Source organism: Peromyscus californicus, unplaced genomic scaffold, assembly GCF_007827085.1.
Source record: "Peromyscus californicus insignis strain IS unplaced genomic scaffold, ASM782708v3 Scaffold_10__1_contigs__length_136768540, whole genome shotgun sequence".
Taxonomy (NCBI): domain Eukaryota; kingdom Metazoa; phylum Chordata; class Mammalia; order Rodentia; family Cricetidae; genus Peromyscus; species Peromyscus californicus.
The window spans coordinates 83,376,135-83,520,313 of NW_026294391.1; the positions used below are offsets into that span (position 1 = coordinate 83,376,135).

Below are 144,179 nucleotides of genomic sequence, written 5' to 3' on the forward strand. Positions count from 1 at the left end.
CATCACTGAGGGAAGTCAGGGAAGGAATGGAAGGCAGGAATCTGGTATCAGGAACTGAAGCAAAGGCCATGGAGAAGTGCTCCTTAGTGGCTTGCTCTCCTTGGCCTGCTCAATCCAGAACATTTCACAGGGGTGGCACCATCTACAGTAGCCTAAACCCTCCCACATAAATTATCAATCTAGAAAATGCCCACAGGAAATGATATAATTACATTTTAATTTAAAAATTTGTCCAACTAAGGAAAACAAAGAAAAAAATGTTCTATATACATGTTCACCAGCCAATGTGATAGAAGCAGTTCCCTAATTGATGTTCTCTCTTCCCAGGTGACTCTACCTTGTGTCAAGTTGGCAAATATTAACCAGCACACACATTAACGTGCACAACTTTCTTGTGTCAGCTAAAAAGACTAATTAAGTTAAACATTAAAAATTATGTTTAAAATAAAAGAACAGGAAAAGAGAACATATCTGGTCTAGAAGTCGGATGCACTGATGGAGTGGTTGCAGGCCAGATGGTCCATTACACCAACAAGGTGAGTCAGAAAATAAACAATAATTTGACATATGTGGAATGTAAAATGGCCGGCTGCTGTTTCACCTTCCAAGTGTTCCACAAAATTTTCTTCTGGCTCACCCGAATACGAAATATACAAAAAGGGCTGAGAATGTATCTCATTTTGTAGATGTTGGCCTAAATACCTTATTAAGACATGGATGTGAGAAAGAACAGACAAAGGTAGGGAGCTTATCAAATTGAAGTGTGTGAGCGTACAATGGCATGGTGCATGTCTGGGAATTCTTATAAAATGAGACTAGGCCCCACACTTGTATCATCTACATAAACAGTCACACAAATTAGTGAGAGTCTTTGAATGTTGAAGGTAACATTTACCATATTTGATTATGTTGTGTGTTTGTCAACTTTCCATCAATATAATGAAATACAGGAGATGATCAACTTATTAAAGATAAAAGATTGACTTTGTCTCACAGTTTTTTAGAATCCAATCCATGATCAATTGACTTCATTGCTTGGGCCTGTGGTGAGACAACAAGTCACAATAGAAACACATAGGAGAACAAACAAAGGAAAAGAGAGCTAAGAGTCAAGAAGCTTCTACAGCCTTCTTCAAGAGCAGATTCCCTACTCCCAGTGAAACAAGAACCTCCTGCTAGTCCCCACATCTTAAAGGTTCCACCACCTCCCAATAGCACTACCCTGGAAATAAAGCCTTTAACACATGTGATTTGAGGGCAATATCTAAATGCTATTTTGACCGATTTACAAGTGATATTGTAATGATTTACTTCTGAAGGAAACCCACAGCAAAAACAATAGCTTTGTAGCAGGTTTCAGTAGAACAAACTGGTGTGTCACTCAGAAGGTTCAGCACCATTCAAAATACCAGGCCAAGGAGTAACAGGTAAACAGTGCAGACCACTGGTAAGTCCTAATAGAAAAATAGAATCACTGTAAAGATTACTGTGTCTTATGAGGAAGACCATACTTTCATCTGTTGACAACTATTCTTCATTAGACAATGGCTATTGGTTGACTATGGAACCCTGGTAGAGTTTGAACACCTATTCATCAGACACAAAATAACTAAACAGCCCATGTTTGCCTTCATGAACTGAATGATACCTGATCCATCAAGACATAAAACTGATTACAAAAAGCAGCATATAGAAGATGGAAGTAAAGAAGGAGAATGAAAAGACATTTAAAGCAACCCATTAGAGTCCCTGGAAGTTACCTTAAAAAGAAACAACAAATGAAGAATTTGTTTCAAGAAAACCTATTAAAACCCAGAACAGCAAGAATCTAGGCTGATTTAACCAGTACCCATTCCCTCCCTCCTCGTTCCTCAGAAGGGTTTGAGGAAAGCTCCAGGGCCAAGAGGAGGGTCACTCTCACTCCCAAACATAAAATCAAGGTTACGCCAGGTGGTGGTGGTGCATGCCTTTAATCCTACCTAGCACTGGGGGGGGGGGGGGGGGGGGGCAGAGCAAGGCGGATCTTTGTGAGTTTGAGGCCAGCCTGGTCTACAGAGTGAGTTCCAGGACAGGCACCAAAACTACACAGAGAAACCCTGTCTCAAAAAAAAAAATCAAGGTTACGACATCTTATTAGGAAATTCAGGTCACCAGCTTTTTCCAAGCCCTCATGTTAGAGAAACAAAATATCTAGTGATTACTACTAAAAAGTTGAGGTTCCCTGATTTCCATGTACTTCCAGTTGCCAGGACAGAGGCACTGTACCAGTTAGACCAAGTGTTCAGAGATCAAAATTGCCTCTCTCGATCATTTGAAAAACAAACACTTTATGTTAGGAGAGACAGGAGGCTACTAGACATATCCAGTAGTAAGAGAAAAATCTCAGAGATCTTTTTTCTTGGAAAAGGGCAGCTTGTAAGGACACAACTCTAAAGTTCTCCTGTAAGAATTAACATTATTTGAAACATTTTTGTGGGTGAAGTCACTCCTAAGGATACTCTCAGAAACAATGGATATATTTGTAGTAAGCTAAAACCTCTATGAGAGCAACAAGCTAAATTGTAGGCCAGCTAATTTCCAACAGAGAACCAGGGAAATACAAAGCTAAGCTAAGACCCTCCTGGCATCAAACCAAACCTCCAGTAGGAGTCTCAAAATTATCCCTGTAAGATGCTCAGCTTTAATTGGATTCAGCTGTGAAACAATTTAAACCACAGGGTATTCTCTAAAACAATAGAGCAATTAGGTAGCAATTAGAGGAGCCTAACATCTGGGTGTGATAGTAAGAGCGGTAGACAATTCAACAGACAGATGAGAAAGGAAGATCAAAGACAACCCTGTTGAAGACAGTCATTCTATAGAGACAGTGGGCATGCTAGAAGCTAACTGCAAACAGAACCAACAACGACTTCATACAGCGTGGAAAAAAATATTCTACTAACATAGTCTAGCCCAGTGCCTACATAAATAAATAAGAAAACAACAAAACAAGCCACACATGGAGGAGAAATCAGTATCTGCGCTTACTACAGTATATTACCTAAAACATGACTCCCCAAAGCCCTCCCAGTGATCCTCCAGCTGCCTGTCATTGCCAAAGCCCCATTAGGGGAACCCCAACCACTTGCCAGAGACCCTCCAGCTGCAACTCTCCATGGTGAGGGAAGAAAGACCCAGAGCGATAACTCTGGCCTCCTTCTAGAACCCAGCCTTTCTGGGCGTCCCTAGATCCTTGCTTCCAATCCCCTCTCTTTTCCTCTGTAGTCTGGACCCCTCAAAGCTTCACCTGATGCCCCTCCAGGATCCTGTGCTTCTCTTCCTTTCTGCCCACCTCTCCTAGGGATCTCCTAAAGTCCCAGATGCTGGCCTCTGGTGCCCTGTGCCTCTCCTCCTAGCCCTTCTCTGAAAGCGATTCACTAAAGCCCCGCTTGCTGCTCGTCCAGGACCCTCCCGCTGCCCACAAGGCAGAAAACCTGAAAACCCAGGTAATGAGCTTGCATCTCTTCCTCCCAGCCTCTTTTTGCTCAGGAACTCCCAAATCTCCCACCCCCACCTTTCCTGGACCCTGCTAACAAACTCCTTTTTCTCTCTGTCCCTCACCGCATTGTAAATGCCCCTCCCCCACGCAAAGTTCTGCTGGCTACTTGCCAGGAACCCTGCAGCTGCCCTCCGTGGCCCAGAAACCAGTCCACAAAACCTAGGAAAACTTGCTCCAGGCACTGCAGTGTCCAGAAGGTAGAACTGATAATCAGAAAAGACTTGGGATAGAGCCTGCAGCTCTCAACACCAGATCCACTGAGGAAAACGACATCTCAACCATAAAATGGTTAGTCTACTCGTAAACATTATACAAGCCTCCACTGAAATGAGAAAGGTGACTTCACAAAAAAGGAAGAGGGAGGGACTAAGAAACTAACTCCAGAGGTGCAATCCCAGCATAGAAACAAAAGCAACAAGAAAAACCAGGACATGTCTCCTCTAAAAATTAGTAATTTCATAGTAATATCCGCTAATGAAAATGACCTGGGAGAACTTCCAGATGAAGAATGATTATAATTATGTGTTCCAACGACTCAAAGAAGACATGAATATAATCCAAGAGAGCAAACACAATGGCATGAAAGAAGTAAGGAAGTCAATCTCAGACAAGAAAATTGAATTCAACAAAGAGATAGAATTGCTGAAGAAAAGCCAAACTGAAATGAAGCTGGAAATGAAAACCTCAATAAGCCAAATAAATACCTCAGTGGAAAACCTCACCAATAGAATGGATCATGTGGGAAACAGAATGTCAAGGCTGAAGACAAAGCAGAGAAATTGAATCACTCAGTGAAAGTCAATGAGAAATATATATGTGTGTGTATGTATGTGTGTTTATGTATGTGTATATGTATATATATATGTATGTATATGGAGCATGGGGAGTTTGAAGACACCATGGAAAGATCGAACCTCTGAATTATTTGCATAGAAGGAGAAGAACAGCGTAGCAAAGTCATAGAGAATATTTTTCAGGAAAATCATGAAAGAAAATTACCCAAACCTAGAGAAAGAGATGCCTATCTAGATACGAGTCCTACAGTACACCAAATAGACAAGACCAGAAGAAAACTTCCCCATGCCATATTATAATTAAAACATTAAAATGTATAATAACAACAAATTATTGAAAAATATACCATAAGTTTGAAAGAGAGCAAGGAAAGATACATGGGGGAGTTTGGAGGGAGGAAACGGGAAAGGGGGGATGACATAATTATAGTATAATCCCTCAAAATAAAAGAAATATGTTTAAAGTATTGAAAACAGCTGCCACACTTGGCTAGGACTCATACTACTGCATCACTCAGGCCTCATCAGAGAAGCTGTTTCTTGCAACAGATGGCACTAAACATGGGGACACACAAGTGGACAATGCTCAGAGAGTAAGAGACTTGGAAGCACACAGCCCTAAACAGGAGAGTCTATCAAACCCCTTCCTTTGAAGTCTCAGGGATCTACATGGAAGAGGAGGCAAAAAACCTGAAGAGCCAGAGGTGATGGAGGACTCCAAGGAAACAGTATATTCCAGACACAACAGGGCTGATACACATATAAAACTCACAGAGACTGTGACAGCATGCAAAGGACCTGCATGAGTTCAAACCAGACAAAATCCTAGCATGGAAGAGGGAAAGTGAACACAAAGGATCACCCCTCACCAAGAAACTATCATTTATACCTACTAGAAGAGAGAAAAACTGTTTTCTCCAGTAGAGTGGCACTGGGTTGACCATACCCCAGGGCAGGCTCACTGCCCAAGAGTAGTAGTGGGCTAACACAAAACAGATTATATGTGTTCTGTGTGCTTTTTGTTTATTTTTGTTTGTTTGTTTGTTTTGTTATTGGGTTTTTGTTTCTTTTACTTTTTACTTTTTGGGTTTTTCTTTTCTTTTTGAGAGAGAGAAAAAGAAAATGAAGTTGGTTGGGTAGAAAAGTGGGGAAAATATTGGAGAACTTGAGGATGCAAAATAGGATCAAAATATATTGTATGAAAAGTAAGTTTTTAGCCGGGCGGTGGTGGCGCACGCCTTTAATCCCAGCACTCGGGAGGCAGAGCCAGGCGGATCTCTGTGAGTTCGAGGCCAGCCTGGTCGCCAAAGCGAGTTCCAGGAAAGGCGCAAAGCTACACAGAGAAACCCTGTCTCGAAAAACCAAAAAAAAAAAAAGACAGAGTTATAAAATCATAAATAAAATGGACCTAATAGACATCTATAGAACATTCCACACAAAAACTAAAGAACACACATTCTTCTCAGCAGTCCATGGAACTTTCTCCAAAACTGATCACATATTGGGACACAGGTATCAACAAATATAGGAAAACTGAAATCACAACCTGTATTCTGAAAACAATGGAACACAGCCAAATGTCAATTCCTAGAAGTGAATGCAAATGAAAACACAATATGCCAAAACCTGTGGAATATAGCAAAGAGGAAAGTTTATACTGCTAAATGCTTACATCCAAAAATAATAAATAATAAGAGATCTCAAAATAATAAAATAATGATACACCTTAATGCTTTGGGACAAAACAAACCCCCAAACAGTAGATTGGAAGAGATTATCAAAATCAAGGCATAGATTAATGAAGTAGAATAAACAAATATAAAATAATAACCAGAATCAATGGACCCAAGAGCTGGTTCTTTGAAAGGTAAACAATATTGACAAATCCCTTAGGCCACTTAACCAAAAGTGAGAGAAGACCCAATGAGTATAATTAGAAACAAAAAGGTATACATTACAACAGACAACAATAAAATGAAGAAAATCAACTGGACATACATTTAAAAAAAAAAACAACCTCTATTCCACTAAATCAAAAAGAAATCTGAGTTGGGAATTTGCTTTAACTTATAGGCAAGGTTAAGGACTAAGACCAACAATTGGCAAATAGAATCTCATGAAAAGTGTCTGTACTACACATGGAACTGTCAATTAAGAAAAGAGACTGTCCAGAAAATGGGAAAAAAAATCTTTTCCATCTATACATCTGACCATGGATTAGTGTCTAGAATATAAAAAGAACCTGTAAGTCTAAACATAAAGAAAACAAACACCTCAGTTGTAAAATGGGCTATGGAACTGAACCAAAAAAAAATCTCAAAACAAGAAAGGCAAATGGCTAGTAAACACTTTTTAAAATGTTCACCCTCCTTGGCTTTTGGGGAAATGCAAAATAAAACTATTTTAAGATTCCATTCCTCTCAAAACAGAATGGCCAAAATCAGGAATACAAATCCCAAAAACTGCTGGTATGCCTGTAGAAAAGAGAGAACATTTATATATTGTTGATGGGAGTGTAAACTTGAAATAATTCTGGAGATTTCTCAGCAAACCAGAAATAGAACTATCATATGACCCAGCTATACCATATGACATACACCCAAAGCACTTTATATCCTACCACAGAGATACTTGCATATCCATGTTTATTGCTGTTCTAGTAACAGCAGATAGGAAGTAGAATCAACATAGATTCCATTAAATGGTGACTGGAAAATGAAAATACAGTACGTATACAAGATGTCCACTTTTCAATGAAAACAATGAAGAAGCCAAAACAAAAATAAACAAACCAAGAATGAGTGACCCATAGGCAGGAAAGAAACTCCCTTAAAGAGTGGCCATTTGAAGACTGTGAAGTTGCCATTACAAATTTTTAAAGAAATCATGGTTAAATAAATCAATGAAGGTCGGCTGATCATGGTTTTAAAACACAAAACAAAATTCTGGAGTTGAAAGTACAATAACTCAGATTTAAAAAAATAAAATTCACTAAGAGACTGCAGAAAGTCCAGCCCTAAATGGAACATATACTGAAAATATTCCTCCAAAGCCTTGGGGATCATTGTGCAAAAAGGACAGAAAGAGTGTAAGAGCCAGAGGTAGTGAGTACCAGAAAACAGTGTCTTCTACACACAGTGGGGCAGCTGTATATACCAGCTCACAGCAGTTGTGGCAGTCTCTGCGAGCTCATATGCACATCAGCCTTACTGTGTCTAGAAGATACTCTTTCCTTGGGGTCATTAATCACCTCTGGCCCTTAGAATCTCACCGCTATTTGTGACACCTAGAAGACATCATTTGTCATGGTTTGATTATGGAATATCCTTTTCCTCCAAAAAATCTTATGTGTTAGAAGTTCGTCTCCTTCTGATACTACTGAGAAGTGAGGAGATCAACGTTACTCCTGTAAGCGTTTCTTGTAAGAGTGCTCTTCTGTGATTAAAACCTTCCGCTTTTGTGTACCTAGAAAGGTTTTCATTTTCTCCTTCATTTCTGAAGGACAGTTTCCCCAGACATAGTACTCTTTTTATTTTATTTGTTGAGACAGAGTGTCTCATAGCCCAGGATGGCCTCAAAATCCCTACGCTGCTAAGGATGACCTTGAATTTCTGGCCCTTCGGCTTCCATTTAACAGAGTGTTGGAATTACAGACATGTATTTCCATGCCCTATCTTCTGTGGTGCCGAGTATAGGGAACCCAGGGCTTGGTACACGCTAGGAAAGTACTCTACCGACTGAGCCATACCCCTAGGCCCCAGATACAGTACTTTCAGATAGTTGTCTTTTTCTTAGCATTCATTCTACTACCTTCTACACTGCAAAGATTCTCTTGAGAAAACTGCAAATGATCTAATGGCCACTCAATTGTATGTAATGAGTCCTTTTCTCTTGCTGCTTTCAAGGTTCTCTATGACTTCTGATGGTGTGATTATGATGCCTCAGTGTAGCTATTAGAGTTGAAATTGCTTGAGATTCCTGAATGTGTGTGTGTGTGGGGGGGGTGTTTTCAGATTTAAGTAGTTTTCAACTATTTGATCCTCAAAGAACCTCTCTTTTCCCATCTCTTTTTTCTTCTCCTTCTAACTCTTACATAATGTATAAATTGATGTATGTGATTCATGATTGGTCCCTTAGGCTCACTTTTCTTCACTATTTTCTTTTTCTTTTCTCTTCTGCCTAGGCAATTTAGAATGCCCTATCCTCAAGTTCACTGATTCTTTTCTATGCCCAATGAAGACTGATGTTGGAAGCCTATAGTGGGTTTTGCTCTGTTTAGTTAATGATAATAGTTTTGAAATTCATGTATCTTTGTTTTTTAATGGTCTGTTTTCAGATTTTAATTTGTTCTCACGATCTGTCATCATCTCTATTTCTTTGCATGCCTTGTTATCTTCTGAGGATTTGGCATTCATAAATAAATAAATCAGCTCCATCCCCTAGACTTTCCAGTCTAGAAAGACTCCAGTATGTCTAACTAGAGATTAAAGACCTCTCAGTTTTTTCCCTAGGGATTGTTTCTTTGTTTTTTCCTGATCTCCTGCATATAACGTTTGTGCTTCTCCGCTCACAATTTCCCCCTCGTGTCTGTCTATAGACGTGCATCGTGCCTCTTGCTCTAGTGACACATGGTACTGGAGTGCCACCTAGTATGTATCTGTGGTACTGCATACCATAATGTGAACAGCTGTTTTTAGCAGCCTCCGACTTGGCACTTAGGTGTTATTAGCACTTTAGCTTTAGAAGCCACTGTCTTGGGCAGCTCCTCCCCAAACTAGAATATTGGCTACCTCTTCCAGTGTCTTTGCCTACTTAGAACTAAGCAGCTGAGAGTTCCCAACTGCACCTGCTATTCTAAGAGGTGGGGCTCTAAGGAGTATTACAAATTTTCCTACCAGCCTTTGATGTATCTGTCTTCCCATTGGTAGCAATATCTTAACTATTTTATGACTTTCTTAAAAGGCAACTGGGTCATGCATTGCTGTTAAGTCAATGTCTCCATGGGGAAACTAGGGTCAAGGGTCAGGGTCTCCTGTTCTGCCTTCTTCCTAATGTCGGGCCTGTAGAGAACTCTCTCTCTCTCTCTCTCTCTCTCTCTCTCTCTCTCTCTCTCTCTCTCTCTCTCTCTCTCTCTCTCTCTCTCTCTCTCTCTCTCCCTCCTTCCCTCCCTCTCACACTGACCTAGGATTTGCTACGTACTCAAGGGCAGGTGAACCTATAGTTCTATCTCCACTTCTCAAGTGCTGGGATTACAAGTGCGTGCCACCACATCTGGCTGCTTTCTCTATTTTATTTATTCTGTAATTCAAACATCACACAATTCATCCGTTAAAGTTTCCAAGTCAATGGCTTTTGATATATTCACAGGTATGGGCAACCAGCAGTACAGTCAATTTGGGGACAATTTTGTCACTACAAACAGAAGTCTTGGGTCATGTATCTCTACATTCTATCACTTCCATCCTCTCAACAACTGACAACCAGTAATTTGCCCCATGTCTACACAACTTCTCTTTTCAGGTCATTTCATGATTGAAATTATATCATGCATTTTCTTTACTGGTCTCTTTAATTAGCATCATGCTCTCAAGGATCATATAGGCTGTGTTATGTATCAGATCTTTTTTTTTCTTTTTCTTTTTTTTAATTATTAAGAAATTTCTGTTTATATTACATACCAACCACAGATGCCCCTCTCCTCCCTCCTCCTACATCCCAATTTTTTTATTTTATAATTTGATTTAATTTTACATATCAGCCATGGATTCCCCTGTCCTCCCTCCTCCCACCCCCCCTCCCCCCAGCCCACACCCCATTCCCATCTCTTCCAGGGCAAGGACACCCTTGGGGATTCAGCTCAACCTGCTAGATTCAGTACAGGCAGGTCCAGTCCCCTCTTCCCAGGCTGAGCAAAGTGTCCCTGCATAGAAAGATGGCTCAGAGGTTAAGAGCACAGGCTGCTCTTCCAGAGGTCCTGAGTTCAATTCCCAGCAACCACATGGTGGCTCACAACCATCTGTAATGAGATCTGGTGCCCTCTTCTGTCATGCAGTCATACATGCAGAACACTGTATATATAATAAATAAATAAATGATTTTTAAAAAGGCATCAAATCTTTTTTATAGCAAAATGATACTACATCTTAGGATTATACCACATATATAGAAAGAAAGCCTACCAATTGTCTCGTGTGACTATATGGAACAATATTCAGTGAAATAATAGCAACTTGAACTCAGTACTGTATAAAAAGAACTTTATATAGGCTAAATTTCTTCTAACTGTGCAGGATTGCTTCAATATTTGAAAATCAACCGATGTGATCCATTTTATACTGACAGACTAATGGAAAAACACTCATGCTATCAATTCACACTAAAAATATTTGACAATTTAATACTTATGTAATTATTAGATGGTTTTTACAAGTGTCAAAAAGCTAGAAACATACATGAACAGCCTGGACATGAGTGGGTGTAGTGAAGGATGAGGGTCGAGGGAAAGAGAGCTTGGGGGAGCGGGAGATCCCAGCTGGATCAACAACAGAGAGGGAGAACAAGGAATAGGAGACCATGGTAAATGAAGACCACATGAGAATAGGAAGAAGCAAAGTGCTAGAGAGGCCCACTGAAATCCACAAAGATACCCCCACAACAGACTGCTGGAAATGGTCGAGATACAGCCCGAACTGACCTACTCTGGTGATGGGATGGCCAAACACCCTAATTGTCGTGCTAGAAACCCCATCCAACTACTGAGGGATCTGGATGCAGAGATCCATGGCTAGGCCCTGGGTGGATCTCTGGGAGTACAATTAGCGAGAATGAGGAGGGTTTATATGAGCGAGAATTGTTGAGACCAAGGTTGGATAAAGCACAGGGACAAATAGCCAAACGAATGGAAACACATGAACTATGAACCAATGGCTGAGGGGTCACCAACTGGATCAGGCCCTGTGAATGGGTGAGACAGTTGATTGGCTTGATCTGTCTGGGAGGCATCCAGGCAGTGGGACCAGGTCCTGTGCTCATTGCATGAGTTGGCTGTTTGAAACCTGGGGCCTATGCAGGGTAACAGAATTATGTAGTCACTACCACAACAAATGTTAGAACATATTCCTCACATCTGAAAGGAAATCCACACCATCTGGTGTTGTTCCCTTGCCCACCCTACTCTTTATCTGAGCTTTGCAACTGGTAAGCTTTTCTCTCTCTGGGCATTTGTCTATGGTGAATGTTTCATATAAATGGAAACACAGGCTATATGGTCCCTTGAGACTGGCTTTTTCATGTAGCATAATATTGACAAATGTGTCTATGTTGTAGATCAGGGCTCCACTGATTTTAGTAACTAAATAATATTCCTTGGGCTGGAGAGATGGCACAGAGGTTAAGAGCACTAACTGCTCTTCCAGATGACCCTGGTTCAATTCTCAGCAACCACATGGCACTTTACAACCATCTATAACTCTAGTTCCAGGGGATCCAGCACCCTCACACACATACTTGTAGGCAAAACACTAATGTACATAAAATAGAAATAAATTAAAAATAATTTTCCTTTGTATAGCTATGTCACATTTCCTCAATTATCAGTTGATGGACATTTAGGTCATTTCCTCTTTGAGGTTATTGTGAGGGCTGTGATAAGCATTCACATACAAGTTTTATGTGAGTACATACTTTCAATTTTTTGAATACATAGCAGAGTGGGATTACCACATTTATGTTTAATAATTTAATTTAATTATATTTAATATTTATGTTTAAGAATTACGCACCATTTTACACCCCCCCCAACAATGTGTGAAGGTTCCAGTTTCTCCCTCTCCTTACAACACTTAAGCTTGCAGCTGACCATCTTTTTATAATTATTATTATGGCCATCCTAGAGCATGAGAAATGATTTCTCATTATGGTTTTGATTTTCTCTAAAAACTGATGATGCTAAGCACTTTCACAAGTGCTCATTGATAATCTGTATATTTTGCTTTGAGAAATGTTTGTTCAAATCCTTTATTTTTAAGTTGGCTCATTGAGCTGGGTGTGATGGTGCATGCCTGTAATCACAGAACTTGGGAGGTGGAGGCAGGAGGGTGAGGAGTTCAAGGCCATCTGTTCTGGAATAGTACTTTAACTATGTAAAGACTTACATTTGTTTATGTTGTGGAATATTAATTTAACTGTGAAAGATGTGTTATATTTGTTTATGCGGCATTTGTTTAATGATGTGAAGATGTGTTGCTTTGCCTGCCTAAGGCACCTGATTGGTCTAATAAAAAGCGGAACAGCAAATGGCTAGGGAGTAGAGGGATAGGCAGGGCTGGCAGGCAGAGAGAATAAGTAGGAGGAGGAATCTAGGCTCGAGAGAGAGAGAAGAGAGAACAAGGGAGAAAGAGAAGGAAATGCCCGGGACCAGCCAGCCAGGCAGCCATACATGGAAGAAGCAGGAAATTAGGACATATGGAATGAAAGAAAGGTACGAAACCCCGAGGCAAAATGTAGATGAAGAGAAACAGGTTAAAATAAGTTATAAGAGCTAGTTGGACAGGCATAAGGTAAGGTTGGGCATTCATAACTAATATTAAGTCTCTGTGTCATGATTTGGGACTGGTTGGTAGGCCAAAAGAAAACTGGTTACAGCCATCTTTTGCTAATAGTGAGTTCACAGCCAGCCTGACCTACATGAGACCGTCTCCAAATAAATTATTTACCTGTTTGTTTCTGGGTATGAGGCCATTATTCATTCTTGATAATACACCTTTATCCACTAGGTAATGCAAGTATTTTCTCCCATTCTCCGGTTATTTTTTCACTTTATTGACAGTGCCATTTGAAGCAGAAGGCTTTTTATTTTATTTTTTGATGAAACATCTATATTTGCATGGCTTGATTCAAATACAAAAAGGTGCTTAATTATATTTTCAACTAATAATTCAATAGATCCAGTCAGTCCTTACATGTAAGTCTTCAATGCATTTTGAGTATGACATGAGGTTGTGGACCAATTATTCCAGCAAAATTTGTTAACAAGACTAACATTTTACTATTGAATTGTTTTAACAATTTGTCTTGACAATTTTGTTGAAAATCAAATGACCACAGATATATGAGTGTGTGAGTTTACTTCTGGATATTCAATTCTATCTCAGTCATCTATGTAACTGTATGTGTCTGTCTCTGTGTGTCTGTCTCTGTCTCTGTGTGTGTGTGTGTCTCTCTCTATGTATCTCTCTATGTATATCTCTGTATATCTGTCTGTCTCTCTGTCTCTCTCTCTGTGTCTCTGTCTCTTTCTCTCTCTCTCTCTCTCTCTCTCTCTCTCTCTCTCTCTCTCTCTCATCTCATCTCATCTCATCTCATCTCATCTCATCTCATCTCATCTCATCTCATCTCATCTCATCTCATCTCATCTCATCTCATCTCATCTCATCTCATCTCATCTCATCTCATGTATCCCTGGCTGGCCAGAATTTACTATATAACTGAAGGTAACTCTCAACTTCTCGTGCTCCCAACTGTTGAGATTAGAAGTATTTCCTATCACACCCAGTTTGGTGTGGTGGTGGGACTGAACTCAGGGCTTCATCCATGCTAGGAAATCACTCTTCAAAATGACATACATCCCTACCCACATGTATTGTCTTTATTTCAATAGCACACTGCCTTGATTACTACAGGTTTCTAGTGAGTGACTAAATCAGGAACACAAGGACTAAAACTTTGTCGCTCTTTTTCAAAGTTGTTTTGGCTATTTTGGTTCTCTTAAATTTCCATATGATTTAGGATTGTCTTGTCAAAATGGGCAAGTAGGAAAGCATATGGAATTTTAATAGAGATTGTACTAAATCTGTAAGTAGAGATAGCTGTGTTTATTTCCTTCCAATCTGGGTGTTTTTGTTTCTTTGTCTAGCCTAACTGCCCGGGCTTGACCCTCCAGCACAATGCTGAATAGAAATGGTGAAACAGACATCCTTATTTCTTCCTGCTTGCAGACAGATTTCTATTACTCACTACCGTACGTGAAGTTAGTTGTGGGGTTTTCATACACGTTCTTTATCAGATTGAGGAAATTCCTTTCCTGTACCTAATTTGTTGTCCTTACCGTAAAAGTGTGTTTGGAGTTTTTGAAGTATCTTTTCTCCAACTATTAAAATAATCTTATGTTTTTTCTAATTTATTAATACATTACATTAGAGTAGTTGATATGTGGACTAACTACACTCCTGAGACTAACACCATTTTTCATGTGTATAATCTTTTGCCAGACTCCATTTGATAGGATTTTTTGCTGTGGAATTTTGTGTCTATCTTCATAAGGGGCTTGTCGGGGTTTTTCCTTACATATCTTTGTTTTGATATTAGTGTAACACTGCCTTCTACAATGAGTTGGGAAGCATTCCTTCTTCTAATTTCTAAGAGGAACATGATCAATGCTAGTTCCTTACGTGTCTGCTCGAATGTATCAGGGAAGCCATGTGAGCCTGAGTTCTCTGTGAAAGGACGATTACCAATGCAATCTCTTTACTATTATAGATCTATTAAGATTCTCGTTTCTTTCAAAGTAGTTTTTGGTAGCACATACTTTTCTAGGAGTCTGTCTATTTCTTGTAGAATACCTAATTCGCTAGGTTAAATTGGTTTCGAATACTGTCCTATAGTTTTTAGCACAGTTTTTCTCCATGTGGGTGAACCACCCCTTGCAGTGTTTTTCTACCTCATCCTCAAAGACTGACGGTTCACCACGGTAAAAAGAAAGCTTAGAAACGAGGGGGACCAGAAAGCTGTAACAGGGTGGGCCCTGTTTTATGTGTGAGTCCAGACTGATCACAGGAACATTTGGTGCTAATCCTTATGAGAAGCAGTACCATGGTGTAAGCAATCTTGTAGCAAGCAGCCTAGCCATATAAGTTCAGAAATGTGGGATAGATCTGAATATGGTGATGGCCACAGGGTGTGTGACATTGCAGATGCCAGAAGATGCAGAGGGCATCTCTAGTAGCTTGAACTGCAACCACTTCAGCACATTTTAGGGAAGAGTTCTAGTAGAGGCCATACCATCCTCCTGGGTGGGAGAGACATGGAAACACATCCTCATGAGAAAGACTTCTATGTCTCTATTCTAGTGTATTCTAATGGCTCTTCATTGTTTCCTGTGGTACACTGGGACACAGTGCTGAGGGACATCTCACATCTGTTGCCAACCAAACTTCACTGTTCCCTATTCACATACATAGGTCCTTCAATAAGCAAAAGGAGATGAGTTTTTTAAGTATATTAAGAGTTTCTCAAAGACTATCATACTTGTTGAAATGGCAATTCCTTTTTAAATGTTTATTTTTATGTGCATGGGTGTTTTACTTGCATGTATGTCTGGGCACCACATGCTTGCATTTCCAATGAAGGCCAGAAGAGGGCATCAGATCTACTAGACCTGGAGTTACAGATGGTTGTTAGTCACCTGGGTCCTCTGGAAAAGCAGCCAGTACTCATAACCACTTAGCTGTCACTCTAGATCTGCAAATGGCAATTCTTTGTGAGCAATTTAAGTATGATACTGCCTCTACTACACAATACCAGATCATTGCATCAACTCCTCAGCCTGGGTTCTCGTCAATTGCAGGCTTAGTGTTCATAAAGATGACACCGTGGCAGCTAAACTTCACCCTACCACCGTTCACGGGGCCTTCACTTCTTGACAGATGTCATCTAACTTCAGTGACTCTGCCATTTTGGCCAGACTGTGGTGGCCTGGGGACAGACCTTTAGGCTGCAAGATGGCTTTAAAGTAAACTGGGAACTCAGAGCTAGCTCCAGCTCAGCTCCTGGGTAGGTATACAGATGCTCAGATTAGGAATATCTTTAAGCTGCAGCCTGGCAATGGTCCAGGCATGGGTGATGGGAAGAGTAGAAGAAGTAAGAGATTGGGGAGTACACAGCAAGAACTTTTCATACATTTGTGGCCCTGTAACCCCAGTGCTTACTTTTAAACTTGATACCTCCTGACGTCCAATTTAGGTATTGCAGCAGGATCTGGAGTAAGCCTGGGGGCCTCAGGAACCTTGCCAAAACCACACAACGAAGCAGGAACTGCTTTCATTCAGACCCAGCAGTTCCACGAAGCTATGGCTGACACCTTCCTGGATCACATGTGTCCCTGGACATTGACTCCACTCCCATCATGGCCCACAACACTGTCATCATTTGTACCTTTGGTCCTGCTTCCCAAACTGTGGAGATGCTGAAGAAGATGATCAAGTCTGGAATGAATGTGACTCATCTGAATTTCTCTCATGGAACTTGTGACTACCATATAAAAAACCATCAAGAGTGTGCGTGCAGCCACAGAAAGCTTCGCATCTGACCCCATTCTCTACCGGCCCATTGCTGTGGCTCCTGACACAAAAGGACCTGAAATCCAGACTGGACTTCTGCAAAAGTGGAGCTGAAGAAGGGAGGCACCCTCAGAACATCCTGTGGCTGAACTCTAAGGACATCTGCAAGGTGGTGGAGGTGGGCAGCAAGATCTACATGGACGACAGGCTCATTTCCCTGCAGGTGGAGGAGAAGGGTGCTGCCAGAGGTGGGTAATGGTGACTCCTTGGGTAGCAAGAAGGGGGTGAGCCTCCCTAGAGCTTCTTTGGACCTCCCCGCTGTGTCAGAAAAGGACATCCAGGATCTGAAGTTTGAAGTGGAGCAGGATGTAGACATAATGTTTGCATCTTTCATTTGCAAGGAAGCTGATGTGCATGAGGTTAGGAAGGTGCTGGGAGAAGGGCAAGAACATCAAGATCACCAGCAAAATCGAGAACCCTGAAGGTCAGCAGGTTTGATGAGATTTCGGAGGCCAGTGATGGGATCATGGTGGCTTGTGGTGACCTAGGCATTGAGATTTCTGCAGAGAAGGTCCTCCTGGCTCAGAAGATGATGATAAGACAATGCAACCAAGCTGGGAAGCCTGTCCTCTATGCCACACTGATGCTGGAGAACATGATCAGAAAACCCCGCCCCACCTATGCTGAGGGCAATAATGGGGCCAATGACGTCCTGGATGGAGCAGACTGCATCATGTTGTCAGGAAAAACAGCCAACGGGGACTACCTTCTGGAGACTGTTCCCATACAGCACCTGATTGCCCATGAGGCAGAGGCCGCCATCTACCACTTGCAGTTATTGGAGGAACTCCGCCATCTGGCGCCTGTTACCAACGACCTCACAGAAGCTGCCTCGGTGGGCGCTGTGGAGGCCTCTTTCAAGGGCTGTAGTGGGGCCATTAGCGTGCTCACCATGTGGCCAGGTAACGCCCACATGCTCCTATCATTGTTGTGATGTGTAAGCCAAGGCCATCGGTACCATGGCATCTTCCCTGTGCTGTGTAAGGATGCAGTACAACATACCTGGGCTGAGGATGTAGACCTCCGTGTGAACTTGGCCATTTATGTTGGCAAGGCCCGAGGCTTCTTCAAGAAGGAAGATGTGGTCATTGTGCCAACTGGGTGGCGCCCTGGCTCTGGCTTCACCAACACCATGTGTGTAGTGCCTGGGCCTTGATGGCCCCCTGGAGTTCCTCTTCTAGCCCATGTCCCACCCCCTCCCCGATCCCATCCATTAGTCCAGCAATGCTTGTAGTGCTCACTCTGGGCCATAGATGTCGCTGGTGGGCTGGGACGCCCGGGAAAATTAATGCCTCTGAAAGGTGGGCTAGAGCCCAGCTGTCTATCATATGGCCCTACCCGAGCCAGGGGTGAGAGAGGAATGCACGGTTGGATACCGTCTGACTTTATCAAGAAAAAGCAGCGACATCTCTATGTACTTTGCTCCTGTACAAAGTTGCCCAGAGAACTCCCAGCCCTGGCCTGGAGTCATGAGACCACAAGAATGGGGGCTGAGGGCGCAGGGCCCAGGTTCCTGTGTGATAACCTTTGGCCCTGGCCCTGACTTGCTTCCCCAACAGCTTTGGCCTCCCCCCACTCCTTGCGCAGTCCTCAGCTGTCACTGCAGACACTCACACTCCAGTCTCCGCCGCCTTCCCTGCTGCATCTCCAGACCTGTTGCTGTAGTGCCCACCTGGATGGCAAGAAACAGACGCTGAAGAAAACAAAAAACAAACTAAACGAAATGCCCAAAGGTTTTTGTTTGTTTGCTTTTTGTTTTGGTTTGGTTTGGGGTTTGGGTTTTCGAGACAAAGTTTCACTGTGTAGCTTTGGTTATCACTCTGTAGACCAGGCTGGCCTCGAACCAAAGCTTTATTTCAGCCATTTAATTATCATTCTGCATTGACTCTAGACCTTGGCTGTTTACCTAATACCCGGTTCCACCTTACTATATGCAATTAACTTCCTACATTACATCACTCTGAAAGAAGGACGCCATAACAGCCTGCTCAGTCTTCTCTCAGAGATCAGGCCTCAATTTCAGTTTCCTGAGCCTGAGCAAGCAGTTTCTGGGAGGGACATGAGCAAAAGACAATTAGTCACTGATGCCCCAGCCAGCAGGGACAGGGAGATAGGATGCACCATGCCTGGGTCACTGAGTCAGCCCCCACAGTCAGTACATGCTAGGCCAGCCAGCCTCTGCAGCAGCTCAAAGACAAAGCCTGGGACATGTCCAGGCCTGCCCAAAAATGGATAATTGTAACCTCCAGCTAACCCTAGCCAATTAAAAGTTACTACATGATTGCCACTCACATAAGCCAATCCTGAGTCTGTTCCTGTGTAGTCTGTAGATCCCAAGCCCCCTCCCTTACTTTACTCCTTATTAATACCCTGCCCCATTGCTACTCGGGGTCTCTCCTGCTCTGCTGCTACATCAGCTGGATGGAGAGTCCCGGGTTAACTCCCAACAGTAAAAAAAAAGAAAGAAAGAAAAAAGAAAAAAGAAAAAACAACTTTGTTTTTGCATCGGATTTGGTCTCTTGATGGTCTTTGGAGGACTCTGGGTACAACTCAAATTCTATGAATAAAATAATTCAATAAAAGTGCAGTACTTTGTATAATGAAACGATGAAAGCAAGTGATACGATTTGTTTTGTTGGGAGGAGAAAAAGACAATTTAAAATTATTCTCTCACAATTTCAAACACACTTATAATGTTTTTGCTAAGTCTCTCCCATTATTCTAACTTATCCCCTATGTCCTTTTTGAAAGCCTGGTAGAGCATAGGGAAGGTTACATATGACCTTACATATGTTTCCCTTGCACTCACCGTTCTGCTAGCCTTAAAGCATATTTGGCACCAGTCTACCTCTCTGCTTATTCATAGATATGCTTTTTAGGCAGAGCAGCTATAGTAGGAAGACTCTAATTACAGGCATGGATACAATACTCTAGCAAGAACAAGAAATAGCAATATGAACAGGCGTTATGGGTCCCACATTGTCAATCATGGATAAAGGTTCTAATTTTTTTCATTATTTGAAAATTTCAACATTCATGTAAAGTGTTTTGATCAAATTCATCGCTTTCACTTCTTCAATTCCTTCCCTTCTCCCCCATCATAACTTTGCCCTCACAACTTCCTGTGATTTTTGAACCCAATTAATGCTGTCAGCATGTACATGGGTATAGGGTCACCCACTGGAGAATGGGTAGCCTCTCAGGAGCGGTATCCCTGAGGAAGCTGACATTAACCCAGCAGCCATCAGTTCCCAGTGACTCTTCAGCTAGGGAGTGGAACATCATGAGCCCATCGCTCATTTGTGTTGGGATTCTGTCTGGCTTGACTGTATTCAATCTTGTGAGTGCTGTCACAGTCTCTGTGAGTTCAAGTATGCAGTGGTGTCCCATAGACCCTCCCAAACAGTAGGGGTTATTGCCACTACTCTTGTTTTTACCATCCAGAAGTTGATGGTAAGAGCCTATTGCTGAAGAAACCACACGCTCGAGTCATAGGACATGGGGAACTCAAGCTGGTGCTGACCTGGAAGCTTCACTGCTATTGGTTACCTTTCATACTTCTGGAAGGTGCTATGCATAATACCAGGGGAGAAAAATAAACAATAGTCTAACCCAGCTGTGAATCTGGTGAGCTACAATAATGACTGGCCTGGCAAATATGTTTACTGGTGCAATAGTGGTACAGTTACTGGAATAAACCAACCACTTTCTTCTTAGATTTAAAACTCACTCTATAAGATAGAATCCATGCCTCGTAGTGTTTACTAGACCAAAAATCCATAGATGGGTAGGTCATAGGCCCTAGGGAAGAACCCAATGCTATTATTCTGGTAAACAGACATAGTAGTAAACTGTCCATACCTACAGATTCCTGCATCTCTCAACCCTCAGTATAAAAGGTTGTTTTTTGGGGGGTTGTTTTGTTTGTTTTGTTTTTTCTGTTTTTTCCTTATTTGCAAAAGGCAGTTGACCAAGCTTCAATGACAAAGCAGGTGGAGGGTCATCTCCAGGGACCCTGGCACCCTCTTCACCTAAGTGTTCCGTACTTGACAGTGCCCAAGCCCTAAGTGCAGGCCTAGAATCATCTTGTCCCACTGGAAATGTATTGTGCTGAGCCTAAGCTTCCTGTTCTGTTACTATCAGCTAGGTCAATAGGATGGATGACATCTCGGTGATGGTGGCCCAGACATGGGCAGCTGTGTGAGCTGTCTCATCACTGGTTCTGGAATTGTTCTGATTTTAACTACATGCAAATCTGTGGCGTCCTTCCTGCCTCATCCCAGAAAATGAAATATAATATTTTGACATTGTTTCCAGAATTTTAAAGTAAAAAAAGATGATACAATCCAAAATTCTCTTATTTCAGAACTTGACAATAGATTGCTTTAACATAGACTCAAGATCAAAATATCTTACCCTCTAAGTTTAGATTGACTGTTGACTCCAAGGGCTTTGATAGTAGAAAAACTTTTCCACTTGAATTGGTTTGAATTTATCCACCATCTCTGGCTCTTACAGTTTTTCTGTCTCCTCTTAAGATCCCTGAACCTTGAGGGGAGGGGATGATATAGATGTCTTATTTAGGGCTGAGCATTCTGAAGACTCTTATTCTTTGCATGTTGACCAGTTTCGGGTCTCTGTGTTAATTGCCATCTACTGTAAAAAGAAACTTCTCTGATGAGGATTGAGAGATACACTGATCTATAGGTATGTGAATAAGTCATTAGGAATCATTTTAAGCCAGGCAGCGGTAACACATGCCTTTAATCCCAGCACTCGGGAGGCAGAACCAGGCGGATTTCTGTGAGTGTGAGGCCAGCCTGGTCTACAGAGCAAGATCCAGGACAGGCACCAAAACTACACAGAGAAACCCTGTGTCGAATTTTTTTTAAAAAAAGGAATCATTTTAATGCTATGTACATTTAGCAGATAAGCTATGGTAAACTCTTCCCTAGGACTTAGGACCTATGTAGCCACAGGTGGTCGTCCTCATTGACAGTGCCAAGTTTGGGTTCTGTCTTGTAGAACAAACCTGAAATCAAATCAGAAAGTTATTGCTTACTCCCATAACATTCATTCCACTATTACACTACGGGATATATCTTGCCAGACTGGGGTGTTTACCCACCAACCCCACAGTTCCCCAGAGTTTTCTTGAGTGTGAGCAGCAGGAAATATTAGATAGAAGGATTTATTGCAGAGAATATCGCGGAGATAAACAGATAGAAAATAAAGGATAGCCTCGAGAGGGCCTGGAACCTATTCCAACAGGCCCCAACTGGCTCTGCCCCAGGGTTTTTATAAAGATGCCAAGGGGTGGAGCAAAAGACCCCCTCCCCCAGCACAGCCAAGTGCAGACCATCTCAGACACCTACACTCAGGCCTGTGGTCCTAATCATCCTCTATGAGGACCTGCTGGGTAAAGCCACGAGGAACCTGAGAACCGGCTCCCACAGTGGGGGTAGTGAAGGGCGAGGGTCGAGGGAAAGAGAGCTTGGGGGAGCAGGAGATCCCAGCTGGATCAACAACAGAGAGGGAGAACAAGGAATAGGAGACCATGATAAATGAAGACCACACGAGAATAGGAATTCTGACTGGATTAAAACAGAATATCAGATAAGTTTTTGTAGCTGGATGTTTTCCTGTGTCCTGCCTGTGTCCTGCGGTCTGGACAAACCTCTCCCACCACATACTAAAGCCATTTGATCCCAAATAAACACACAGAGGCTTATATTATTTTCAAACTATATGCCCTAATGGCTCAGGCTTCTCATTAGCTAGCTCTTACATCTTAAATTAACACATTTCTATGAATTTATACTTTACCACATGGCTTGTGGCTTACCGGTACCTCTTGCTTCTCCTGGCAGCGGCTAGCAGAGTCTGCCCCACTCTCCTTTCTTCTCTTTCTATATCTCTTGGATTTTCCTGCCTGGCTCCATCCTGCCCTCCCATAGGCCAATGCAGCTTTATTTATCAATCAATCAGAGCAACACACATTCGCAGCATACAGAAAGACATCCCATAGGAAGTTTCCCTGATGCCTATGGATTTTGAACTTTTAAAAATATTAATTGATCTTTTATGCTTCTTTCTTTGAGAACTATCTGTTCATATCATCAGCCCGTTTACTGATTCACAGAGTTTTGGTTCAGGTATTTAATGTCCCTATTCCTTTAATAGTCTAAGTATCAGCCCCTGTGTGAGGTATAGCTGCAAAGTTTACCTTTTCTATTTTACAGGCTGGCTGTTCACTTTGTTGATAGTTTCCCTTCTGTATAGATAGAGACTTCTTGGTTTATATAGTCCCATTGGTTGGTTCTTGGAAATATTCCCTGTGCTTGTTCAGAAAGTCCTTTCCTATATCTGTAACTTCCAACATATTTCCCGTGTTTTCTTTTTGTAGTTTCAGCATTTCAGGTTTTAAATGAGGGTCTTTGATCCATTTTGAATTGGTTTTTGTGAAGGGTGAGAGATGCGGATCTATATCCATTTTTTAGAAGGTAGCTATTCTTTAATAGTTTAACCACTAAAATGGAAAATCTTCAGACACAACTCCAAACATCACAGCAATGGTTCTCTACTAAGTTATACAAGCTGCCTGTTTTCTTGATTTTAGAACTGTATACACACGGCTATGTACATGCAAATGATCAGACCTAAGTCCTATCCTATGTAGGTGAAATCTAATGTTAAGGATGCCTGTATTTCCACAAAGTTCTTCACCTGACTGTAGCTTCCGTGTAAGGCTTTAGGAATCTGTAACCTGTGGGCAAGTGACAGAAATGGGAAATGATAACAGGCAGCAGAAAGTATAGGTAACTAAGTGGAGGTAAAAACCCTGGGTTAACAGGACAGCTTTTACTCCTCTAGACTGTTTGCCCATGGAATCAGTTTTACTGTCATTGGATCATGAACATTGGGCATGTTGAATAACATAAAGAAATCCATAGTTTTTCTTTCTACAATTTCCTAAATTCTTAATTGTTGAGAAAAAATGTTTGAATATTATTCTGTTAATTTCTGAAAACATCTTGAGGTCATGAAATTGTATCCCCTGATATAAATTAGAAAAACTATGAAGCACAAAGAGTAAACACAAATTTTAATAAAGTACCCCCTTCAACACAAGAAAAAATATGTAACCGTATATCATATTTATTGTTTGATGTCTTACAAGTAAAAGAAGAAATGGAATGGATAGGTATAAGATATTATGGTAGATTATTGTGTATACTAGTAAACAAATTTAGTAAAATAACAGCCTTAAATAATTTGCACTGTAATTTGCACTGTTATGGATTCTTATATGTTGATACAAATGTAAACTATTTTTATATTCCTGTTTAAGATAATTTGTATATTGATAGAAATACAGAACTGTATTTGTTATAGTGTACATATATTTCTACTCTTATTTAAATATTTGTATATTAATACAAATGTAAATTTATATCTGTCATACTTTATGTATGTTCTACTTCTGTTTAGGATATTCGGTATATTGATATATATTTAAGATTATTGTCATATTGCATATCGCACTATATATTCCTACCTCTGTTACAAATATCTTGTGTATTGTCACAATTTTGAAGTCATCGTTCTTTACCATACATTTGCTTATAGACTGTTTACCTTGTTTACATGAAGCCTTAGTCCTTAGGTTATTTCAGTAGATAAGACTTATAGATTTATAGTCACCTATGCTTGTCAACTCTATAGTTACATTAGTTAGGTCATCCAGATTTACAGATACATAGGTCAGATGGACAGGTAATCTTCAAACACTTCATAGACCTAGAGAATATGGCATTTAAATAACTTAAAATTCTGTTGACGTGAGACACAATTGCTCCTGGCTGCACCAATTTGATCCTGAGAGAATGTTGGGCTTCTAAGACATTTCCATTTAGAAGTTTGTCTTCTTGGCACAAAATGGCCTACTGGGCAAAGAACTGCCCTTGCCTCGACGGCTGACAGTACAAATGCAATGCTGTCCTTTGTGGACAAGCGGGACACAAGGAAAGCAACCACTGTACTCTGCCAAGACAGGGTAAGATGGTCTTTCAGAATTCCTGCTTCTGAAAATGGTCTGTCAGATAGATACTCTAGGCCTATAGCCAATTTGAATGCACCAACAATGCTGAGAAACATTAGGTGACTGTCCAGGCTGCCAGCTGTCTCAGTCTACTCTTGCAAGATTCCCGAAAGTTGCTTGCATCCATCTACCATTTCTCAGGTACCATTACATTCCTTCTCAGGTCTTTGATGGGATTGAAGACTAGCAGTTATAGTTACAACTTAGTGTGTGTGTGTGTGTGTGTGTGTGTGTGTGTGTGTATATATATATATATATATATATATATATATATATATATATATAATATCTTAGATAGAACATATTAAGTATTAGATTCAGGTTTTTAGGATAGGACACCTTTTGGAATGATCTTTGTAACATGCCATTTACCTATGCTCTATACTTCTCTGGATTTTAGTATGTGTTTCTTGCTTGATATTGTTCGCATTGGTTGTAGTTCCATCTTATCTAGGTTATTATCCCTCATTATTCCTGGACAATATTTGATAACCATTCCTTTGTATATAGTCTTGTATTAGGTTAGAACCTTCTTATTTAGACAAAAAGGGGGAGATGTAGTGGGTAGCCATTCCAGCTTTGATCTGGAAGTTCCAATCTCCATTGAGGCTTCGGCAACTGTCACGCCTACAAGGCGGGGCCAAGGGAGGCGCCTGGAGACCCGAGATCGGGATGGGCCAGCACTCTCTCTCTGTTCCTGGACCCTGGATGGTGAAGGTGGACCGAGCAGAGCTCCAGAGAACACTGCTGGAGTGCAATACACCTTCCCCAGACCCCGCAACCTACCTATCCCTTCATTTGTAAGTTACCCACTAAATAAATCTTCCTTTTAACTACGTGGAGTGGCCTTAATAATTTCGCCAATATACAAAGACCATCGCTGGTAGTCTCCCTTTCTCAGTTCTCAATTACAAATTAATAGTGAGTATGATAGGACTCAACATTGTCAGAGAAGTGAAAAACCCTCTTCATATAAATGTATATGAAAACACTGTATAGTTTATACAAATGTATTCTGTTTACTGATATCCATTGAAATAAAATGCAGATACAATCTTACAGACAGGCTCATCTACTTACTACCTAATTTTCTTCTTTCATTGTAATTAAAACTTTCAAAGTCCAACTACTATTGTCATCCTGTCAGATCCTGAAACTCCAGTTAACAGGCTCAACAATAAATGTTAAAATCTAGATGCAAATCTATCCTCTCTCATACTCTTCAATGGTAAAGGAACTGTGTAGATCACATAAAAGCATAATACAGTATAGGCATCCACATGAGAAGATTTCTAATTCAAACTGGGGCAAGGAGGATGCACATGTCCTCTTGATAGAAGCATGACACTACCTTGTAGGAGTTCAGTCAGGATGAGGCTACAAGTAAAAAGGTACATCTCATGTACTCTAACTAGACATCATATTTTCTTTGCGGTTTATCTTACTTGTATATATCTACACTGTTTTTAATATCATCGTGTTCTTTCCTCTGAATCAACAAGTGTGTGACATTTAACTATTCCTATGAATAAAGTTTAATCACAGAAAATAGGTTAGACGAAAACAATTTCATTGGGTTTTATACAAATTTAAATATTTAAATAAAATGCAAGTTTCAATGTAAATAATGTTAGGAAATATTCAAATGAGGATGATGTAAAGATAATGAACCTCTGCTGTCTCCATGAACACCCAACAGGCCTTTGCTGCTTCCTAACTCTGAAACAAACTCTGAAAGTGATGAAGGTACACTTGACCGCTGTGGTAGGTTCTCTTTGCCTGCATTAATCCATTCAGGTTCCTACAGCAGAAGACGACACCCAGAATGGTTTATGTGCAGCAGAAGCCTATTTCTCACAATGATGAATGTTTAAAAGTTGCAGGAAAGGTTCAGGAGATTTGTTACCTGGTGAAGGCTAACTTTCAAGTTTATTTTTATGTTATATCTTCACATTATGGAAGGACAAGGGAACTCTATGGAGTCTCTTTTTAAAAGACACTAATCTACCCTATCCTCATGACCTAAACACCTCACAGAAATCCCATCTCATCTCATGATTTTATATTATCAGTGTATAGGATTTTGACATATTTATTTATTATGTGGGCATAAACATTCAGTCAACTACATAGCTTTAGAAGTACTAGTGACTATAAGAGACAGGCTAAAAAGATTTGTGTTGCTACTGACAAATATTACTTCAACTTGTTAATATTACCATGTCATATGATTTTATTTGATTGAATTAAATAATTTCTATATATTAGTCTGATGATTAAAAAGAAAGTCAAATAAATGAATTCTGTCTTACTATTCTCCTGCTGTGAGGAGACTCGATGACCAAGGGAACTTAGAGAATAAAGCAATTAATTGTTGGCTTGCTTACAGTTTCAGAGGGTTAGTCCATCATCTGTTATAATTGTGGTGGAAACCATAGTGATAGATAGGCAAACAGAGCTTTACATCCTGATATCTGCAGATAGTATGGGAGAGAGAGAGAGAGAGAGAGAGAGAGAGAGAGAGAGAGAGAGAGAGAGAGAGAGAGAGAGAGAGAGAAAGAGACTGTGCTTGGCATAGGCTTTTGAAACATCAAAGTCCATCCATCTCCATTGATATACTTTATCCAACAAGGCCACACCTACTCCAAAAAGGCTATATCTCCTAATCCTTTTCCAACAGTTCCGTGGAAAAAGGACCAAACATTCAAACATTTTAGCCTTTTGGGCTCATTCTCATTCAAAACATCACAAATGCTAATCCAACAATTTGAAGAAATCGACCATCAATCTGCAACCTTGAAAATCTGCAAATGTCATGTCATAAGAAAAGCATTGAAATCATTGATTTAAAATCACAGGCCACTCCATTCTCCCTCTGCTCTCTAGACAGCCTCTTTCCATCATACATTAATAATTTTGTGACCTCCAGATGAAGCACATATATCTAAAGATTCAAAATCAACATCCGCATATGAGAGACAACATGCAACATTTGTTCTAAATCTGTGTTTCCTTTGTATTTTTGTTTTGAAGTCTATCCATATAGACTGGAAATTTTCATGAATTCATTTTTTAAAATTTTTGATACAGTGTTTGTTTAGCCCAGACTGTCCTGGAACTCACTCTGTAGAACAGACTGGCCTCAAATTCAGAGATAGACTCACCTGTGCATCCAGAGAGCTGGGATTAAAGGCATGCACCACCACCTCCCAGCTTTTATAATTCCATTTTTATTTTAAAAAATGTATTCATTTTACATACCAACCACAGATCCCCCTCCCATCCTGCCTCCTGCTCCCCCTCCCCCACCTTCCCCTCTAACACCCCCCCCCCCATCCTGTCCTTCCATGCTGGAACAGCAAAGCCTGGTACATTCAGCTGAGGCAGGACCAAGGCCCTCCCCCCTGGATTAAGGGTAAGCAAGGTGTCTAACCATAGAATTCCAGCTCATGCATCAGGGATAGATCCTGATCACACTGCCAGGGGCCCCTCAAACATACTCAGATACACAACTGTCTCTCCAGTATGCGGAGGATCTAGTCCAGTCCCATGCATGTTACGTTGGTCTAAAGTTCATGAGTTCCTACAAGCTTGGTTCAGTTGTCTCTGTAGATTTCCCCATCATGATCTTGACTCCCCTTGCTCATATAATCCCCTCTTCCCTCTCTTCAGTTGCACTCCTGGAGCTCGGCCTGGTGCTTGGTTGTAGATCTCTGATTAACAGGGTAGGCCAGTTCAGATACCCTCTCCACTATTCCTAGAAATCTAATCTGGGGTCATCCTTGTGGATTCCTGGGGATTTCCCTAGCACCAGGTTTCTCCCTTATGCCCCAGTGTCTCCCTCTATCAAGGTATCTTTTTCATTGTTCTCCCACTCCATCCTTCCCCCAGCTTGACCATTCCCCATTCCCTCCCCTCTATTGCCCCCCTCATCCCCAGTTAACTCAAGGAGGTATCCTCTGTTTCCCCTTCCCAAGGTAATCTATGCATCCCTCTTAGGGTCCTCCTTGTTTCCTAACCCACCTCTGGAGCTGTGGGTTATAGTCTGATTATCATTAGCTTTACATCTAGTATCCTCCTATGAGTGAGCACATACTATGTTTGTCTTTCTGAGTTTGGGTTACCTCACTCAGAATGATATTTTCTAGTTCCATCCATTTGCCTACAAATTTCATGGTGTCATTGTTTTTTACAGCTGAGTAATACTCCTTTGTGCATATGGACCACATTCTCTTTATCCATTCTTCGGTTGAGGGGCATCTAGGTTGTTTCCAGGTTCTGGCTATTATGTATAATGCTGCTATGCACATAGCTGAGCATGTGTCCTTGTGATATGATTGAGCATTCCTTGGGTATATGCCCAAGAGCGGTATCCTTGGGTCTTGAGGTAGATTGATTCACAATTTTCTGAGAAGTCTCCATACTGATTTCTAAAGTGGCTGTACAAGTTTGCACTCCCCAGAATTTCATTGTTAAATGGCTGAATAGTACTCTGTTTTGTAAATTTACCAAATTTTCGTGTTCAATTTATTAGTTGATAGTCTGGTCCATCTCCTGGCTATTATGAATAAAGCACAAATCAATGTGTATGAGCAGTTAACTCTATAATAGCATGTGGAGATCTTTTGGTATGTCCCCAAGAGTAATCTAGATGGATCACATGATTGGCACACACACACACACACACACACACACACACACACACACACGTACATGGTCCAGGAACCTTCACACTGATTTCCATAGTTGCTGCATTTGTTTGCACTCCCACAGCAGTGAATATGTCTTCCACTTTCCTCATATCTATGCAAGCATATATTATCATTTAGTTTCATGATCTTAGTCATTCTGACTGAGGATGTTGATTATTTTTTAAATATATCTCAATCATTTGGATTTCATCATTTGAAAAGGATCTGTTTAGTTCCATGCCCCATGTTTTGTTTGTTTGTTTGTTTGTTTGTTTTGGTTGGTGTAGTGTTTATCATTTATACCATATCCTCAGGAGAGAACTTAATTTTTTTTAAGTTGGAGCATAATACTGGCCAAACTTTAACTTAGCTCTCCCATTGAAACTGGGACTCAGAGTGTTGTGTCCCTGAGTGCCTTTGTTTAAAATAGATGGCTCCCAGACCCATAAGATAGGCATTATAATGAAAAGAGATGGAAGTAAGGTCGTGATATTATCTAAAAACTAAACTGGGCTCAGAAAGACAAATATGACATGGTTCCTCTCGTATGTGGAATCTAGAATTTAAAAAATACATATGACATGGTAACAAAACGGATTCCAATGAATGAAGAAAAATGTCTAAACAATGGAGTAAGGGAAAAGGAAGGTTAAGGACAGAGGAGAAGGAAAATATTCCAAGTGTGGTCTTATATGCAGAATGTCTGATCTCTCTTATCTGTCTACCTGTTGTCTAGCTATGCCTTTACCTCTTTTTATGTATGTATGTAAGTATGTATATATGTATGTATGTATCTATCTATCTACCTATCTATCTTATTTATTTATCTATCTAAGAATTACATAGTAAGACCTTGTCTCAAACAAAGGGAATGAAAAAGAAAGCAAGAAAGGCAAGCTAAGTGACAGTTTTCTGAAATGAGACAATGATGACATGCTCATGGCAAGTTTACTTCAGTGTGTCAGAAGGTAATTGTTTCCCTGCTCGACCAGGTAAATCTTCCTATATGGTAACAATGTAGATGATTTCTTATTATCTGCCTTTTTGGTCTTCTGAATAAATAGATTAATCCCCAAATGCACACATGATTAACTAATGCTGATATCCCTAAAAACATTGATGACACCATTGCATGCTATATCACAGACCCTATCAATGTTTTCTTCCCTCTCCCAGAAATTAGGCCATGTAGATGTAACAGTCTTATTAACTAAGAAACACAGAGCCAAATGCAAAGTTAAAAGCCCAAGGGGTCAGAGCAGTGGCTAAGAGCTGAGACTAAAACCGCCTTCTTACCACCCGCTGTTGTCCTTCCCTTCCCAAAGAGACCTACTTCCTGTGTATCTGTCATTTTATTGACTTTCTGTTCTGCCTTCTCATTGGTTGTAAACCCAACCACATGACCTCCTCATCACTGCCTATCTATACAGACCTCCAGGTCTTCTATGGTTGATATTGAGATTAAAGGCGTGTGTCTCCATGATGGTGGTGTCCTTGAACACACAGAGATCTGCCTGTCATGTGATCGGGATTAAGGGCATGTGCTACCACTGCCAGAATTCTGCTATGGCTTGCTATTAGCTCTGACCCCCAAGTAACTTTATTTATTAACATACAAATAAAATGACATTTCAGCACAAATAAAATATCACCATAAGACCAGGCATCCTTTAGCTTTGTGTCAGTGACTGCAAGTTGATAAGGAAGTGGCATATATTACTTTCCCTCCACTTGCAACTGTGTACAAGCCTAGACTTCCCCTCTTCTAATCCCTAGACCAAGCACAAGCTATAATGAAACCTGGTTCTTCGCAGTGGTTTCTTGACTTCTGACATGTAGGTCAGGTGAGGCCATATCTTGTAGTACAAAAATTGCAACCCCTATATTTACATTAGAAACCTATATGGTAAAGAACCTTTTTTGTTCTCTGAAGTGAAAGGTCTGCCTTGCCCTTCAGAAGTCCTCTGTTCGGTCAATAGTGAAATGTCCTAATTCTCCTTGTATCATGGGATTTGAAGGAAAGTTTCTCCACTTCCAGGAAGGGCCAATTATGCATGCCTATGGCTGTGATGCTTTATCTCTTCTAACACTTTCAGAAGTTAATTCCTAATCATGGCTGCCTGTGGTGGTGCTGCTAGCTCTACTAATATAGCTCATCTGAGGATAATTTTGAGTCCTTTTCTTTCAATGATCCTGCTTGTTAAATCCTAATACATAACTGCAGTGTTTTGTTTTTCATTTCTCTTGGAGGACAGGGGATGTGTGTGTGTGTGTGTGTGTGTGTGTGTGTGTGTGTGTGTGTGTGTCTCACTGGCAGGAAGGGTGGCCTGGGGTCACAGGTTAAAAGGCTGGGGAGGTCAGGGGCCACCCAATGGTTGTCAAATTCACTTGTGAGTAGCCATAGATTTGAACTTTGCACTGATCGCTCCAGGCCTGGGCCCTACATGGAGGACTCAGCCCAGTGGCTGGTGCTCCAGTTCAAAGGCCGGCAATCTGGTTTCACTTGGCTTAGGGTTTGGGCCTTCAGTGGGTCCTGTACATTGCCACCAGCCTCCTGGGTGTGGAGAGTGTGGGGTGGGACCAGAGTAAGCATTGTGCAGTTTCAAAGCTGTGCAGATTCATCCTGGTTTGGAAATGGAAGACCTTCAGGGTGGGTGTCAAAGGCCCCAATTACTCTCAGAAACAGTAAACTTATGTCCAGAATGCCTGAGTGTGTGGTACCAAGGACCAGTTAAGAGCTTGCTCTTTTGGGTCCACTCTGGATGCAGTTTAGCTAAGTTCACAATGCTGAGGCCCTGAAATGAACCCCAGGTTCTGCCTCCTGGAAAGGGGAGAGTAGGCATTAGCTAGAACATAAATTGGAAGTAGAATATCTTAAGCATCCCAAACAATATCTACACTGACATTTTAAAATCTGCCATAAGCCTGATGTACATTTATATTTATTAACACATATCAGTCTATTATCTACTATATATAATAGATTACTTTATTATGTATATTAATTGTATATATATATATGTGTGTGTTTTTATATATATATATATATATATATATATATATTGTGTTTTTTTTCCAGGGTCTTACCAACTTGGAACTTGCTATGTAGACCAGGCTAGCCTTAAACATACAGACATCTACCCACCTCTGCTTCCCAAATGCTGAGATTAAAGGCTTGGGCCACCAGACCTGGTTTATTATTATATTTATTAACCATGTCAAGAAACGTTGTTGAGCCGGGTGGCACCCACCTTTAATCACAGCACTTGGGAGGCAGAGGCAGGCGGATCTCTGTGAGTTCGAGGCCAGCCTGGTCTACAGAGTAAGATCCAGGACAGGCACCAAAGCTACACAGAGAAACCCTGTCTGGAAAAACCGAAAGAGAGAGAGAGAGAGAGAGAGAGAGAGAGAGAGAGAGAAACATTGTTGAACTGGGCATGTAGTTCAGTTGGCAGAATATTATCTAACATGAATGAGGCCCTGGGTTCTACCCCCAGCACTGCATTTTCTAGGCATGGTGGCAAATGCTTATAATCCTAGCATTCACAAGAGTCAAGAGGACTGGAAGTTCAAGGTCATTCTCAGCTGTATAGCTAGTTCAAGGTCTCCATATTAAAAAAAAATAAAAATCACTTCATGAGTCATTTCTTTAGTTCAGGATTTCTCAAAGTGTGATTTAGACAACCCCAGCCTTAGGCACGGACAGCTAGCTAAAGATATGGACTCCTTGAGCACTACTCCAGGCTGTGGAGCCAGAATGTAGGAAGAGAAACTTTTTAATTTTTCTAAATTACTTTCATCTGGAGGGGTGGGGTAATGCAGCACTTGTGCGGAGGTCAGAGGACAGCTTGCAACAATCAGCTTTCTCTTTCCACCATATGGATCCAGGAGATCAATCCCAGGTCCTGAGGCGTGGCAGTGAGCACCCTTACCAGGTGAACCATCTCTTCAGTCCTGAGAAATAGCTCAGCGGTTAAGAGTACTGACAGTTCTTCTAGAGGACCCGGGGGAGGGGAGGGGAGGGGAGGGGAGGGGAGGGGAGGGGAGGGGAGGGGAGGGGAGGGGAGAGGAGAGGAGAGGAGAGGAGGGGAGGGGAGGGGAGGGGAGAGGAGAGGAGAGGAGAGGAGAGGAGAGGAGAGGAGAGGAGAGGAGAGGCAAGAGATTAGAGGTAGATGAATATACTAATACATTTAAATCATCTAAAGGATGCAAGAATGACAAATTTAAAATATGAACACAACAGAAATTCTTGTACCTGGGATATAACTGAGTTGGAGAATTCACTGTAAGAGTTCAACAGTAGACTCAGACAGGAAGAAGTAAAAGCCTTTAACTTGAAGATAGGAGCTTTGAGTTTGAGAAACCAAAAAGAATTAAGAAAAACAGACAGAGATTAAAAGATTTAGGGGTCACCATCAAGTTGACTGATGTATACATCAGTGAAATCTTGGAAGATGAAGAGACAATGAGACACAAGAACTATTGAAAGCAATAATGGCTTAACGGTTCCCAAACATGATGGTAGACATTCACTGCCAAATACAAGAATTTCAATGACATCTATGTAAGGTCAACCGAAAGAGGTAGAAACCATGATACATTATAATGTACCAAAGGACAAAGACAAAGTGGGAAACCTTGGAAACAGCAAGAAAAATAAATTCATCACATGAAAGGGACCCTCAATAAGATTATCTGTGGAAGCTGAGGGGTGGTTCCTACCTGTAGTCCCATACTGAGGGCAAGTTAAAAGTCAACCTATGCTACATGGCAAGTTCCAGACCAACCAGAGCTATAGAGTAAAACATTTTTTAAAAAAATGATATTCAGTGGATTTCTCAATAGAAACCATGGAAGCCAGAAAGATTGGAATAACATATTTAGAAGAATAATACAAAGTCTGCAGAGAGCTCTACATCTGGAAAAAACTATTCTCCTGAAATGAGGGAGAAATTGAGGCATCCCCAAATTAAGGAAATTCAGTGTTACCAAAGCAAGTAGACATGATAAAGACATAAAAATCATTTTAATTAGAAAGAAAAAAGAATATTGGTGCTGCAGAGAGATGATCTGATATATTAGCACTCTAATATCATAGCAATAAAACCAAAACAGCTAATAATGGAAGGTTTCTTGCAAATGCTCTGTTTTCTACAAAAATATCAAGACATGCAAAGAAGACAAGACGATATTGCAGGATTTGAAATCAATGCATAAGAATTAGCTGCCTATACCGATGAAAACAATCTAAAAAAGGATTAAATTCATAGTAAAAAAAAAAAAAAAAGAAAAACATTTTAAAAAATAAATTTATCCAGGCAGTGATGCACGCCTTTAATCCCAGCATTCAGGAGGCAAAGGGAAGCAGATCTCTGTGAGTTGAAGGCTAGCCTGGTCTACAGAGCAAGTTCCAGGACAGCTTCACAGAGAAAAACAAAAAAAATTAATAAAAATAAATAAAATAAATACATAAATAAATAGTGAATTTAAGTTGAGTGGTGGTGGTGTATGACTTTAATCCCAGCACTTGTGAGGCAGAGGCAGGGGTATTTCTGTGAGTTCGAGGTTAGCCTGGTCTAAGAAGCGAGTTCTAGGAGAGCCAAGGCTGTTACACAGAGAAACTCTGTCTTGAAAAAGCAAAAACAAAAAAATTAATCAAGGAGTTCAGACATTTGTACACTAAAATATTTCACTTGAAAATTTGTAAAAATGTAAAGATGAAACAAATAAATGAAAACATATTCCATGTTAAAGTGTTCAAAGACTTAAATTTGTTAAGTTGTCAATACTAACCAAGTGATCTTTCAAATTCAGTGCAACTACTGCCAAAACCTAAATTACATTGTTTAGAAAAATCCACCCAAAAACTCAGTGTGAAAAAATTAAAAATAATAATAACATGATTAATGTGTAACAGATAGGCAAAAGATCAAGCCAACCCAAATCCTGGCATAGATATCTAGGACTCATCCCTTATTGAGGGGCTATATACTGCTCTAAAGGTGGTGGGACCTGGAGGAATGGAGTCAGTAAATGAAGTTGACTCATGCAATAGCCAACTTTACTCACAATAGCAGACAATATATACTCTAGGGGTTAAGAGGAGTCATATGAGATAGGTGCCCAATCACAAGAGTAAGCTGCACATGGCAAAAACAGGTTTTTCCAAAGAGGCATACAATCAAATAACAATAGCCAGTGATAATGAATAATTGGAAGTAAACTCTATCTGCTACACCTGGGAGGGGCACAAAAGCAAAATGCAAGAAAAAAAATCTGTGTTTTTTAAGAAACTGAGACCATAAGACTCTTGTCATGGTTCCTTGGAGTTTTCTCACAAGCACTGAGAAATCTCATCACAGGACTCCATTCTTGGACCACGACACTGCACGGAGCTTTTGGCAGTGGGAAGTTGCTGGGAGAGAGAGGCAGTGATTCTTTTTGCGGATATGGCCACTTGTAGATTTCCCATTCTCCAGTGCCCGGCCCCACACCCATGCACATATAGACAGCACTGAGAGGACTTAATGGGTTGTAAAACTTAAACAGGAATGAGGCCAGGCGTGGTGACAAATGTCTGTAATCCAGCACTCAGTAGGCAGCAGCAGCTTGATCACTGTGAGTTCCAGGCCAGGAAGGTCTGCATAGCTAGTTCCAGGTCAAACAGGGCTACATAGTGAGACTCTGTCTCAAAAAAGGCATGAAGTTGGGAGTGGCATGTTGGGGGTAAATGGAGGTAGTTGGAGGGGTAAAATGGGGATAGACCATGATGTTCTACTGTACACATTTATGAGATTCAAAAAAAAAAGCCAATTGCTTTCTGATTGGAATTGAGTCTCACTCCACAGGAGTGGCTGGGGAGGCCATAGGTTTAGTGGGGAAGTTCTTGCTGTCATGTTGCTAAGTGGACATGATGTGCCTGTCAAATTGTCTTCTATGTAACTATAACCACAGACTAGTGCTGCTGTCAGCTTGGGTCAGAGGGGCTTCCTGTAACCGTACTTGGCAGTGATTGCAGAGTTAGAATTAGTCAAAGTACAGAGGGGAGGTAACTGATGAATGCCCAACCACAAAAGAGGCATCTATAGCACTCCATCTAAGACTCAGGGAACATTGCAGGAAAGGGGTGGGAAATATAATAACAGGAGAAAGTAGGGGGACAATTGTGGAACGTTGGCTTCTGAGCATCATGTGGCTGTTGCATTCGTCAGCACACAGAAGCTGCAATTATCTGCACAAGATTCTTGCCCATCAACACCCTGTCATGGAAGGAGGACTAGTACTTGGGGCCCCGCACCCCAAGCAGATTCGTAGGCTGATAACAGTTAATGGAGGAAAGAGAGACACTTTCCTCAAGGATGTAACCACTAGCACTGTGCCCATGATCCTGCAAACAAACTCTTACCTATACTGTAAACAATCCTAATGAGACTCATTGGGTCACCAAATGAGTGAAAATTAGAAGGAGTGAAAAAAGCCGTGAAATTAGAAGGAGTCTAGTTGGGAAGAGTAAAGGGATTAATAAGAATGGGGTGGGGGCTGGAGAGATGGCTCAGTGGTTAAGAGCACTTGGCTGCTCTTCCAGAGGACCTGCTTCAACTCCCAGCAACCACATGGTGGCTCAAACACCCGTAATGAGATCTGGCGCCCTCTTCTGGCCTGCAGAGACACATGCAGGCAGAACACTATACATAAAAAACAAATCTTAGAAAAAAAGAATGGGATGGGGACAAAGGACAGCAATTGGAGTAAATATAACTGAAATACATTATGTATATATGAAAATGTTATGATGAACCCATTCTTATGTACAATTAGTGTTTACTAATGAAGCATTAAAAAATTAGCCAGGCATGTTGACACATGACTTTAGCTCCTATAATTGGGAAGCTGAGAGAATATCATGAATCTGAGTCCAACCTGGGCCACATAATGAGTCATTATCTCCAAACTAAAAAATCAATAAGATTCAAGAATGAGAAGTATAACAGCATTTGTCTGATATGTGTAAAATTCTAGGTTCAAGTGTCAGTATTGTTTTTAAGAAATCAAACAAGCATGACAGACTGAGCAGGACAAGGAGATCCATGCACAGGCCCCAGGGTGGTACTCCCCAGGCTCCGAGGAGGAAGCATGTTCCTGCCCAGCGCCAGAATGGACTGAGCAGGACAAGGAGATTCACACTTAGGCCTGGAGCAGTCCACCCCAGGCTCCAAGGAGAAAACATGCGCCCTCCTGGCATCTTGCGCCAAACTGACAGACACTATTATGGTGAGCAAATGTGTGGTGTCATTTGTGAGAGAGAAAGAGAGACAGAATGGTTCATGCCCTGTGGACAGAGACATATCTGAAGAGGTGAAAGCAGTGAGGAGCGGGTTGATGTGGGTGGCTTCATTGCCCCCCCCCCCCCCCCCCCCCCCCGCCCGGGCCATGGTGATGTCTGGGCCTGGGCTGCTGCCAGGGCCCATGTGTGGGTTCATGGCCCTGATGCAGCCTCAGTCTGTGTTGATGTCCATGGTTCCTGATACTACTGAAAGCTAAGAGGACAGGGCTGTACAGAGTTGGCCCCGCCCCTCACTGACTGCAACACTAGGGAGAACTGGCTCGACACCTCACCTGGACAGCGCAATAGAGCTGACCCTGTTTGCAGGGGCACAGGTGAGCTGGCCCCGAGGGTGTGAGAATGGGAGAGCAGGTCACAGCCTTCTCGTCTGCCATGTGGTGGTGTGGGTGAGGGAAAGATGCCCTCCTCCCCTCGCCCCTTGCCACCCGCAGCAGGTGGGGGAGCACCCCTCACCAGCTGCAGCACTCAGGAAAATGTGTCTTGTGCCTCGCCTGAGCAGCACAGTAGAGCTGACCCTATAGACAGGGGTGTGGGTGAGCCAGCCCTGAGGCTGTGAGAGGGGCATAGCAGGTACCTCCTCCCTTGTTTGCAGGGTGGTGTGGTGAGGGAGAGGAAGATTCCCTTCCAATTTGACCCTCCCTTTATCAGCTCCAACACTCAGGAAAGCAGGCCCTGCACCTCATTTGAGCAGCAGAGCTGACCCTGTTGGCATGGGGGGGGGGGATGGGGATATGTGTGGAGGGGGTGCAGGCAAGCCAGCCTAAGAACATGAGTGTGGGAGATCTGACCTTGCCCCTCATCTGCCTTATGGTGGCATGGGTGGGGGGAGAGATGCCCTCCCCCCATGATGCCCTCCACCACTGCTACACCTGAGGCGGGTGGGAGAGCTGGCCCAGAGGTCCTAAGAGCGGGAGAGCTGCCCCTGCCCCTCACCAGCTGCAGCACTCAGGAGAGCAGGCCCTGGCCCTCACCTGGGCAGCACAGTAAAGAAGACCCTGTTGTCGGACAGGTGGATGAGCCAGCCCCGAAGTCGTGAGCATGGGAAAGCTGTCTCCACTGCTGTCTGTCATGTGGCAGCATGGGCAGGGGAGAGAAGCCTCCCTTTACCCCTCACCACCTGCGACACAGGAGGGAGCAGACCCTCCCCCTTACCAGCTACAGCAGTAAGGAAAGCAGCCCTGCTGTCAGCTGTGTCCCTGTGGGCGGAGCCTTGAGGGTGTGAGAGTGGGATGGCTGGCCACACCCCCACATCTGCATGTTTGCATCGAGGGAGAGGGAAAGATGCCCTTCCCCCTTGCCCCTGCCACCTGTGGTGAGTGGAGGAGCTGACCCGCCCCCATCCCAGCTCCAGCACTTGGGAAAATGGGCCCTGCCCCTCACATGGGAGTGTGGGTTAACAGGCCTGAGAAAGTGAGCGTGGGAGATCTGCTCCCCTCTCCTCATCTGCCTGAGGTCCTAAGAGCGGGAGAGCTGGCCTTGCCCCTCACCAGCTGTAGCACTCAGGAGCGTGTCCCTGCACCTCACCTGGGCAACACAGTAGAGCTGGCCCTGAAGGTGTAGGTGTGACAGAGCCCGCCCTGAGGGTGTGAAAACAGGAGGACGGCTCCACTCCTTGCTCATTGCTGCAAGAGGTGAACTAGCCAGGGCAATGCTGGAGAGCTCACCCTGGTAAGGAAGACAGGGAAGAGCTGGCAGGCTGACCAACCCTGCAACTACCCAGACCCAGAATCAGGATTATGAGTTGGTCCACCCTAACATCCACCCCATCTGTGATCTGCTGCAGCATCGTGAAGGGGCCAGTCCTGAAGACCCAAAACTACAGGATCTCCATGACACAGGGCAATAACAGGATATCCAAGAGGAGTCCCAGCATCGATAGTGTAGCAGAAACCAGAGGCCTCGAACCAGACCAATGACTCTTTGCAATGAACACTGGAAAGTAAAGATGTATGGGTAAAAGGGTTTACTGTGTGACTCACTGTGACACACTACAGCTCCCATGATGAGATTGTTTTTTTTCTTCTTTTTTCTTTTTTTCTCTTAAATTTTACTTTATTTTATTTTGGGAGGGGAGGTTGCATGGGCAGAAGACAGATACAAAGGGATGGGGAATGAAATTAAAATGCATGATGTGAAAGACACAAAGAATTTTTAAAAGGTTAAAATATCAAAGAATAGAAAGGAATGGATGCAAATATAGCCTTTTAGTATATTTCCTCTTTCTTGCTTATCTTTATGATCATGTTACATTACAATAATTTCAAATACCTTGTTCTAATCAAAATGGATTTCTGTAAGGATTGTGATAACCACAAAGCAAAAAATCTGTAGGAGGGGCTGCAGAGATTGCTGTTAAGAGCACTTACTGATCTTTGCAGAGGACCCAGGTTCAGCTCCCAGCACCCACATGGTGGCTCACAACCATCTGTGACTCCAGTTCTAAGGGATCCAACACCTTCTCTCGACCTCCATGGACAGCAAACACACATGTGGTGAACATACATACAAGCAGGAAAAAACACTTATACACATAAAAAAACTAAGAAAAATCTACAGTAGACAAATCAATAATACTAAGCAAGGAATCAAAATATAACACTCCAGGAAAGTCACTTAGTCACAAAGAAAGACTGTAAGAGAGGGAGAGATGAGCCACAGTAAAACAAGGAAACAAGTTGCAAAAGGACAGTGATAACAAACCTTACCTGTTGCTGTGGAATAATCATTTTGTATACTGTGGGTGTGTATTACTCTCGTTGGTTTAATAAAGAGCCAGCTAGCCAATAGCTAGGCAGGAAGAGGTTAGGCAGGAGAGCCGAGACTGAGAGACCACTGGGAAGAAAGAGGGCAGAGCCACCAGCCAGACGCAGAGGAAGCAGGAGATGAATGTGCTGTGCTGAAAAAAGGTACTGCCACATGGTAGAGCATAGATAAGAATTATGGGTTAGTTTAAGTTGAAAGAGCTAGTTAGTAACAATCCTAAGCTATCGGCTGAGGATTTATAATTAATAAGTTTCTCTGTGTGGTTATTTAGGAGCCAGTGGTCCTGACAAAACACTCTGCCTACGACCTATCAATAGTTTCATTAGACATAAGTGAATTAAGAATTCCAACCGATACACATGGAATAATACAATGGATTAAAAAGCAAGACCCAAGTATGCAGTTACATAGAAGAAACTCACTTCACTTCTCAGGACACACACAGGTTGAGGCAAAGGTATGGAATAAGAGCCTAGAACCTTCTCTGAAGGAGGAGGATTCTAGGAAATTAAATAGAGAAATATACACAGCTTGCATTGAGAACAAAATTAATTAACTAAGAAATAAAAATGTTAAAAATCAAAAGACCCAAATGAACAATTTTGGTAAACTGAACAACTTCTTGGAGTAATAGTAGGGATGAAACCTTCAGTCTTACCAGAATGGTAGTAATATTGCTGTAGAACCAGTCTGATAATACAACAGTGTAGAAAGTAGGATCAGTATTTCTGATTGGTACCTCCAACCAGACACTGATCAGGATCTGTGCCCATCATTCATGTGTTCTCTGTAAGCCACATGGTTCTTTATTTCTTACAGGCTCTGTTCACTGAACTTTTTTTCTCACTGTCAGTCTCATTTAGAACTGTTTACATACTGCCTTTCCATATATTCTCTGAAGACAAACAAGGGATTTCCCTTACCTCATGGACTGTTGGAATTACAGACATGAGCCACTAAGTCTACTTTCTACAATCAATGTCTGTGAATGTGATTTTTTATTCATGTGTGAAATTAATGAATTTGAGGAAATTAAAACATGAATCAGTGTTGGAAATTTAGACTTCCATAATCAGGAAAAGATCCAAGTCCATTTACCCTTATAGATTTAAATGATATTGCTTGCTTCATTTAATTATATCCCATCCAAAATTTGTGATGTCATCTACAAGACTGGCTAAGAACTCAGAATTTTCTTACAAAATTTTCAGTCGTTTAAGTCTTAATTACAGGTTCCTATATTAGTTACTTTTCTATTGTTGTAATAAAACACCATGACCAAGGTAACTTAGAGAAGGAAGAGTTTATTTAGGCTTATGGGTCCAGAGGTTTATAATCCATGATGGTGGTGTAGAGATAGCAGGCAGCAGGCACTGGATGCTGAGAGCAGAAGGAGAAGTCTCACATCTTGAACCAGAAGCAAGAAGCAGAGCACACTAGAAATGTATGCTCTACACTAGAAATGGTATGAGGATTTGGAAACCTCCAAGCTTGTCCCCAGGGACATACTTCCTCCAGTAAGGCCACATCTCCCAAACCTACCCAAACAGTTCCATGAAGTGGGAACCAAGCGTTCAAACATTGGAGCCTATGGAGAACAGTCTCATTCAAACCACCACAATTCCCAAATTCTTCCATTCTCCATTAGGGGTAATTTTATCTTTTTAAAGCCCCCAAGTGACATTCTTCCAATATGTTTATTTCTATTGATGTAGAAATGCTTCTTTGTTAGTGTTTTTTCTACTTCTTAATATCACACCCATATCATTGCTAATTTAGCCTTCAATCATAACACGAGGATCAGACACTCCACTTTGTGTCTTCACTTTGCTATAAACTGATGACAAAAGAAGTGTCACACAGGAAATGTGATAATGATGAGAAGATTCTCAATATGCAGGCACTGAGGTGAGTAACGAGTTTGCAGCCTATCCATTAAATCCAAAGATAAAACAGCAAACATTTAGGACGTACCCCTCGCACACAGCTCCTCTTGTATAACTACTACAGTAAGTTTAGCTGCTGATGTGATAGTGCATACAGTATACTTTCCACAGATGGTTGGAGATGCGGAACACATTCTGGCTAAGTGCCTCAATCTTTTCTTGGTGGTTTATTTCTATGAGCCATCTACTCATCATCAAATGATCATATGCTTTACATTATTTCCCTAAAATGGTAATGAAACATATTGAGCCATCTAAATTTTCTGAGTTATATTAGGAGGGAATAAAAACAGCATTTAAACAGTCTCTGGCACCAGAGAAACCATGCCACAGCTTCTTACTGTGGGACCTAAGGCAAGTTACTCAAATATTTTTTTGAGACAGTGTCTCACTGTGTAGACCAAGCTAGGCTCGAATCCATAATCTTCATGCCTCAGGCTCCCAAGTGCTGGGATTACCATAATGTGTAACTACAGTTGGCTACTTAAACAGGACTGTCCTCAAAATGGGCACGATAGGCAATTGTCTAACGTGGACCCTAAGATTTTTTCCCCCAGTTCTTGATGTATTTGTCTGCTAATTCTGAAGGCCTCACATGATTATAATGGCTTTTATTTACATAATTCTAATTAGTTGCACAACATAGTTGATCTTTTTACAAAAATTATTCAGATTTTGTGTGTATGAGTGTTTGTTTACGTGTAAGTTTATATACCACATGTGTGCCTGGTGTCCACAGAGGTCAGAAAAGGGCATTTGATCCCACAGATTTAGAATTCCAGGCCCCTTTGAGCTGCTATGTGGGTGCTGAAAATGGAACCTTGGTTCTCTTCAAGAGCAGCAAGTACTCTTAACTGCTCAATCATTTCTCCAGCCCCAACATAGTTGATCTTAATATAGAGAAATTATCCAGGTGAACCTATACAAGCAGAATATTCCAGTTACCATCACAAAATTGAGACTGGGAGCACCGGTTTTCATGGGGCCATTGCTGGCGTTTTGTAACCCTTTCCTCCCAGATTGAAACAGTCCATCCTGCGGATGATCTCCTTAAGTGGAAGGTTAAACAACTCAAAAGCTCTTTAGGAGTTCCTGCGACTGACCAGATTCTCTAGGCCCCTTCTCCAAGAGTAAACAAGCCATGCTGCTGAGTCCCTGTCAGACAAGCCAAAATGCAAAACAGACTCTCAGGGGAGCCAGGCTGCAAAGACCCTGAGGCTAGGCCGACTGCCTGGAAGAAGCAGAAACCTGCCAGGCTGCCTGGACACAGTTCAGAACAGCTGACTGTTCTTTCCAGGTGACTCGGGTATTTGTGTTGCATCTCCCCAGGAAAGGTCTTGTCCCACAAGAGCTGGCTCTGAAATGTAGTTACCCCATGCATTGACCAGAGAGAAGCTTTTGCACCCAAGAGCTAAAGCTAACAGCCCCAGGAAAATAGGCAGCAAGAAAAGAAGAACCACAGTGTATGACCACAAAGAAACATTTTTTGCTAACAATAAAGTGAGATTGAAAGCTGGTTGTGTCCCATAGACAACACACATAAAGCCCAACACATTGATTCCATCCTTGTGAAAAATTAAATGGAGAATCCTGCCATTTCCATTCAGACTTCTGACCCACAGAACTGTGAACTAACAAGTTAACATTGTCATAAACTATAATTCTGTGGAAAGATATTGTACAGCAACAGAACTTACGGAGGTCTCTGAGACTACCATGGGCAGCGGAGTAGTGATAAACGGGAGGCAAGAAAGGTCAACACAACTCAGTAGCTGGTGTTGGTTCAAACTTAGAGTCTGACACTGGTCAGTTTATTTTAGGCATATTTGAGCACAACACAATTTGGAAAAAAGGTTTCCTGGTGATAAATAACTCAATCCTGTATGCACAACAAAGCTTAAGACATTACTACACTGAAACTCTCTGTAAAGTACATGTGACATCTTCCACAAAGATAGGTTCTATAGATTGACTGAGAAAAACAAACTCATGATAAGGGCCTGGGGGAGGATCCGGCATTGTCTCGGCCACAGAAACAGTGCAGAAGTCACCAGGCTATTGACCACCTCTGCTCCCAGCCTTGTGGCCAGGAGACAGGTTATACATCTCTCCCCTTGAAGAGACAACACTGTGTGTTTTACATTCCTGGTTCCCCTAGTGCTTATCTGTGAGCACAGGACCCCCTGTGCCTCCACAAAAACTGACGCCGTAGAGGAGGGAACCAGTCCCTACAAATGTCAACTTTTCTTGGGATTAGCTACATAGTTGGGAAAGAGCTAAGGTAGAAGTGCTCTGTGCACAACTAACACACAACACGGCTGTTAGAGCCAGGGCCTGTTTTCTCCAGGACAGCTGCTTTAAAGTGTTTCTCCAGGAAAACTGGCATCTGGTGGAGTGAGGAGTTCATTGAGTAGAACTCTGCATGTGACAGTATGTTTATTGTTTCTGGATCTTCTTCCAGCAATAGTGTTGGACTGATCATCCAGCAACCCAAACCACTCCTGTCCATTTCCAGACATCCTCTCTCACAACGGGGAGAGCCGGGCAAAGAACTTCTAGGCCTACTATAAGCTATCCAGCTGTTCCTCAACAAAAATTTGCAGATAAAAAGAATGGATGGTCGAACCAAATGTTGTCATAAAACTACTTCATGAACTACAATGTTTTCCAAATTGCATAGCCCTGAGATCCACCAGAGGCACTCAGTGAAAAATGACTCTCCAGTTCCTTGTGTAAACTCTCCCCCTACAGACTGGGTGGAAGTCCAAGAACCTCTCTCTATTCTCAGTTAAGTACCCTGAGTAAATCTTCTGCCTATATGAATTTTGAAATATTAGCTGAGAAATCTACTTAGCCATACATTCATTTAGTCAAAATGCACTATATTGAACTGTGACACACCAAAATTCTGAATATGTGCCTTTTACAGAGCTATAAATATCAAGTTTTGAACAATTCTATTATATAAGGTATCCTATAGGTCACATAGTGATTGTATAATGAATTGGTGATACTCCCAAACTTTCCTCTCTTTACCAGAATTATTCCTTGAGACATTGTCCACCGTGTGTGTGTTCTATTCCTCACATTTAAAGCACAGACTCTTCTGATACAGGATGTATGTTTTTCTGGGGATTTAATCTAGGGTCTTATGCATGGTTTGCAAGCACTCTACCAATGGGCCATATACCCAGCTCATGGAATTAATATTTTAAGCCCATGCCTCCAATTCTGTGCCTATTTTTCTACTTTGTACTTCCTTTACCAGATAGTAGGTTTTCTCAGATGGCAGTGCTATGAACTCCTTTCATTGTTCTTTCAATCCTATTTTCCTCAAGATAATCTACCCTCGATTTCCTCCACCGCACTATGCCAGGAGTGTGCGCAACCACAGTCAGTGGCATTTTCCATTGTTTCTAAAGCTTCCGTGCTAATGTCCAGTGCCACACTGTCCCAGCAATAAGAATCTGGAACTCAGGGACTTTCTGAGAGAGCACAGTCTGTCATCCCTAGGCTCTCTTATTAATGCTGGCAGCAGACTTTGCGAGTCCTCTCATTCTCCAGTCTGTCTCAGCTCTCTCTCCGTACAGCTAAGCCTCAACAAAATAATAGCATGGATGCTACTGGGGAGGGCCCCCGCATTTCTCGTAGGACAGTACTGAGATGACAGTGCCAGAGCTGTTAGCAAATGATTGCCCTGTTGCCAGGCTAAAGCCGCCACAACCCTCTGTAGTGCAGCTTATAAACGCTAGGGTGGGCGCCAGCGAAAAAGACAGAGAAGGAGGGCTGCAGAGGCCAATACTTCAAATTAGCATAGCCCCGCCCCGCGGCACGCCGCCACGCCCCTTTTCTCCGGCTGTAGCCCTTCCTGCCGACTGTTTGCCCCTCCCCCGGACAAAACGCCAGGCGGGAACCCGCAAAGTGAGGCGGGGAGCCGGAGCCCCGGCGGCTCGGTCCAGGTGCTTCCGGCTCCCACCGGACGGAGGCGTGCTCAGCCCGGGACTCACTCTCCCACGGAAGTGTGTTGAGGCGCACCGGAAGCCACCTCAGGGGGTGAGCCATGGCGGGTTTGCCTGTTAGAGACCCTGCGGTGGATCGTTCTCTGCGTTCAGTATTCGGTGAGAGGATTTCGATGGTGCCTCCAGCCAGGGAGGGACGTGCCCTGCGGTCCCCAGCCGGAGCGGGTGTCGGGGCGGGCGTGCGGTTCCGCTGCTGTCCTTGGCCGCGGCAGCCTGGTGTACTCGTGGGCAAACACCCCCCCCACCCCCACTTGGGCTCCCCGGTATTGGAGGTTTTCCGCAGTGTGGTCCAGGGAGCTCGACTCCAGCGTTTGCTTTCCCTGCGTTTTCCCCTTCATGATTCTCAGTTATTTTTTAGGAGAAAAGGTGCGTGGAAACAGAGCGTCCCTGTTCCGTGCTGCTTCTCCTAGCCCAAAATACAGATTTTATTCTGAAGCCATCGACCCTATATCCACTTTCCGCCCTCTCATAAACGCGTAATGTCGCTTGCTTTTTACTTGTAACGTTTCATCCACCCATAGTGGTAGCGGCCACCTGGCATCTGGAGGTGGGTTGCGAATGAATGAATGAATGAATGAATCAAGCCCAGGGAGATTTTAGAGAAGCGAAACTAAGCAGCTCTTAGGATTTAAACGAGTTATTTCTCAAATAGGTGCATTGCTTTCAAAGCACGTTTTGGGGCAGTAGAATTGCCTCCAATTCAAGGCCAGCCTAGGCTACATAACAGGGCCAGCCAGAGCTACATAAGAAAATTCTCAAAACAAAAAGAACACGAAGCACTGTTTGAAAGAAACATGACAAAACAGTTGAGAATAATTTTTAAACATCCTCCACTATAGCCGTGGCTATTTCTCCGTAGGCGTATGTATACATGGAAATAAAGACACGAACCCATCCCCTTTAATTTATATTTTTAGTAGTCACTGGTCGAACTTATAGGGGTACGGCTAAATATCAGTGCTTAAACATTTTTATCAAAGTTAAGGAAAACATCCTGTTTGTCATATATGCATGTGAGAGCTGTTTGAAAGACATCTTTTTTATTTAGTCTCTGCCTGTGTTATGAGGTCTAAAAAGATACAGTGGAAGCGGGGTTTTGGTGAACGCTGTCCAGTCAGTTGTATATTTACTGATAAAGATGGAAAGCCTACTGTTCATGTGCTCACGTCGAAGCATTTGAATGTGTTATCTGTTCCTTAGTGGGAAACATTCCTTATGAAGCTACCGAAGAACAACTGAAGGACATCTTCTCTGAGGTTGGGCCTGTTGTTAGTTTCAGGTGAGATCCTCTTTTAAGAACTTAATGAGAGATTCTTAAAAATCACTACAGATTTTAAAGTAAATACATAGGCTTTATAATTCATATCCAGACTTACCTGAAAGATTTGTTTCAAAAACACAAAAGCAGAGTTAGAAGGGGTATCTTTTTTTTTGTTTTTGTTTTTGTTTTTGTGAGACATGGTTTCTCTTTGTAACAGCCTTGGCTGTCCTGGATCTCACTCTGTAGCCCAGGCTGGCCTCACACAGAGATCCGCCTGCCTCTGCCTCCACAGTGCTGGGACCAAAGGCTTGCATCACCACACCTGGCTTAGAAGGGTATCTTACTGTGGGCTAAATGAGAACATGCCAGTGTTTGCGGGAAGCCTGTGTGTATGTAGCATTTGTTCCTGATACCTGGTTTTGCTCTTCAGATTGGTATATGATAGGGAAACAGGAAAACCAAAGGGTTATGGCTTCTGTGAATACCAAGATCAAGAGACAGCACTTAGTGCCATGCGGAACCTGAATGGGCGCGAATTCAGTGGGCGAGCACTCCGAGTGGATAATGCTGCCAGTGAAAAGAACAAGGAGGAACTGAAAAGTGAGTATCAATCCAAGCCCTGTACATTCCAGGTTAGTGAAGATGAAGCCATGCAACTTCTTCATTTGCGATTATGCTTTAGAAGATGCTGGGGTGGTTAGCTGATGAAAAGCTTCTTACGACCCCAGGTGCCCGAGTGAAGGATGTGTACGTTTAAGCAGCTAGGCTTTAGAAATCCTTCTCTTCTTAGGAGTTGGTTTCCAGTTTAAGGGAAATTCAGGTTCAGCAAGCCTAAAGGCGTTTCCACAAATCCTATGGTGAAATTAACATCTTTGCTGTTTAAATGCTTCTCTTCTGAAGTGATTTGTCAAATCAATAATGGCATTATCACTGGCCCAGCTGTCCTCTAAGAACAGAAGATACACTGTCACTTTGCTTCACTGAAACGACGTTTTTGGGTGGCTTACTTTCCAGCTCCAGAATTTGCAGTTATTGATGGGTGCTCACAGAAGCCCTGGAAAATACACTTTAAATGACTTAGGTGGTTCTTTTGCCTTCCTGACTTTCTTGTGCTTTCTTCCTAATCAGGCCTTGGCACTGGTGCACCCGTCATTGAGTCGCCTTATGGAGAGACCATCAGCCCCGAGGATGCCCCTGAATCTATTAGCAAAGCAGTTGCCAGTCTTCCGCCAGAACAGATGTTTGAGCTGATGAAGCAAATGAAGGTGGGGGGAGCATTAGATTATAAACAAAACCATTTACATCAGATTTTCAAGTGTTAATGGGCATAATTCCCTAAGCTTAAGTAGTTGAGTCTATAGACACTATTTCGTCCACATTTTATACACGAAGCTATTTTTATACAGCAACAGACCTGCCCAAACAGTCCAGCTGTGTTTCTATGCCCCCTGTAGATGTTAAATTATAGCTTTGCCCATAAGTGATGTTACCATATTATAAATGACTCTTCTTGCCTGCCATGGCCGAGATTTTTTGTTCAGTGTCAAAATCAGTGCTAAATCACCAGGCATGGTGTTGCGTGCCTTTAGTACCACCACTTGGAATGCTGAGGCAGAAGGGTCACAGTGCAAAACCAGAATGGGATACATAAGGCACTGTCTCAAAAAGAAAGTCAGTAGTAACTCAGATTACCTTGAATATTACCTTTATGAGATAGAATGGCTCAAACCATTATCAGATTCTTAGTATTGAACCTGAAGGTGAATTTTCTTATCTTCTCAGCTCTGTGTCCAGAATAGTCCCCAGGAAGCACGAAACATGTTGCTTCAGAATCCACAGCTGGCTTATGCTTTGCTACAAGCGCAGGTAGTGATGAGAATTGTGGATCCTGAGATTGCCCTGGTGAGTCTCTTCTGGTTCTGGTATGGAGATAGTAGGGTATTCTTGGAGTGGGATAGGAACTGCCCGATTGGCTTGTTAAACAGACAGCTCATAGATGTGTCTTTTCACTTTTTAGAAAATTCTGCATCGCCAGACAAATATCCCAACGCTGATTGCAGGCAACCCTCAGCCAGTCCATGTTGCTGGGCCTGGCTCAGGACCCAATGTTTCAATGAACCAGCAGAATCCTCAGGCCCCTCAGGCTCAATCTTTGGTAGGGTTTTATTCCACAACATTTTTTAATCTGTCTTAAAATGTTATTTTCTTTTCAGGAGAATATTGAGAGAAGAAACAGCAGGATTCAGAGATGGTAATTAAAATTTTTAGGCATAAAAGCAATTTCCAGATTGCAGAGCTCATACCACCTGAAAGAATGTAGAGTCTGTTCCAAGTTAATAAAACAGAGGTCCTTCCTGTGAACCCTTTTCTAAAAAGCTAATTTTTTGTGGGTGTGTATACCTGCCACTGTGGTTATCACTTCAATATACTTTATGTTACCTCATTTAAATCTTCATAGCAGCAGAATGAGGCAAGCGTTCTGTCTTCCTTCTCAGCAGTAACAATGGAAAAAACATATGTTCAAAAGCATGATTGTATTCCTACAGACATAAAAATTTAATACATCTAAAGGCTGACATTTTTGTAAAGAAAAGGAAGTAAATACTAAAGACTAAATGGGAAAAGGGATTTATGATGTACAAAAAGGCCAATTCTAAATAAAGAGTACTTTGTCATGCTCAGAGATGTCTATTGCCATATGATAATAGCAAATATTAAAAACATATGAAATGTTCATTAATGAAAAGTGGAGAAAATTTGGTATATCTATCCAATGGAAAACTTTAAACAGTTCAGTAAACTACATGTATAAATAGGAATGACTTTCAGAAACCTAATGCCATACAGCAGTAAGGTAGGCAAGAATATGTGGTATCAACACAAAAAACTAAAAAATATAATGGCGTACAGAAAGTAAAATGAAGTAAATATGGGAATATTCTCCATATGGGTATCTCTATCAGCATAAATTCTCAAACTGTTAAGTGAAATGCCAAAATAGTTCAATATATAAAATTATGTGTATTTATTTTATGTGTATCTGTTTTTATGCATATACGTAAGTACACTATGTGCATGCAGTGTCCAAGGAGGCCAGAAGAGGATTCAGATTTCCTAGAATTAAAGTTATAGACCATTTTGAGCTTCCATATAGGTGCTGAGAACTGAACCCAAGTCCTCTGCAAGAGAAGCAAGTGTTTATAAACATTGAACCATCTTTCCAGCCCAAATACAACCATTTTAAATGCATATAAGAATTCTGAGTAGTTATTTAAGGAGTAGAAAAATATGAGGTGTAATTGAAAGCCACATAGGTGGTTATGTTGTTTATATTATTTTCATAAGCAAAAAGCCCATAAATTAGTTTAAAAAAACCAAAATGAGTAATGGGCATAACCAGTTCACAAAACTGAAATTAAGTATTCATTCTAAAAATATAAACTAAAATAAGCCACCATTTTTCACCTACTAGATTTGTAGAGGTAAATAATGTGGATGAATCCAATGGGCAAAGATTAGTAAACATTTTCTTCAGAAACTTAGGTAGTAAATATCTTTGGCTTTACAAGCTGTATTGTCTCTGTAATGTGAGATAATATGTAAAAGTATGTGACTGTATTCCAGGAAAACCTTAGTTATAAAGCCACTTATAGAAACAGGCATGGCAGTGCCTATGATCTCAGCACTTAGAAGGAAAGCAGGTGATCAGAGTTCAAGGTCATCCTTGACTACCTAGCAAAATTGAAGCCATTCTGGGCTATTTGAGACCCTGACTCAAAAAAACAAAGGCTGGGGCCTGCAAAATGGTTCAGTAAATAAGGGTGCTTGCTATCAAGATTGACAACCTGAGTTCAATCACTGGAACACACATTGTGGAAGGAGAAAATGTATTCCTGCAAATTGTCCTCAAATGTTCCATAGTATATGCACATGCATACTAGATAGATAGATGGATGCATGGGTGGATGGATGGATGGATGGATGGATGGATGGATGGATGGATAACGAGATGGCTCAGTAGATAAAGGTGCTTATTGCCACACTTAGCAATCTTGAGTTCAATCCCCAGGAGCCATAATAGAAAACGAGAACTTATACAAGTTAACCTCTGATCTCTGACCTCCACATGCATGCTGGGGTGTATATGTGAACACAAGAAATTTGAGAAAAAAATACAATATATTAGACAAGGTCTCACTATATGGCTCTGGGACAGTCCTAGAACTCGCTGTGTAGACCAGTCTGGCCTCTTAACTCACAAAGATCCACCTGTCGCTGCCTCCTGAGTGCTAGGATTAAAGGCATGCACCGCTATTCCTGGCTTGAAAAATGTTTTGACTGGTAAAGAGTTTAGCCAGTTTGGTGATACACGCCATTAATCCTAACACTTGAGAGGCAGAGGTAGCTAGCTGGATTTCTGAGTTTGAGGCCAACTTGGTATACATAGAAAGTTCCAGAACAGTCAAGACTACATAGACTTTGTCTCAAAAAACAAACAACAAAAAAAAAGATGAAAGAATTTAGCCAATGAGCAATAGTTTTCCAGCCCCTGTCCTAGATGAGTATTTTGCAGAAATGGAAAATTAAGACTGAAAATCCAACCAGTCTAAAAGAGCCATAGGTGGCAAACTAGGATCTGAACCTAGTCTAATCTCATGACCTGTTTCAACCACCTCACTGTACACTTTCCTCTTTTCTGTTTAGTTTTGATTATAGTGAACTGTATGTGATTTTTAAAATATTCATAGAACTTTCATTGCAGTGTATTGCTGTAGTTCTATTTTTTAGTTATTGTTATAAGCCTTTAAATTGAACCTTGGAGGAAAACAATGATATATACAGACAAGTTAAAACATATCTGAGGCTTTGAATATCCACTGGAGGTCTTGAATTTTATCTGAAGAAAGCAGGGTGCTAGTACATTTCACTCCCCTCTGCCATCACCACTCACAGTGATGAGTTCAGGCAGGACTGAACATGTGGACCAGTCATGATCCATTGAGATCCATGGTGTTTTGGACTTTAACAGGTAAAACCACTGCTGTTGGTTTAAGAAGCAGCAGCTGTGAGCAGCATCTCTACTCTGAATCTCATTCCTCACTTCTTTATTACTAAACTGTTATACTATACACAGACTGCAGAGACATGCAGAAAGTGGGATACTACTGAACTCAGACTCCAAACTTTCTTCTTTTTGGTGCTCATATATTTGATTCTTTTAAAGCTCTTTATTCTTTGCAGTTATTCACATTCCAAAGATGTGAGTAGTTCTCTTGGGAATGATATTGCATATCTTTTCTCTCAGGCAGTTTAAAGTATCATTTAAAAATTTACAAATTTACACATACCCCCAAGAAAGTTACATCCAAGGACAGAAGTTATTAAAGCTTGGAAAATTTTTTTCATAAAAATGTAGAGTACGAGCAGGACTTTTTTTTTTGAAGTCTCAGTCCCTTTTTTGTCAAGTATAAGGCATTTTTTAAAACTCTTGTTGTTAGGTGCTAATCAGTGAAGTCAAGAATGGGTTTTACTTGCTGCGTTGCCACATGGATAAGACTTAATTTCCTACACTAGTCTCTACATTAGGCATATGCTCCATCTTAACTGCATTCACATAACCAGGCTCAAGTTACATACTGCAGTTTGCTTCTGTGGAATTCAGAGTATGTGATAAACCTAATGTTATAGAAGACATACACAAGAACACTATTTGGCAGACTATTGGAGCTACCAATTTTAAGAGAAACTTAAGGCCACAGACTAAATGTTTTGAGTCTGCAGAGACATGCTCACACTTGTCTTTCTCTTGGTCAGGGCGGAATGCATGTTAATGGTGCACCTCTGATGCAAGCTTCTATGCCAGGTGGAGTTCCAGCCCCAGTGCAAATGACAGCAGCTGTAGCAGGTCCTGGCCCTGGTTCCTTAGCCCCTGCAGGTAATCAGTTGAGAGTCTTTACCATTTTGTTATTTTGCTGAGGTTTTATAGTAGCAACTGCTGAAGTGCAGCCAATTATTTAACAGGATCTTGATGTAAAGTAGATGTGTAGCTATACCATGTATTCTAGGTTGAGGAAACTAGATGATTTCTTCTTTGTTTTGTATTGTTTGGAAGAAAATGTTTTGCTGTGTAGCTGGGGCTAGCCTCAAACTTGTAAATCCCCCTACTTCAGATGCCCAAGTGCTAGAATTAGAGGCATATGCCATCAATCCCAGCTAAATGAGCTCTTAAGTGCTGGTATGACATACACTTGGATGTAACAACAGTGTCAAATTCATAAAGATTTCTAAATATCTGTTCTCCAATTCTGTACTTACATTGTCATGAAATGCTAATGTAGGCTATTGTTCAGTACCCTCTCTGGACATGTTGAGTAATCTTGTCCTAATGAATAAAAATTAGCTAGACACATTCAATAGATAATAGGACCAACAAGCTCCACTTAATTATTGGTGAAATTATTAAGGCCACTCCACGTAGTTAAAAGGGAGGTTTATTTAGTGGCGTAACTTACAAATGAAGGGATAGGTAGGTTGCAGGGTCTGGGAAAGACATAGCGCAGTCCAGCGGTGTTCTCTGGAGAACTCTGCTCAGTCTGCCTCCAGCGCCCAGGGTCCAGGAACCAAGAGAACCCGTGCATCCAGATCTTGGGTCTTCAGGGCCCTCTCTTGGCCCCGCCTTGTAGGCGTGACAGTTACCGAAGCCTCAGTGGGGGTTGGAACTTCAGATCAAAGCTGGAATGGCTACCCACTACACTTAATATTTAGAGATAGCCTTACATCTGTTGGCTTAAGTGTGGAGTATACTCCCTCTCCAAATGACCTTTAAAAAAAAAAGACCACGTACTTAGCCATAAGCTAAATTTAACAAATTTGAGGCAGTAGAGATTTTTATAGATCACATTGTTTGATTTTAAACCAATAAAATTAGAAATAAATAATTAAAAGGTGAGTAGGAGGTGTGGTAGTGGCACATACCTTTAATCCCAGCACTTGGAAGGCAGAGGCAGGCCGATCTCTGTGAGTTCAAGGCCAGCCTGGTCTACAGAGTGAGATCTAGGACAGCCAGGACTACACAGAGAAATGCTGTCTCAAAAAACAACAAAAAAAAGGTGAGTGGGAAGAAATCTTGACTTGGAAAATTAAGGAACATACTATAGCTATTTAAAGAGAAAATAAAAATTCTAATAGTATAATTTAAAACAAAAGTAATATATATTTATATGCCATTCAAATAGGTATGAGAAAGAGTAAGGTGGTGCCTAAAAGAAAATGAATATTCTAAATACCTATGTTACTAAAAAATAAATTCCATACTGGTACTAATTAATTAGAAAAATAATAAAGCACAAGACAGCAAGAAATGGAAATTAATGAAGATGGGAGTGCCCCTCAGTGGTAAAGCACTTGTCTACCATGTCAGTCCCCAGCAGCAAGCACAAAGAAGTCTTACCAATCAAAACACCCCCCAAAGAACCAAAATCCAAAAACTGAGTATAACAAAAAAATTAAAATAATTAACTTTCAAGGGATGTTTTTGAGCTTATAGTATTTGTATTTATTAATTCATTAAAACTTCTTGGGAATTTTTTAGCTATCCTACAGTCTTTGAAAATTGATAAGAAGAGGAAAAACAACCTTTAGAAAAGTGCAGGAAGAAACTATTTAAGAGCTTTGTAAAAGCAAAACCAGATGACCAACAAAAACGGCCTCCTTTATAGTTTGGGAGCTACAAATGAAGTAAAAATAAAATGCCATTTACACCCATCAGTGTCAAGTTTCAAAGAAGAGGACAATATTTGACAGAAATAGGAAGGTTTTCAATCTTTGAAGAAAGTAGTACAACATGAAAGATTCCTACATTCTGACCACCAGTTCCACCACTGGGGATTTAGCCTTTACAAATAAAAGGTGTTATGTGATGATTTCTTTATGTGAGAAATTATGCTCATAATGCCTTCTGCTATCTTTTCCTCAGATCCTAAACCTTTGTATTGTGTTAGTAATTGGTCTGGATTCAATGGAATGGAACAAGAAGGAAGCTTTGAGGTCATTTAGATCAGTGGTTTCCAACTTTAATATGTGTTAGAATCACCTGAAGGACCTATAAAATGCAGATTGATGGTCCCTGCTGCCAAACTATAATTTAATAAATCTGAGGTGCAGAACCTGAGAATTTGCAGTTTTCACATTTTTCTGGTTGATAGTGATCTGGCTTGTCTGACTGGGGACCACCTTCTGGGGACTCCTATTTGGAACAACCTGTTCATTTTACAGATGAGGAAGCTGGGAATATAGTACTTTCATTGAGTCACTTGTTCAGAATCATTGTTATTTAGTAGCAAGAGCTGGGCTAGCACCCAGTTCTCTGGGCACTTAATCCATAACGTTTTTAGTGCTTAGCATGTTTAGTGAGATAGGGACAATGTGATGTGTACTTTCTATTTTAAGGAAGTATCCATGAACTGCAAACAAATCAGCTTGCCTTTTGTCCCCACTCAACAGCATATCTTGCTCCTTTGGAGAAAACAGAATTATTGCTATGTGGAAGGGACCAGTCAAGGATTTGTGGTGCGTGATTATTCTTTATATAGTAGTCATCATACCCCATCTGGTTAGTGTAGACCATAGGTTCTCCTTTTTATAATAGATATTTTGCAGTGGCTTTACTGTCCTGAAATGTAGTGCACAGATGATACAGCCTCTGTAACATGACTTCAAAAAATTAATATTATGCCCTAATTATAATAGAAACAGAAAATAAAAGAAAGTTAATTTATGATTAAAAATTAATATATAAATGTCCAGGTAGAGTTAGAAAACAAAATGTAATAGGTTTTTACATCTAGCCCATTAATGTAAAAACTAAAAATTTAGACAGTTACAGTGATGTTTGCTTTGATAATTCAGATACCACAAGGACTATTGATGTGGTTTTCCTAAATAGTGAAAAATCATACTAAAACTCTTTTAAAACAAATTACAGTCTCCATAATGTACTCAGTATTGCATTTCTAGGAAAGTCAGTATGTCTATATACTAAAAACAGCAGCACATAGGACTTTCGTGTTCACAAATACAACAGACTCAGATTCTAGGTTGAGATGGCAGCAGGCAACTTTTCCTTTGTATGAATGTTCAGTGAGTCATTTAAAAGTTTTTTTCAGACACAAGATCAGTGTTGATTTTGTGGGACTATCTCATACTTTGTAGGCCACCTAGTATTCCTGATACCATCTCATTCAGGGTTAACTGTGCCTCCCAAAAGCTTTGTCATAACTAAATAATATACCCACACATTTATAAAATACCCTAAGAGTGATAATGCCTCCCATGAGAAGAGTCTTGTGGGTAAGAGGCATTGTTTTCCTGCATTAAAGGGCTTTCTGCCACAATTTTGGTAATTGAAATGAAATACTCCTGAACTCACTTGTCATTGAAGTGTGACATACTGACAAACTTCATCTTCTGTTTCACTGCATTGCTGAATGGTAGTTATCACCTTCCATCAATGGTTTCTCCATGTGGGGGAAAAATGATGACATTTGTAAACTCGGCCACTGTTGTTGTTTTTTCTACAGGCTCAGTTTATGTTTTTTTCCCTCCCCTTTATTTTCTAGGAGTCATGCAAGCCCAAGTTGGAATGCAAGGAGGTGGACCAGTGCCCATGGAACGAGGACAAGGTAAGTGTTAAATATCTGTTGTATATATACTGAACATGGAAATGTTCCATATCTGCACTATCTAATGTGTCAGCCACTAACCACCAGTGGCAATTTAAAGATTGAGTTAATTAAAATTAAGTTCAAATTAAGTAATGCCTAATGTTCTTATTTCCTGAGAACAGTAATCGCATTCCAAGTGCTCAGTAGCCACACGTGCTAATGAAGACCACGCTGGACATTGCAGATGTAGAATGTTTCTATGGTCAGTAAAACGTCGATTGGTCCAGACTTTCCATAAGGGCTATTCAGAGCCTAGCTCTATAAGAATCAGTGATGTGTGACAAATGCATCCTTTGTTTCCTGACAGTCTTACAACTCCACTAGCGTGTTCTCAATCTGTGAATAGCTGTTGACTTCATAAGTTTTAATAGTGAGAATATAGTATATGACTGGGTCTGTAGATGTCAAGATGTAAACCCTTTAGCAAACTGGGAGCAAAGCAGAGGTCTGTGAAGCATAGTTGCAAAGAATTTCCTGTACTGTGGCAAAAACACTTTATAAGAGCAGCAGCCCTTCCAGAATCTTTGCATTCTTTTCTCATATTATTGGAGTCTGAAGGAAAAGAAAATACAGTAGTTTGATTAAAAACAAGATGATAGAAAAAAGGAAACTGAATGTATACTGTAAATACTCAATCACTTCCGTTTCCATAGACAACCTCGGGAGTTGGGTGGCAGTGCCTCAGTTTTACAGGTAAAGAAATGGAAGCACGGGCGTTTTAAGTTTCTCAATGGGATGCGGTAAGTGCATACTCATATCTGAGTATTATGGCCTGAATCTGGTGCTCTTCTCTTTTGACTTAAAAATAAAAATCTCTCAATCTAAAATCTGCCCTCACTGGGCAGCGGTGACACACATCTTTAATCTCAGCACTCGGGAGGCAGAGGCAGGTGGATCTCTGTGAGTTCAAGGACAGCCAGGGCTACACAAAGACACCTTGTCTCGAAAAACCAAAAAGAAAGTAATAAAACAAAATCTGCCCTCTTCCCATTATTCTATACTGCCAGTGCTAATTTCAGAATGAATTTTCAAAATACTGTACTTACTCATTAGATTCCTCCTGTGTTGGGAATAGATTGATTTGGACAAGAACAGAGGGTCTTAATGTTTTTCTTCTTAGCTGATTCCCTACAAGAGAAATCTATTTCAAAAGCAAAATATTAAGATACAGGCCCATGGTTTGTACACAGTGATTGATGATTGAAATGATGAGTCTAAACTTGTCTTATCAGATGAATGGCAATAAGACAAACTTCTGGCCAAACATGTCATCTTCCCTCTAAAGTATCCCATGCTTCTGTGCTGCTGTGTACTGCCATCCCATTACTGTCAAGACATCTACCCCAAAGTATCTCTGCAGTAGTGAGAAGGGCTTAGGCTTCCATCAGTCACATCTCTCCCTCTTTCTTGGCCGTTAGTCTCAGTGAATCCCTCAGCCGATGAGACATCTTTCTTCCTACTGGAGTTTAGCCCCATCTTTTCTGCTAAGAATTACCAAAAGGAATTGACTCAAAATTTGAAAGTATTTCAAGGATCTGTTGACACAAAGATGAAAGTGAGATGAGTTTCAGCAATTTCCTTCAGTACCCAGCATAGGAAACTGTTTTCATTTGTGACCAGATTTGTCTCTGCCTGGAATCCTTGTTTGGTGTGCACATTTGTAATTGTGACAGATTTTTGAGACAGTGCTTCTCGCTTTCCCACCTCCTGAGTTGTTTAATGTTGGTTCCCTTGTCGGCTCATTAATCCTTGTCATTTTTTTTTATAATCATAGACTTGCTGTAGTAGGCTGTTTCATTTAGAGTGATATTCTCTTTCCTCACCTAAAGTTCATCAGCTGCATTTACCCATTTGATATTTTTTGACAGAAATTTTTAGACTTTAAAGTAAGACAAAACTAGTACTGCCTCACTTCTGTTATGGTCTCTTTGTGATTAATCTCATGTCATGTTCATTGGAATTTCTTTCATGTTTTGCTTCTGAAAATACATTTTTCTCCATTTTATTTCTTTTTTTTTAATGTACAGGAAGACATAAAAGAAAATGCTGTAGCAACAGAAAGGAGAGTCCAAAATTGCTGGTTATTCTTGCCTAAGTAAACCAGCCCATAGGTTTCCCTTAAGAAAGATGCTTGGTCAAAGTGGAACTGTTGGATAAGACAAAGGCCTCTTGTAGTTTAGGAAGTTTTATAGGCTGGGGCAAACTAACAAACTCTTGGCTTTTTACTGACATGTGTAAACCTCCAGTCTCCATATGTGTATGTTCCTTTGTGTGTTCAAGCTATTTTAAGTGTCTGCTATTTCTCCTTTTGAACTTACTGCTCACCTAGGAACCCTACAGCACTCGCCCGTGGGACCCGCCGGGCCTGCATCAATTGAGCGAGTTCAAGGTACCCATTGTATCTGCAGGTTTCCTTTTGCTTGTGGTGTTCAGGGTGGGATGTTGAGAGGAAAAGAGCTGCTTGGCAGTCATCCTCACGTTCAGAACCCCAAAAGGGTAGTGTTTGGGGGTTTTTGTTTTTGTTATTTTTGTGTTTTTTTTCTCTTGAGGCCACAAGTCTAAGATTGACCTCTTCACACAGGGCAGAGAACATGGATGATATGAGCATCTGTCCGAGGCTCTGCTTCCTCCCTACTGGTGTCAGGAGGCTTGGATGGAATAGCAGTCTGTAAGGAGACAGCAGGTTCTTGCAGAGCTATGGCAGTGTTCATATGCCAAGACCCTATCTCTCTTTTGTGACTCTGGTCCTTAAACTAAGATTGATTAGAAGGAAAACAAGGATTGTAACTTACTTGAGGTCACATGCTCGTCCTTGGCAGGTTGCTCCCCTGTTTGCTCTTTATATAATTCCATCCATACCTCTGACATGGCACAGATGCTGCCTACACCCTGCTTCTGTTCTTGAGCTGCAAGAGGATTCTTCTGTGGTGAGGCTTCACCCACTCTAAGGTGTCCAAATTACGTTGTCAGTGGTATAGAGTCATTTCTTGTTTCCTTATGTGTCTTTCACAGCACTAACTCCATGTTTCTTTCCTTGTCAGTGCCAATGCAAGACCCCAGAGCAGCTATGCAGAGGGGAGCCTTGCCTGCCAACGTCCCAACTCCTCGTGGTCTGTTAGGAGATGCCCCCAATGACCCACGGGGAGGCACTTTAATGTCTGTGACTGGAGAGGTTGAGCCTAGGTAAGTACTGATGTAGAAGGAAACAGCTTGAGAAGGTGGAAATTTTCCTTACATTGAAAGCAATCTCTTTCTGGAACAGAGTTGGACCTGTTTGCCTACTTCAAAAGATACATAAGTATCTGTAGCTACTGTCCAAGACTAAGCACTTCTCCTAAAGCATAATTGTATAGTTAAGAAGGTAACTTTGAGCCAACTATGACTAGCATATTTTCAGAAATTGAAAATTCTAGTACTATATACCTAAGCAAGGAAAACGTGAGGTAATGGTACTATTAATGGCAATAGTTGTTGATTGTGGGGATCATACCTCTGGCTTTTCTCTAAGTACTTGAATCACCTCATTGAATCTACCTTAGGCTGGGGGTGTAACACCAGTGATAGAGCACTTGCCTAAGATTCGCAAGGCCCTGCCTTCAATCCTCAGCCCCACAAAGATAGAGAGACAGATAAGTCCATATAACCTTAGAAATGAGGATTGTTATTGCTTTAAAATATGTCATTTTTCTTCATCTCTAGAGCTTACCTGGGACCACCACCACCACCTCATCAGGGCCCACCCATGCACCATGTTCCTGGCCATGAAGGCCGTGGACCACCCCCACATGATATGAGGGGAGGTCCATTAGCTGAGCCCAGACCTTTAATGGCAGAGCCAAGAGGACCCATGCTAGATCAGAGGGTTCCACCCATGGATGCTAGAGGTAAGGTGGAAACAGCATTACAACTCCAACTAGTAGCCATGGGTTGATGAAGGACTTGGCTCTCTTCAGCTCTAATATGGGACAGGAGTCTTGGCAAGATTTTTTACGATTTACCTACAAATCTAATAAACTAGAAAGGAGACAGTCTCATAGGTAAGGAGAGATGTGACTACAAATTAGTAGCTACACACTGGTTTTCTTACAACTTTCTAGGTGGAAGAGATCCCCGAGGATTAGATGCACGAGGGCTGGAGGCCAGAGCCATGGAGGCCAGAGGACTGGATGCCAGAGGACTGGAGGCCCGTGCCATGGAAGCTCGTGCCATGGAGGCCCGTGCCATGGAAGCTCGTGCCATGGAGGCCCGTGCTATGGAAGCCCGTGCCATGGAAGCCAGAGGCATGGATACCAGAGGCCCAGTACCTGGACCTAGAGGACCTATGCCTAGTGGAATCCAAGGTCCCAATCCAATGAACATGGGGGCTGTCGTTCCCCAGGGAACAAGACAGGTAATACTTGTAGCATCTACATAAAATCTTAATGTATTTGAGAATTGCTTACTGAGCCTGATTTTTATTGTCTTCTGACTTAAATGAATCTGCTTGTTAAAAAGAAGAGACTAGGCTCGCCTTTTACTTTCTCATATCCCTTAGAAGAAGAGTGTTCTAGTCTCTGATAATTCAGAAGATCTCTGAAAATGAAAATGTATAGGTCAAGGAGTACTCTGCACTGGGTATAGAAACCAACATCACATTCAAAGCCCCCCCCCCTCCAAAAAAAACATTTGTACAGATCTCAGACCATTTGAAAAACCTCAAAAATGATTATAGTGTGCAACCTGAACTAGAGCATTTGAGGAGTTGTGTTCATTTCGATTATCTCAGGGTGGCAGAGACCTGTGTGGATTTATTGTCATCACAGCATCTAAATGAACAGTGGCATAGAAAAGGCAATCTGCATACAGTTCTGGAACTGCAGTCTGTCTCTGTCTCCTTCACTTGGCTCACTCCAGCTGTGTGTATGGGATACTTTGTAGTAGTCACCTCATTTATCATCTCCAGTTGCTTGTGGGGAGATAGAATGTGTGTATCTTCCCAAGTTTCTATATGTTGATGCCTTCATTTTTCCATTTCTCTTCCCATTTTCATGTGTTTCTGTATCTTCCAGTGTATTGGGGGTTGGGAGAAGAAAAGGAGGAGAGAGAGAGAAATATCAAAACTAGAATGCAGCATGTCTAGCATCCAGTGCTCTCATTTTATAGGTTTGGAAGCTGAAGGCCGGAAAGTCCGGTGACTTCATCAAATTCACCTCACTAAAAAAGTGACCGAGCAAGGATACAGCTTGCTCTTCTATTCTACTCCTCTGTCTTACTTGTGTGTGTGTATGTGTCTCTGTGTGTCTCTGTTTGCCTGATCCTCTTCAATTTGAGATAAAAATAGGACTTTTTTTCTTGGTATATATAGAATAAAAATTATTTTCTGTTATATTTCAAGTTTTGCTTTAAAAAAATGTGTTTGTAGGCTTTGATTCTTGTTGTACCCTCTATGGTCAGTAGTCTCATAGCACACGTGTTTTTTATACATCCTTTCAATACTTAATTTATTGAGCATCTACTAAATACCAAGCATAGTACTAGGGATATAGGAGTGTGAACAGCAAATTCTTGGCATACTAGCTGAGGAGAGAGATACCAAGTAACTACACACTGTGCTTATGTAATTCTCCCGACGATTCCATGGAAAAAGACATTGAAAATGATGGCTAATATCTTGGCTCCTTTTTCTCTGCTAGTGCTTGAATTCATTACTTTATAATGCTAGGGTTTTTGTTGTTGTGTTTTTTTTTTAATTTGGTTTTATGATGCTAAGATTCAACCTAGAACCTCACAAATGCTAAATAATCTACCAGTGAGCTATATCCCCAGACCAATATAGTTTTTATTAAAAGTCTGTAAAGCCAATTAGATCCAAGGTAGAAAAAAATAAGAACTTCAAATTGATACTTTTTTACATTTTTAGCAATATAATTCAGTAAATATATAAATAATACATCCTAGTCATCTATAAAAGTGTTGTGTTTGAAACCTCACTTTTTCTTCTATATTTCTCACTTGTGATAGACAATTGCCTTTATTAGATTATTTTTTGAGACAGGGTGTCTTCATGTAGCCCTGGTTGACCTGGAACTTTCTGTATATACTGGACTGGCCTTGAACTCACCGAGATTTGCTTGTCTCTGTCTTGGGAGTGCTGGAATTAAAGGCATGCACCACCACATCTGGCTTACCTGATATTTTTAGTGTAGCTTTCTAATGTTATCCTTTTTTCATGTTTGTCTTTTTAACTTCATATGGCCTTCATATATCACTTTAAATCAGGTTTTAAATTTAACTCCAGTCCATGCAGTTAGAAGCATTGTAGCTAAAAGGCTTGTTACTAGGGTGGTTATGTAATTTGTCGTACAAAGAACACATTCAAGAATGAAAGTGTTGTTAATTTACTCTGAGACAAAAGCATAAACTGGAACTGTCTTGGGCCAACCAAGGTATGTGGCCAGTCTTGCAAGTACCTATCTGCCTAGTACAGGTACTCCTGGAAACTTCACCTGGCAAGTTTTGGGTAGTTATTTCATACTACAGTGTCTCAGATTGGTATTTAATCAGTATTAGTAAATTCCTAAGTGAGTGTAGCCAGAGGTGGTTCATATCCATAATATATCATTAAGGTTGACACAAGTCCCTGGATGGACTAAGTGCCTCTATGTGCCACTGCTTCATGTGCCCAGTGTCTTAGAAAAGAGCTGATGCATGTGAATGAGTATTCCAGGTGTCTTAGTTACTGTTGCTATGAAGAGACATGATGAGATGACAGTGGCAATGCTTATAAAAGAAAGCATTTAATTGAGGGCTTGCTTCCAGTTTCAGAGGTTTAGTTCTATTACCATGATAGGAAGCATGGCAGCAGGCATGACATACGTGGTGCTGGAAAAGTAGATGAGAGCTATATCCTCATCCATAGGCCAAAAGGGAGATACTGGGCTTGGCACTTTTGAAACCTCAAAGCCCACCCCCCAGTGACCCACGTCCTCCAACAAGGCCACACTTCCTAATCCTTTGAAATAGTGCCACTCCTTGGTAAATAAGCATTCAACCATATAAGCCTGTGGGGAGCATTTTTACTCATACCACCACATTTGACTCCCTGGCTTCCATTGGCTCATAGCTATATCATAATACAAAAATGCATTCAGTCCAACTTCAAAAATCCCCATAGTCTATCACAGTCTCAACACTGTTCAAAAATTCAAAATCTCTTCTGAGACTCATGGCAATCTCTTACTTGTAAACCCATAAAATAAAAATAAAAAGATCGATCACTCACCTCCAATATACACTGACACAGAATATACAGTACCATTTCAAGAGGGAAGAAAGGGAGCATAGTGAGGAAATACTGGACCAAAGCAAGACTGAAAATCAACTGGGCAAATTCCAAACTCTGAATCTCCATGTCTGATGCCAAAGACATCATAAGATCTTCCAACTCCTTTCCGCCGTGTTGACTGCAGCACACTTCTCTCTTGGGCTGGATCCACACCCAATCTGCAGCTTTTCTTGGCAGATATCCCACGACTCTGACATCTTCAACATCTTGGAGTCTCCAATGAAATCCAGGCTTCCCTTCACAATTTCACATAATGGCCTCTCTGTGCCTCCATACAAGGACACCCTTGAACATGCCTGGCCTCAGCAGCTTTCCTTAGCCTCAGAGGGAGATTCTATAACCCCTTTTTTGTATCATTGACTTGTGGCCAAAGCTGCCAAGTTCTGCTGCTTGATGGGGCTGCAATTAGACCTCCTTGTTCATGTACATTTGCATCAGCTTTTTGTTGTTGATTGTTTCCTTTACTGCTTAAGCTTTTCCTTAATTCTTTTTCACAAATTGAAGATTAGCTGGGTAGGTTCTTGCCCTGAGGTCACCACTCCCTTTATTCCATTTAGCATCAGGCTTTTCTTTAAATTTTTTATCTCCTTGAGCATTGAGATTAGCTCCATTACACTTTCTGCTCCAGTGTACTTCTTTTCTCCTCAAACTGTACATTATATTTTTTCCTTTCTCAGCTTACTCCTTTTCATTATATATATATATCTGCATAAGAGTGGCCACTAACAGTCACATGACACAGTCAATATTTGGCAATCTTAAAATCTCTGCTAGTGCCATTAATCCAAAACTGTTCAATGTAGCCTCAGGCAGATTTTTAACACTCAGGCAAAAGCAGCTGCATTCTTTGCCAAAATGTTACAAGAATGGTCCTTAGGCCACTTACTAATTGTTCTTCCCCTCTGAAACTTCTTGAGCCAGGCCTCCACAGTTCAAATCACCCTCAGCACTATTTTCAATACTCCTCTTAAGATGGCCCATTAAGCCCTATTTAAAGCATCCAGCCACTTTTGTAGTTCAGACTCTTCCATATTCTGCCAACAAGCAGCATGATCAGGCCTGTCACAGCAATAGCCCACTCCCTGGTACCAATTTATGTTATAGTCACTGTTTTGTTGCTGTGACGAGACGCCATGACCACAACAGCTCTTAGCATTTAATTGATGGCTTGCTTACAGTTTGAGAGGTTTAGTCCCATCATCATCATGGTGGGAAGCATGGCAGCAGGCATGGCATGCTTGGTATACATGGTGCTGGGGAAGTAGATGAGAGCTACATCCTGATCCACAGGCAGAGGGAGATACTGGGTTGGCATGAGATTTTGAAACCTCAAAACTCCTTACCCCCAGTGATGTACTACTTCCAACATGCTATACCTCCTAATCCTTTGAAATAGTGCCACTCCATGGTAAATAAGCATTCAAATTTATGAGCCTATGGGGGCTGTTCTTATTCAAGCCAGCACACCAGGTGAAAGAACTATTCTAAAAGTTGTTCAAACTATTTTAGTGAAATATGCTTCCTGTTTTCTTAAGTAAAATGCAAAAAATACTTAAATCATTTTTGATTCCTCAAAATTAACATGAAAATAGATCCATTATTATTTATGTTATAATATAAAACATAGTTTTGGCCTGTGGGGTATCTGTTCCCTTTCCTGATGGACTGTCACCTCCTCCTTCACATTGTTAGCCACATCATCTGTTCCTGACAGGTGTTTCTCTATACTTCCCTGGTTGTGATCTGGGAAAGCAGGTAACAAGCTTCTTAAAGATTTGTTTGCAATAAAAGTATCTAAACTCTAGGTAAGAGCCTGAGTGTGAGCATCACACAGGTATAGAGTACATCTAGTTAGTTATAGTAGGTGTATAGAGGCATTTTCCTTGGGTTCTGGTTGTCTTCCAAAGGATTGGACCCACTAAACATTCTTAATACCAATAAATATGCTCTAACTGCATTTTGTTCTAACTTGAGTAATATTTCTTGGTCTGTATTAAACAGGAAGCAATTGTAATGTACTCTATAGAAAGCTCTAAAAAAACAAGGGCTGGAGAGGTAGTTGAGTGGTTAAGAGCACTTGTTATTGTATAGGACCTGGGTTTGGTTCTCAGCGCCCATGTTGTGGATCATAACCATCTGTAACTCCAGTTCAGAGGATTCAGCACTCTCTTCTGGCCTCCATGGGCACTAGGCATGCATGTGGTGCACAGATATACATGCATGCAGGCAAAAAACTCACACATAAAATGAAAAGAAGCTTTAAAAAATGCACACCACCATTGGTTATCTGAGCACTAAAAGGGATATTGCGAGTTTTTGTTTTTGTTTTAAGAAATCTCTAAAAAGCAAATGTTGGGCTAATACCTTCTTTTCCCCAGAGACCTTCCTATCTCCTTTCTGTCTCTCTAAAACTGACCGTCTGTTTTGTGGGATAGAGCCCTTTGAGAATAACTACCAATGTATACTTGAACTAGAGGTTGGCAGTAGTCGTGTGAACATCGCTTCCCCAGCAGAGCAATATACAGTTGTGTAAAGTCAATTGGCTTTACTTGTGTTTACTCTGAGCATTGATTTCTCCAGTGCTCCTAGTTTTCCCTATGCATATTTGGCTAAATTTTGCTAATTTGATGTCCCCTTCCTGCACTGTGTATTATTTGTTAGTGATGATGGGCAAAGATGTGTATGTTAGTGGATCTTTGGCCAAACACTGCCTTCTGCTTTTGCTAACAGTATAAGCTGATCTTTAGATCATTAATCTCTTTTCACTCTTATCTAGTCAAGATTGGTACTATATTGAGGTTCCATGGACATCAGGAATTCTATATGCTGTCTCCTTTCTTTATACCCATAGGTCCCAGTCATGCAGGGAGCAGCCATGCAAGGAGCGACCATGCAAGGAGCGACCATGCAAGGTGGAAGCCAGCCTGGTGGCTTTAGTCCTGGACAGAGCCAAGTCACACCCCAGGATCATGAGAAGGTAAGCAACAGTCTGACTGCCTCCCTGTGCACAAATGTAGTCTTTTTTATCTTTTCACTTCCAATGAAGATCCTGGGTCTTCAAAGTCCTTTTGAAAGTGATGTTTACTCTAACTTAGAACTCTCCAATGATCTTGACTGAGCATTTTGGGGACCTGATTCTAAAGTTTTTAAGTGAATATGATTTTACATTTCATATTCATCTATAAATGTCATTTTTTTCCTGTGAAAGCCAAACTGACCTAAAAATCCAAAGCTCCTTTCTGCCTCCCCTTTCTACCAATACTTAAAAAAAAAACAATAGCATATTCACCACAGGTATATCTTTCTGTTGTTATACTTGGCTATTGTTGGGAGCTTGTGTCTGATAGGAAGACTTAAACTTGTGAGGGGAAACTCAAAACAGGACTAAAAACTTAAGAGTTCCCAGGGCTCACAGATGCCATCTTAGTATGCAGGAACTTTGAGTTCCTGAGGCATCTCTCTACATCAGCTAATCTTAGGTATTTTCCTTTATTCGTGCGCTTCATTGTGCCTTTATTCACCATTTTCTTTTTTTCTTTCCAGCTTGCAGTTTGTGTGTGTGTGTGTGTGTGTGTGTGTGTGTGTGTGTGTGTGTGTGTGTGTGTGTGTGAGAGAGAGAGAGAGAGAGAGAGAGAGAGAGAGAGAGAGAGAGAGAGAGAGAGAGATCCTCCCTTTTCCCATGCCAGTAGCTTTTGGACAGAAGCTGGTGGTATTTTCGTTTTATTTGGTTTTCTGACTCATCATTGAAACTCACAGTCTTCCTTTCCTCTGTGCAGGCTGCTTTGATTATGCAGGTCCTTCAACTCACTGCAGACCAGATTGCCATGCTGCCTCCTGAACAAAGGCAGAGTATCCTAATCTTAAAGGAACAGATACAGAAATCCACTGGGGCACCTTGAAAGGTGAGCTGACTGAATGGTCCCTGGGCAGAACTAGGTCCTTCTATATTTGAAGTACACAACTTCAACCTTTAACAACGTAATGTTCTCTGAGGCCCCCAGTCTTCACTAGGCTTTGTCTACCCTTCCGTAGTCAGCATCTCTGGGAATCAGATAAGGCTGTAGAATATTTGTTCAGTTGTTGAATTATTTTCAGCCTTTTCTAATGATGAAATTAATATAGTGTCAGTTTCCCAAAATTAATAAGGCATAGGAATATAGAAAGTTAAAGGTAGGGCCAGTAAGATGGCTTGTCAGGTAAAGGTACTTGCTGCCAATTCTGATAAACTGAGTTTGATCCACAAAATCACATGGTAGAAAAGAAAACCAACTCTCCTCAATGTATCCTCTGACCTCTACACACACAGTAGCAGTGTGAGCCCATAATAAATAAACGTAAGCGATAGAAAGGAAGGGAGGTAGGTAAAGGTGAAAGACCCTGCTCCCTGAATCTCATTCCCGCAACAGAACCTATCAAAGTTTGCTGTGGATCATTCCATGATTAGTTGTTTTATTCCAAACCATTCCTTCAAAATGGAGGAAATACAGAGTATTTCAATAACATATTACTCTTTAGGCTTCTAGTTTTTTGTTTTGTAATGTGTGTGTGTCTGTGTGTGTTTGGGTCTCATATAGCCCAGACTAGCCTTGAATTCACTATGTAGCTGATGATGACCTTGAACTTCTGATCCTCCTGCTTCCACTTTCCAAGTGCTAAGATGACAGGCATGCAGCCCCATACTCTGCTTTTGAGGTACTGGAGAGCAAATCTGGGATTCAGGCATTCGAGGAATGCTCTATCCCAGCTGAGCTATATCCCAGCCCTTGTAATGAATATTTTGATGGTTCACTATTACAAGCCATTTAAAGTAGTAAATGGCCCTGTCAACATCTGTTTCTTTACATTTGAAAGATGGCTGATAGTACCATTATTTTTCTTGCTCATCTGTTAGGCAAGAAGGATCCAACTTGCCTCAAATAATCGTGTGGCCAAACTTGCTTATATAAATATTGTTTTATTTTCAAAAGTATTTTCCCTCTTTGTATTTCATAAACAATTCTGTTCTCTGAAAGCAATTTAAATTTCATATTGTTCTAATACCTGTTAGAATGTCTTCTTTGGAATTTTTACTTTTTAACCCTGTGTATCTTATAATTCCCATGCACATGTTACCATGTAACAGTGAACTCATGATAATTAGCAGTCTTAACTAACTGTACTGTAGTCTGTATTTGTAGTGATTTCAAGGCTTCCAGACTGCAAATATGCATTGTATCTACTGATAATTTAAATGACTACTATAACTGGAAGTGATCATAGGTAATTGGATAACTAGACTCTTAGTATATCCTACTTTACCTTTCTTCCATATATCCCAAGCATTTTATTTTCTTCATTAAAAATATGGACTATATTCATAGGCATTTACTTTTAAATATTATGACAGAAAAGGCATTCTCTGCAGTTTTAAAAAATTACTGGTTTTAGGAGTGTGAAGATACAAGTATTACTGAAAGTTCTTTCATTGTGTATTCTTAAATTATCTCATTTGCCTTGCATATTGACCTCAGGGCAAGATTTTACAGGATTTTTATTTTAACCTTTTGAAGCAATCATAGTTTCATAGGAAGTTGGAGAAATAATACAAAGGACCTCATGATAGCATCTTATATTTTTGCTTTGTAGTTCAAGGCCAGGCCTCAGTATATTACTGTGAACTAGACTACAAACTATATTCAGTTTTTACAACTCAGTCACAAACTGTAATTTTTTGTGAGTAAACTCTCTACTGGTATTTATGCATATTGTAGCTGAAGCATTGGCTTTTTTTTTCATCCTAAACTTACAGTTTGGGTTCCTTTCTCCCATCACAGACAGTGTTGCTTATCACTATTGAACTGGAGAGATAGCTCAGTTCCTAAAGTGCTTGTTACACAAACATGAGTACCCAGGTTCAAACCCCAGAACCCACATGAAAATTGGATGCAGTGGCACTCTCTGGTAATCTTAGATGGGGAGGTGAAGACAGGAAGATCCTTGGGACCTCCTGACTAGCCAGCCTAACCTAATCAGTGAGCCCCAGGTCCCAGTGAGACACCCAGTCTCTAAAACCCAGGTGGATGGCCATCCTAAGGATTAACACTTGAGGTGACTTGGACTTCTTGCTTCTGCACTCATGTACGTATATACACATATGAGAAAGAGAAAGGAAGGAGTTTTGGAGTAGGGGAGGCTTGCCTGCCTATGGTATATATATGTCGTCACAACTATTAGAAATACTAATATTTATTTAATATTTATTAAATTAGTATGCCACTGTCATTCAATGGGTAGATATCAGAGATGCTCCTGAACATCACACAGTGATGCACAGACCATCTTCCTCACTTCTGAAAATATCCATGTAATGTCCAGGCTGAGAAACCCTGCTACAAAGGACAGTGAGGAGACAGGACATGAGGCACATACTGGCTGTTTGATCTTTAGCACATCTCCTCTTCCCTCAGTCCATTTTTGTTTGCCTTTTTTATGGGGGTAATTGTTTTTTCCTGGTGTTTAGGAAAAAGAAGTCTACTTGTAATGGCTTTCTCCGAACTTTTTCTTACAGGTTCTCAAAATCTTCCCTCAGTCCATTTTTGTTTGCCTTTTTTATGGGGGTAATTGTTTTTTCCTGGTGTTTAGGAAAGAGAAGTCTACTTGTAATGGCTTTCTCTGAACTTTTTCTTACAGGTTCTCAAAAACACCTGGCAACAAATCTGGAAATATAATTCCATAACATTGTTGAAATGTTGAAAACATGGTGAATTCTGCATCCTAATCCCCGATGACTCACATTGCTGCCAGGTGGAGGACTCACATCACCATTTCTCCAAATGAAAGCAGTTCATTTTGTTGTCTTAGTTTGTATATTTTTTGTGACAAAAAAGTTTAAATAAACTTTGAACACAATTTTCACATACTGCAAATTGATATACATAACCCTTTTGCTTTTAAGAAGCTAAACACCAAGGCAAAAGCTTAGATATGTTTTCTACCCTTACTGCACATTGTCCTTTAATCTCCTGTTGCCATAGCTCTGTTCTTACCTTAGCCTAAACATTTATTCTTCTTAATGATATGTGAGTATTTCTCGGAAGCAATGTTTTCAGGAACTTTGTTTTTTGTTGAGTTTGCTTTCAGCCCTTTGAAAACTTTCTAGAGTCTCTGAGTTTTCTGGGAGAAAAAAGCAAGTGTTTAAAACTATAAAATGGCCAGAAGGCAAACAGGCAAAGAGCATACCACAGAAATGCATTTGGTTTGGGACAATCCAATTACCAAAATGTGTTGTTTGGTCAGTAGCAGGTCTGAACATTCGAAGTTCAGAGTTAAGACAAAGGTTGTTTTGACACTGGTTTGAGTGTGTGTTAACAACCTGAGAGACTGTTGTAAAGCTCTTCTGTCTAGGTAGCCAACTTTACAAGTTTACAAAGCCACTGGTTTTCCACATGTTCAAATTTAATAAGGAAAATCAAGTGAACAAAATACGTTTTATCCCATCTTTCAAAAAATCGCAAAGCCTTCGGCCCTGTCCTCTAACTAAATTTATTCCAAGAACTTAAAACAGAAAACCCTAAAACTTTGACATTTTCAAGTCTTTTAAGAGGACCAAGTATAGAGCACAGGAAGGCAGATTGTCTGTTAGGGTTGCCTGCTTTTTTCCAAGTACTACCTACTTGGAAGAGAATTCGTGCCATCAGCCTGTGCTAACCTGCAGGTCTCCTTGCCTTTTGTTCTCCCATGGTGGCATTAAGGAGGAGCATGGCTGCTTTCCACCTGGTCAACCTCAAGACCTTTGAAGAGTTGCCTTAATAATTAGTAAAGTTTATTTACTAGAACTAATTGTGAGCTTATTTATATTCTCAGAACCCTACCCTCTGTGTTAGGATTATGGGCAGGTGAATTAAAATCATTACTAGGAATGTGAAGCATAATAACATTGCTTACATGCCAAACCAAAAAATGCAAAAATATTAAAATTGAGGGATGTTTCCATATATTTACAATGAAAATTTGCTGGTATGTCATAGTATAACCTATCAAGAAAAGTGCAAACCAGCAAGCACTCCCTGTCTAGTCCACTTATCCCAAGTTCAACTACAATGTTAATTATGCATGCAGTTCATTGTTTCCATTACCTTCTCTGCCTCCTGCATAAATAATCAGTGATGTGATGATTCGAGCAGCTGTCAGGATTTTAAAGCACCAATATATTTAGACACAGAGATCTTGAGGAAAATATTTCTAGTTAGGAACTTGGGTTTTACACAACCAATTCCCAATCAAGATTCCTGAGGCTGAAGTTATTTGGTAAGCAGTTGTCTAATAGAAACCATCTCCTGGAAATCCTAGTGTGCATTTTCCCAAAGCCTCATTAAACTTAATGTGGTTAGCAGACATTGAGGTGAATAAATTGACAAGAGCAGTGGCACCCCAATTTATCCCTCTGGAAGCACTCACCAGTGTTTTTACTGGTCTAATAGTACAATTAGGTACCCCAAATTCATGACCTGTGTTTATTATGTTCAGACTAGTGACTGAAAAATGATCCTGCTAATCCTTCAAGCTATAGGTTCCTAGATAATTGGAAATGTAAACTTGTTCTCTCTTGGTCAATTAATGGTAGAAAATAGGTGGTCTAGATTCAGTCTGCCAAATCTGTGAGTTCAACAGTCTGAGCACACTGAAGTGTGGCATTTTTCTCCCTGTGAGGAGCCTGGGGCTTCTTTTTCTTATGATTCACCATGACTAACATCCCAGAATCAGTGTGGTTATTGTCCTGGTTGATAGGAAAAATAAACATTTTTATAGGAAAAAAAAATGACATTCAGTGAATGATTCCTCAGTAAGTAACACCTGGAAAGTAGTCAAAATTATAAATTCTTTATTTTTTTTATACCAGACATTCATAAACAAACCCCTGTAATAAAAATAATGGAGAGCTTCTGTTAAATTAAGTTATCCTATGATATAGGCTCGGCCTTCATAGTTATTTCAAACAATGCAAAATGGCAGTATAGGTGGCTTCTGATTATAATGCAAATTTGATTACAGTTAATATACTTCAGATGGAAAACCTAGGGAAATTAAGCAAAATTGTTCAATAAGCAAAGATGAAAACCTTTCAGTTTTTTTGACAAAAGAAAGAAATGTAAACTGTTGGTCACACTGGATAAGATCATGTTTAACAATGTACCTAGTGAGTATGATATGGGAGTGGGAATCTTGGTAATTTTATGTTGTTTATTTATGATTATTGTTTTATCTTGGATTCAATAAATATTTTAAAATTCACACTACTTAGAAATCTTCTGTGAGGGACAAGTGGGAGGGGAGATTGTGAACCAAAGTGCAGGAATCAACCAAGACACCAGAGGTTAAATTGTGTACGTGTCAACCGGCAAACCTCGGCTGAAGTCAGGTTTCCAGGATTTACAATCATCCCCACAAAGAACAGTTTATATGCTTTGCAATTACTGTGATTTTTGCAGCTCTTGGGTTGGCAAAGCTCAGGTATGATGAAGTTGAGTGCAAATGTTTTTAAAAGTGGAGAGTGAAGTCCTCGTGAGGGACAGTATTACCTAGTAGCTGACCCACAGGTTGTGAGGTGAAAAGGGAAGTGTGGACTCCTGTGCCACTTTCTACAATTCAGAACGTTTCTTTGTTGAAGTAGAATTGAACCTTCCTAGGATCCAGACTTGAGTATCGCTGGCAGCATCTGCGCAGGCTCTTCGCCAAAGTCCGAGGGCCACATAAGAAAACCCCCACTACAGACCTGTAGGAATAGAGCAATAGTAATTACCTGGGTGCACGGAAGCCGATGACAGTAGTGAGAGTGGAGAACAGCTCTGTTACTCCCAACAATGTCGAACCAAAATTCAGTTGTCTGACAGACATCTACCTGGGCATGACTGAGTCCACCATTGTTCTGTCCTTTGCTGGGGTTCACATGCCCCCCCCTACTCTCTGAGGAGCTATTGGTAGTAATGGTTGCTGAGGGAAAGAGTTGTTTTCAACATTTTCTTCAGTCCTATAGCCACTGGGAACTTGTAATGCTCGAAGCAGCCCTAATTAAACTCACCAGGTCACCAAAAAGGGAGGGGGAAAAACCATGAAAGTGGAAGAGGGATGAGTTAAAGAAATCAGCAGGGGTGGGAGGGGCACAAGACAAAGAAGGTCTTGGGAGGTAAATATGATCAAAATCCAAGTGGTCGGCCCTGAAGTCATATACATAAAAATAACGTTAAACTGACTGAGCAGGTGGTATTAGTATATTTTGGGGGAAAAGGCCATGAATTTGAGAGAGAGCAAGGGGAAACATGAAAGGAGTTGAGGAAATAGTGTAATTATATTTTAATTTCAAAAATAAATATTAAAATATATACATGTATTAAAATATAATGAAACCCACTATATATTGTTAGTAGGTTCTGATAAAAACTTAAATTCACTTGTTGAAATCCTACTTTCTTCCAAGAAAAAATTTTCATAACCTTTTTGTTTCTAAGTCCTAAATATGCTCTCAGCCTTCCCCCATTTCACTGAGAACAGAGATACAAGGGATGTAATACAATACCGTTATTAAACGTTAGGCTCTGGGGCGGGGGCAGGATAAAAAGACAGGAGAGATTAAGGGGACATGAGCAGGGAGAGAGGCCCCTTACCCTGAGATCTAGTTTGCCTTTCGTGCTAAGTGAAGAGACAACCCGAAGACAGAGTCAGAATGGCCTACAGAGATACTGAGAGGCTTTCTAAGGATGGACCAAACAAGAATGTAAAACGATGAGTGCACTATGCTTCCTCAGGGCTAGAGTGGCTGCCACCTTGACTTTGGCCGTATAAGCTTCCCGATCTCATACGTCACAAAGGCACCTGACAGCATCATTCACAAAAGAGCAACTCTTGAGAAAAATAAACGAAACATTTTTATTCAATTTTTTAACTTCCCCTAAATTTTAAGCTTTGTTTAATCATTAAAGCATGTAAACTATACCCTTTAGGGAATGTAAGCCCAAGGGCAGGATTATATGCAGTCATTGTGAGGATCGATGCAACTCTCTTGAGAAGCCTGTGTCCTTGTCTTGGGATTATATACTGTCCTTGTCCTATATGATTCTCTGTCTAAATTCTTAAACTCACTAACTTGTTTCACTTTGGTTAGTCTTCAAATTCTTTTCTGCCAAATAATCAAGGATTTGGCTTTTCCTGAGTGGCGGTCCCGAAGGGGAAAATGTTGGGCCATCCTGGCTACTGCAGGCAGAGCTGGTCTCCTTGGCCGCTCTGACATCCCACCTATTGTCACTGTAAACACATTTCTTAACCTCCTTCCCTTTTGAGAATTGGAATACAAATAGCACCTACCTTACAGCGTTGTTCTGACCATTAAAAACATACAAAATAAATGGAAAGTACCTGCCCCACAGCAAGTGCATATGGGTTTACTGCTCTATTAATGATCTTTTGTGAATTTACCCCACCCCAAACTTTACTGTGCCTTTGAAGTTGGTATTCTGCCAATGCCAACCTTTCTAATTATGCTGTGGATCTCAACTTCTCTTACCTCTCCTCTTTTTAAGTCTTATTATGGTATAATACATGTACCATAAAGTGCACCCTTTGAACTGTACAATAGCGCTTTTTAGTATAACCACCAAGTTAGGCAAACATCCTCACTAATTCCATCCTCCTTGTCTACATTAGAACTCACTGGTTTCCAGCCATACCACCCTACCCTACACAATCGCTGATCTACTTTCTCTACATAGAAACTCATACCAGAAATGACCCTTTTCTTTCTAACAGTGTTCATTTTTTAAAAAAAAAATTGTGTACACGTGGGGATAGCATGTGCATGTATAATATATGTGCCTGCAGAATCCCAAAGAAGGTATCAAATTCCCTGGAGCTGCAGTTTCAGGAAGTTTTGAACTTTTATGGTTGATGGGAAATGAACTCAGGTCCCCTGGAAGAACAGCAAACACGCTTCACCACTGAGGCATGTCTCCAACCCGCCTCAGGTTTCTCTTATTCAACATAGTATCTTCAGACTTACTCCACGGTATTGCATGTGTCAATACTCCTTTCCTCTTTATAGATGAATAAAATCCCATTCTCTACATACAACACGTGGTGATAGGAAGTTGGGTTGTTGTCACTTTGGCTTATGAATAATGCTGCTATATACATGCATGTGCACATTTTTTGTGTGTTGTCATGTCATTTCTCTTGAGTATATGAAGGAGTGGGATTTCTGAGTCATATGGGTCTATGTCTAGACCAATCTGAAGAACTGTTGAAGAGTCTTCTCCAGGTGTTGCAATCTCACATTCCTATCTATTATCAATACAGTAAGAGTCCAAATTCTCCAGTTCCTTGCCAACACTTGTTATTGTTGGTTTTTGCTGTGGCCGTGTTATTCCTCTCTCAGACGTACTGAACACTGCCCTGTCTCTAAAACACTCTCAGTTCATCCTTATACTAAATAGTAAGCACTTCCTGAGCCTGCCATCCCATCACTTGTGCCCAGGCTGCTGTAATAGTTCTTCTTTTGGCTTCTGGGACGCCGCCACTTCTCTTCATTCTGAGCCTTTGTCGCCGATTCGTTTCTCCTTCCCCGCATCCTGTAGGCAGTCCTTTACCATGTTCTTTCTCAGAGGGCAATGTAATAAGAAAGAAGACGGGGGGGTGGGATATCTCCAGAAAGAAAGATCCAGCTGAGGGGATTTGGTTTGGGGGGCGGGGGGCAGTTGAAGTGAACACATGCAAAGACAATACAGTGACCCATAGGTATAAGGATATCATAGTGACACCCATAAATAAGCAAATCAGCAAAACAGTTCCCTCCTTCTCTTCTCTCTCCTCTTTCCCTCTTCTCCCCACCTTTCTTCTCTCCTCTTTCCCATCCTTCTGAGCACTCACTTCCTCTCACAGCTTCATAAAAATCGCATCATGACTTTTGCTAACACGCTGCTTTACAATTTAAAGAAACTTTCGTATAGTGACACAATCTTCACAAAAACCATGGATTTGAGTAAAGCAGGCGTCTACTAATATCCCCATTTTATGGACAAAAACTTTGAAGGTCGGAGGGACTTTTAGCTCCACGAACCATAAGTGGAAAGTGTCAAAACCAGAGTTGGGACCCAGGATCGTCCAAATTTATGTCACTACATGCTTTATGCCTTCAGGAAGCCTCACTGTTCACTTTCTGTGTATTTCCTGTCCTTTGAGCTTCCTTCCCTAAGGTGTCCACAGACCTGTTTCCTGGGGTGCATTATTTTACTGTGAATTAATTCTCCACATCTCTTCCTTGAATGTATGCTTTTTGTAAAGCAATCCTATCCAGTTGTTCAACCAATAATGGAATAGTAATAGCTACATTTACAGAAAGTAATGAGTAACGCTTATGCAGATGGATTGTTCCTCCCCTGCCAGCTTGTCCAGGGGGTTACCGAAATCCTTCTCCTCTTTTCCCCGCTAGGACAGCCAGTTTCAGAGCATCGGCTTTCTCTGTCTGCTTTAACATGTCTCAAAACACTCTGGAAAACTGAATGTAGTGGCACACATCTGAACATGGAAGCAGGAGGATCAAGAATTCAAGATCCTCATTGGCTGCCGTAGTAGTTTGAATGTAATTGGCCCCCATAATCTCATAGGGAGTGGCACTATTGGGAGGTGCAGCTTTATTGGAGTGGGTATGGCCTTTTTGGAGGGAGTGTGTCACTGTGGGGCAAGCTTTGAGGTTTCCTATGCACAGGATACTGTCCAGTGTGTCAGTCAACTTCTTGTTGCCTGTAAGAAGTAGACTGTCAGCTACTCCAGCACCACTTCTGCCTGCATGCCACCATGCTCCCCACCATGATGATGATGGACTGAATCTCCAAAATGTAAGCCAGCCACCCTTCCTTTATAAGAGTTTCTGTGGACATGGTGTCTCTTCACAGCAATAAAACCCTAACTAAGACAGCTATATATCAAGATATGTGTGCGTGTGCAAGTATATGTATACATATATTTGGAGAGGCCAGCCTGAGACATATGAAACACTGTCTCAAAACACTGAGCTTGTTGGTCCATGAACTAGATAAAACATCCCAAATCATTGAGCACCTCACCTCACAAAATGTATGTTAATTTCTCCAGTGCTCTGTTTTGTTCAGTACTACGTTAAGAGCAGAATCTCTTCGCCTTACTCATTGAATAGAGGTTTCTGGGGACAAGGAACAGATTTTCATCAATTGCAAGATCATGAGCCTTATTTTTACTAAAAACCCAGATGAAATTTCTTCAGTCTTAAAGTTTTCTATTAAACTTACTTATTAGTGTGTGTGAGTGTGTGTGCGTGCGTGCGTGCGAGAGAGAGAGAGAGAGAGAGAGAGAGAGAGAGAGAGAGAGAGAGAGAGAGAGAGAGAGAGAAAGAGAGAGAGAGAGCTCAACAAGTGGGCAGAGTGCCATGGTTCAAGTGTGGAAGTCAGAGGCCAACATGGGGGCGTTTGTTCTCTCCTTCTACCATGTGGGACCTCAAGGATTGAACTTGGAGCGTGAGTCTTGGTGGCAAACACCTTACCTGATGTTCTATCTCACTAGCCCTTTCTGTCCCAGAGATCTTTCCCCAGGCGCACTCAGTATACTTAAATTCCAACTCTGTAGACTCAGTTAAGTAGAGGGCAAGGTACTCACTTGGGGTGAGCAGCGGCGATTCTGGAGAACTCATTGTCCCACATTGGTCTCCCAAAGGAGGTCTTCTGTTTCAGACCTGTCAGGACATCAGTGGCTTTGTCAAAGTTTAATGCTGCATGACCAGCCTGGAACCAGAGAAATATAAATTAGAAAAATCCAATTTGACAGCTGCCTCTTCTTTTGGCCACTTTGAAACCTTTGGTGTGAGGATGAGGCCAGGTAAGAAATGATAAGAAATACACTATATTTTGTCATAACATTTAATATTGGAATCAGTGTTTCATTTGAACTCACAATGTTGCTATCCCAGCCAGTGAGAAAGAGACGGTAGTTTAGGAAATCCATTTTGCCTAATTGCTCCATCTCTTGTTCCAGGGAATTCAATAAGTTGTTGAACCAGGCAAAAGCACCTGTCTCTCTGCAGATCCAGTAGAAATAGATCTGAAATCAGCAAAATAGTCCATATACCTTTATTAAGTATCCTTCACAATGTACATTGTGATGACAGGTGTGTGTGTGTGTGTGTGTGTGTGTGTGTGTGTGTGTGTGTGTGTGTGTAAGATACACATATAACACATATGTAAATACATAGACATATCTATGTTTGTTGACCGAGTCTAAGGGTAATGAATCACATTTACAGAGTGGAAGGCTTTTAGTTTGAATGCCCAGAGTTCTGACAAATTCCCATTACAGAAGGAACCTAAAAAGGTCATGTTTGTTACAAGGAGATCATTATGTTCAACAAAAGAAGTCACATTCAGAAAGCCGAATATTGCAAGGCTTGTCTCATATAAGAAACATGAAAACAGAATGAGAACTATTTGAGGAAAATGGGGGGGGCGGCTACCAGGAGAGGGGCTGGAGAAGACGAAGGGGGTGGGTGAATATGCTCATAGTAAACGATACACTTTAATGGAAATGTCATTGTGAAATAATGCTGTGTATAATGAACATAAAATTAAAAAATGAAAAATTTTAAAGTAAAAATAAATAAAAATAAAACTGCAACTTAAAAAGAATCTTGTGAGCTGAACGGTGGTAGCGCACGCCTTTAGTCCCAGCACTTGGGAGGCAGAGGCAGGCTGATCTCTGTGAGTTCGAGGCCAGCCTGGGCTACAGAGCGAGATCCAGGACAGGCACCAAAGCTACACAGAGAAACCCTGTCTCGAAAAACAAACAACAACAACAAAAAGGATCCTGTGTTCATGTAACCACTACTGTAGATGCAGGTACACTGACAAAGAGAAGTGATCACTCGGGTTTGCGGGGGGTGGGGGGGGGGGTGGGGGTGGTGGTGGGGGGGGGTGGTTGGGAGGAGGGGAGGGTGTTTTGTTTTCAGCATGAGAAGTGAGTTTTTTTATTTATTTATTTATTTTTATCATAGGCCTTAAAAAGTATTCTGTCCAAAGCCGGGTGGTGGTGCATGCCTTTAATCCCAGCACTCAGGAGGCAAAAGCAGGCAGATCTCTGGGTTCAAAGGCAGCCCGGTCTAAATAGTGAGTTCCAGGACAGCCAGGGCTACACAGAGAAACCTTGTCTCAAAAACATAACAAACAAAAAATATTCTGTCCAGGTTATAAAAGGCTATTTTTACGATATTTAATATGGCAAGCAGCAATAGCTGTATTTAGTTCGAAGGATTAGAGTGCTATAGAGCTGAGAGAGAACTCACCAGGCAGAGGTTTCGCCTCTGAACTGAGAAGAGACAGACTGGACTGCGCAGCCTGGACTGCGCAGCCTGTTTGCTCCGGTGCAGAGGCCAGGCTAAACTGCCTAGGCATCCCCTGCTGGCGCCTCCTAGAAGCCACCTCTGCCCTCCTCAGCTATGATTCATTCCTGTCTCCAGATAGGTTCTCCTGCCCTCCTTATTAAGGGGAAGACCTCGGGCTATGATGGCCTCGGCCTGTCAGGGCCAGGCCGTGGGGGGAAGGGGGCGGATGACCTGTGGGAATGTACCTTTTGTGTTTTGAGCTTGTTGTCTGCACGCTGGAATTTGTACCAGATAGATTTCAAGATGGAAGCAAAGGGGGTGACCCCAATCCCTGCCCCAACCAGTACAGCCACTTCATACTGGAAAACATCTTCACTGACTGTGCCGAAGGGACCATCCACCTCAATCCTACCAAATGAGAGAAGACAATAAAGCATGAAGTCTCGTCTCCGGCCTTAGCCACAATCGTCCTCCCAGAAATAAACTGCGAACCCAGCCGCGACCTACCCACTCATTTTAATCACAGGCTCGCTGACCAGACTTGCGTTTCAGAAAGGAATGGTCTTCTTTTGGATTAATCTACGTCCTGTTTTGAGTCTCTGAAGGTCTCAAGGACCTACCTGGGCATTGGTGAGTGCTGTTGTTCAAATGTCCTTATGAGATTTTCTGTCCAGTCCCCTGCTGCTCGGATATGAATGGAGAAAAATTCTTCCTCTGGAGCAGAGGTCAGAGTAAAGGGGTGCCATTCCAGGAAGGAAATTGAGGGGCAGTTTACAAATATATACTGTCCCACTTCCATGCTAAAGCCACGCTTTCGCATCTGCAATTCCAAAACTTTAGATGGGTGCATGACAACCTGTGAATGAAGCGAATAAATCCTTAGAGGCAAACTCCAAACATGGCAAGGGCAGACATTTAAATAAATGAGTAAAGCCTGAGTGCTTCTGACTTGTACAGTATGAGGTCAAGTCTGAAAGGGAGCAGCCATGACTTAGCTCCAGACGATGGTTGCAGTGTGGAACTGAGATTCTGTGCTGTCAGGGTTCCTGATACTTCATGAGAAGGACAAAAAACAGCTTTGATATTGTATTTTAATTACCATACAAAATAATGGATTTCATTATGAAATTATATATACATATCACTATGGCATATATAGATATAGATATATAGATATCACTGTACCTTGCTTGTGTTGGCTTCATGTTTTTCCCCTCATTACTGGTTCCCTTTCTTCCCCAAATAGTCACCATTCTGCTTTCATGTCACAATTTCTTCATCCCCTGCATAGTTCTCCTCTATATACATTTATATTTAGTTCATATTTAAATTTATATTCCAAATATGAGAGAAAACATGGCATTTATTTGCCTTTCAGGCTTATTTCACTTAACATCATAATCTCTGGTTCCATCTATTTTTCTGTAAATTTTATTCTTCTTTATAACTTAATAAAATCCCATTGTGGCTTTGTTTTTTCTTTTTTGGTTTTTCAAGACAGGGTTTCTCTGTGTAGTTTTAGTGCCTGTCCTGTATCTTGCTCTGTAGACCAGGCTGGCCTCGAACTCACAGAGATCTACCTGGCTCTGCCTCCTGAGTGCTGCGATTAAAGGCATGTGCCACGCCACCTGGCTCCCATTGTGTTTTATATCAATTATTTTTATTTATGTATGTGCTTGCTTGTCTGTGTATGCACCACATGTACGTAGTGCTCATGGAGACCAGAAAAGGGCATCAGATCCCCTGAAGCTGGAATTACAGTCATTTGTGGGCCTCCATGTGGGAGCTGGGACCAGAACAAGAGCAGCAAGTGCTCTTAACAACTCAGCCATCTCCCCAGTCCCCAAGAAATGTCCTTTTAAAGGGGAAACTTCCAGCCGTGCAGTGGTGGTGCACTCCTTTAATCCCAGCACTCCAGTTTCTTAAAATGTTGGTAACCATGTCTTTATCTTAGTTTGGGTTACAAGAACAATTCCAGGGCCTTAAGCACAGTGAAAAAGCACTCCACCACTGAACCAGCCACATCCTCAGTCCCAGTTAACCCTTTCAATAATCACTGTGTACACAAAACAAAAAACATTTGTGGGTAAACTCTGGTTCAGGTCCTCTGTTTGTACCCTCCAATGTAGGCCCATGCTAGTGGTTCCAGAGCCCGATTTCCCACAGTTTTGTCCAGCACTGAGGAAACTCCTCTTCCAAAATCATTTTTATGCCTTTGGGGTGAACATCATGACAATTGAGTTCTGCACTCAAGTAGAACAGAGCTTTTATCACTGCAATGGCAAGTGTATATTTCTTTACCTTTGTAATCACAACCTTCTGCTGGGAGCGATAAAAGCGAAGGATCCTTTCAAAGATATATAGAGCAATCGGTGCAAGGATCCACTTCCAAGACTGCACAAAAACAGGGTGAAGAATGAAATTACCCTTAAATCTCTCATTCAGGACTTATTCGTGTAGCGGTTCGTTTCTTCGTTTAATGCATGTGTATCAAGTTCTCTACTGTGTATCATTATCACATCACTGATTTCAGCAATGTTTAGGAAGGAAACAAACCCCAAACAATAGTTTTGTTTCTCATTCTGTCATTAATAAAATAGAGCATCCCCTGAAATTTACAGGTCATATCGGGGAGCAAATGCAAATGGCAAAAATAAGGCATAAGGGTACGTGTATGTGTGTGTGTGTGTGTGTGTGTGTGTGTGTGTGTGTGTGTGTGTGTGTGTTTTAAATTATATTTCAAATTTAAAAAGTTGAAAATCTAAGAAAATGTGGCCACCATGAAAAAAGTAAATGCACAATAGAAATAAATGATTAAATACAAAACTAGGAAAAATGGTTGGGAGGGTGTAGAGTATATGGTTGGTGCTACTGGTAACAATACACCACAAAACCAAGAGGAAGTAGACTCTCTAAAACACAGTATTACTTTAGTCTGTCAAGTTGGAAGTCAACTTTTAGCAGTAATGTCCAGAATTGACTGGGATTTGGAGCAATCCACGTGTTCACATGTAACTAATGGATGTTGACAGCTTCTTCCTAGAGGGTAATTTGCCAGCACATCTCAACAGTGTCAAAGTATTCCCTCTCTTTGATCCTGGAATTTACTTATAGAAAATAGAAATTGAAAAAAAAATAACAAGGCTGTGCATAAACCCCATGGCAACTATATTGACCAAAATATTTACTAAGAAAAAAAATGACCAAATGGCACATACAGATGTTTTAAAATTTTTGAAAGGAATATTTGACAATAGAGGAAAGACTCCATGACATAGATAGGATTACCTCAGGTTGTAGAAATATATTAATTTTTAATTCACTTCTATTTTATGTTTTTAAACTATCTTTAATAAATAAATGTTATTTTTCTAATTTTTAAGTGGTGGATGTGTTAAGACTATCTTTTTATAACCAAGTGTGGTGGTGCACACCTTTAATCCCAGTACTCGAGAGGCAGAGGCAGGCAGATCTCTGTGAGTTTGAGGCCAGCCTGGCCTACAGAGCAAGTTCCAGGACATCCAGGGTTACACAGAGAAACCCTGTCTTGAAAAAAAAAAGAGTATCTTTTTGTAAATGTTTGTGGAAGAAACATATGGGTAGCAAAACTGGTATCCTCACTCAGGATACTTCACGGCCAATCAAAGTAACTCCTGAATTTAAGTACACCTCAAAATAGGCCAATCTAATGTCTCCAGCAATATATGGAGAGGATACACTGATGAGCAATATCCTTGCCTGGATCCCATGAAGAGCAAGGCATCTAACAGCGTAAGAGCAATGGCAGGCCCACCACTGACCTGCCATCTGACCATTTCATATGTGCATCAGGGGACTGAAAAGGTAGAGAACTACCAACTGTCTCAGAGGCTTCAACTCGGTTAAGTCCCCACTGTTGAGAGGATCCCCTCTAATCCCGTTCATCTGTCCATCCACCCATTCATCTGTCTAGGTCTGATCATGCACTTGACCTCAACAGGCTCCCTAGTCCTGTGCCTCGCCCCTGTGGATAGACTCATTGCGAAAGCTCTGCTCAGTTATGATGCTGTGGCTTTGCTTGAACCATCTTCAACAGCTCTCCAACAGGATTTATTAGCTGGCTGCCACAGATATTTCTTTGCAGCAGTATCATCAGCCCCTGCCTCTGCTTCCAGTGAAGTCACCCTGAAATTCTTCAAGTTCACTGTGGCCTCTTTACTTCTTTGTAGCCATTCTATAACCACACAGATAGATGGTAGATACTTTTTAAAAGATACTTTTAAATTACTTGACATATTAGTAAGAACACAAAAGTCTCCTAACAGAATACATTGACCAGGTTGTGGAGAAATACTCCTATGTACCACTGGTAAGAATACACATTTGTAAGTACTTGTAGATAGTGATTAGGCACTGTTTTCTAGACTTGAAAATTCTGATTCTGGGGGTTTATTCCATAAGTTTACTTGCATATATGTTTAACGACATTAGGCTGTTAATTATATCATTACTTGATAGAACCAAATATTGGAAACAAGTGTCCAGCAGTAGGACTAATTCATATAGTAAGATGTTCAGTGATGATAAAAAGAAAGAGGGATCTTATAGGGACTTGTTATGTGGGCCACATGTCTTTTTCTACAATGTAAGAATTTATTAAATAGCAATAAATTCACAAGCTACTGTAGGTTGTGCTTTGAGAAGTAGTCTTGATTTCCCTTAATACCAGGCTATTGGCAAACACCATTCATATATTTCCATCTTAGTTATTAATATTAATTCTTAGATAGCATATTATATGTGAGAAGCCAGCTGGGAGACCAGCTCCCACATTTTACCCCAGGGTACTCTTGAGGAGTGAGGGATAAGAGATTTAGATAGAAGAATAGAGGGGAGAGAAAGACAGAAACAGGAGGGCCTGGATCTTTATCCACTGGCCTGTTCTGTCTCTTCTAAAGGGCTTTTAAAGGAATGCCAAGGGGTGGAGCAAAAGACCTCCCCTAGCACAGCCAAGTGCAGACTCTTTCCAATCACCTAGTAACCATGCACATGGTCAAGCAATCTTCTAATGCAGCTCTGCTGGGTAAAGCAAGCTCAGATCTCACTAGGAAACCTTTGTGGGCCTCCACAATTATAAACCATATAGTCTATGAATTTATCTATTCATATCATTTAAAGATTTAATCATTCTCAGAGTACTTTGAGGCATCACAAGTTGTTTTTCTAGTTCCACTGATTCCTCAATGTAGCAAACATTATGAGCAAGCTAAGGTAAACTATATTGATGATAATTAGCAGAGGATATACATTTAATTCCCTGAGTTTATGTATTTATATTTTTATTTACTTATTTTTGGTTGTGTTGAGAATCAAATCCAAGGCCTTGTGCATGTATCGATCCTCTTGTCTCTACCTCTCCAGTGCTGGGATTACAAGTGTGTGCAGCTATAAGAAGCGTCCCACTTCTGATGTAGGTGCTGAGGATCTGAACTCAGGTCCTTCACCACTGAGCTATAAACACAACCCGTGGAACTCAGTCTCTCTCTCTCTCTCTCTCTCTCTCTCTCTCTCTCTCTCTCTCTCTCTCTCTCTCTCTCTCTCTCTCTGGCATTTGTGCATGCATGCAAGCACACATGTGTATATGCATAGGCATGTGGCGGCCTGATGTCAATGGAGTAGCTTCCTCAATCATTTTCCACCTTATTGTTTGGCACAGAGTCTCTCATTGAATTTGAAACTTACCAATTTGACTAGCTGCACAGGCCAGCAAGCACTAGGGATCCTCTTGTCTCTACCTCCCCAGGGCTGGGATTCCAAGTGCATGCAGACATGCCTCACTTTTGATGTGGGCACTGAAGAGCTGAGCTCATCCTTATGCCTGTGCAACAAGCACTTGACATGCCATCATACAAACTATGAGATAGTAATTGTCAAGCATGCTAGAACATTAAAGATAGCCTGCTCCAAGGATGGTTTGATTTTTCTCCATGAAAAGTCTACTGTGATTTCACAGCTCAACTTTGGAACAATACAGTGGTCAAGGGTTTCATCTTTGAGTTCATAAAAAACCTAGACTTGAATGAAAGCTCCATTAATTATTGAAGGTGACTTTACTTCATCTTACAGAAACCTTTCGTCCCAAAATGGAGATGCAAGAAGTACTTACCTCAGAGATCATCTATCTCAAGCAGCAAAACTGGACATAGTAAATATTATCACTAACTTTACTTCTATAGGGAATTGCTGTAGCAATTTCTTTTACAAGAGTCCTGGTAATTGCCTGTTGCAGATGACTTTTTTGGAGGATCATAGATATCTTTTATAGGAAGGAACCAACAACGACAGTACTAACAAGGGTAGCAGTAAAATAGGAGTCAGTCCTTCTCCCACGGCTTACCTCAGGGGGGTGCCCCACAAAATGAGGACGTCTGCAACTCCACTCATACTTATCCCACTCAAGAAAAGAATTTGAGCAGTTGTTGGGATGACTTTCCCCTATGCTCTCCTCTGTTTGACCCCGGACAATCCCACTGAAACATACAAAGTAGGACAGTTTGTGATCATGAATTATCCAAGATCAGGGGCTGGGACGTGAGAATGGGATCTAAAGACCTTACCCCAGGCCATGGATTCCTAAGCAGATGATATAGACGATAAAAAGATGATGTGTATACCAGAAGAGCTCAAAATAATTCCTACGGATAAACTCCACAGCTGAAGTTACCATGAGTACCAAGGCTGTTGTGGCAATCACTCCAGTAAGGCCAGCAACACTGGTAAATGTTGCATACATCACTGTCTGCAAAAGGAGAGATGTCAGCCTGGCACAAAATCCCCCTAGAATACCATGATCTTCTGGATCATGACCAGATAGATACCCAGGCTTTTCCATCAAATCACCTCACCGTGTTTGGAGACTGGATGGGATTTAGCCAAGAATCTCCTTCTTTCTCATGAGCTAGGTTGGAGAGAACAGAGGCAAGAGATCCATCCATGGCCTGCTGGCTTCTGCTGTAGCGTTCAAAGTTAAATAGGTGTGCAATGACATGAATAGCTAAATGGAAAGATGGGAGGTGTCAGGAACATTATGGCAACCATACCCCTCTGAAATAAGAGACCTCCACCTAGAGTGCCCAGCAGAATACTGAGTCCACAGTATGTACTCAACACAGAAAGGCCCAAGACCTCCCTCACCACCCCCCATTCAGTTCCCAAAGGAATAGATTATATACTCCATGAATACGGGTCTAAAAAGGTGTTTCGTAAAGAGCTCCAGGTGCTCGTTAAATATTTTCTAATGTTTATATGCACAGGCGAATGACACTGTGCCTTGAATCACCTGTTGTCCATGGTTGCATGCTTTGTCCGAGTTACCTGTGAATACGCAGATCATATATGCCACCAACTTATGAAAGATGAGGTTGTGATCCAATGGCTTTCTCAGTGTGCGGTTGCAAAACTACAAATGCAAAGTCATCCTGGTCAGGTGTCACCAGCCAGTCTTAATGAAATTCCACCAACATGTCTGCCTTAGCCACAGCATACCAGTACCCAACCATCCTCATCCACCAAAGGAGACCTCTGGGTTCCATTCCTAGAGACTTGGTAGTGAACTGTTCAGGGACTGTTTCTTTAATGTGAAAGCTGAGTTAAACACAGCCAGAACTCACTGAGCAGGTACCCCTCAGGAAGGACAGCAGATTACGACACACAGGAAGCAGGATCACCATGCTGTTAAAATTCAAGCAGAAAGCAGAGGCTCGGGCAAAGGCCAAGGCAGTCTGGAAGAGAGGAGAGAGGAGAGACTGCTACGTTATCTCAGCATCTAGCAGGTGAGGACTGGTCCAGTCCAATTTTCTAAGATGAGCAAATGGACATTGGAGTAACCAGCATACCAGGCCAGTCTCTTTGCCCAAGGGAGAAAATGGGCTGAGCTTACTAACTGGAATTGAGACTCAATTCCCATGACAGTGTTTTGGAAATTTCGGGTGATATATTTACTAATGTGAACATAAACAAGATTCAGTAATTGCACATTAGCAAATACAGTCTGTGGATGCGATATTTTACAATGGATACTTTTATTTCATGTATTTAACTATAATTTTATTGTTTGCCCTTTATAAAATAGCCTTGGAGATCATATATACTTTTATGTATTTTTTTAACTAAAGCTTATATTTAAAGGTACAATTATGGATGATGACAATTTTATTCTTTTTTATACATTTTCTAATGTTGAAATTTTAAGAAAGCAATACTTGCTTAGAAAATAAAAATGTAACCAGTTGTATAAGACATATTTAAAATGTAACACTTGGAGCAATATTCTTAAATATAGCTAGAGATAGAAGGGAGAGCCTTTCTTTGCTCAGTGCTGGGCATGGGACACAGGGCCTAGGTAAGCATTATTCCCTGAGAAAGTGTAATTTCTAAGTGCAGAACTTCAGGATAATTTCCTTGAGTGACCAGGGAGCATAAAGCAAGAACAGTAAAATGTATAGGCTGGTCATGGCAGCTAAACACAACCTCTCAACTCTATACAACTGGTCTCTAATTTGCTTTATGTTTTTTTGGACTGCTATTTATGAATTATGACAATCTTATAGTAGTAATTGGGTGGGGGAGCAGCTAGGCTATTTTTCATTGCAGTTCAGCTAATTAGTGAGTCTTACATGTATGCCTGTAAACAACTAAACAGACAAGTATGGGTGAAAGTTCACAATTTCTTAATCTTTTAAAATAATTATTAATGCATACCTCTCACGCTCATGGATGGGGAAAATCAATATTGTTAAAATGGTTATATTAATGAAAGTAGCCTACAATGCAATTCCCCTCACAGTTCCAATGACATTCTTCACAGAATGAGAAAAAAACAATATAAAATTGATATGGAAGTACAAAAAAGAAATCCTTAGCAGAAAGAATAATGCTATCAGTATCACAAAACCTGATCTCAAATTATACTACAGAACCATAACAACAAAATGGCATGATAATGTCACAAAAACACATATAAAGGGATGGGGAGATGGTGAAGCAGGTAAGAACATTGCTATGTTAGCGTGAGGAACTGAGTTCTAACCCCTAGCGCCCATGTACAAAGCCAGGCATGACAGCAACATCTGTAACTACAATGCTTGAGGAATGTGGGTGGAGACAGGAGTATCACCAGAGCTTGCTGACCACCAGCCTAGCTCCAGGTTCAGAGAGAGACTCTGTCTCAAAGGAATAATGTGGAGAGTGATAGAGCAGAAGACCTGACAGCTCCTGGCTTTTGAACAGAAGTACTCACACCTATACACACACACAGATGCACCTATACCACACACAGAAAGTAAGTGATTTTATAAAACAGCTATAGGCTGATGTAATAGAAAAGAGGACCCAGAAATAAACTCATATACCTACCCGCACCCAATATTTGACAACAGTGTCAAAAACACATATTGGGGAAAAAAATCAGCCTAATGGTGCTGGAAAAACTGGATATACATCTGTTGAAGGAAGAAACTAAATCCGTATAACTTACTCTGAACAAAAATATCAATTCAAAATGGATTAGAGACCTGAATTTAAGGCCTCAAACTCTCAATGTGGAAGACATAGGAAGACATGTCAAGATATAACTATGGGCTTTCTGCAAAAGACTCTAGTAACCCAGGACATAAACCCCAAAATTGAAAAGTTGAATCAGATGAAATTGAAAGGTTTTTCAGGGGCTAGTGAGATGGCTCATCTGGTAAAGGTGCTTACTGTCAATCTGAATTTGATTCCCAAGACATACATGGTGGAAAGAAAGAAATGACTCTGGCTGTAGCTTGCATGTGTCTCTCTGTGTGTATCTGTGTGCGTCTGTGTGTATCTGTGTGCGTCTGTGTGTATCTGTCTGCCTCTGTGTGTATCTGTCTGCCTCTGTGTGTATCTGCCTGCGTCTGTGTGTATCTGTCTGCCTCTGTGTGTATCTGTCTGCCTCTGTGTGTATCTGTCTGCCTCTGTGTGTATCTGCCTGCGTCTGTGTGTATCTGTCTGCCTCTGTGTGTATCTGTCTGCCTCTGTGTGTATCTGTCTGCCTCTGTGTATATCTGTCTGGGTCTGTGTGTATCTATCTGCCTCTGTGTGTATCTGTCTGCGTCTGTGTGTATCTGCCTGCGTCTGTGTGTATCTGTCTGCATCTGTGTGTATCTGTGTGTGTCTGTGTGTATCTGTGTGCGTCTGTGTGTATCTGTCTGCCTCTGTGTGTATCTGTCTGCCTCTGTGTGTATCTGTCTGGGTCTGTGTGTATCTATCTGCCTCTGTGTGTATCTGTCTGCGTCTGTGTGTATCTGTCTGCCTCTGTGTGTATCTGTCTGCGTCTGTGTGCATGCAGGCCATGAAAGAAGAAAGGACTGTGGGGAAAGAGCACGTCCTTAAGGAAGGTGGAAGAAGGAACAAATGAGAGAGTAATGGATTACATGTGACATGAAAGCAGAAGAGGAAACATTTCAAAAGAGGGAACCAGCAAGTTGGGCATAGGGGAGATTGGGGAAGGCTCTGCAGGAGGAAAGGGAATAAGAACAAAGTAAAATTGACATGTGTGTAAGAAACTGCCATCATGAAAACCCTTTATTTCTTTATATGGTAACTGGAAAAAGGAAGGAAGCAAGGGAGGGTGGGAGGGAGAGAGGGAGAGAGGGAAGAAGAAATATATTCAACTTTAAAAAAAAAACCAACAACCATTTTTACATACAACCTAAACCCAGGACAGTGTAACCTCAGTGAAGCAAGCCAGGTCAAGATCGCCTGGTATCCACACTGGCTCTCAACGGAGGCAGCACGGTGAACAAAGCTGTCCTGCTGCTTCCCATTTCAGACTTCACATGAGCCGTGTTCTCTCCCTCTGCTGAGTGACACTCTGCCTGGGTTTGGTAGAGACAGCCTGGTCCATTGCAGATGAAATTGTCTCTGCTCATCTCAAAGCTCTTGCCTTTCCACATTGGCTCCCACAGTGTACTTATCTGAGTCACAGAGGATTCTTGAAGCTAAAATTGGCAAGTAAATTGAAAATATAGGACTGTAATTTCCCATCTCCACATTCTGTGGCAGTTATCCATCCAAGATAAATTCTTTTTAGAAACAAACAAGCAAACAAAAACAACTTTTATTTCACCCAATTGCAGAATGTGGAACTATTCCAATGTATATTCATTTCTCTACATCAACCAATGTTATTGAAATCCTGTGGTCAGTGAGGCCTCATTTACTGTGGGTTTAAACTCCTCCCTCTGCTCCTTCGCTGCAGCGATTCATAGTTAATTGAGTGGTTCTCTGTTCTCCCAAGGTGAGCATGAATTTTAAATTACCCTATGTAAATGATTCAATCAATTATGGTCTATTAATATAAAGGTCTGATAATTCTCTTCAAACATGAAACACAGTGGTGTAGGCATTGCAGATATTTAAAAAGCCAGCTTTTAAAACTTAAGCTTGATCATTTTCAAGTTTTCTTTTGTACCAGTATATTGTATGTTGATCATATTCCCTCCCTCCCCTCCTACCCTTCTTTCCCTCATCTCTCCCCTGCCTTTTAATCATCTTGCCCCCCACCAGTTTTACTTCTACTTTCCTGTCATCTACACATGTGTGGTTTTATTTCTTCACATAGAACTCGAGACCTGCCAGTGAAAGAAACCAACACATTTGCCTTCCCAGGGCTGATTTGATTCACTTCATATAGTTATATTCAGTTACATCCATTTTTCTGCAAATAACCTAATTCTGTTTCTTCTTAACAGTCGAAAGAAGAAAGCCATTTGCTGTTTATACACTGCATTTTGTTTGTCTCTCCCTCTGCTAACAGACCACAAACAGTTTATGCCTGTTAAATGGAGTCTCTCCATTTCAAGCATCTGCCTATTTGGATAATGCAAACATGATTTCAAGATACCAGCTTGAGGTCCTTGAATGCAGAGTTGGGGAGAGATGCTTACTATTGTAAGCTGGGATGAACTGGCTCCACTAAGATCACATAAAAAGATATCAAAGATACATTGAGTGTAGGAAGTGATTTCCACCCAGTATCTGTAGTGTGATCCTTTTTTGACTGAATTAAATATATATATATATATATATATATATATATATATATATATATATATATATATATATATATATGAGTCCCACCATATTTGTAGACATAGATATTAAACAAAAACAACTTTCACTATATTTAAATTAAAAAAGTAAATGAACAATATTACCTACCTTGGAACAGAAACAAAATGTGTGCCTGATGCATTTGTGAATACATCAGTGTGACTGTTTAAAGCATGCAGCAATCTATTAATAGTGCTGACCTCTGGGGAGTGGGATAAAAGGAGTTTTCACATGTTACTGACACACTTTGATCTCACTGAAAGCAGCATCATTTATAGTTCATCTTTATTTTTTTATTGAAAATACATTTTTTCCAGGGGCTGGAGAGATGGCTCAGTGGTTAAGAGCACTGGCTCCTCTTCCAGAGGTCCTGAGTTCAATTCCCGGCAACCACATGGTGGCTCACAACCATCTGTAATGAGATATGATGCCCTCTTCTGGTGTGCAGGTATGCATGCAGAGCACTCATACATAAAATATAAATAAATAGAATTTTTAAAAAGAAAATACTTTTTTCTCACATGATATATCCCAAGTACAGTTTCCCCTCTCCTTACTCCCCCGCAGCTCTTCCTCACCTTCCTTCCCTTCCAAATCCACCTTCTTTCTGTCTCTCACTAGAAAATAAGCAAGCTTCTAAGTGAATATATAATATAATATAATATAATATAATATAATATATAATATAATATAATGATAAGATAAAATAAAAACTATAAAATGAAATAGAACAAAACAGAAGGAAAAGAACTCAAGAAACGGCACAAGAAACACAGAACCTGAGACCTTGGAACACTTGATCCTAAGTGGGATGTCCCCATCAAATCCCTCCCCTCAGGGCTCAGGGAACCCTGCAAAAGAGGAAGCAGAAAGACTGTAAGAGCCAGAGAGGATGGAGGACACCAATAAAACAAGGCTTTCTAAACACAATAGGACCAATGCACATACAGACTCACTGAGACAGAGGCATTATGCAAAGGGCCTCCATGGGTCTCTACCAGATGCAGGGGTCCTAGAGCTGGAAAGAGAAGTGGACACAGCCCCCATCCTTAACCCAGAAGCTATCTCCAATTGCTAACCACTGGCAAATGGAAGTTGTTTCTCCCAAGGGAGTCTCACTAGGTAAACAAACTACTCTTAAGTGTAGGCTGCGTGCCCAGCAGTGGATGGTCAACAGAAGAAAAACTCAGTGGCATACTTGTCTCATAATGTCCTGTCAGGACTTGTTAAAAAAGTATTTATCTTATTTAAAATTTTAAATACATTCATACATGTATACCCTACAGGTCCTTTGTGTATATATTATGGCTTCCGGGTTAGTGTTTTTATGCAATTCCTGAGTGGTTCTCTATGCCTATAATTCATTTTTAAATAAAGCTTTAAAAATTGAAGCAGCCACAGGATATCAGTATGATTCATTTCTCTGCAACTGACTTTTTGGTCATGAAGTAAGCAAGTTCTTAATAACTAGTCATATTTATTGCATCGTCCTATTAATATAAAGCTATTTTAAGACAAATTAACACTTCCTTTGGAGTTCTAGTTTCTAAAAGGGGATAGAGAATGAACTTTTAAAATAGAAAACAGCAGGATGAAATAAGCAATGAACAGAACATTCACATTCACTGTGATCTCAACGTGTGTCCTTTGATTATAATGAGAAAAAGGGTTTTTAAAGGAGAGCTTCCTTTACATGTGAACATTGAGTGAGTCTTTGGGGAAAGCTATTGAAATAAAGCTATGTCAAGATGAAAGTGTTTTAACAAATCCCCTGTCTGTTACTCCATAGTACAGAGAAGTGGAAAGCACATTTTCTCTCCTAACTAGGTAGGGCCCAGGTGCACCCCTCTGAGAAGCAGCTGCCTCACCTCCAAGTTTCCACCTGGACACCTCCAAACCGGTGCACTCAGCTAACTCCCACCTCCCCCCTTTCTGTACTTGACCTGGCACCTTTCCAGCCAGCCTACTCATCTCTGTTCTTACCTGGAGATAATCCAACGTTTCTGTAGACCTTGAGTTCTGTAGCAGTGTACAGCCTCCCTTCCAGCCTCCCAAACCCCTGGGTATCCCTCTTTTTTCACAGGGAGGCATTAAACCACAGCAGTGGTTTCCAAGTTTTCCTTTAATTTTTTAATTACATTTATGTGTGTGTGTGTGTGTGTGTGTGTGTGTGTGTGTGTGTGTGTGTGTGTGTGTAAGTCAGAGGACAACTTGCAGGAGTCAGTTCTTTCCTTCCTCCATGTGAGTCGCAGGTATCAAATTCAGGTCATCTGGCTTAGTGCCAATTGCCTTTACCTGCCAGCCCATCTCACAAGCCCCAACCAAGATTTCCTTTTTAATTTCTCTGTTTTCTTTTTTATTTGTTTTTATTTCTTCCTTAAATATTTTAATTTATAATATAAAAACTAATTATAATATTAATTAATGTAAGTTAATGATATATATTAATATTATTCAGAACATTATTTGCATTGCTAGGAATTGAACCTGGGACTTGAGCATACCAGATAAGTGTACTACAATTTATATTTATCCTCAGCAAGCTCTTAAAATCCTATGCAGGAGGCCATATGGCAAGTGAAGGCTGCTCTGGCCAAAGTAGAAGCAGAGACAGGAGTTCTAGCTAGGTAGCCTTCTGGCTCCCTGTAGGGTCACCTGAGCTTTGGAAAACCAGTTGCGAGGCATTGCCCAATAGTTCTCGTTAGTTCAAGTTTTCCTTATTGGGCCATGTTTTCCTTACTGGGCCCGAGGAGTGTGCACACTGTCAGATGTAGCAAATTAGAACTTCACATGAAGCCAGGCATGGTGTTACACACCTTGAATCCCAGCTTTCCGGAAGCCAAGAGGCAGATGAGACCCTGTCTCAAAAAAAAAAAAAAAGTCTCATGAAAGTGAATATCTTTGTATACTTATGTATATAACTGGAGTGGAGTGTCTATATATCAACATGGCTCATCATTTACCTGAAATTCAAATTTGAATGAGCATCTGCATTTTCCCCCTGGTAAACCAGAAGAAATCAAAGAGCTGGGTCAGAAAGGAGTGGCAATGGAAGGTTGTAACAAACAACATCAACAACAGAAGAAAACAGTAGGCAGGCCTGCTGGTCCCTGCCTATAATCTCAGCTGTTCGGGAGGCCAGGCCATGAGGATGGCAAGAGCGAGGCCATCGTGGGACACAGGAAAACTACGTCTTAAAAAAGGAAAACAAAAAGAAACACCCAACATAGAAACTGTCCACATCACAAGCACAGTACTCACCCCAAGAATTTCTCTTGTGTAAAAGTACTTGTCAGACTTCTCATAATTCAGGAAGGCATACACAAACAGAAAAATGTTGAGCCCCAACCAAGAAACCTAGAAGAAAAAACAAGCAAGTAATATGGAGGAATTGGGAAAGATGTACGGAAGGGTTAGGAAATAATATGGACATCTTGAGCATTTTGTGTTCCTCCATTTTCATTTTAAATTAATATAATCCTGCTATTATCCAACCTGTTTTCCGAGTGGACAATCTGAGACATGCATCAGATGCTAATGAGGAGGGTCAGCAACCTGAGGCCCGTGGCCCACACATGGCTCATCATCAGATTTACGTGTCCTTCAAACTCAAAATGTTTGCAATTTTGTTTTCACTTTCAATGGTTGAAAACATTGACAGGATAACATATCATGACATAAAATATATATACATGAGACTCAAATGTCATTGACTATAAATAAAGTGGGATTGGCATGTCTACTCTTTTCCATATCGTTTATGGAGATTTCCATGATGCTATGGTGAAGCTGAGTAGCTGGAACAGAGAACAAACAGCTTGCAAAAACTTAAAACCCGTGTCCAGCTTTCTTCAGAAACATCTGCCACTTGCCGGACTGGCTGGAGCTTTCAACGATCACACCTAGAAGATGGCACTAAGTGACCATGTGAATTTCTGAAGAAACAAAGAATAAATTTAGCATCTTTTAAACAATGCCCACTGGAAAAAGACTAAACCATTCCCAGATGTGTCTGACTCTTTAATTATACCCTGACATATTATTTTCCTGCTGGTTGTGAGACTTTTTTGCAAACTAACGTATTGTTTTGGAGTTGTGTGAGCTGTAAGGACTGTGTGTGCCTGTCTAAACCTCTGCACATTGGGTAAGAGGGTAATTTGGAACCCACTATGTGTTGCCATGGAGATGAATCAATTGAACTCTAGCCTAAGTTTGGAGGTGCTAGTCTGCAACTGAGCAGATTTCTATAGCACTGGGATGCCTTTTCATACACCCCGACCCCAAATCACTAAGAATCATTTCAGCCCACTGGCAAAGGGTCTTAGCCTGGGGCATGGCCCATTCGTATTCCCTAGATATAGACCACTCACAGGCCAGGAGCAGTACAGTAAAGTGGTTGTAAGTGTAACATTGGAGTCAAACATCTGAGGCTCAAGTTCCGGTGCCACCACTTAGTACCTCTGTAATCTTAGACATAGTTAGTTCTTGAATCAATTCTTTCACTTATAAAATGAGGTATCTATCTCAGAGCCATGTCGTGGGGCTTGCAAGAACTAATGCATGTGAAGTGAGTAATGCAATGCTTTATGTATAGTACAAGCTTACGAAATGCTAACTACATGTTGAAGTTCTGTTATTACCAAAGTAGCTTGCTCACGCCATCCTTCCTTCCTTCCCTCCTTCCTTCCTTCCTTCCTTTCTTCCTTCCTCCCTTCCTTCCTCCCTTCCTTTCCTTTCCTTCCTTCCTTCCTTCCTCCCTTCTTTCCTTCTTCTGTCTTTTTTCCTCCCTCCATCCCTCCTGCCTTTCCTCCTCTTCTTTTGTGTGTGAGAGATGGGGTCTCATTGTAGCTGGTTTGACCCAAGCTAGTCTTGAACTCCTAAGCTTTAGACAAGCTTCCACTCCAGCCTCCAAAGTAGCAGGAACAACAGACACCACATCCAATCAATTCCCTCCTGCCTCCTTTGCCCAGAATTCTTTTTCAGAATTGAATGGCTTTTAGAGACTGTTTGATGCTAGTGGAAAAAGAAAATTGGAAGGCATAGGTACTTTAAGAGTAATTAAAGAATAAGAGACCATGAATCTGAGGAGTGGGAGGTGTATGGGAGGATTTGGAGGAAGGAGAGGGGAATGGTATAAATATAGTATTCTTATATGAAATTGTCTAACAAATAAAATGGGAGGGAAATGAGTTTGGTGAACAGAAAAAAAAAGCTCGTTTTGGGGATCAGAAATATTTCCAGATGTGAGATGGACACAGGAACACAAAGCTCTGTATCAGCCCATCAACACTTGTAGGCCCAGGAAGTGAATTAACAGCAACATCTGGGAGTCAGGAATTGCATTTCCCACTGGGAATGGAAAAGAAGGTGAAGCGCAAGACCTGGGGAGAAAGAGGAGTCAAAATATTCTGAGTAATGTATTCACTATTTCAAACGTGTACATGGGAGTGCATACCAGAGATAGCAAGAAGTTGAGCTTGCCATCAGGGCTGCCAAAGGAAGGGGGGGAACTAGAAGCCAGAGAGTTAAATGTGACTCATCCCTATAAGTGATGAATTTCCCCAGCCAAAAAAAAATAATAAAAAATAAAAGGAGGGGGAAGTGCAGTGGCTTTTAGAGCAGCGAACAGCCTTTATCCGAAGCTAATCAATTCACTTGATTAGCCACCCGTCCCTTCTCCAGCTGATCCCTCGCCACCCACACCATGGAGGACCTGAAGTCTGGAAAGGATAAATAATTTGGTCAAGGTCATCCAGTAGCAGAACTGAAAGTACTTGCCAGATTTCCCTTCCCCTAAGCTAGTGATCTCTCTGTTATAGTGGAGAAGGAACTAAACACGGGACACTGAGTATTAAAAATATAAGTCATGGGATAGCCTGATTTAAAAAGCTCTTGGGTTTTCATTAAATACTAAGTAAAAATTCCTCCAAGGTCACTGCATACTTTGTCTCTGAAGCACCTGAAAAGTCCTATAGGGTTCAAGAAAAGCAATAGAAAAAAGAAAAAAAAAAGAGTCAAGAGCCCCAGGAGAGAAATAAAATACTCAGAGTGGAGAAGGACGTGGGAACCTCACGTTTAGGTGTGACTTACAAACATAGGAAGAAAAAAGGTGGTGTGTATGTGTGTTTGTGTGCATGCATGAGTATGTGTGTATACATGTGTGTGTGCGTGTGTGTCTGTGTATGTATACAAATGTGTGTGTATATGTGTGTATGCCTGTGTGCATGCATGTGTATGAAAAATGTGTGTGTATGTGTGTGTAGAAAGGGATCCCATATAGATGGAATGGTGAGCAAGTTCTAGCCTGAATACCAGTGAACTGGGTTGGAGTCATTGTTTGCCAATTCACTGCGCAGTCTAGATTGATTTCCTTCATAAAACTCGGGGAACCGTGTAATGCAGTAGCTAGCCATCAGCATGTAGTTATGAAACACTTGAAGTGTGCTAATTCTGATTGAGATGTGCTGTGCATGTAAAGTACACATGCTCTTCCAAAGACCTAGAAACAATTGAGCAATAGAAATTATATTGAAATTGTCTGTATTGATGACATGCTGAAAGAATGCCCATGAATTGCATCGCTCAAATCTCATCTGTTTCTTCTTATCCTTTTCAGCACAAGTGTGAGATAATTTAGAAATTCCTCAAGTGACTCATAGTATATTTCTATTGAGCATTGCTAGGTCAAGATGATCTCGAAGATCACTTTCATCTCAGGCAGTCAATTATTTTATGAAATCTTGATGGCAACAATATAGGGAAGATAGAAATGAAGACTCCACGGCAACAGTTGGAAAGAAGACAGGAAAGAGAAAAAATGGAAACAAATTTCAACCGCAAGTCCTCATGGTTTGGAAACATGAACAACTGCAAATCATTTGGCTTTGTTCTCTCATCTGGCCTAGAGTTGGCTTTTTCTAAATGATAACTGGCTTTGACAAGCCAAATAATTGCTATAGATGCTTTCTCTTTTGAATAACTTCCCAAATATTAACAAACATGATGTCTTCTTACTCTGATAAAATTCCTAATTAATAGGAAATGAAATGCCACTTACCAGAAACAAAACTGAAAGCCAGTGGTTAGCCAGCCAGTTTCCCATTGTCAAGTGCAAGTTCGGAGCCTCCATAGCAGCAATGAGGATTCTGGAGAGCTCCCTCTTGATAAACACTTCTTTCTGTCCAGCTCAAGGTCTGAGTGTGCAAGATGCAAAAATGCACACCTACTTACAAAGCTTCCAAAAGTGAATTCTGCCTTCCTCTTCTAGATGAAACTGTGTTATCAGCTTAGGTAGACAAGCCCTGCCTATGACAACCACAGGGGTTTTCCCTGATGAGGTTTTCGCCCTTTCAGGAAATAGCAGTCTTCTTGTGTCAAAATAGTCTCTCTGATAATCTTAACAAAGTGACTTCATAAAGCACTACTTTACGAGATAAGACATTTGTTTAAATTTTACACGAGAAACATAATTAGGCGGAGACTATACACAGATTAACTACAAGAGAAGCAAAGGGGGAAGCATGTGTTTTAAGAAAGTTTCCATTTTGTTTTGTTTGAGACAGACTTCACGTAACCGCGCTGGCCTTAATCATACTGTGTGGCTGAGGATGACTTTGGGCTCTGATCTTCTTGCCTCCTGGGATTATAGGAGTGCATCCCACACCTACTTTATGCAATACTGGGGGTCAAAAGTAGGACTTCTTCCACATTAGGCAAATACTCTATCAAACTGAGATACATTTCCAGACCAATGAAGCCTTTTGGAGCTGGACCGTCAGGAGCTATATTAGAACAGCAGCGGCCACTAGACCATAGTTCAGCCAACTCAGAAATTTCAGTAAACCAGTTTCCCTGCAGGAGGATTCCAGACTGATGGGTATGATAAGTGTGCCGAGGAGAACTTGACTGGCTGGAAGGACAAACAGAATATGAAATGTGCACCTTATTCAAAACAGACACGGAGCTTTCAAAAGTAGGAAGGTGGTTGTCCTCTAGTATGGTGGGTAAACTAGAGCTCATTGTTGAGTTCTGGGCACTGAAATTATTCCTTTCTAAAATACTAAGATACACACACAAGAGTACACAATGTGTGTGTGTGTGTGTGTGTGTGTGTGTGTGTGTGTGTGTGTGTGTAAATTACAGAATAATTGTGAAGAATTAATACCTATGTTCTGACTTTGTGGTTAAAAAAAAACAGAACAATTGTTCCCAGTATCTTCCAGTCCCTAGGGGGTTCCTCTTTAATCATGTCTCTTTTCTCTCCTTCACCACATGCAACCTGAGATTTGAGGCACTAATTCCCCTTTTTCTTTGGATGTTTCATAACTATAAGTGCATGGCTCACAAACTCTTCACTTATTTCCATTCTGATTTTTTTTCTTAGTTTGAATTTTTGTGAAAGAAATATAGCTGTATGTATGCATTGCATGCTTCTGTGTTTTGCTTTCTTCAACAGCTTTTCTTTGGAGAGTCACACATGTTGGTGTAAGTAGTTGCAATTCAGTTGCACTGCCTGAATCCATTCATTCATTCTACTGTTGATGGAGTGATGATGGGGTAGTATTAATGGAGTGCCACAAATACACCACATTTTGTCTAAGGCTTATACCCAGGAGTGGAATTCCTGGATCCTGAGATTTGCAAATGCTTTTCACAGATAAGCTGGTCTAAAGCACTCATGGAACTGCCTGCTCCAATGAGCTCTGCAGAAGAGACTCACTTCCTTCATGTAAACTTTTAAGATTATTAAACTAAGCATCTTTTAATTCAACTGTTAGTACTTGCATTTTCACTATTGATAAATGTCTCCTCTGGTTTGTAGGTTTTATTTAAATCTATATTCCTATTGTCTTATTTTCCCCTGCTTAAACATTTTTAGAGTTCTTTTATTGATTGTAGTTGCAGATTCACATTTTCTTTGTCTTTTTTAAATCATGAGTGATATATGCAAGTGTGCAAGTGTGGGTGCCCATGTATGTGGTAGAGGCCATAGGTCAATGGCAAGTGTTTCATTGTCAGGCTTCAGTTGATTTTTTTGAGACAGCTCTCTCATTAACCTGAAGCATGTGTTTTAGATGGACTGAATAGCCAGCAAGCCCCAGAGGTCCAACTATCTCAGCACAGCAGGCTCTGAGATTGCAGGCAACCCCAGCACACAGGCTTTTACATGGTTGATGAAGATACAGTCAAGGTTCTCCATGCCGGTACAACAGCACTTACCCACTTGGCCATCTTCCCAAGCCTATCTTTGTAGTCTTTTGCTACTGGTTTCTGATAAGTGAAAAATTCTTAAGTTTTATGTGCTCTGATTCTCAGTCATTTTCTTTATGATTAACATATTTTGTGACTTGTTTTAGTAATCCATTATTACACAGATGTTAGGATAGCCTCATATATTTTCTTCTAAAACTTCATGGTTTTGGCCTTTCACAATTGTGTTTTGAATTCATTTGTTTTCTTTTTTGATTTGGCAATCTGTAGCTTCTAGGTTTAGCATAATTCCTAAGTGTTTTTTTTTAATTAGAGTGTATCAATTGCTGGAGTTGAATTTTTATGTACTGTGTAAAGCAGAATTTTGATGTACTAGTTTTCTACTTGGAAAACTAAAAATTCCAAGATCATTTTTGAAATCTTTTCTTTCTTTACTGTTATGATGTGTCAATTTTGTCATGTTTATTAATAGACACCAAATGTATATTACATGTGACTTTGTTCTTGATCTCTCTATTCAGATCTCCCTTGCAATTAATTGCCTGAATTACTATGGTTATATAAGTCTTATCTGACAGGACAAGCTTGCACATCTTAGTGTTCAATCCTTGGCCTTTTGAACTTTTATACAAATTTTATTGCTAAGTATATTTTCATGGGATTACAAATGATACACGTTTAAATTATGGCCATTACATAAAGATATTACTGGTTTTTACATATTGAATGTTGTATTCAGCATTACTAAATTCACTTATAAAGTATTTCGTTTTTATTTTATGTACATGAGTGTTTTGCCTGCATGTATGTCTGTGTCTGGTACCCATGGAGGTAAGAAAAGGATTTCAGATTTCCTGGAATTGGAGTTGTGGATGGTTGTGAACCACCATGTGGGTGCTGGAAACTGAACTCCGGTCCTATATAACAACAAGTACTCTTAACCACTGAGCCATTTCTCCAAATCTCACAAATCTTAATGGGATTTCTGTATTTAGGCTTCCTATTGTAGATTTTTCTAAAAAGTCCAATTACATTTCCCCTCCTAGTTATAGTTCCCTTCTTTTTTGATTCTTGTATCTCTTCTTATTCTTGAATTACTCATTCACTATAACTTCAAGTAAAATGTTGAACAAAGGGAGCATTCATGTCTGTTTGTCTAATTTAAAAATTACAAAAAGAATTCATTCTGTTGACTTTTAAGTAGTATCTTTGATGTGATTTTTGAAGATACCCAGATACATAGTCTTGTCTTATTTTACATTACACACAAAAGACACTATTGCTGGGCAATGGTGAGGCACGCCTTTAATCCCAGCACTTGGGAAACAGAGGCAGGAAGATCTCTGTGAGTTCGAGGCCAGCCTGGTCTACAGAGTGAGTTCTAGAACAGCCAAGATTATTACACAGAGAAACCCTGTCTCAAAACAACAACAAGAAGAAGACACTATTAATTTAAAAGAAGAAAAGAAACCATAGCATATTTTTATGTCTTTGTTCAGGTATGATTTTATATTCCATTTAGTTTTACTCATTATAAGAGTATAGCTCAACACATAGCACATTTTATCTATATGATAAAGCTGAAAATCTCTTCAACACCACAAAACTCATGAAAGTAACATTTTATTATCTTGGTAACACACCTGCACCTTAGAGTTATGCAATACAGAGTGAAATTGGAACAGCAGGTGTTAAGAGTATTTGTGGAAATAATTCTTACACTAAGGCATCTAGAAATCATTAACTATATACAGAAGTGTCCAAGAACGCGCACAGTTCATATTGCCCTAAACCAAAGCTAAATATATCACAGATCCAACATCCCTATAGCTGTATCCCAGATACATTCATGGCCACTTCAGACTCATTCAATGTGAAAGGGGCATGCATAGAGGGAAGTTGGAGTGGGACATTGTTTTAATGACTCATCACAAAATGACTTACTTTTGAAAGTTGTACAGAACAGTGGAGAAGCCAAAGACCACAGCTTAAAAGAGGAAGCTCAAGCCTGTGTGCAGAGGGTGACCAGAATTTGAGACATCCTATATTAGGAGGAGTTAAAGACTTTAGGAAATGTGTCTTTAGAAAGAGATTTGTCATGGATAGGTGTGTATGTATAATTCACCCTTGGGTTTAGATTGTTATGTGTGTGGACATAAGGAAATGACCTAGGGATGAAGACTCCAAAATAGCACATTTTGTTTCAATATAAAGCACATTTTCCAACTCTAGTATTCAAAGAAGTAAAGAGGTAATGGCTTCATTCTTACTTGAGATGACCAATGAAAGACAGACAATTCCTTGCCAGTTATCTTGTACAAATATCAGCACCAGATGGAATGTGAACTAAATATGTTTCAAATATCCTCCAACCTTGAGTGTATGATTCATCATGGTCATGAATACATAAATTTATATTTATTCCTTAAAGAATTATGAATGCTGTGCTAAATGGACCTTTGTGTCTAAGGATGTGGGTTCCCACCTTGCACTGATATACGAGGAAGTCAGTTGATAAGCTAGTTAGCAATGACACTGAACTAAGATAGTTGAATGATCTGAATGGAAAATTACCACTACCCTACAGCAGAAAGATTATTTAACAGGAAGATTATAGCAGCTAATTTAACTACAATAATCATGCCTCTAATCTGAAACCTCTTTTCCTTACACAATGAAAGACATGCTATTTTTTCTTACCATCAAGCCTTTCATTTCTATAAATTCTTTAGAAATTGCTTTCCTTTCATCAGCTCCAAACATTATAACAGAGTCCATTCACCCTGTATTCTTTCACCTACCATCTTAATGTTTGCATTTCCCAGGTTTATAGATTATTGACATTGGGTAAATTTGAACTGGACTGCTTCCTGGAGACTTAGAGAGAATACTTCAGTGGCATCAGTAGCTAGTGGGTGAATTTTTATATATTATAAACACACAGCCCTTCCCTAAATTGACTGTTCTTTTTCCTGATCACTTGTCTCATTCATCACTTATGTCAAACTTAATTTTACACTTATAATTCTTGTATATCTCCTCCAGGAATTACCATGTAACAGATGGTGTTGACACGTACATAGGACACTCCAAGCAACCCTTTCAAGAACCTTTAAATGAACATGATGGCTCTCTCTGTTGTCCCAGACCCAATTCCCCAGTCTCTTTCCTAGCACTGCAACAGAACTCTAGATGCAGCCTTCCCTCACACCTCCCAACATCTCCTGTGCATCCCATAAACCGTCCCCACCTAACTTCTCTCACTGAACTTGTTGCTTTGTCTGGAGACACCAGTTCTAGCAAGAACTCCCTACTAACCAAGGGCAGCTCTTCCCATGGAAACAAGTAGGCTGAAGATAGACCCACATCCCTCCTACTGCTCCTGAGAGGCAATCCCCCAATTTCATCCCCAGCTCTGTAGCTAGAAACATGCTGTGGTCTCCTTTTCCTCTCTGACCCCATCCCCAAGAGATCACAAAGACTTTCTCCTCCAAACTTCCTTCCCCCAACTCATTCCAGTTAACCAGACTCCAACACCAGCAGGCATTCCACATGAACACACCAGCTGAGCAGGCCAGGAATACAGGCAACACACAATCACACTCTCTTAAAATCCACAGAGGAAACAGAAACCAAGGAACAAAACACCCACCAAACAAAGACAAATCCAGAAATCAGGACCTCAACTTTTAATCATCCCAAGTCCAGAAACGGAGACACTAGCATAAAACACAATCAACAGCCAGGGAAATATGTCTCCAGCTACCCTACCACAGCAGGCCCTTAATATTCCAACATAGCTGAAGCACAAGAAAAAGACCTTAAAACCAACAATATGAAGATGATAGAGATCCTTAAAGAGGAAATGAACAAATAAAACCCTTCACAAAAATCTGGGAAAATAAAAAAAACTGGAGGAAATGAATAAATCCCTTAAATCCAAGGAAACGCAACTAGTGGAAATGAGCAAACAGTGGAAGAAAACAAATAAAACTATTCAAGACCTGAAAATGGAAATAGGATCAATAAAGAAAATACAAACTGAGGGAATTCTGGAAATGAAAAATTTAGGAATCCAAACAGAAACTACAGAGACAAGCTTCATCAACAGAATACAAGAGATGGAAGAAAGAATCTCAGGCATTGAAGATACAAGAGAAGAAATGAATACCTCGGTCAAAGAAAATGTTAAATCTGAAAAAAAAAAGTCCTGGGACAAAACATCCAGGAAGTCCGGGACACTATGAAAAGACTAAATCTAGGAATAATAGGAACAGAAAAAGAAGAAAAAAGAAACCCAGGTCAAAGGCACAGAAAATATTTTTAGCAAAATCAGAGAAGAAAATTTCCTAACCTAAAGAAGGAGATGCCTATCAAGGTACAAGAAGCATAGAGAACACCAAATAGACTGGACCAGAAAAGAAATAATAATCAAAATGCTAAATATACAGAACAAAGAAAGAATATTAAAAGCTGCAAGGGGAGAAGACCAAGTAACATACAAAGGCAGACCTATTAAAATTACACCTGACTTCTCAATGGAGACTCTAAAAGCCAGAAGGGCCTGGAAAGATTGCTGCAGACTTTAAGAGACCACAGATACCAGGCCAGACTAATATACCCAGCAATACCTTCAATCACAATAGATGGAAAAAATAAGACATTCCATGATAAAACCAAATTTAAGAAATATCTACAAATCCAGGAAGGAAAACATCAACCTAAAAAGGTTAATCACACTCAAGAAAACAAAAAGAAGAGTCCCAGACCAGCAAATCAAAAGAAGGGAAACACACACACACACACACACACACACACACACACACACACACACACACACACCACCACCACCACCACCAACAACAACAACAACAACAACAACGACAACAACGTAACAGGAATCAACACTCATTAGTCATTGATACCTCTCTATCAATGATCTCAATTCCCCAATAAAAAGACACAGACTAATAGAATGGATGTGAAAACAAAATCCATCCTTCTGCTACATTCAAAACATACCTCAACATCAAGGATAGACCTCAGGTTAAAAAGTTGGAAAAAGATATTCCAAGAAAATCGAGCAAGCTAGTGTAGTCATTTTAATATATAACAAAATAGACTTTAAACCAAATCTAATCAGAAGAATTAGGGAAGGACACTACATACTTATGAAAGGAAAAATTCACCAAGATGACATTTAAATTCTTAACATCTATGCCCCAAACACAATGGCAACCAAGTTTGTAAAAGAAATACTACTACATCTTACATCACACATTGACCCTTATACACTATAGTGGGAGACTTCAATATCCCACTCTCACCAATGGACAAGTCATCCAGACAAAAATTTAACAGAGAAATATTGAAGCTAACAGATATTATATACCAAAATGAACATAACAGATATTTACAGAACATTTCACCCAAATAAAAACAATATACCTTTTACTCTGCACCTCATGAAACTTTCTCCAAAACTGACCACATACTTGGACACAAAACAATTCTTAATAAATACAAAAAATTAAAATAACTCCCTGCATCCTACTAGACCACTACAGATTAAAGCTGGATATCAGAAACAACAGAAAGCATACAAATTTATGGAAACTGAACAACTATCTACTGAATGAAAAATGGGTCAAGACAGAAATAAAGATAGAACTTACAGACTTTCCAGAATTCAATGAAAATGAATATACAACATACTCAAACCTATAGGACACAATGAAGCAGTGCTAAGAGGAAAGTTCATAGCACTAAGTGCCTACATAAAAAAAACTTGAAGAGATCTCACACTAGCAACTTAACAGTACACCTGAAAGCTCTAGAACACAAAGAAGTAGTCACACCCAAGAGGAGTAGACAGCAGGAAATAATCAAACTGAGGGCTGAAATCAATAAAATAAAGAAAACAAGTCAAAGAATCAATGAAACAAAGAGTTGGTTCTTTCAGAAAATCAACAAGATAGATAAAACCTTATTCAAACTAACTAAAAGGCAGAGAGAGAGAGAGAGAGAGAGAGAATATCCAAATTAACAAAATCAAAAATGAAAGGGAAAGTAACAATGACACCGAGGAAATCTAAAGAATCATTAGGTCACATTTTTAAAACTTGTACTCCACAAAATTGGAAAATCTAAAAGAAATGGGCAACTTTCTTGATAGATGCCACTTGCCAAAGTTAAATCAAGATCAGATAGACAATTTAAATAGACCTATAACCCCTAAGGAAATAAAACCAGTCATTAAAGTTCTCCTAACCAAAAAAAAGTGCCCAGGGCCAGATGGTTTTAGTGCAGATTCTACCAGACTCTCAAAGAAGAGCTAATGCCAATACCCCTCAAATTATTTCACAAAATAGAAACAGATAGAATATTGCCCATTAATTTTATGAGGCCACAATTACCATGATCCCCAAACTACATAAAGACTCAACAGCCGGGCGGTTGAGTGGTGGCACACGCCTTTAATCCCAGCACTCGGGAGGCAGAGCCAGGCGGATCTCTGTGAGTTCGAGGCCAGCCTGGGCTACCAAGTGAGTTCCAGGAGAGGCGCAAAGCTACACAGAGAAACCCTGTCTCGAAAAACCAAAAAAAAAAAAAAAGACTCAACAAAGAAAGAGAATTATAGACAAATTTCCCTTATGAACATAGATGCAAAATACTCAATAAAATACTCTCAAACCAAATCCAAGAAAACATTAAAAAGATCATCCACCATGATCAAGTAGGCTTCATCCCAGAGATTCAGCAATGGTTCAACATAGGAAAATCTGTCAATATAATCCACCATATAAACAAAATGAAAGAAAAAACACATGATCATCTTATTAGATTCTAAAAAGCCTTTGACAAAATCCAATACTCTTTCATGATACAAGACTTGGAGAGACCATGGATACAAGAAGCATACCTACACATAATGAAAACAATATATAGCAAGCCGATTGCCAACATCAAATTAAATTGAGAGAAACTCAAAGCAATTCCACTAAAATCAGGAACAATACAAGGTTGTCCACTCTTTCCATATCTATTCAATATAGTATTTGAAGTTTTAAGTAGAAGAGTAGACAATTGAAGGAAATCAAGGGGATACAAATTGGAAAAGAAGCCAAAGTATCTTTATTTGCAAATGATATGATAGTATATACATAAATGATCCTAAAAATTCCACCAGGGAACTCCTACAGCTGATGAACACTTTCAACAAAGTGGCTGGATACAACATTAACTTAAAAAAAATCAGTATCCCTCCTATATAAAAATGACAAATGGACCAAGAAAGAAATCAAGGAAACAATACCCTTCACAATAGCTCCAGATAATATAAAGTATCTTGGGGTAACTCTAACTAAGCAAGTGAAAGATTTGTATGATAAAACTTTAAGTCTTTAAAGAAGGAAATTGAAGAAGATATCAGGAGATGGACAGATCTCCCATGCTCATGGATAGGTAGGATTAACATAGTAAAAATAGTCAGCCTGCCGGGCAGTGGTGGTGCATGCCTTTAATCCCAGCACTTGGGAGGCAGAGGCAGGCGAATCTCTGTGAGTTCGAGGCCAGTCTGGTCTACAGAGTGAGTTCCAGGCAAGGTGCAAAGCTACACAGAGAAACCCTGTCTTGGAAAACAAAAACAAAAAAAGTCAGCCTACCAAAAGCAATCTACATATTCAATGCAATCCCCATCAAAGTCCCAACACAATTCTTCACAGACCTTCAAAGGATAATTCTCAACTTCATATGAAAAAAAAATGAAAGATAACTAAAACAAACCTGTACAATAAAAGAACTTCCTGGAGGTATCACTAAGATTTACTAAAGAGCTATAGTAATAAAAACTGTATGATATTGGCATAAAAACAGACATATTTATCAGTGGAATCTATTCGAAGACCCAAACATAAATCCACACACATATTAACATCTGATTTTTTATAAATAACCCAGAAATACATACTGGAAAAAAGAAAGCATCTTCAACAAATGGTACTGGTCAAACCAGGTGTCTGCACTTAAAGAGTGCAAATAGATTCATCTTTATCACTCTGCACAAACTCAAATCAAAGTGGATCAAAGCTCTCAACATAAAACCAGATACATGGAACCAGATAGAAGGTAAAGTGGGGAATACCCTTGAATGCATTGGCACAGGAGACAACTCACCAATCTCAAAGGCACTAAGGTCAACAATTAATAAATAAGACCTCATGAAGCTGAAAAGCTTCTGTAAGGCAAAGGACACCATCAAAAGAACAAAATGGTAGCCTACAGAATGGGAAAAGAGCTTCACCAACTCCACATCTGACAGAGGGTTAATATCTAACATATATAAAGAACTCAAGAAAGTAGATATAAAAAAAACCTAAACAAATAATCCAATTAAAATGGGGAACATATCTAAACAGAGAATTCTCAATAGAAGAATCTCAAATGACTAAGAAATATTTTTTGTTGTTTTTTGAGACAGGGTTTCTCTGTGTAGCCTTGACTTTCCTGGAACTCACTGTGTAGACTAGCATGGCCTTGAACTCACAGAGATCCACCTGCCACTGCCTTTCCAGTGCTGGAATTAAAGGCATGCTCCACCACAACCAGGTGTGCTTGGAAACACTTAAAAAATATTCGACATCCTTAGCCATCAGGGAAGTGCAAATCAAAACTATTCTGAGATACCATCTTACACCTGTCAGAATGGCTAAGACCAATAACACAATTGACAGCTCATGCTGACAAGGATGTGAAGCAAGGGGAACACTTTTATTGCTGGTGGGAATGCAAACTTATACAGCCGCTGTGGAAATCAATATGGTGATTCCTCAGAAAGTTGGGAATTGCTCTACCCCAAGATCCAACTATACCACTCTTGGGCATATACCAAAGGAAGCTCTCTCCTACCATAGAAACACTTGCTCAACCATGTTCAATACAGTTTTATTCATAAAACCAGAAAGTGAAAACAACCCTTAACAGAATGATTGATAAAGAAATGTAGTGCATTTACACAATGGGATATTACTCAGCTGTTAAAAATAATGACATTTTGAAATTTGCAGGCAAGTGGAAATTATCCTGAGTGAGGTAACCCAGGCCCAGAAAAATAAATATTGTATGTTCTTACTTAGAAGGGAATATTAGCTGTTAAGTAAATGACCAAGCTATAATCTGTAGACCCAGAGGGTTAGGTAAAGAGGAGTGGTCTAGGGATAATGTAAGATTCTTCCTGGCAGGGGGAAATAGAATATATTTCATGAGTGGATTGGGGGTGAGTGGGACAGGAGTGGTGGGACAATCGTTTGGGAGAAGGTGGGTTGGAGAGAGAAGAAACTGCAGGGAGAGATAGCAAGGAATGGGAGGCGTTTGGGAGGCTGTGTGGAAAGCTAGAGTGTAGCTGGAGTTTTCTCCAGTCCCACCAGGGCCCGCAGTCACTCAGACCCAAATAAGCATACAGAGACTTATATTACTTATAAACTGTATGGCCACGGCAGGCTTCTTGCTATCTAGTTCTTATATCTTAAATTAACCCATTTCTATTAATCTATAAGTTGCCATGTGGCTTGTGGCTTACCAGTACTTTACATCTTGCTTCTCATGGTGGCATCGACTGGCAGCATCTCCTGACTCAGCCGTCCACTTCCCAGAATTCTGCTTTCTGCTTATTCTGCCTAAACTATACTTTCTGTGTGGCTACTGGCCAATCAGTGTTTTATTTATCAATCAATCAGAGCAACATATTCACAGCATATAGAAAGACATCTCCAGTACTTCCCCTTTTCTTTTTTTCAAAAAAGGAAGGTTTTAACTTTAACACAGTAAAATTACATGTAACAAAACAATTATCAAGCAAGAATTATAGTTATAATATCTAATCTATTTTTATTTGGCAAATTTAATGAACCTGAAGGACCATTTTGCCAAGCAAAGTTTAATGGTCATCTTCCTATGGGTCCTGCATGTCCAGTTGATCAAGCAGTCCATACAAGAACAGTTTCTTGCCCAAATGGCTATTTTTGCTAAGAAGATAAACTCCATACAGAGTGTCTTCAATGCCCATCCTCCTCTCTGAAGTAAATCGGTGCTGCCAGGAGCGGACATGTCTCACTGTCCAGAAAGTCTAAATTTTTTAAAAACATTTTAAATGTCATATTCTGTAGGTCTTTAAAGGGTTTGAAGATTACCTACCTAATTTAATTATATCTATGTATGCCTAGAAAACTTAACATGGCTATAAGTTTGACTATCATAGAAGACTAATTATTACTCTGTATTTTTTAATTATCCATTACAATCTAAATGAGTTACATAAACATAATACCTCAAACAAGAGTAGAAATATATATATATATATATATATATATATATATATAGTATAAGAAAATTAAGTTTAAACTTGTATCAATAAACTAAAATCCACAACAATGTAAAACATTTCAAACAAGTTGTTGCTCTTTAAAAGTAGGTCAACAATCTACCCTTTTATCCTATCCTATCTATATCCTATATATCTATATCATATCCCCCTTTCTTCTTTTAGAAAGATTCTAGCTATGACCAATAACAATTTGTAACCAATAACCTAAACAAAGACAAAAATCCATAATCTATTTTTGGGAGTGTGGGCATAGTTTTCTAGGCTACTTCCTGCTAATAAAGGGTTCTGTATTCTTAGGGGGATCCTGAGGAAATTAAGAATTATGGTTAAGTCCTGACTGGAAAAGTCTGTGAGGCTATATTGTCTGAGCCAGTTGCCTTGAAACCATTCTGGATGTTGGATCATCTGGGCCATGGTGTCATCAGAGACCTTCCAGGGGGTCTTGGCTGGTCAAACTTGATGTATCTTAATCTGGAACAAATCCATAGCCTCTGGCTTTCTGTGGAAACAAAAGCAGAGCCTCCTTTCCAAAGTAACATATCCTTAAATCCAAATTTTGAAGTCAAGGTACCTTTAAAATATACATATTGGTTTAACTGAGCAATCTTTACAATCAAATATCTTTCTGCAGTTAAAAATCCCAAAGACAACACAATCCAGATTCTCTGTATAATATTCATCTTTACATGGCTTATTTTTATATTACTTTTACTTTCTCTTTAAAGACTGTATTTTTAAAAACTATCTATTTCTTTATATAACTGCATATATTACTTTTTTTCTCTTTTCCAAGCCTACGTACATTTTTACACACATTGTAAACCGTTTAGAGGTTTATCCCATCTGAATCTGTCTTATTGTGAATCTATTGCTTTAAACTGCAGCATTTCCACCCACCTCAGCTTCCCAACATGGCAGTGGTACGTTTACTGCCAGCTCTGGATCTGGGAGCCATGTGTACCATCAACTCTCAGAAGCAGTGGGTCTATGCTTCTATCAAGGCAGTATGTAGCCCAAAAACCTCCTTTTTTTTTTTTACTAGCAAAAACTATATCCACCACACAGCATAGTGCGCAGCTTGGAAACACCTCTGTGTAATGTGGTGTAGGTCAAGCCCACATACCACAATCCCACCATAGAGTAGCTAAAGCCCACAGGATGCCACTAACTTGAGAGAGACAACTAGGAAGCTGTTTTTAGCTCTGTTTTAGAATCTTCTTTCTCAGGTTTTAGGTGGAAACTTTTGCCATTGGGCGCCATTTGTAGCTGGAGTTTTCTCCAGTCCTGCCCGGGGCCCACAGCCACTCAGAACCAAGTAAACACACAGAGACTTATATTACTTATAAACTGTATGACCGTGGCAGGCTTCTTGCTATCTAGTTCTTATATCTTAAATTAACCCATTTCTATTAATCTATAAGTTGCCATGTAGATCTGTGCTTTATCCAGTCGCCATTAAAGAGGCTTCCTCCAGCAGCAGATGGGAACAGATGCAGAGACCCACAGTCAGACATTATGATAAATTGGAGGTCTCCATCAAATCCCTCCCCATAAAGCTCAGGAAATCCAGTGAAACAGGAACGGGGGGGGGGGGGATTGAGAGCCAAAGGGATGGAAACCACCAGGACTACACAGCCCTCTGAATCAATAAAGGAAAGTACAAGATATCACAGAGACTGAAGGAGCAAGCACAGGGCCTACCTACATGAGTCTGCACCAGGTCCTCTGCATATATATTATAGCTATTAGCTCAGTGTTTTTATGGGACTCCTGACAATGATAATAAATGGTTCTCTGACTCTTGTGCCTGCCCTTGGTACTCTTTTCCTCCTGTTGAGTTGCCTCATCCAACTTTGATATGAGAGTTTTTGCTTTATCTTATTATATGTTATTTTTTTCATGTTTTTTTTAATCTCTTAGGAGTCTGTTCTTTTCTAATGAGAGGTAGAAAGGGAGTGAATCCAGATGGGAGGGGAGGAGGGGAGGAACTGAGAGAAGTAAAGAGAGGGGAAACTATAATCAGGATATATTATATGAGAAAAGAATCTATTTTTAACAAAAGAAAAAAGGGAAGAAATAAAATTTTAAACATTTATTTATGAAGTTGGCCATAAGAAAACAATTGTGTGGAAGAAAATGCAAAGGGTCCTGGGAGCCTATTGGACCAGTGGTTACTCTCTGTGTGAGATTTCCTTCAGAGAAACCAGGCAACTTCAGAATTAAATCCTGGAATGATTGCTCAATAAACAGCCAACTGATGGCTGTTTTGAAGACTATTCACTTCTATTTGGATGACTTTTAATTTTCTAAGTGAACAATTTCACATAAAATCCAAATAAATAAATTCAACAACAACAAAGAACATGATGGCTGTTAAATTTAAAAGAAGCATTTAAATAGTCTTGATGAAGCTAGTGATACCTTGTTGTTGTATTTATTTTGCTGTTCGTTTTTTATTTGAATTCATAGAAGATGATGTTAGAAGATGATCCTTTTGGTTTTTAGATTATAGACCTTTTAAAGACACAATCTGGCATTGGTCACAGTGTGAAAAAATGACATAGCCCAGAATGATAAGAGTCAATGATGGGTATGTAATCATTTGAAATCAGTTCTCTTCACTACATATAAGCAGAACAAAACCTCATCAAACTAGCACTCTCATAAGGTCCATGTGATGCGATAAATCTGAATTTGGCCCAGAGAAGCCTTTAAAAGAAGTCTAACTTCTGTAGGCCTTATTCTTCTTCTTTAACACAGTATATCATATCCTTATGAATGAAGAATCCATCTGAGTTGTTACAGAGCTTACCTAGCATACTGAAGGCCCTAGGTACCATACTCAAGGTCCTTGTTTACCACAGAAACCAAGCATGGTGGTGCACATCTTCAGTCCCAGCCCTCAGAAAATGTAGGCAAGATGATCACAAGTTCAATGTTAATCTCATCTACATAGTAGTGAGTTCAATGCCATCCTAGGATACATGAGACCCTGTATCTTGAGTTTTCCTGCCTGGCCCACAGTCAGGACAAATCTCTGACACCCGCCAGTCCCACAGCCATCAGACCCAACCAAGTAAACACAGAGACTTATATTGGTTACAAACTGTATGGCCGTGGCAGGCTTCTTGCTAACTGTTCTTGCAGCTTAAATTAATCCATTTCTATTAATCTATACCTTGCCACGTGGCTTGTGGCTTACCGGTACTTTACATCTTCCTTGTCCTGATGGTGGCTGGCAGTGTCTCCCTCACCCAGCTTCCTGTTCTCTCAATTCTCCTCTCTGTTAGTCCCACCTATATTTCCTGCCTGGCCACTGGCCAATCAGTGATTTATTTATTGACCAATCAGCAACACATTTGACATACAGACCATCCCACAGCAAGACCCCACCTCATGTGTCAAAAAATATACAAGATTTTCTCAGCTCAAGAATAAAAATGATGTTACTATAAAAAGATATAATATTTTAGTCTTATACTGTTTCTTTAAGACTAACAGTCAAGGATATAGCTCAGAGGGTTAGAATTAGGCACAAGGCCCTGGGTTCAAGACACAGAACCCCCACCACCACCACCAAAAAAATCCCAAACATTAAGCTGGTTCCTTGTCCTTTAGGAATCTGTCTCTAATCACCTCAATGGTCATGCAGCATCCTCTTAGGTTTTCATGCCAAGAGTTCCTCTTTTCTTTTTACATCTTCTGCCCCTATGAAAACTTCCATTATTTACTCTTCTTAAAATGATCTCTGTCTCATCCAGATCACTTCTTCTGTCTGAACATAAAGCTCTCTGTGATTGTGCTTATTCAATTAACATTTTTAAGTAGTGGGATCAGAGGCAGGACAATACCCCCTCTCCCCCAGAAGATGTTCCCATCTGAAGCATTGGAGCCTATTAGTATGTGGCCATCCAAAACAAAAAGGCATGAGGGCTGCAGGTGGACATAAGATGGACCAACCATCTGACTTCAAAGCAAGGTGATGACTATGGATTAGATGGATGGCCTGAGCAATCACAAGAAGCCTTAAAAATCAAAGATGGAAGCAAAACAGGTCAGAATTCTGGGATATGAGAACACAACCTGTTGTTGCTGACTTTGAATACTGAGATGGGAAGCCAGAAGCCAAAGAACGCAGGCCACCTCTCAAAGCTGGAAAGGAGAGTGAATTCCTCCTAGCAGGTAAGTCCAATCTTTGACATTGCCACATACAAAGTTCACAGTCAAAGATCATACAATCAAGTTACCAAAGAAGTAAAAAAAAAAGTTATGTTTTAAGTATATTTATGATTTTGTGTTGTGCCATCACATGCATAGCTGTCCTGGGATTCATGTAGTCTATGGGCTGGACATATCTGAGAGCCTTCAGTAAAGAACACAGACTGCTAGTATTTTATTTTAGCCCTAGAGACACTCTGCAGACTTCCGACATCCAGACAGTGAGATGATAAGTGTATGTTGCATCAGTGACTACTGTGACTTACTGCAGTGATGATAGGAAAGGAAGCTGGATGGTAAGAAAAGACTTTTCTGCATCCACACTTACGGGCATGGAATTTCCTGCTTTGTCTGAGACAGAAGACAAAGCTGAAAGTTTTCAGAGCAAAAGGCTGACAAACCACACCCTCTACCATGAACATATGTGACGTAAAGCCTTTTGTCATATGTAAAGCAGGATGTAAATGAGTAGTCTTTTAGATAAGGAAGTGCAAAGCTTTTGAAAATTCATTTCCCTTTCTTATATTAGAAGCACTCAGCTTACACAGAGGGAAGACCGCTCCCCAGACTAAAAGCAAATATTTATCCTCCCTTGCCGAGAATATAAGATTTTCTGAATTTTGAAAACAGAAGTATGATTCAAATCCACAATGTTCTGTTGACTTTTTTCAAAATTGTTTTTAAAATGGTTATTTTTAAAAGGGAGAGGGAGGATGGGCCTTGGGACAGAGGGGAGGTACTTTGAAATCCAGAGAAGATTTGGAGATTTGGAGAAGAGAAGGACAATGACCGCATGGGTTAGATGAGCCAGGTGTATTGGAGATGAAGTACAGCACACTGTCTCAACGGTGCTCATAGGCAGGCCCTGTATTCCTAAGTCCGGTTGCTTCAGTGCTTTACCAACTGACTTGTTGGAGTGAGTAAAGCCTATACATAAATAACGTATTTTTAATCATCATAAAATGCACATAGCATAAAATTCACCATTTTAACCATTTAAAAAAATGTGCAGTCCAGGGCCTGGAGAGATGGCCAGCAGTTAAGAGCACATGCTGCTCTTCCAGAGGACTCATATTTGCTTCCCAGAAACCACATGACAGATGACAATTACTTGTAACTTCAATTCCAGGGCATATGACCATTTCTTCTGACCTCTGGGGGCACCAGACACACATATATGGTACACATGCAAGCACTTATACATACACATAAAATAAGAATCAATAAAGGTTTTTTCAATATCTAGCTCAGTGGTACATAGCACATCCCCAGCACTGTGCAATTATTGACATATCCAGTTCCAAAATATTTTCATCACCATTCAGGAAAACCCACATTTATAAAGCAGTTACTTCCATCCACCTCCCCCAGACCTTAGCAACAATTGTTAGCTTTCTGGCATCTGCTTTTGGCTTCTGTGGATTTGCCTGTTATAGACATTTTATGTAAGTGGAATTATCATATACAATCACTTGTGTCTGTTTTTTTCCCTTAGCAGAAGGTTTTCAAGATTTATCAACGCCAGTGCATGTATCTGAGCTTCACACTTTTTCTATTGTAGAGCATTATTTTAAGGTGTGTTACATTTGTTTATGCTGTGGAATATTTGTTTAATGATGCAAAGATGTGTTGCATTCTTTTATGTTGCATTTGATTAACTCTATGAAGCTGTGATTCTTTGCCTGTCTAAAACACCTGATAGTCTAATAAAGAGCTGAATAGCCAATAGTGAGGCAGGAGAAAGGAAAGGCGGGGCTGGCAGGCAGAGTGAATAAATAGAAGGAGAAATCTGGGAGGAAGGAAGAAGAAGCAAGACAAGAAGGAGAGGAGAACGCCAGGGGCCAGCCACCCAGCAACCCAGCCACCCACCCAGCCATGGAGTAGGAGTGAAAGTAAGATCACAGAAGTCAGAAAAGGAAAAGCCCAGAGGCAAAAGGTAGATGGGATAAATTAAGTTAGGGAAAGCTGGCTAGAAATAAGCCAAGCTAAGGCTGGGCATTTATAATTAAGAATAAGCCTCCGTGTGATTTATTTGCGAGCCAGGTGGCTGGCCCCCCAAAAGAGCAAAAACAACCAACAACACTTTTCTTTCCCAAAATAAACTTCGTTAGCTAGATATACCAAGTTTTGCTTTTTTGTCCATTGATGGTATGTTTGGGCTGCTTTCATCTTCTGTTACGGAGAGTGTTGCAATGAACATTTATTTGCTAATTTTTGCTTGAATATCCGTGTTCCATTCTTTTGCACATGTACCTAGGAGTGAAACTGACAGATCATATAGTAAGTCTATACTTGAGTAAGGGTGAAGGAGTTTTCCAAATGGCGATTTACCATTTTAATTAGAATAATAGTTTGTTCTGTCACCAACCACCTACCTCATGTAAATATCTCCTTACAATACCCCCAAACACCATTTGTTGTAAGAAATACTCCTCCACAAATTTCATGTACTCCTAAAACTCTTGCTGAACATGCCAAGAATGCAAGGCCATGACCTACTCAGAGCACTTGTTACATTCAGTTGGTGCAAACAACCTTGAGAGAAGATAAAATATCTTCACACAAGTCAAGAGTGGGAATGCTTTTGTTATTAGCGAGTCTCTCAAGCCCAATGTTCTTTTGCCACAAAGTAAAGCCATTCTGTGCTCAGGATTCACCTGACCCTCCTCTGCCCTGCTTACTTAATCTCTGTGAAACTTGAAAGGCAGGACTGAAGGGTAAAAGAGCTAGTGAAAGAAACCCACACTGGCCTTGAACCCAGAGCCAGTGAAAGAAACCCACACTGGCCTTGAACCCAGAGCCAGTGAAAGAAACCCACACTGGCCCTGAAACCACAGTCAATGAAAGAAACACTTTAGCCCTGAACACAGAACCAAAGATACACACCCTGACCCTGAAACAGAGCCAAAGAAACACACTTTGGCCCTGGAACTAGAGCCAGTGAGAGAAACACAACCTGGTCCTGAAACTAGAGCAAAAATGCTAATAAGGACCAGTGAAAGAAACAGTTTGGCACTGAAACCAGAGCCAACTCTGCCCCTGACCAACTAAACCAACCAATCCCTGAGCAGGAAAACTAATCAATCCCTGAGCAGAAAAGCTTCTCCCTGGAGAAACTCCGCCCGTAAGAAGCCCCTCTGCCTGTTCAGTTGCTGGCTGTCCTTTCCCACTTTGGCATAGGCAGCCACTCTCCTGGATTCCTCCTTCCCAAATAAATCTCTTCTTTAAAAGAGTTTTGGGTGAAAATCTTTTGCCAGTACAAAGCAGAAGAACCTTTGCTGAGATGTCCTTGGGCAGGGGGTGGCAGGGGGGGCAACAACTTGTCCCTGGAGCTGGAGGAGATTGTTACATTTCTGCAGGGGTTTCCCCTTTAGCACACTGAAGCAGAAGAAGTAACATCTTGGGCCAGAGCTGAGAAGTAACAGATACCTCTTCTAGGATGTTCCCTTAGGGGAGCAAAGCAGCAGAAGTGTATCTCTGCTGGGAAGCCCTCTTAAGGTGGGGGAGGGAGCAGAGCTCTGTAGCTGGAGTTTTCTCCAGTCCTGCCCAGCACCACAGACCCTGCAACCACTTATAAAATAATCACTCGGAAACTTATATTAATTAAACTGCTGGGCCATTAGCTCAGGCCTACCACTGACTAGCTCTTACACTTAACTCAGCCCATTTCTATTAATCTATATGTCACCACGTGTTCCGAGGCTTTACCTGTTGCCTTTACATATTGCTCCCTGGACAGCAGGCTGGCATCTCTTCCCGGCTTCCACCTCCCGTCCTCTCTTCTCTGTTTGTTCTGCCTATCCTATACTTCCTGCCTGGCTACTGGCCAATCTGTGTTTTATTTATCAATCAATCATAGGAACATATATTCACAACATAAAGGACATCCCACAGCACTTCCCCTTTTCTGTTTTTTTAAAAAGGAAGGTTTTAACTTTAACATAGTAAAATTACATATAACCAAACAGTTATCTAGTAAGAATTACAGTTACAATATCTAGTCTATTTGTATTTGGCAAAATTAAAGAAGATATCTATCTTATATTTGTGAGTCTAAGGTTTCATATCTAATTTATCTCTTATCCTAACTAAAGAAATTATAACTATCTAGTCTTCAACTCCATCAAAGACCTCAGAAGGATATAATATTACCTGAGAAATGGGAGAAGGATGCAAGCAACTTTCGGAAGTCTTGCGAGAGTAGACAGAGACAGCTGGCAGCCTGGATGTCATCCAAAGTTCTTTTGTAGTTGGGGCATCTGTCTTCAGCCCACAGGCCTAGAGTCTCTCAGTCACTTCTCTCTGTGTCCTGCAGAATGTCTGGCAGTTTCCTCTGCAAAGCAGGAACCTGAAGGACCATTTTGCCAAGCGAAGTTTAGTGGTCATCTTCCTATGGGTCCTGCATGTCCAGTCGATCAAGCAGTCCATGCAAGAACAGTTTCTTGCCCAAATGGCTATTTTTGCTAAGAAGATAAACTCCATACAGAGTGTCTTCAATGCCCATCCTCCTCTCTGAAGTAAATCTGTGCTGCCAGGAGCAGACATGTCTCACTGTCCAGAAAGTCTAAATTTTTTTTAAAACATTTTAAATGTCATATTCTTTAGGTCTTTGAAGTGTTTGAAGATTACCTATCTATCTGAAATATATCTATGTATACCTAGAAAACTTAACTAACATGGCTACAAGTTTGACTATCATAGAAGACTATTAATCTGTATTTTTTAATTATCCATTACAATCTAAATGAGTTACATAAACATAATACCTCCAATGAGAGTAGAAATATACAGTATAACAAAATTAAGTTTAAACTTGTATCAATAAACTAAAATCCATAGCAATATAAAACATTTCAAACAAGTTGTTGCTCTTTAAAAGTAGGTTCATTAATCTATTTATCTTTTCTCCTATCATGCCTATACTATCCCCCTTTTTTTTAAGAAAGAGATTGTATTTATAATCAACCTGTTTTAAATAAAAATATTGTGTTGTTTTTTTTTTTTTGTCTCACACCAGAGGGCTCTTTTGATATGGGACAAAAAGAATCTTTTAAACTTTTTTTTTTTAGGGATATGTTTGGGTTTAGAGAAGGAGTGAGCAAATTTTATCTCTAAAGTCAATTTGGTATATTTGGGAATTTGGACGTAGTTTTTTATACTACTTCCTGCTGGATGGGGGCGCTGTATCTTATGGGGACACAAAATTTTAGGCTTATGGGGTAGTCTGTGAGGCTGTATTGTCTGAGCCAGTTGCCTTGAAACCATTCTGGATGTTGGATCATCTGGGCCATGGTGTCATCAGTGACCTTTTAGGGGGTCTTGGCTTGTCAAACCTGATGTATCTTAATCTGGAACAAATCCATAGCCTCTAGCTTTTTTTTTGTTTGTTTGTTTTTTGTTTTTTGTTTTTTGTTTTTCGAGACAGGGTTTCTCTGTGTAGCTTTGCGCCTTTTCCTGGAACTCACTTGGTAGCCCAGGCTGGCCTCGAACTCACAGAGATCCGCCTGGCTCTGCCTCCCGAGTGCTGGGATTAAAGGCGTGCGCCACCACCGCCCGGCTAGCCTCTAGCTTTTTATGGAAACAAAAGCAGAGCCTCTTTTCCAAAGCAACATATCCTAAGATCCAAATTTTGAAGTCAAGTTATCTTTAAAATATACATATTGGCTTAACTTAACAGCTTTTACAATCAAATGTTTTTTTGTAGTTAAAAATCCCAAAGACAACACAATCCAGATTCTCTGTGTAATATCCATCTTTACGTGGCTTATTTTTTATACTACCTTTACTGTCTCTTTAAAAACTTTATTTTTAAAAACTATGTATTTTTATATAACTGTATATATTCCTTTTTTCTCTCTTTTAAGCCTATGTACATTTTTACACACATTGTAACCTATTGTATCTGAATCTGACTTATTGTGAAACCTATTGATTCAAACTGCAGCATTTCTTTTTTTTTAAGGATTTATTTATTTCTTATGTATACAGTGTTCTGCCTGCATGCCAGAAGAGGATACTAGATTGAATTATAGATGGTTGTGAGCCACCATGTGGATGCTGGGAATTGAACTCAGGACCTCTGGAAGAGCAGTCAGTGCTCTTAACCTCTGAGCCATCTCTCCAGTCCAACATTTCTAAGACTGAAATGGCAGCTGTGGCTGATGGCTCCGCCCCCGTTAGCTTCCCAAAATGGCCATAGTACCGTTTACTGCCAGCTCTGGGTCTGGAGCCATGTGTACCATCAACTATCAGAAGCAGTTCTATCAAAGCAGCGTGTAGTAGTACAAGTTTTCAAAATGAAGTCTATCGGCAAAATATAAGGAAAGAAGTTTTAGATGATGAAAAGGTTAAGATTCTTGTCAAATGGGCTAGAGAGATGGCTCCGAATTTAAGAGAACGTGTTGCTCTTGCAGAGGACCTGGGTTTAATTTCTAGTATCCACACGACAGCTCACAACCAGTAACTCCAGTGCCAGGAGATCTGATGGCCTGTCTTGGCCTCTGAAGGTACCAGGCATGGAAATGCTGCACACAGAAATATGCAAATAAAACTCCCACACACATAAAATGCAATGATTTTTTTTAAAAAAGAATCTACCAAAAAGTAAAAATACAAATAAAATAAAAAAGGAATCTAGTGAACTACACTATCTGATGTTTAACTTGACTTCGTCACATCTCCCATAAACAAATGTTCACAGCCACCACTCTTTACTCCTACAGGCTCCAGTGCATTCTCCTTCATTCTTACTTCTTTTCCCATCTTTGTCATTCAGATACTACAAGAAATGGGGAAGTGAGTTTCAGGTATGGCTTCTCTGGTTTTGCTGTGGATTTCTTCCCCTCTCATCTCTATATCATTTTTTTGTTCCTTCACAGCCTTCCTTGTCATGACCTCTACTGAAGCCATCCTTATCCATACTGCTCTACTGACCATTTCCTAGCCCTGATAATAGAATGTGATCAGTCTAGCCTTTCTTATGCTGCAAGCCAGATGTGATGACTAGCTAGTCTAGTTAATGGAGTTGTCTATCACTGAGTAATGTGATCATCCTTTGGCTTAACCAGTTAATGTGATTATTAGTGAGGTCTATGTTCAATGGGGCAGAAAAGGGCTCTGAAAAACTTCAGAATATAGTATATGGTAGAATAGGCAGTCATTTAAATCTCTAGTATAGCAAGCTCATCTCTTTTTTAAATTCATTTTGCATACCAACCACAGATTCCCCCTCTCATCCGTCCTCCAACTCCTCCCCACTTTCCCCTCCATCCCAAACTCATCTCTTTTTTTTTTTTTTTTTTTTTTTGGTTTTTCGAGACAGGGTTTCTCTGTGTAGCTTTGCGCCTCTCCTGGAACTCACTTGGTAGCCCAGGCTGGCCTCGAACTCACAGAGATCCACCTGGCTCTGCCTCCCGAGTGCTGGGATTAAAGGCGTGCGCCACCACCGCCCGGCCCCAAACTCATCTCTTATGAAGCTCTTTCTTGTGTGAATTGCAGGCCTAAAAAATTATAGTTTCAGATCTACAATGGTCAGTCATAAGAGAATTACTAGGTAAATATGAGTCCAACAGTATCAAAATACTTAAAGCTTCATTTAATACCATATAATGTACTACTATCTCTAAAGAAACTACTACTCAGATCTCAGATCTCTGCTGCTTCCATTGCTTTAGAACTGCAATTCCTCTGGACAAAACCATGAAATAACTATTTAAAAGTTCCAAGATTTCACTTATAAATTAAGACAATGCTGCTTCTAATAAATAATTAATATCAAAGCAGACAAGGTGTAGCTCAAAGAGTTAAGTAGTTCAGATTAGCAGTCCCCTAGATTGTGTGGATTTGTTGTTGAGAAATTTGAAGTTATGTTCTCCCCCACCTTCCTACTAAAATCGCCTTTTCCCCAGTCTTCTCTGAGGTAAGAAATTCTCACCATTGTTATTCCTTTGAGAAAAACAAAACAAAACAAAACACCGTTGTCCTCAGTTGTTAGAATTCATTTTTAGCTGATGCTGGTGGTGGTCCAAGAGAGAGACAGGGTGGTGGTTCACCTGCCCACTGCCATATTTCTGTTCCTCATATTTTCTCTTTTCCCCTATTACTCATATTTTCGCAGACAGCATGCCCAAAGAGAAAGGACACCACATCCGGAAATCTGACCGAGCAGTGAGGTAACGAAGAAAGGACACACGTACAGAACAGCTAGGGTTGGGTGGGCTGTGCTTGCTTTGGTGGAGGACACCAATTACATAACAACCCAGAATCCCAGTGCATTTGTTACACACAGCACAGGGAGGAGGAGGTAGCCACTCTCGGTAGTAGAACGTTGTAGATGAGCAGTCTCAGAGTGTATGGGAGGAGAAAGCTGTCATTGCTAGTTTTTGCACACACGGCCAACATTTACACTGAGGCCAAAGGAAGGCTTTGCCTCTCTTTCTGAGCCTGACCCTGGGGGTGGGGGTGGCACCACATCCCCATGGGTCTGAGGCACTGGTCCTTGATAAGAACTCACATTCACTCAGAACTTCATCCTCACTGTACACATCCATTCAGGGCTTCCTTGGCTCCCCGTGAAGGGAACCTAGGAGAGGTAAATCTGAAGGTAGGATAAGAACAGAGGGATCTGGCAAGAAGCAGTAGTTGAGATGGGGTACTTCAGGTGAGGACAGTGACAACTGGAGTGCTCTGCACAGCTGGAGCTGGGCCAGAGCTCAAGTAAACGGCCAAATGACCCACTTGGTCAACTCCACTGTACCCTCCACTGATCTGCAGACCAAGAATTCACTCAACAATATCAGCAGGTGATTCGTACATTAACTTAAGATGTTTTGCTAAAAGGGTTTACAATCCACAAAGATTTAAAAACCACTGTATAAGTAGGTTGGGGAAAAGATTGAATGCAAACAAGTTGGGAATTGATCTCAAAATGATTTCAATTCCTTCCTCCTTTTATTTAAAGATTTGTCTAGTAGGAAATAGTTTTTTTTTAAATCAATTTTCTTTTCTGAATTACTTGAATCTTTGCAAAGCACAAACTACAAAAGACCCCTCCCTTTTTATTGCAGGAAAATCCTGGTCTTAGTTAGATAAACTTCAAAGATTGCCGACTAGAGTCCTCTTTCCTTAGGGGAATTCAAAAACAATAAAAAAAAAAACCCCATGAGTCTTTGTAGAGGTATCAGTTTATCTTAGCACCTGCCATTGGTCCTCCATCCTGGAGAAGGAAGGAGGGAGGGAGGTCATTGGGTTCTTTGTTCTCCTCCAGGAAGCTCTCCATTGACAACACTGAGGACACAATACTACTATGACTTCAGGTCTGAACATTTAGACAACTCAGCTGGAGTTCCCTGACTTTTCCTGAGTCACTTGATCTATGGGAAAGGATTCTCATTTTCCTAATATGTAGTCTGGTAGGACCCATCAGCGTGTGCTTCCTGAGCCTCAGAAAGAGCTTGGAAGGCTGAAGAGAGCCAGAGAGCCATTCTGGGCTGAGGAGAGCATGCAAATAAGTCTTGGAACTGACCTCTTTTTAGTTGGCTCCGATTTCTACTGCCATCAGGTGGTTTACTGGTAGCACAAGGAAATGGAAACTTTGGGAGAGAGGAATACATTTACTTTATTGTTTTGTAATTGGTCCCTTGATGAGATTACATTGTTTCAAAAAGGAGAAATTAGTGATTTTAAGAGTTTGAGATAAGCCCTATTTTTCTCAGATGACACTTTACTGTACTATCCAGAGACTCAGAGAACAAAGGGAGTATTCATTTATTTAAGGTTCATTCAACAAACATTTACAAACAAATTTCCAATGAGACAAAAAACTTTTCTACAGCAATTGATTGTATTATAAAATTAATAAATTTAAATATATATATAACTAAAAGTCTATATTATATAAATGTTTATAAAGTGTAGATTATCTAATTTATGTCTATTTCTTTTTGTTGATATATAATTATATATATGATAAGCATTTATTAAATATTTGCTATCAAACAGACACTGTACAAAGTGCTGATATGAAAGTCAACAAGATGGGAAAGTTTTCTGTCACCATGGAACATTCTAGGAGGAACAGATAACACTGTTCCATACACACTATTTGGAGAAATTATGAATGGTATAAAGAAAATTCAAATGGGAGATGAAGTTGAGAATGTTTTGTATGTGGTAGATGGGTTATTTGGGGTAGGACGGTCAAGAAAACCTTCTATAGAGTTTACATATGGATGAATGACTTCTGTATGCTGAGAAGGGAACTGTCATATTTCTTTGGGATTCCATACAGAAGGACTAGCATGTACAAAGGAACCTGAGATAAAAATCAGCTTGGTGTGCTGGAGAAACTATAATATTGGGATCAGGTAGGTGTGCATCTTCCCAGAACTCATAGTTAAAGGCATAACCCTAAAATCCTAGTATGGAATCTTATTTGGAACTAGGGTGACAGTAGATTTGATTAGTTAAGATGAGATTGGGAACAGGGTAGGTGTTCTTACAACCGGTGTTCTTACTAAAAGGAGAATGTGAACACAGACACACATACAGGGAGACCATCATGCAAAAATACCGTAGCTGGCCAGCAGATTCACTCATAGACATCTGCCTGCCTCTGTCTCCCGTGTGTTAGGATTATAGGCATGCACCACCACATCTTGCCACATTACATTTTGAGACAGGGTCTCTCACTGAACCTGGAACTCCCTGATGAATAAGTTTACAAAAAACATTACTTCCTACACTGCTAATATATTGTGTCAATTATACTGTATTATTACCGAGGGGAGGAATCACCTATTTATATAACATCAACTGTATTTTTAATATTTTAATGAGTGGCTGGACATGATGGTTCACACCTTTATTCCCAGCACTCCTGGGAAGCAGAGGGAAGTAGATCTCTGTGAGTTTGAAGCCATCCTGGTCTACATAGAGAGTTCCAGGACAACCAGAGATACATAGTGAGACCCTATCTCAAAAGAAAATGAAAAAGCTCACCACTTGAACAAATGGACGCAGGTCACACAGAAAGTTTAAGAACTTTTGGTTGTGTAGGCTTCAGATGAGAGAATATAAATATCATAATGTCTAGCTAGCTACACTGAAAGGAGTGGACACCTTTCAAATGCTAAGGAATCATTTCTCAGTGTGTATTTTTGATTAAGATTAATCAAATATTGACGATCCATCCCCAAGACTATGGATTAAAACCAATATAAGCTGAACTACAAAATGGTTCATCAATATGAATAAATATGTATAGTTCTCTCTCCTCTTCAAAATACATGCCAAATGTACCCCTTCTTCCTTCCTCCACTATCTCAACCCAAGACTAGGAGTTCAAAAGATTATTGTACAGACAGATGCTCTATTTCCTTAAATAAGTGATTCTTTGAGTCCATGATATAATGGATTAACAAGACCCATCCCTCATTAATGCACAAAAACAGGGGAAAATGCTGTCAATTAAACTATGACATCCACACCAGTTTCAGAGGTGATAAAAGTGCAAAAATACACATCTTAAGTGAACTAAGATATGACACATCACTGAAACTGAAGTACTTTGAAGTAAATTCTAGACAATGTAAAAACGCCACCGAGTTCTTTACTCAGAAGAGCCATACCTCCTGTCCGGCCACAAGATGGCGAAAGCTTCAAGGAAACTCTGAGAGAGGCTGTGATGGCAATGAGGGCAAATGTCCAGGTACAAGATCAACAACAACAAAATAATGGGTTTGTATTTGGATAGCCTTCAGTGGACTTACTTCAGTTGATGATGCACAGAAAACAATTACTTTAGGGAGATGTAAATACGCATATATAATGTTTCGTTCCTTACACAAGGTACATGAACCAACTTACATGGTTGGTGTAAACACAGACAATGTGGACTCTGTCAGTCAAAACTGTTCAGTATGTTCCAGAACGTTCTTCAGCCCCAGGGAGGCAGCTTGATAAGTGACTCACAACAAGACAAGGCTTGCCACCAAAGTTTCCTTACTGCTCCCAGGCAACTCAATTTGTTTTTAGTGCAAGGTATGTCACAGGGAAAATAATGAGATGTACTCTCCGAATACGTCTGTTTGATGAGTGAGGCAAAAGGTGCAAATTACCATTATGAGTCACATTGGCTCTGTGGAGAGTTATTAAGAGGTCTGAAGTGGGAATGCAAACTGGAACAGCCCCACATGAAGCAAATTTGCCAATATCTAGTACAAATTAAATAGGGATATTACTTCCCAGAAGCTATTGCAATTACATACTACAAAACCTGCAAATAACATATGTTCAATGCCATCTATTGACATCATTTCAATGTCAATAGACTAAATAAACATAACATACCCACATAATGGAGTAACAGAAAGTTATAAAAGGGTATGAAAACAATCTTCCTACATCAATGTAGAATGAGCTCCAAGCTAGAGTTAAGTGAACATCAGAAATGTGAACCCAAATCTGAAAAAACTAAAGAAAAAGGGAAATAGGATGGAATGATAGGAATTGAAGATAAATTCCTCTCTACCTTGTTATCTAGCTGTGATTTTGGAAGTATGGCTAAAATAAAATGAAGTCAAAGAGAACAAAAACAACCCCTAAAATTTTAACCAACTGAAACAAATGAACCAGGATTATATGTCCGGACAGTGACATAATTTTACAAAGAAGAGAATAACTTCCAGTGGCCTTAGATACATAATTTTGATGGCATATCTGTAGTGATACGTGGTCTAAAGACAAAACTAACCACAAAAAATCTTAAACTGCCTTGAGCAAATAAGTATGAAGTGTATGTAGCTATAAATTTAGGATAAACACAAACATAATACCGTTAGCTAATCAGAAACATCACTGTGCATTCATTTCTTTCTCCCTCTCTCCTTTTCTCCCTCCACCTTCTCTCCTCTCTCTTCTGGCTTGGTCACTACATTTACTGTCTTCATCTGAAAAGTCTTTGCAGAACATTATTGTTTGGGTTAGCTCTGCAGCTTCCTGTAGCACTCCATGGAAGCTTCTTTCAAGCTATCCAATCTCTCTTGTAGGCAAGGGATATTGGAGGAATGTTCCACTTCTTTTTAACTCCTTTATTAGGATCCTTGTCATGGGCTGGGTTATTAATTTTCATTGAAAACAGATTTTTTTCATACACTATATTATGATCATATCTTCCCCTCCCCAACTTCTCCCAGATCCTCCCCACCTTCCTACCTACCCAAATTCACATCATTTCTTGTTCTCTCTCATTAGAAAAAAACAGGTGACTAAAAAAAGAAAAATAATAAAATAAGATAAAATGAAAACAAATCTGTTGCAGAATTTTTGTTTAACTATGCAAAGATGTGTTTTATTTGTTTAATTATGTAATGATATGTTGCTGTTTTACCTTGCCTGCCTAAGGCATCTGATTGGTCTAATAAAAAACTGAATGGCCAATATCGAGGGAGGAGGTATAGGCAGCACTTCTGGGCAGGGAGAGTAAGTAGGAAGAGGAATTTAGGCTAGAGGAAGAAAGAAAGAGACACCAGGGAGACGCTAGGGAGATGCCAGGGGCCAGACAGCCAGACATTAAAGAAGCAGGATGGTAGGTCATACAGAATGAAAGGTAAAAATCCCCGAGGCAAAACATAGATGAATAGAAACAGGTGAAATTAAGTTAAAAGAGCTAGTGGGACAAGCCTAAGCTAAGGCAAGCATACACAATTAATAATAAGTCTCTGTGTCTTTATTTGAGAGCTGATTGGCAGCCCAAAGAAAATTCCAACTACACAAACCTGAATAAAAACCAAAAGAACAGAGAAAGAAAAAGTCAAAGAAAAAGCACAAGAAGCACATTGGCAAACATAGAAACCCCATAAAATACAAAATCAGAAACCATAATATATAAGCTAAAGACCTGTAGAGTAAGTAAAAGAAAGAAAAAAATTCCCAGACAAAGCATTATGAGACAACCAACCAACCAAGTCTAAAATTACCATTGAGTTTGTTTTGTGTTGGCCATTTACTGCTGGGCATGGGGCCTGGCCTTAAGAGTAATTTGTATACCCAGTTAAGACTCCTTTGGAGAAAACTAATTTTTCATTTGTGAATGATTATCAAATGGAGATAACTTCTGGGTTAGGGATGCGGGCTTGTGTTCACTTCCCTCTTAGCATTGGAACCCCATCAGGCCTAGACCCGTGCAGGCCCTGTGTGCACTGCCAGTCTCTGTGAGTTCAAATGTGTTTTGGCTCTGCTGTGTTTAGAAGGCCTTGTTTCCTGGGTGTCCTCCATCCTCTTTGGCTTTTACAGTTTTTCTGCCTCCTCTTCTGTGGGGTTCCCTGAGCCCTGAGGAGAAGAATTTACTGGAGACATCCCATTTAGGGCTGAGTGTTCCAAGATCTCTCACTTGGTGTATGTACATTGTCTGGTCATGGGTCTCTGTATTTGTTCCCATGTGCTGCAGGAGGAAGCTTCTCTGATGATGGCTGAGAAAGACACTGATCTATGAGTATAGCAGAAAGTCATTAGGAGCCATTTTATTGCTATATTCCTTGAGCAGAACAGTAGTATTTGGTTTTCCCCTAGGTCCCTGGGCTATCTAGTCTCAGGTTCTCGGCCACCCAAGCAGTGTCAGGGATAAGTTCCATCTCATGGCATAGGCCCTAAATCCAATTGGGTCTTGGTTGGTTAGTTCCACAAGATTCGTACCACTATTGCAATAACACATCTTGCAGGCAGATCTTCATTGTAGATCAAAGGGGGTTTGTAACTGGGTTGGTGCTTACCTTTCTCCTTTGGTAGCATGCAGAGTACCTTCCAGTACTGTGAACACTCATCAGTAGGGGTGAAGGCTCTAGTTACATACCAGCTCGACTTCTCCATGTTCAATTAACTGTACAGATGTTGCCTTCAGCATTAAGGTTTCACCATCAGTTTGTGGGGAGCATTCAATAACCTTGGAAATAGCTTGGATTGTTTGGGGGTCCCCATAGTACCCCCTTGATCAACAATTAGATTAGATGTAACCCATTTCTGGAACTGGAAGCTTTGCTTGGTTATGAGGTGGCCAGTTGGAGCTCTGTCTCACCCATTATTTGGCAATTACATTTATATGAGTTTCACACATTTGTATATTTTAGGAAGCTTCTACTGTATACAACCCCTCAATGGTCCTTAGTTTTAGCTGTCTTTCCCCGTGTTACCTCTCCCACCCCTTCTTCACTCCCTCTCCCGATTTGATCCTCCTGTTCCAATCCCTCACTGCCATCCATCTGTAACTATCTATTCTGTTTTCCCTTCCTAGGGTGAGCTAATCCTCTACCTATTCCCTTACTTTACACCTAACATTCACATATAAGCAAATACATACAATATTTGTCTTTGGGATATGGGTTATCTCACTCAGGTTTTTTTTTTTTTTTGCTAGTTCCATTTATTTGTCTGTGAATTTCATTTTTTAACAGATGTGTAATAGTCCATCATGTAGATGTACCACATTTTCTTTATCTGTTTATCTGTTAAGGGACATCTAGGCTGTTTCCAGTTTCTGGCTATTATGAATAGAGCAGCAATTAACATGGTTGAGCAAGTGTCCCTGTGGTAGGATGAATCATCCTTTGGGTATATGCCCAAGAGTGATATAGCTGGATCTTGAGGTAGATCAATTATCAGCTTCCCGAGGAACTGCCACACTGATTTCCATAGTGTTGTATGACTTTGCACTCCCACTAGCAATTGATGAGTGTTCCCTTCACTCCATATCTAGCCAGCATGAGCTGTCATTTGTTTTATTGATCTTGGCTATTCTAAGTGGTGTAAGATGAAATCTCAAAGTAGTTTCGATTTACATTTCCCTGATGACTAAGGATGTTGAACATTTGTGTGTGTGTGTGTGGGTTCATGTGTGTGCATTTTTTGCATTTTTAAATTCTAATTTTTTTATTTTTTATTTGCCAGTTTCTTTTCTAAAAGAGAAAGAGAGAAAAAAGGCACAGAGTTGGGTAGGTGAGGAGGATCTGGGAAGAAACAGGGGAAGGAAAACCATGATCAGAATATTATATTAATTTTCAAAACAAAGGATACTGAATGCAGGGACTGGAGAGATGGTTCAGTGTTCAAGAGAACTTCCTGCTCTTGCAGAGGACCAGGGTTCCATTTTCAGCCCCAACATGGTAGCTCACAACCGTCTTACAATGACAGCTCCAGGGAAACTGACATTCTCTTATGGTCTCTTCATACACCTGGTACAAACATGGTGCTTATGCTCCTGTAGATAATCACTCATATATATATATAAACAAACAAAATATATACTGAATGCAAAACTCTTAGGCCAAGCTCTTAAGAATATTAGTCAATTTTTGAAGATTCTCAAAGGCACACATGTTAAGTTCACTATATAAGAAAATGTGAGCTTTTTTAAAAGTGCTTCTCAGCCATTTGTGTTTCCTCTTTTGAGTATTCTCCGTTTAGATATGTACTCCATTTTCATTTGGGCTATTTGTTTTCTATTGCTGTGAAGAGACACCATGACCACAGCAACTCTTTGTTTATTTGTTTGTTTGTTCGTTTTCCTATTTACTTTAATATTCTTTTTCCTTTATTAAGAAATTTTTTATTCATTTACATACCAACCACGGATTCTCCTCCCTTCCCTCCTAGATGAAGGCTCTATGATGACAGTTAGGGTAGTCACCAATCTGATTACCAGGGTAGGCCAGTTCAGACACCCTCTCGACTATTGCTAGTAGTCTAAGCTGGAGTCATCCTTGTGGATTCCTGGCAACTTCCCTAGCACCAGGTTTCTCCCTATCCCGATGATGTCTCCCTCTATTATGGTACCTCTTTCATGAACACAGCAACTCTTATAAGGAAAACATATAATTGGGGGGGGGGCTTGCTTACAGTTTCAGAGATTCAGTCTGTTATCATCATGGTGGGGAGCATGGTAGCATGCAGGCAAATGTGGTGCTGGAGAAGTAGCTGAGAGTCCTATATCTTGCAGGCAACAGGAAATGGACTGTGACACTGGGAGTAGCTTGAGCATAGGAGAACTCAAATCCAACTGCCACAGTGGCACACTTCCTCTAAGAAGGCCATACCTACTCCAACAAGCCACACCTCCTAAGAGCACCACTCCCTTTTGGGGCCATTTTCTTTCAAACCATCACACTTGATTCCAGTGTTTTGAGTTCTTTATATATTTTAGATATTAGCTCTCTATCAGATTTGTAGTTGGCCAGTGAGTTTCCAGGAAGAGACTACCTTGGGTGTTGGCGGGTGAGACGAAGTGTGAGGAAGGCAGGCTATAGGAGAAGGTCTGTTTAATCCCTTTGGATAGGGGCAGAGGGGAAGGAGAACTGTACCTGGTGGTCTGCTACCAAGCTGGGGATAAAAGTAAGGAATTTGAATTGGAAGAAGAGTGAAAATTGCCTACTTGATTTCTTGGCCAGCATGCTCAGCAGGATTCCAGGGAGAGACTTTCTGGGGTGTTGGCAGGTGAGACTAGATTGGTTTCTACTGAACAAATAACTTTCTTATACTCCTCTCCCATGATGTTTGAAGCCTTGTTGCACTTTCTCTTTCCCATAAGCATCTTCATCTTCTCCCATCAGGTACCATACCTAGTCTGCAATGATATAACCTCCAATGTGCTCTTAATATAATTCTGCATTAAATTCCTTCCTTTCAAAAGCATAATCATGGCATCCCTCGATATTGTGATGGACAGACAAGCCTCATTCATTTCTCCCTTCAGAGCCCCCAAAATGATTTACACAAGAGGTAGTGCCAGCAAGGCCTGCATTCAAACAGTAGTGGCCCCAGGTTGACCATCAGTGCACCCCAGGTTTTATTCATTTCTGGCTACCTCCATGTGCCTTTCATGGATGGTGTCCCTAGTGCAGTTATTGAGAAGCCTGTGTGTTAAAGCAGAATGCTGCAATGTATTCTGTCAAGCCAGTGTCCGTATCACATTTTGGTAGTGGGTGTGCATAAGCTACACTGTCAATTTCCTTCCACACAGGTGTGAACAATCTGACAAATGGTATCTCTGCTAGCACATGACGTGTCCTCGGGTATTGTGCATGTTGTACTGTTTTTATTCTGGATTGCCAAGTAGTTCCAAACATAGTAATCAGTTTTACCCTCTCGTCTTCTTCTAAATTCATCTCGGTGTTTCTTGAAGTAGGCCTTGTTCTTGGTTTTTTTCCCCCATTTTTATTATTGTTTGGGTTTCATATATCTATATAATGAATTTTAGTTGTTTCCACCACCCCGATGCCCTCGCTTATCTCCTCCCTCTTCTGCTAAAATGCTTTTCCCTACAAGTCCCCCTCCTATCTTCATGCCTTATTTTTATGTATGACCCACTGGCTTTTGGGGAGCATGGGTGGGGGAGGTCATTTAGTGACCAAGGACAGTGGCTACACCACCTCCTTTTCTGACAGCCATTATCGGCCAATAGGCTCTGAGAAAGGGATGGAGCGAGATGAGTCCCTTCCCCGGGATCCATGATGAAATGTTGATGGAACTAAACTTGTGCAGGTCTTGTGCATATAATCCCAGCTACAGGGAGTTCATGAGTTCAAAGGCTATCTCATGTCCAGAAGATATTTTTTTATTGGACATCCTCCATCCTCTTGTAAAGCAGACTTTATTCTTGACTAATCTCAGAAGAGAGATCTGAAGGTCTAGAACTGCCACAGAAGGAAAAAAATATATTTTATTGTAAGAATGATGTTCTTCCTAGATCTTTCCATTCAAATGCTCAGAAGCAATGACAACCCAACAGCAACAAAACGCCCAAGGTGCCGAGGCTTTGGTCTTTAAATATATTTTCCCATGGAAAAGAGCTGGAGTTCTTTGAAGAAATGGTTTTTCAGGTCGGAGGCAGTAAGCATCATGATGAGTCTGGGAGACCTTGTAGCAGAAAACAAGGAAACTATCAAACATTACTAGGATTTTGTCAGAAGGACAAGGGAGACAAAGAGGATATCATTGGCCAATGATCTGAGAAGTTGTGCATGCCATCAACAGACTTCTCATTTTAGTTTAAGAGTGACTAATGCCATCTTTACAAAATATAAAAATCTGGAGCTTGCTAAAAAAATGGTGGAGAGAATCCCTGGATTCTGACCCTCCACAAACAGGAGTTAGTCATCCAACTACCAGAAGCAAAGAAAGGAGAGCTTAATGGAAGAAGACCATTGCAGGGCAGCAAGAGGGAACTTTTGGCATTTTAAATTGTCTCTCCCATGTCTCTCCTAACCATGAAAGAACAGGCAGCTGAGGAGAGACAGCCCATACTTGAGACAGCTTCTTTGTGCCAGAGAAAGCAGTACAGACTTTATTTGTAAAACATTGTATGGGTGCGTTTTACCTGTCTGGTGGCTCCCTGGAAGAAAGATTCAAACGCTGTGGAGTAGTGCACTTGACTTTAAATAGCTCAATGGCTCGAGCAGGTTACTGGGTTGTATTTACTGACAACTCAAGCAAGAGTTATTGGTTGCAGCGACCTTTGAGAAGGGATAGCAGTTGGTGCAAGCAAAAGACGAACTGGAAAGCTTTAGGAAGGAAGAGGCTAGAAAAGGAAGGCATACATGAAAGAGAGATTTTAAACTGACTTCTGTAAATCAAGGAAATGAGAAGCCATGCGCATGCCCAGAGCTGAACGCATGCTCTGTAAAGGCCTGCCAGCACTCAGGCTGCCGGCTTAACTTCATAGTTCACACAGAGAACAAAGGCCGAGGCACAGTTGTAAGTGGCCCACCTAAGCACTGGAGGACTACCCCCCACTCCCACCCGCCAAAAAACCCTAAGACTTAATACTTCTTCATTTATTTCTAATAAAATTGGTCAAGAGAATAAAGGAGGCATTTCTCTTGTCTTTTCTGTCATACGGTGTGACTCAGAGTAGGGAGAAAGCTGATGAGGGAAAATAACTATTTATAGAAGAATCCCAACAGAAGACAAACATTAGCATTAGAAAAATATCACCATGTTGCAATTCCTTAATGAAACAGTGGGTCTAGGCAATGATTAATTAGGTAAGTTGATAGGAATCTTATTTTGTTCTGTTTTATTTATTTATTTATTTATTTATTTATTTATCTATCTATTTATTTATTGTTTGTTTGTTTGTTTGTTTATTTATTTATTTATTTATTTATTTATTTATTTATTTATTTATTTATTTATTTATTTATTTAGAGGCAGAGTCTCATGCATGCCAGGGTGGCATCCCAGGCTTGGCTCAGCTAGGCATGGACTTCTAATCCTCCTGTTTCTACCTCCCAAGTGCAGGCTTACACTCCCAACCCCTCAGTTTATGCAGTGCTGGGATCCAACCCAGGGCTTCATGAATGCTAAGCAGACACTCTACCAACTGAGTTACACCCCCATATCTGAAGATGATCTTTACAGTGGGGAGATGGGCAAGCATCCCCTGATCCCACTGATGAACAGTACTACCAATCAAAATCAAGGACGCTGACATAATGTGCTACTGTGCACTGCAGGAGGAAGCCACAGCACCACCTTTTAGGGAATCCGTGTTAGTGACTCTTCTTGCTGTAATCAAATACCTGGCAAGAGCAACTTCGGGAGGAAGGTTTTATTTTGGCTCACGATTTGAGGGTATAGTCCATTCAAGCAGGAAAGACGTGGTGGCAGGAATGGGAGAGAGATTGTAACGCTGTGTACAGAGCCAGGAAACAGGGAGAGATGAATGTTGGCACTCAGCTTGCTTCCTCCTTTTAATTCTATACAGAACTCCAACCCATGGAATGGCCCAGCCCACATTTAGATGGGATCTTCACACATCAATCAACCTAACCTATTCACGATTAACCTAACCCTTTAATTTCTTCCCAAGCACTTCTTAATTAACCCTGTGCTTAAAATCTGTATTTAAAATGTCTTTCCATGAACCCCAACTCTTCTTAAAAAAATAGAGAACCCAGATTTTTAAAAATACATCAGTGATATCAAAAAGAGAAGAGAAGCTGGACGTGGTGGCACAAGTCTTTATCCCAGCACTCAGGATGCAGGGGCAGCCACACCTCTGTGAGTTCGAGGTCAGCCTGGTCAACATAGTAAGTTCCTGAACAGTCAGGGATACAGCGTGTGACTCTGTCTCAAAAAACCAAAGGAAATGTAAAGCAAAAGTAAGAGAGAGTTTTATAAAATAAAATTGAATTGAGACTTCGTCAACTAAGTTCAGTTGGTAGACCTTGTTTGGATCCTGATCTAAATTAGGTCACTGTGAAAAGGCAGCTTGAAAGCAACTATGAAATTTGGATTATTGACAGAGAATTAAAGAATTATTGTTAATTTCCATTGATCTGTTTATGGCATAGTAGTTGGGTTTTTTTTAGTAACAACAAAATCCTTACTTACCAATGTATGCCAAAGTCATTTTTGTGAACTTTTTTTTTTTTTTTTTTGGCTTTTCGAGACAGGGTTTCTCTGGGTAGCTTTGCGCCTTTCCTGGGACTCACTTGGTAGCCCAGGCTGGCCTCGAACTCACAGAGATCCGCCTGGCTCTGCCTCCCGAGTGCTGGGATTAAAGGCGTGCGCCACCACCGCCCGGCTTGTGAACTTTTATTTGAATCTTCTAGTTAGGTGGAAACATAAAGGTGATTGCTGTCTAAGTGAAATAAGATTCACAAAATGGAGTTGGAGTGTAGCTCATGGGTAGAGTGCTTGCCTAGCATGCACAAGGCCCTGGATTCAATCCCCAGTACCAGAAAAAAATGGGAAAATGATCATTGTTGATGCCAAGGGATGGTACATGGGGGTCTACTATATTATTCTTTCATGGATGTTTGAACATTTTTTTATGATTAAAAAGTTGACAAAAAGAAATATAAGCTAGGGCTATAATCCCTGGATTCTACTATCTAAATTACCCTTAAATAGCTGTATAATCTTGCTCAAGTCACAATACCTCAGCTCTCTCCTCAGTAAAAAAGCAGTAACAGCTGGTTAAAATGTGCTGTGGCAACCGTATGTCCAGGGTTACAGGAATGAAAGAAGTGCACCCATTTCACCTGTTCTGCTGCTTACTCTTGATGCCTTGGGGTTGGGAAAGAGCGACAGGAGAGCAAACCAAGCCTTTTCAAAGTGTAGGACTGGTAGAAGAAAAAATCATTGCCTTTAATTCCACTGTGCCACAATAACAGTTTAAGATATCCATGTACATTTTTACACCTTGTAGGCATTTTTTCTGTGAAAACAAAAGGTACATCTTTTTTAGAAAATATATGGAGTATAATTTGTGTGTTGTTTTGCAGCCCAGTGTGTTGTGTGTGTACTATTATAGCTCCCGTGGCAATCATACTGAAATATATGAAAGCAATATAGAGATGTCAACATGACCTGGTTCCATGTCATTTTCTTCCCACAGCTGTTTCACTAACTACAAGCCTCCCTTTAATGACTATGTACCACATGCACCAAACAATCATCTCCCGTTTGAACTCTTGCAGCTGGTCTTCCAGCTTCTCCTTTTACCCTCCCCTAAGCATCCTTTGCACAAAAACCAAAGCGATCTTTCTGAAAGGGCCCTCGCCAAGTCATCCCTTTCTTTGCTCAAAGGCCTTCAATTTGAGAGCGTATGTGTTTTGTCATCATTTTCAAAACGACAAACTGTGGGAACAGAGAACAGATCTGTTGGGTGTTAGGGAGAATATGAAGAGGAGTGGGTAGCAAAAAGGAATACTGTGGGGTGTTGGAGTTGTTCTGTGGTTTGATCGGAGTGATGGGGACATATACACTGTGATAAAATTCACAGAACTGTACATTGTTCTGAAATGTGAATTTTTAAGCTTTCAGTTATTCTTTAACTCGTTTACAGATTCAGGGTTTTTAGTTTTGTTTTGGTTTGAGTTTGGTTTTGAGATAGGGTCTCTCTATGTAGCCCTGGCTGTCCTAGAATTTAGTATGTAGAACAGGCTGGCCTTGAACTCACAGAGATCTGGCTGCCTCTGCCTATTGAGTGCTGGGATTAAAGCATGTGCCATCATGCCTGGTTCAGATTAAGTCTTTTCAGGCAGTATCTTAGGGCCCTCTGCATTTCTCCTATCTCTAAGTCTGCCTTTGCAACCTAACCTCTATGTCTCATCCCTAGAATACTACATCTGGAAAGCACTTGATGTTCAGTGAATACATCTGTGATGAACCATGACACCACTGTGGCATCACTTGTAATGTTCTCTGCTAAAAATACAACCCCACCCAGCATCACCAATGAAAATCCTACTAACCTTTCAAGGCATAGTTAAAATTTCACATCCTCCAGGAACCCCTCCTCATCTTCTCAGTAAAACCTGAATCACTCTTTCCATGGTGCTCCCTTAGCATTTTGCTTCTATCTGTCTCATAAATACTACTCATTCCCACACCTCATTCAGACATATTCACTACAGGCAAGTATGTACATTCCTTCTGCTGCAGCCTCACTGGTTTCTAGGCCAGGCTACGCCCATAGAATTTAAATTTGCCCTACTACTTACTGTCCCTTCTTACAAATTCCACTTTCAATTTCATTGTTAATTAAATAAATTACTGCATTTCTGCTCCAGTGTTGAATTCTGGTCTTGCCCCACGAGCACGTGGTTCTTGCATATCACGCCAAGAAAAGTATAGTTTTCTGATTCTCCCTATTCAATCTCCCTCTCCTGTCTGGGCAACAGAAAAGCTTGCCTAGCCAGTGTGAGTACTTCGGGGTGGAGGCTAGTGGGAGGAATGTCTCATTTGAAAGTGGGTTAATCCAATGAGAAAGAGTGAGTTGAGGAAACAAGTGAGTCAGGCAGAGAGAAGTTGGTTAAACCAGAGATGTAGAGCCAACTGGGTCAGGAAAGTAAGGAGGATGTAGAGGGAGGAGACCTCTAGAGCAGACTATGCCACAAGCTGCTTTGGTTAAGATTTCAGGGAAGTTTCATGTGCAAAAACCAACTGTCCAAAGTAGAAAACACCAAGAGACCAAAGCAAAGGAAAATCCAAGTTACACAAAATGTGATGTTTTAGGGACTTACAGACAGAAGAGTATCTTGGGCAAGATGGGCAACCCCTGCAACTTGAGACGGGAGGAAGGCAGTTTATATGCTAAGTTAAGCAAAGGAGGACTGCTGTGTCCAGCATGGCTCCGGGGGTTGACCTGACTGGGATGGCAAGATAATAGATAAAAGACAGACACACAGACAAAGAAAGGATGGGATAGGGTGGACTGGGATTTCTGAGGGAGAAGCCACAATCCCTCTCACCTAGAAGCTCAGCATATTTGTTATATACAGTTGAACAGAAAAGCAGGGTTATGCACACAGCTGAATCAAGAAGGCAGGGCTTATCGTATACAGATGAGGCAAAGGGGGCAACATTAGCTAATCTCAGTAGGAGCAGTCCCTGTTGGGGAGCTGTCTTTGGGCCATAAACATCTGGAGGGAGAAAGCTATGGTGGACATTTTTTGCACATGGTATCAACATCTGCACACAGAGCAGAGGAAGGCTTTGCCATTCTTCTGAGCCTCACCCAGGGAATGATTTGCCATTTCCATGGGGTTGAGGCTTTGGGGGTCTTGACATGACCGTGCCCATGTCAATAGCACACATACACTAAGGACTTCACTTGATCCCTACAGTGGACCATAGGCAACTGACAAGTATGCTGAGCTTTCTCAGAAACTGTAAGCATTCCAAGCATCCATTAAGGAACAGTTCATTGGAGGGCAAGACATACTCTATTTTAATTGATTTTGTTCATTGTATAGGGATTTCATTTCACACCAGGGTCATCTTCTGAGTAAGATGGCAACTACAACCAAGATAGCTGGAGTAAATTCAATCCAGATTAGGGCCCCTACATGTAATTATTAAAAAGACCCTTTGTCCTTTTCTATGTGGTAGGATGGGCTCTCCCCATTTAAAGACAAAAGATGAGTATAAAATACTCACTGCCTCAGTGCTACAAAGTCCACATCATGACAATTGCCATCTATGAGAGGCAGTGTGGTGGATCAGGAAGAACTTGAATCTTGGGGTCAAAAAGATTGAAGTGGAAACTGTGTACCCTTGGAGAAGTCATTCTTGGCTTCAGTGTCTTTATCTAAAAACAGTGATAGAGAACATCTGCCTCCTAAGACCATTGTGATAATAAAATGGGAGACTATAAATGATCCAACATGGATGTTGGTATCTAGTAAAGAATCAACAGATGACAGCCCTTTTCCTTCAAAGGTGCCTATCATAATTTGCCTTATATTTCTAGTTCATTCTATGAAGCATATGCCTCTCTTCATCCGAACCTTAAAGCTATTGTGAAAGCAGGCTGTGTATGAATCAAGTTTCATATGTTTTTACTTTTTAAGTACTATGCTCTTCTAGTTATAAATATCATGGGAGGTATTATAAAACACAAATATTCCAAACTAGTTAATAAAAGGGGAAATCTCCAATCATCTCCTCTTTCTCCAAACTAGAATTGATGAAAAGAGTTTGTGACAACTCGTTCCACCCACATTTTGTCGTTGTTTACAAAATGGAACCATTGTGCAAGTGTGATTCTCAGAATGCAGAACAAGAGAGTGAGGAAAGAGGAACAAAGGAGTGTGAGAAAGAAGGAAAAGTTTCGTTAAGAATAATATGTGCAAAGTTTTCTTTAACTTACTTGAAAGAAAAACCCAGCAGGATGGCAAAGTCAGCTCAAATAATGGTGCTAAGTTAGACTCCAATCTTTACGTGCTAAGAACCACAAAGCATGGCACCTTTTAGAATTATTTAGCATAAAGTTCAATATATAGAATTAATTTTCTAACGACACATTTAAAGTGATCATTTTAGAGACAAGGCTGATGTGTTAATTCAATTGTCATATTATCACAGCTAACTGTTGCTCTCAATATTGTGATCCAGGAAGGACTTTATTTTTTGAAGTGGTTTTTTTTTTATTTTTAGGTTCACAAAAAAATTAAGACAACAGTACAAAGAGTTATAGCATTGGGCCAGGGAAATGGTTCAACAGATAAAATCTTATGTTGTACAAGCCTGATGAGCCAAGTTTTATTTCTGGAACCCATGGTGCCATGGTGAAAGGAAAGAACTGAATTCCCACATTTATCCCCTGACCTCCATAGATGCACTGTGGCACGTGTGCATACTCATACATAATACATAAGAGAGTCTCAGCACACTCCTTGCTCCCACACCTTCATAGCCTCCCCGATTATCATGATGCCTATAATCTCAGTGCTTGTGAGAGATTGGCAGGCTGATTGGGCGATTCAGATTAGCCTGGGCTACATAGTGAGGTAGAGGCCAACTTGGGATACAGAGCAAGAACCCATATAAAAAATCAAAACAAACAAAGAAAACCCTTAAGTGAGACAAAGATTAGAAACTAGAAAGGGACTTCCAGCCATCCTCCCACACCTTTGTACCAAACTCTGGATGCCTGTGAACACACACTCAGTTTTCATCTAAGGTTCTTTAGGACTTCTCTTTGTAGATGGAAAGAGATAAGACATGTTTGCAGAAAAAGAATGTTTGGCATGAACCTAGCTATATCTTAGAAAGGAATCCTGAAACTACTAAGAGAATTTCACAAACACTTGGGACATAGACGCTTAAGTCTTGATTGAACCCTGGCTTTGATACTGGCTTCAACCTTGAGTGAATCATTTAACCTTGCTATGCCTTAAACTCTACTTGTAAAGTAGGCTTGGTATAATAGCAAATACTTTACCATATTGAGGACTGAACATATAAACATAAGTAGAATGTATATATAAATCTCATAGGTACACACCTTTAACTCAAGTAGGGAGGCAGAGGTAGGTGAATCTCTGTAAGTTCTAGGCCAGATTGGTCTACATAGTGAATTCCAGACCATCCATGGATACAAAGTGAGACCCTATCTCTAACTAAAGTACATGGTACTATAGTATACAAGCTGTGTTCATAAATATAAGCTATTATTTCAATTTTTTCACAGTACCTCACAGTTCTG

At 40.5% G+C, this 144,179-nt stretch overlaps 2 protein-coding genes and 1 pseudogene across 6 annotated transcripts; 2 read left to right on the forward strand and 1 right to left on the reverse strand.

Moving 5' to 3' along the window:
- The first annotated feature begins 16,223 nt into the window (after positions 1-16,223).
- On the forward strand, positions 16,224-17,883 carry LOC128117077 (pyruvate kinase PKM-like; annotated as a pseudogene).
- Positions 17,884-46,446: 28,563 nt separating this feature from the next.
- Positions 46,447-74,168, forward strand: Cstf2 (cleavage stimulation factor subunit 2). Of its 5 annotated transcripts, XM_052735518.1 has the most exons (17): positions 46,448-46,690; positions 46,950-47,138; positions 47,792-47,870; positions 48,283-48,452; positions 48,981-49,117; positions 49,635-49,754; positions 49,870-50,007; positions 53,667-53,787; positions 56,355-56,420; positions 57,470-57,532; positions 59,904-59,963; positions 60,616-60,757; positions 61,274-61,458; positions 61,672-61,964; positions 67,750-67,875; positions 68,675-68,800; positions 71,568-74,168. In XM_052735518.1, exons 4-16 carry the CDS (start codon positions 48,365-48,367, stop codon positions 68,795-68,797), a joined length of 1,662 nt encoding a protein of 553 aa, XP_052591478.1. In that variant the 5' UTR covers positions 46,448-46,690; positions 46,950-47,138; positions 47,792-47,870; positions 48,283-48,364; the 3' UTR covers positions 68,798-68,800; positions 71,568-74,168. The 5 variants fall into 5 exon arrangements, with proteins under 5 accessions (XP_052591439.1, XP_052591450.1, XP_052591478.1 ...); XM_052735479.1 differs by lacking the exon at positions 46,950-47,138 and having other exon boundaries at positions 46,447-46,690; XM_052735490.1 differs by lacking the exons at positions 46,950-47,138; positions 59,904-59,963 and having other exon boundaries at positions 46,447-46,690.
- Positions 74,169-74,273: 105 nt separating this feature from the next.
- Positions 74,274-102,583, reverse strand: Nox1 (NADPH oxidase 1). Its single transcript, XM_052748937.1, has 14 exons — positions 102,551-102,583; positions 100,442-100,561; positions 96,646-96,741; positions 88,917-89,027; positions 88,621-88,705; positions 88,152-88,300; positions 87,864-88,045; positions 87,644-87,776; positions 83,569-83,661; positions 81,888-82,123; positions 81,513-81,675; positions 79,848-79,994; positions 79,554-79,678; positions 74,274-74,649 (listed from the first exon to the last, which is right to left on the reverse strand). The coding sequence occupies exons 1-14, from the start codon at positions 102,581-102,583 to the stop codon at positions 74,523-74,525; spliced, it is 1,800 nt and encodes a 599-aa protein (XP_052604897.1). The 3' UTR covers positions 74,274-74,522.
- Positions 102,584-144,179: the final 41,596 nt, after the last annotated feature.

Bases quoted from the DNA above. Each gene is read 5' to 3' on its own strand.
- Cstf2 (XM_052735479.1), top strand. From the start codon at position 46,633: ATGGCGGGTTTGCCTGTTAGAGACCCTGCGGTGGATCGTTCTCTGCGT. The intron at 56,421-57,469 runs GTGCGTGATTAT...TTTATTTTCTAG, and splicing joins GGACCAGTCAAGGATTTGTG to GAGTCATGCAAGCCCAAGTT. The intron at 61,459-61,671 runs GTAAGGTGGAAA...ACAACTTTCTAG, and splicing joins TCCACCCATGGATGCTAGAG to GTGGAAGAGATCCCCGAGGA.
- Nox1 (XM_052748937.1), bottom strand. From the start codon at position 102,583: ATGGAGAACCTTGACTGTATCTTCATCAACCAT. The intron at 88,706-88,916 runs GTGAGTTCTGGC...TTGCATTTGTAG, and splicing joins TCCTGAGGGGTACCTGCTCA to TTTTGCAACCGCACACTGAG. The intron at 83,662-87,643 runs GTAAGCCGTGGG...GTTTTTGTGCAG, and splicing joins TTGTGGGGCACCCCCCTGAG to TCTTGGAAGTGGATCCTTGC.